The sequence below is a fragment of the Armigeres subalbatus genome, chromosome 3 (genome assembly GCF_024139115.2).
Source record: "Armigeres subalbatus isolate Guangzhou_Male chromosome 3, GZ_Asu_2, whole genome shotgun sequence".
Classification (NCBI taxonomy): Eukaryota; Metazoa; Arthropoda; class Insecta; order Diptera; family Culicidae; genus Armigeres; species Armigeres subalbatus.
The window spans coordinates 280,898,385-281,042,563 of NC_085141.1; the positions used below are offsets into that span (position 1 = coordinate 280,898,385).

Consider the following 144,179-nt stretch of genomic DNA (forward strand, 5'->3'; position numbering starts at 1 on the left):
CAAATGATCAAAGCAGATGTAGCGATGGTCAGATATCGATTCCTCATCTGACACATGCCAATTCGTCTACTCGTGACTGATTCTATTGGAGCAAAGGGTTATGTCACTTATACACTTCTGCTCTATTAGATACCATAAAGGTTGGGCGATTGCCTATGTTAAGTAAACTAAGTTCGGTACTACTTAAGTATTCCATCAAGCTGGAGCCTCTCATATTGATATCCGAGCTACCCCAGATGATGTGATGAGCATTAGCATCACTGCCGACAATTAGCGGAAGGCCTTTGGAAGTGCAATATATGACAACTCGTTTGAAAGCATCCGCAGGGGATGGTTCATCATGTGGTAAATAAACCGAACAATGGACGTATTTCCTGACGGGGGTTCCGCCAGTTGCATCAATTGTGACAGCACATACATCTCTGGTTGTTAGTTCAGAGATAAGTGTAGCAACGATAGTATTGTTAACAAGCACACATGCACGCGGCATTGATCGAGAGTTTGCCATTTCTTTACTGAAAGCAGCAAAAACCGGGTTCACTAGGTTACCCAGGTAGAAGCTACCCTTGCGAAAATAGGGTTCCTGCACCAAAGCCACTTGGGATTTGCCATTTTGCATAAGTCTACAAAGATTAATCGTTGCTGTTCTTTTATGCTGAAGATTGATTTGAGCTATCTTAACTGAAGCCATTGCAAATTAAGATAATGCACTCCAAAAGTTCAGCATTAATATGAACAGCAAAGATGAAACCAAATTGGTATCTTATCAAGAAAGTCGAAGACGAAACACAGATTACAATGTGTATAACGCATAAAGCGACTCCATATAGGTGACAATTTGTTGAAAAACTAAATAAAAACATGCTCATAATCCCACCCTTATTTAACCTCAAGTTGAGATTGAATAAGAGTAGCCGATTATTTCGGAGAAGCAAAAAGTCAACTACGCCATAGCTCCGGTTAGCGCAGTAAGGGCTAGATACTGTGAAGGGTGCCCTGGTGCTTCACAGGCTCCGTTAACGGTTAGGTTCTTTTAGAGCCCCTAACCATTTATTCTGAGGCACGATGAACATAAAGCCACATCACGCCAAGAATTTGGGGTCACCTGTATGGTGGACTTCTACCACCGGAACAGGCAATCCGTAGCGTTATTCTTAGCCAGATAACTGGCTGCCGACACCACACAGCTATCTTGGCTGTTCGTGGAGAGAAGTTGACATTGACTTTACGTCAACTCTCAATGTGGCCGAACAGCCTTCCAAAATTAAAAAAAAAACTCTCTTGGCAAGCGACCCCAATGTGTATTATTTATATTTGGCAGGGCTTTATCATTATTGATACAGTATGAATTGATCGTGTTGATGGTAATAATATAAACGCTACTATTCGGCAAAATCCATTCAAATTCATCTACCGATGATTAAAAAACATTTTTTTTTTTTCAAATGGAGGAGTATTCCAGACATACTATATTCATGAATGATCTGTGTAAATAGAATAATAGTTATTTCTATGAACGGTATATCTGAAGGAGTCCTTGCTTGTATGAAACAAATTAACTTGAAATAAAAATTCCTGTAACATTTAACTCGCAATTAAACAGAGCCGTAGAGATTTAAGAAATAAAAAAAATTGCGAATAACATTCAACTTGAATCGGCTGAGATGTATCTTTAATTTCAGTCATATGTATATGTATAACTACATTGTTTTCACTATAACTAACGTACGAGCTACTGCTCCCGAAATAATGCTTATTTTGAAATAAACAACTGGACCTCATTTCTTTTTTATTCTACGTATTTTAATTATTTTCCTTAATGTATATTAAAGAAACTGCAAAAAAAAGTTCAAATAATTTGCAAATAAGACACGAACGTGTTGGATGGCTAACGTTCTAATGTTGTTAAGCGAAAATAAACTATCAGAAACATTCACCGTCTACTGGTGGGAATTAAACATAATTCCTATTTTCTCGAAAACGCACAAAGTGCACTACCCGTGCTCTTCAAAGGGTAGTGCAGCCTTTGACTCGCACGCAGTTGTGAGAGCGCGCGCACCTTCGGCTCCGTAGCTCGCAAGATTTGAGAGTCGCGCTCCCGAAGCTAGGAGCAGCACCAACATTTTTCGCACCGCTCTGAGTATTTAGACAATCCCTGCTCCAAACAGTCGCAGGGCCAAAATCATTAAATTTAGTGTTACATAATTTTAGAAAGAACCCTTAAATCTATTTACAATAATTTTCGATCATTTTTACAACAACAAAAATAACACAAGCCAACAGTGTTTTACTCCCTTCAAACATTTTCAGTGTACTTAGAAAATTTTTCTTCGCTGAATTCAGTAATGTATTCAGATTTTTTGTAACACGTCCAGTTTTTGAGAAAAACGGGTTTTAATTTACAAAACTACGATTTGTCATATCAATTTGGTTTCACTGTTCTGTAAAGCTGGTTATTCGCTTCCAACTTTGAGAAAAAGGTTTGAATTATATAGAAAAAATCAAACAATCAAATCAAATCCAAATAAGTTGTTGAATTTTATTTGACACGTTCACATCAAATGAAAAACGGAATTTATTTTCATGGAAATTTGATTTCTATGCCTTGCAAAGCTGAATTTCGGCTTCTCACTTTGAGAATAAAGATTGAATTTCGTAGAATAAACCTTGCAGAATGCATATGGTTTGTTGGATTTTATTTGGCATATTCGTTTGTTCTGAAAAATGGAGTTAAATTCACAAAAGAACGTATTTTCATAGAAATTTGGTTCCTCTGCTCTGTAAAGCTGAGTTTCGGCTCCTCACTTCGAGAATGAAATTTGAATTTTGTTAAAAGGACCTTCCAGAATGCACGTGGATTGATGGATTTTATTTGGCACGGAAAAACGGAATTAAATTCACAAAAGTACGTATTTTCATGGAAATTTGGTTTCTTTGTTCGTCAAAGCTGAATTTCGGCTTTTCACTTTGGGATTAAAGTTTGCATTTCATAGAATGGGTCTTGCAGAATGCATATGGGTTATTGAATTTTATTTTGCGCAACTCTTGTGCATTCTTCAAGGCCCATCCTATGATATTCAAACTGTATGCACTTAAGTGAATTTAATTCCGTTTTTACAAGCAATTTACGTTCCAAATAAAATCTAACAACCCATATACCTTCTACGAGGACCATTCTATGAAATTCAAACTTTATTCTCAAAGTGAGGAGCCGAAAATCAGCATTGCAGAGGAAAGAAACCAAACTTGTATCAAAATACATACTTTTGTGAATTAAAATCAATTTATCTAAAAAACTGGACGTGTTACAGCAAATCTGGATATTTGTCTGAATTCAGTGCAAAAAATCTATTGAGTACATTAATTGTTGAAGGGAGCGAAAAAAGTACAATTTTGTTGGATTATAAATTTTGATTTTGTTGGATTATAATCGAATTTACTTTTGCAAATGTTCTTCCGCGGCCTCATCGAACGCCTAGGCAGTCCATCGAGCGCCACTCCGGAAAACCCAGTAATGGCTCCTCGCTCGGCTCTTCTTCGTAGATCGTTTTTTGAAATGGTGGTGGTGATCGACATACACCACCATCATTCGCCGCACCCGGCCGCTCGCATCGTCGATAATCTTAACTTGACTTCGATGCGCCGTGGTCGTAAGTCCGTTTCCAATTGTAATCTGTAGAATATTATATTTTTAAACACTCGTTTTGGAAAATATGCCTTTAACCATTTAGCCTGATGGTAAAAGTTGCTGTTCTTTCACCATAATGCGTTATCAGACTATCCGAAGGATCTTTAGTAGGTTCTTTTCTAATATCATTATTAGATCCAGTGGTTGTTTCATTATTACGCTTATAATTAGTTAACCGTTCAGCGCGCCCGCGGTCCTGGAACGCTCATGCAGATTCGCTCGTGATGTGTACCGTAGGCGATGTTTTTTAGATAGTGTTAAAAAATATAAACAGCGCGCGTGCTCGAGTTTTAATGGTACTTTTTGTTAGTATGTCGCTTAGGATTAATCAAACCGATTAACAATTTGGGGGTATACCTTAAAACTTTTTCGGAAGGAAAATAACCATCCATCGTCAGATTATTTCTAAAATTAATTAAAAACAGGCTAATCATATCCTCCAATTCTACGCTTAAATATTCTGGGTCAAGTAGTAACTTTTTAAATACATCTTATTTCTTACGAACTAACCTCTCCGCCTGGCTATTACTAGCAGGATCGTATGGATGATTCTTCAGGACCCGTAGTCCTAGCATCTCAAGAAAGTTTTTGAAATCATGAGAATTAAATGGAAAAACCCTGAATAATCAACCCAGCGGTGATGAAGCCTTTCTCGTTTCGCTTTATTTTTCTTGGACAAGCCGAAACAAACAGCCTTTCTCAAGGCTTCACACGCAAAAAAAGCGTTCCCAAATTCGTAAAAAATACACCGTGATTTAAATCATGGATTTGGGAGCACCAGTCACGTTTTCCAGAACGTTCCAGAAAACGTGATTATATTCCCGAATCCGTGACTGTTGTTCTCGAAAAAACGAGCAATGGGTAATGTTTTTAACATAACCGCGAGTAGACGTAGGACTTGTATAAACGTAACGTATTTACATTTAATTTCTAACTTTTGGAACTATGGAGTTTGACCATAGGTATTGATATTGCAAACGACAACAACGACAACTTGATATTGTAAAAGACAATTTAAGTACATAATTAGAATCTAATGAAAAATAATTAGAATTCCTTTGTTTCTAACTATTAAGCCCTTATTTACTCAAGCAAAAGTAGGGCATTTATATATTTCTTATTGATGTTAGTATATGAAGTTTAAAAATTCTATTAATAAAATTTTCAGACTTGTACAAATTGTGCAATTTTAGAGGAACTGTCCAGTTTTCCAAACAAAGAAATGCAGCATCAATTTCGTAGCTTCTTTTTGCTAACATCCGTGCTTACTGCTGAAAAAAAAAATCACAACAATAATAAACAACCCAATAAGTTGTGGAATTCAATGGGATTGTATTAACTCGTCTTATGACAAGTGAAGACATTCCACTAAAAAGCTCAAAATAATTTTCTTATCAGTAAGAAACAAGTCAAGGAGCAGTAACCCTACTAAAATAGAGGAGGTACTGCTAATACGTCAACGAAAAATTATTTAATGTTTTGATTCCAAACTACGAGTCTACGTCAAGTTTAGTAATGGAATTTCTCAGAAAATGAAAACAAAAAATAAAATATTGTTTATTTAAATATTCTTCTGGAAATTATATTTTGTGGATTTTTTCAAAACATTCACATGTAGTACAGCGGAATTTTCTAATCTAAAATTTATATTGGCACTATTGCTGATCTTTAATTTCTTATGCCTTCTGCGAATAAATGAAGGTAATTATTTCAATCAAATTTTCATTTTCATCAGTGTTGTTGATTTTTTTACTGGGGAATCAGAACTGTTGAAGTATAACCATTTTTTAATATACGTTTCGTTCAGTACCAAGCACAACTTAACATATGGTATGTCATATGCCATGACTCGTACCCATCCCGGGATCATGTGGATTATGAAACCAATCACTTTTCGTGGATGAGCAGACCAAATCTCTCCAATTTTATTCTTCTTCGTCCACCACCGCTGCCCTCGCTGCCTCAGCCATCATCGGCCTCTAGCCGTGAACTCCAAGCGATGCGATGGGCGATTGCATCCATAGCAACCGACACAACTGCATCCGACGTCAAGCACCGAACGACAAAAAATGCGCCCACTTCATTCATGCATCTTCACAAGCCCACCGGCAGTTCTACCGCTGGTGACTGCATGCTGTCGCTGTGTAGGTAAACAGCGAACGAACGAACGAAACGAAAAATGCGCGAGCAAATAGCACGTCAGTACGCGCTGCTGTTCCAAACTGTAATGACTCGCACACGGCAGGCACTGCTTCTTTTATACACAAAACAAATCTTCCGCTTGACCCGAAGCCCCGTTACATACCGCATTCTGATGTCCGTGTTAGGAATGCACGGGATTGGTTACATATGAATGTTTTACTGGCTTTGACAAGAATTGAAAATTTCAATAGCTTATCGTCAATAATCTTAAGTTTCAATGAAATAGGCAAAATGGTGGAGAGTGTCCGATTTGATAGATATATAAATCTTAAAAATCCATCGAAAAATAAAGGCGCTAGTAACGTTCAAAATCTTCCCTTCCAGCGTAACGCTCTCGATTTCCAAAAACCTAAATGACACCCAGTATAGTAAAGAAAGAAAGACGTAAGTCCTACGTCAAAATACACCGTGAACTCGTTAGTTCACGAATTCATGAACGCTTTTTTTGCGTGCGAGAGTTAAAGAATAATTTCTCCTGTAGTCGCTATCGTACGGATTTGGAGGCTCTTCAGCCAAAGGCCGTTGATACAGTCCTCATCCCCTACCGAGCCAACTGGGTGGCTCATTCCAGGCATCCTTCAGAGGAAGGTGCCACTGTCGAGGTTAAGATACTGACAGTTCCCCGCTACCCGTCCGTGATCGGACACTGGATATCAAAATCATATATCGACAACTCAAATAACGTTGAAGTCTTGTCACAAGCATCATCTTGTCTTGTCAAGTATCGCATTTTTACTTTCTTTTGCAAATATTCCAAATAGTGGTTTATGATCGGTAAATACCTTAAACTTTTGTCCATACAAATACTTATGAAATTTTTTGATTGTGCATACTAGTGACAGCGCTTCTAAATGAAGGATCGGATATTTCTTCTGAGCAGAGTTTAACAAAAACGATGTGAAACAAATTGTTTTCTCTACCACAGAAAATTATAGAAAAGTAGTATCAAGAAGTAAGTTCTTTGAGTTTTAGCATTTTTAATTGTATCTATCTCACTAGCACACGGCGACAAACCGTTTTTGCTAATAATATGTCCCAAATACTGTAACATGTTCACAAAAAAATTGCATTTGTCCCAATTGACCTTGATATTTTGCTTTATGGACAATCTATCCAAAACAATAGAAAGCTTCCGTTTGCAGTCTTCCATATCAACTCCAGCGATGAGAACATCATCCAAATAGACGTAAACTTTCTCAATTCCTTGCAAAACTTGTTCCATTATCTGTTGGAAAATAGCTGCACTAGAGGAAGCCCCCCTGTGGCAGCCTATTATAAGTGAAAAGACGTTTTATAGTGTTAATTACCATGAATTTCCTTTAACGTTTTGTTAATGACAACTGAGTGTACACTCTGAGAAAAATCTATGCTAACTGCGTTTCTTCCGATTGACCCCACGTTCGTTTACGTGCAGTTTATACTCGATTAGTATAACCTCGGTATCCTCGCCGTGTAACAATTTAATCTTGCATATGATGACAATGATGACAATGATACTTTTTGCCCAGGGAAGTCGAGACAATTTCCAATCCGAAAATTGCCTATACCGGCACCGGGAATCGAACACAGCCACCCCAGCATGGTCTAGCTTTGTAGCCGCGCGTCTTACCGCCCGACTAAGGAGCCTCTAAATTAAGAGCACAGAAAAACAACTGTACACCCTGCCAAACCAGCAAAAAGATGTTTAGCAACATGTAATTGGTATGTATTAGAAATGGGCAAAACGAATCACTTCGATGAACGGATCCGATCTGGATCATTCACACTAATGATCCGGATCTTTCAACCGGATCGGATCCTTAGAACGAAACGCAAGAAGAATGCAAAATTGGGAAACGTTAGTCATTCAGGATCACACTTTTGAACAGTACAGACAATAATTTCACCCTTTTTATTCACAAGCAGGTAACAATGAACTTTTCATTTTATTATTTCCTTCAGAGCATAAAATAATCACCTTCACGAAGCAACTTCGGGCCGAATATTGACAAACGTCGCATGACTATTCAAAACATAGAATAACTTACTCAGTTTTGTTCTTCACATATTCATTCATTTGAATGGTACTGAGAATTGTCACTGCGTTTAAAGAAAACATAATTGGTCTTGATTATGTTGACTTTTCGCACTTAAATTGTCCCTCAGTTCAAAATCGGGGTCAGATCTATGTGCGTAATTGTTGAAATCATAATTTAACTGTTTAGTTTTACAGTAATTTATTAGTTTACGAAATCTAAATAAATACTCAATCGCTCAACCTTTAAGGAACGTCATAAGCTTTCCTAAAGATAGGTGTGTCAGTTTTTAAAACCAATTCGGCTTCATAAACTTGAATGGGAGTTGAAAAATCCTTAATGAACACATCAGAAAATTTATTTCTAACATAATTCATTACGTCGTTGCTTTTGTTGTCAGTTAATTTGTTCATCGTAACTTTTTTTAATCAAAATAGTGTCGCCTTTCGGAAAAGAAAATACCCAACCAGGTTCTCCCAAATAAAGGAATAAAATCATGATCACAGTCTAAAACCAAAAGTTGTTATTCCGAAAATCAACAGAAACAATAACTTCACCAGCAATTTATAATCTGGAACCGTTTACCACAGTAAAATTTTTCAAACTTTTCTTAAGTTGCCATCCGGCAAACCTATCAGGATTGCGATCCTGCTTGTCGTCCTTAAAATTGCAATACTCCGCTTGGAGTTTTAGTGAGAACAAGAAGTCACTGGCTGTTTCACCAGGTTGCTGTACCCGAGACCCAAATTTAAAACGCTGGATCAAAGCGGAATCTGTTTTGTCCAGCTTTTGCTTCAACTTTTCGATCAACTCGTAAAAAACTGAACATTAATGTAAAAGCTCTGAGAAGAAAAAAATCCAAGAGGAAAAAAAATTATCCTTCCTGTCCGCTGCCGCTACTTTGTTAACTACTAATTTCGTCACTTATTTTTGTCAACATGTGCGCACTGCTGAAAAAAAAATCTCAAAAATGAGAATTAAATTAAAATCAATTTCATCTCATGGCTCCGATATTCATCCCATCAAAAACAAAGCAATGAAAAGGTATTTAATACCTTTTCATTGCTTTGGTTTTTATTGGAATGAATATCGAAGCTATGAGTTAAAATCCCTATTTAGCGACGAGGTAATCGCAAAAAATTAGCGCATTATTTTGACAGATCAAAGTGAAATTTAGAAAACTCAAATATTCATCTATTAATTGCAATCACTGAATTTCATTTGATTGTTAAAAATTGTGAAAAGAAAGAGCACAATTTTTGCCAACTGTGTAGGAAATCTCTGTGTGGCAGTTTTTTAAAAGTGCAACGCATAGTGAGCATTCATCGATTGGGAGTGAGCATCGTTCGCATGCGGTAGCCAATTTTCTCCATCCAGCAACCCTTAGTAGAGCTGAAGTCATTTATCATATCACTTATGTTAATATACCATCAATATTACGTTCTATCAATGCTCAGCACTGCACTGCATTGTTTTACGTAGTTTACTTCGTGCAATTGTGTCTTGTACACAACCCTAAGATTTTTTGTGCTATTGAGCATATACCATAAAAGCTTATGTGTTTCAGTCAAAATATACATCAATAACTGATGGCTGATGGTTCTTTCCAATTAAAGTAACACAACTATAAAAACTTTAAAATTGTTTGACTCTACACTTGGGGCAGTTTATTTAATATACAATCTAATGAATAATTGCTAAGAATGTTATACATTCTAATTATTCTAATTATACATTCTAACCCTCTCTTATTTGTACCCGGACGACTAAGAGCTGATTTCTTCACCTCCGTAAAAGGAGTTTCAATAAAGTTAAACCCTGTTTAAGCGTAAGGGTATGTACAAAAGAGGTTATAAACTACAGATAAAGATTGTCGCTGTCCGAAGCGTCTTTTCCTAGTTGGAAGCTAAATGTCAGGGCAAAATCCATACGATTTGACAGCTCTGTACCCAATATGTTTCGGACAACAGCACAAAAGGACCGAAGCGACAATCTTTCACTGGAGCTTATAACCTCCTTTGTATGTACCATCTAAGAAATAGATGGAGATGAAGAAACTCTCCGTAAATGGCTTATCATAATACATATAATTTAGTGTCTGCCGTATCGTGAGAAAGTCTATGACTTTGTTGTTCTAATACTAAGAATACGAACTATCTAAAAACATTTTTTATGTCGATAATTTGAATACCGTGTTTTTCCGTTCGAAGTTTAGACATCCGATAATTTTCCGAAATTCTAAAAAGATTACTGTTATAGTTGTGCCTTTAAGTTGAATCAACTTATGCTGTGGGAATCAATAATTTAACTCCAGTAGGGTAATGCATTGAACGTATTAACGTATTATAATTGAAATGTAACTTTCGACCGATTATATTTACTTTGAGCATTACTGCCGTGAATCGCATATATGTCCCATATGAGTAGGAAACCCAGCAAAGATGGGACAGATATGCGATTCACGGCAGATTAGAAAAGCATTAATAAATACAAATCCGTTCCGATTGTTAACCTATGTAGATGTCAATCCAAGAAGACAGCATTAACTTCGTTTTAAACAACATGGAAATAGCTCAGCACATAACATGAGGATATTGAGTTATGCTATTTTTAGAAAGCGATCAATATCTGTGATGGAGTGCCATTAGTTTTATTTCTTATCACTAGAACATTTTTAGCTTGATAGTTAAATGATATTTCGCTGCAATTTTGTATATTGTTGCCTGTTCTTTTATCTCTTATATCAAAAATCCACATGTATCATGTTTTGTTATTCCGTTGATGGCCTTTGTCTGGGTTACCAGCTAAGAATAATCCGAAATATGGTAAAAATTGCAACATTTCATTTATTATTGAGGAGACTCATCATCCGTATTTTCAATCTACATAGGCATCATCGTAAATGTACCACTGAGTTAATCAATGTTTTTCAACCCTGTTCAATCATTAGATAGCTTATTTCGATCACTAACAAGTCACCGCCATATCTAACGGTATATCTTAACTACTACAATGCCTAAAATAAAAATGCCATTTCTGAACAAATTCACAACCACACATCTTCCTTCGTTAGATCATCGGATCCTCCTCGGTGAGCTTCACCAAAGCTCGAGAAGCCTCCCACAGCTTTCCCTGAATCTCCTTGTTCTGCACCCGCTGATTAATTTCCGTCACCTTACATCCTCGGAAGTATTTTCCGCTGATTTGTGCAACTTCCGGTGTCACCGTCACGTACACCGTACATCTGGCTCCTTCTTCGGGCGTACGGAAGCACCACTGGATGGGCTTGAACACCAAGTTCAGTGGGAAGGGAATGTTGCGCCAAATGCCGGTATCGATCACTCCCGGGTGAAGACAGTTGGCTGTGATGCGAGTCCCCTGCAATCGGCGGGCCAGTTCCTGGGTGAACATGATTTCCATGAATTTGGACAAGTTGTACATCTTGCTCGGCACAATGGAGTACAGCGAATGCGTCGGGTTGATGTTACTGAGATCTCGTTTGACATAGGCGTAGCGGTACAGCTTGGAGGACACGACAACGATTCGGCCTTGGTCGGATTTTTTCAGCATATTGATCAACAGATGCGTGAGCAGGAACGGTCCGTAGTAATTGGTGGCCAGCGAGAATATCAGCCCATCCGGGGTCACTTTTGCTTTGAGACCTTCCGCAACGCCAGCGTTGTGGATCAGGACATCGACGACTGACTCGGAGGAGAGTATTTCATAGGCGAAAGCACGTACCGATGCCAGTGAGCTCATGTCCACGTGTTTGATAAAGACGTTGGTGTTTTTTGACTCGGCGATGATTTCATCTGCGAATTAGAAGAAAAAAAAAACATGATAAAGTTTATAATTAAGCAAGAAGCAAATTTTTGGGACAAATTTTTAATAAGGAAACATTTAATAAAAAAACGGCATACAAATTGTGCCTTTCTTGAGCACTAACGTTGTATGTAATAGGGCACTGCACGGACTGCTTTGTCTCTTTCTCGCTGCAAGGAAATTAGAAAACAACAAGGCCAGTAAACGTCAAAATTTATAAAGAACGAAAGAGAAAGAGATTTGTCCGTGAAGTGCCCTATTAATTGTACTACACCACTCATAAAAAATCTACTCCTCCGCTAATTTTTAATCGCAACAGAAAATGAGCGCAAGATAATCACCTAAGAAAAACATACCGCCAGAAAAAAAGCTAGTTTGATATTTTTGAAAATTCGGCCGACACGTGGTGGATTTTGGCGAAGAATGATTTGATAGCATGTGCTATTTGCACCGCGGATATTTTTTTCAAATCTATCAGAGCCTTGGAAAATGATCAAGAAAGTTGTTATTTTGGTTAATTGAATTAATGGAGGCGGAAAACGAATATTACGTAGCCTAGGATATATTTGAAGCCTCGGCATATTTTTTAAAAGACACTGTTGTGATTCTCCACCAGAAATTGCAATTCAATTCTCGAAACGATTCAAACAAGCTGACTATGCAGGTAAACTGTCGTACAAGAGCGTTGTCGAATCGATATGCGCAAGGAAGCTTCAGTTATCTCAACATTTCGTTCTGACGTAGATAGCACTTCCTTGCGATGCACGCTATAAAAAAACTTCGATAACCCCCAATATACCGATATACCGTCAAGGCTTGACGAAAATTCCGTCAATTCGTCATTAACATTAACAAAGGTGTAAAAAGAGCACTAACCTATCAGAAGAAAAAAAAATAATGCTGACGCTTGCAAATGTACAAATCATCTGCACAACAGCTGTAGGCGCCAATGTCGTAAATGAATAGCTTGATCTCAAATAATCATTCTTCCTATGCAAAACAGGAAAACCAGGGAAAGTAATTGGGCAGTTAGGGGTGTTATGTACTTTTGAACCTAACTTCAAAGACTCATGCGATCAAATGCCTAGATCATGGTAGAGTGAGTGATCACCGTTGAGTGAGCGTACATGTACAATGTACATGTTGTATATGTCGAATACGTTTTCGCTTGAATGTTGTGCTGTGCTGAATAACTTTAATTTCTTTTTCTGTTATTGGGAACATAGTGGTCAGCTATGAACGAACCAAATGATTACTCTAGAACTGCGTTTTCTGCACGGGTACATGAAATAGACATGATATGCGTAAATTAGAAATATGTCCGGCATAATATTATCTTCATTATATCAGGTGCTGTTATATGGAGCATTTCGTCGATTATCTCTAACTTATTTATGCCCAACGTACTTTTGCATAGCGGAGTATACCCTCTCTGCACCATCAAAAAGAGTTCAGTTGGCAAGCATATGTATTATCGTAGTCTGCTCTTAATTTACTAATCCTTTTTAATTAAGACATTCAGCACTGGTGCATCTCAGCCTGTTCTTCCACAGCAAATCAATGGAAACATAGGCCAAAAATTATTAGAGTCATAAGCCAAAAACAGTTAGTTACGCGTATGAGGCTGCCAAATAAACCTACCAAAGTGGATTGAATAAATTATTCAGTTACGATAAAAACATATTTAGGATAAAGAAAACTTCAGATCAGTTTTCCATAATATTTGCCAGATCTATAGATTCAAACAAAAGGAACTCGAATGTGCAATACACCTAATTTTCGTCTCCAATGCTGTTGTTGCACGTCTATGGTACTAAATGCGAGCAGATTATATTGTTGTGTTTCTAATACAGGTGGATTCCAAAGCAGAAGGAAATAACAAATTTATATCTTGTTGTGTTACTTAATGTAACAGTTTTCCTAACATAGGCTATTATAAACTTGGTGCTTGGTGCTGTGCAAATAACTAAAAACTTTGAAATATAACCAATTCTGTTATAATTTTGTTCAGAAAAAATGTTCAAAAAATGATCATCGACGGTTGATTTCAGGAAGCTCCGCAAATCCGTACTTTATTGATAAGCAATCGTCTGATCTTGTACCACACACAGATGTTATGGCGATTGCATATCAAGCGTTGATCATGACGGGAAAAATCAACGAAGTGATCCACGTTGGCGTTGACGTCCATTGAATAATTTTCGTTTACGTCAAGGTATCAAGGCTTTCATTACGATAACTTTGTTTATGTTGAAGTTGATTCGATGAACATTCTACTTTTATTCATTAGAATGCTAACGTCATTGAAACATTGTTCACGTTAATTATAACATTGAAGCATTTTTTACTTTCTAACGTCAACGACGTACATTGTCGAATGTCGCTAGCATTTCTCTAAAAGTGATACCGTAATTATCATATTTGGTTTTGTTCGATTAACCCTTTGGTTACCGACAAAAAAAAACACCCTTACGTTACCGACAGGGTACCCAGGTACCCACGGACTTAAAATGATCATAACATTGTCAGTTTTTCACCGATTTTGACGATTTTGGTTGCTACGGAAGCAGGAACTTACCCACTATTCGATACATGTTACAGAGAACCGATTCAGATTACCTGGTAACCGGAATTCCGGATTAACTGGGCCAAGTCCCAAAGTATGTGTAAATTGAAGATATATATTCAACCAAATGAAGATTTCTTGCGTAAACTTCGTTGGAAATTCAAAGAATATAACTTAACTACGTTACAGGACCATCTTATGAATTAATCCCGGAACGGTTATTCCGCAAACAGGTTCCCGTCGGGCCTAAATTGGCCACAAACTTATTCTGAAGAAACCCTGGCAATATGGGAATCAAAATTCATGAAATTGTTTTGGAAGCATGATCTGATAAGTAATTGGACCATTGGATGGTTTGACAACGGACCGGTCATCCTGGAACAGGTTCCCGTGGGGCCTAAAGTGACCACAAACTCGTTTTGAAGAAACCCTAGCAATATGGGTATCAAAATTCATGAAATTGTATCGGAAGCATGATCCGATAAGTAATTGGACCATAGGATGGTTTGACAACGGACCGGTCATCCTGGAATAGGTTACCGTGGGGCCTAAAGGGGCCACAAACTTATTCTGAAGAAACCCTGGCAATATGGGAATCAAAATTCATGAAATTGTTTTGGAAGCATGATCTGATAAGTAATTGGACCATTTGACAACGGACCGGTCATCCTGGAACAGGTTCCCGTGGGGCCTAAAGTGGCCACAAACTCATTTTGGCGAAACTCTGGCAATGTGGGTATCAAAATTCATGAAATTGTATCGGAAGCATGATCCGATAAGTAATTGGACAGGTTTCCGAGGGGACCCTCATTTAGAAGTAACACTTGCTATCTTCTTTTTCCGTTATTTCTTTTCAAAACAAACTTAAAAATTCTTGACAGGTACTCAGAAATGATTTATAATGAACCACAGGCGCTGTAAGTACCATTGGTGTTTGCTGAATAATTTACAAAAAATAAAAAGAATGACTGAAATTTTCAAAAAATTTTGTGGATGCAAAATGGGTCAAAAAGGTGACAAAAGCGGAACGTGATGAAATCGGGTCGAAAATGTGATAAAGTCGGAGGTAGATAAAATCGGGGAGTGACAAAATCGGGTCAACACTGTCACTTCTCTCTTCTCATTTATCTCATTTCACTTTTCACTTTTTACTTTCAACTTCTCACTGCTCACTTCTTACTATTCACTCCTCACTTCTCATTCGACCCAATAACCATTCCGCCTAACAGCCATTCAGCTTGATGACCCAACATCAGTCCCATCTTCTTGGAAAAACAAGTTTCCGAAAATATTTCAAGAATGTTGATGCCAAGGTGTCTTCTAAATGAGTTTGTGCCACTAAAGCCTTTCGGGAACTTGTTCTAGCATGACTGTTCTGGTTGATATCCATTCTATGGAATAACATGTTTCAAGAACAATTCCAAGAATGTTGATACCCATATTGCCAGGGTTTATTCTAAATGAGTTTATGGCCCCTACTGGCCTTCCGGACACTTGTTCCAGAATGACCGTTCCGGTTGATATCCATCCTATAGTCTCAACTGCATAAAAAACATGTTTCCGGAAAAATTTCAAGAATTTTGATACTAATATTGCCAGGGTTTATTCTAAATGAGTGTTTGGTCCCTATGGACGCTCGTGGAACCTATTCCAGATTGACCGTTCCGGTTGATATCCATCCTATGGTCTTAACTACATGGAAAAGAAGTTTCCAGAACAATTCCAAGAATTTTGATACCCATATTGTTAGGGTTTGTTCTAAATGAGTTTTTGGCCCCTACGGGCCCTCCGGGAACCTGTTACAGAATAACCGTTCCGGAAAATATGTTTCCAGAACAATTCCAAGAATTTTGATACCCATATTGTTAGGGTTTATTCTAAATGAGTTTTTGGCCCCTACGGGCCCTCCGGGAACCTATTACAGAATGACCGTTCCGGTTCATATCCATCCTATGGTCTGAACTACATGAATAACATGTCTCCGGAAAAATTCCACGAATTTTGATACCCATATTGCCAGGGTTTATTCTAAATGAGTTTTTGGCTACTACGGGCTCTCCGGGAACCTGTTCCAGAACAACCGTTCCGGTTCATATCCATCCTATGGTCTCAACTTCATGGAAAACATGTTTCCGGAACAATTCCAAGAATTTTGATACCGATATTGCCAGGGTTTATTCAAAATGAGTTTTTGGCCACTACGGGCCCTCCGGGATCCTGTTCCAGAATAACCGTTCCGGTTCATATCCATCCTATGGTTTCAACTATATGATGTTCCCGAAACAATTTCAAGAATTTTGATACCCATATTGCCAGGAATGAATTTGCGGCCACTATAGGGCCCACGGGAACCTATTCCGGGATGTCCGTTCCGAGTCCATATGATCACGTGGTTGGGAAGTCATAATCCTCGAATCTTCTGCGAAACTGGTAACTCAAGGTACAAGAAATCATCATTTGGATTCTATAAGATCAACTTCTCCATTTTTGAGACATGGTCTAGCAAATCCGGAACTCCGGTAACCAGGTAATCCGGATCGGTCCTATGTGACATGGATCGGATAGAGGATGAATTTCTTAATCCATAGCAACCGGAATCGTCCAAATCGGTTGAAAACTGACGAAGTTATGGTCATACCAAAACGTGGGTACCCGGGTACCCTGTCGGTACGTTACGGGGTAAAAATATTCAGAAGCCCCTCCCCAAGCCCCCCCTTACTAGATTTTCATTTTCGTACCACCCAAACCTTAATTTTGCCGAGTTTGAAGATGTCTTCTTCTTCTTATTGGCATTACATCCCCACACTGGGGACAGAGCCGCCTCGCAGCTTAGTGTTCATTAAGCACTTCCACAGTTATTAACTGCGAGGTTTCTAAGCCAGGAAACCATTTTTGCATTCGTATAGGTATCATGAGGCTAGCACGATGATACTTTTCCAGGGAAGTCGAGATAATTTCCAATCCGAAAATTGCCTAGACCGACACCGGGAATCGATCCCAGCCAGCCTCAGCATGGTCTTGCTTTGTAGCCGCGCGTCTTACCGCACGGCTAAGGAGGGCCCCGTTTGAAGATGTCACGGAGTTTCAATTTCCTGCGATGTTTAGAACCCTAAAAAAATTTCACTTGAAAACGAAAAAGGTACCCGGGTACCCTGTCGGTAACAAAAGGGTTAAACAGTCACATGAGAGTGCAGCATTGTCCGGTTGTTGAAGGAAAGAATTTGTATCACGAGTAGTCCTGTCAATGACCGTATGTGGATACGTAAAAATAAATTTAATTACAAAACGTTTTATTTGTGCAGGGTCAATAATAAAAATGTTTCAAGAAAGTATTGCAAACCATCGTACATCAAAAAACAAATCTAGCATAATATGAATACAAACAGGTGTTGGAGTATGCTAATTACATGATTCAGCCATCATGGATTTTTATATGGGATAGCCAACGAGTTTGTTTATGTTTTGCACTGAAAATATTTTTTTTGCAATTCCTGATCGTAATACATGGTTTACAGTTCGTATTTGAATGATGAAACGGCCTACTTTTCCATACCATGACCATCATGCAACTTCAATGGGTTGCATAATAGTAGTTTGTGCAACAAGTTGCAAAAAGATGATTTTTTTCAGCACGAGTTGTACGTATACTACGAGTGCAGAAAAAATCGAGTTTTGCAATGAGTTGCACACGCTATTTTTTGCAATGACGAAAAATGAACTTTAATTTGATGAATCTGTACCAAAATTGTAAAGTCTGATTTACTCCACATGATTATTCTTGCCAATAAAATATGTTGCTGCGCAGAAAAATCAGATTCCATGTTGCCGTGCCACATTGCATAGTTCGATAAGCCGTGAAGCGATAGATGTACTTGGCTTTGGAAATTTTTGATGTCATGTCCACCAAACTATTTAATTTCTTACAGGGTGCATAGAATACACTATTTGAGCACTTACCCAAGCTAATTCAGCATAATGTAGTCATGTAACTACTGTTCTGATGTTGGTTTTTCATTATAGCACCCAAATGAGTGTTATAATGAATATTATGCAACCCATTTGAGTTGCATAATATTCATTAAAGCACCCATTTCGTTGGTATGGAAAAGTAGGCTGTACATTCAAAGTTAATTGCCTATATGCCGGGTATTAAGCCACCCGGAGTGGAAATTAATTACTATGTCTGAAACTTGATTATGCATATGTACAACATGTGATAGATTTAGTTCGGAAAAGGTATTGGAGGGTAACCGCCCCTTCGGTGGGGTTTGATCCCACGACCCCAGTTCGCATGACAGGTGCTTTCCCTACTAAGCTACGAAGGACCTCCGTCGTCCACCGCAGCTTAGCGGGTACTGATGAAACCAAATTCCCAGCACCAGGTACCAGCCGATCTCTCGCAATTCATTTTCAGAACTAACTCTCTCAAATGTATTTTTGTACACAATGTCAACCAAGTAGGATGAGTATTTAGTATTGTCCGGCTCCTACACACTTGCCTCATCAGCAACGGCGCTCAATGAAGTAGGGTTGTGTAAGGTTGTGCCAGTTTGGTCGTCAGATCCCAACACGACCACACAAGCGAAGAGAGATCGTCACTCGAGATCAGTACATTCAAAGTTAATTGCCTATATGCCGGGTATTAAGCCACCCGGAGTGGAAATTAATTACTGTCTGAAACTTGATTATGCATATGTACAACATGTGATAGATTTAGTTCGGAAAAGGTATTGGAGGGTAACCGCCCCTTCGGTGGGGTTTGATCCCACGACCCCAGTAGGGAAAGCACCTGTCATGCGAACGTGTGGAAGTGATTACGGGGACCTGGTTCCCTCAGGGAAGCAGACAAGTTTCGATAAGCCATCTTGCGACATGTCAAACTTCATGATTTTGGAAGACAATCTCGATAGAAACATTTTTGAGAGGTTTTGGACACATTGGCCACGTTCGAAAGTGTTACAGGGAAGCTGGTTCCCTCAGGGAACCGTACAAATGTTGAACCAGGCTCCCGGGGTCACTTCCGAACGAGGCCAATGTGTCCAAATTCTCTAAACAAACTTCACATATTGAGCTTGTCCTTCAAAATCATGGAGTTTGATATGTCGTAAGATGAGTTTCGACGCTAATCGACATTTTTCCACTTTCCTTAGGGAACCAGGCTCCCGGGAACACTTTCAGACGTGCCAATGTGTCTCAAAAACTCATCTATTGTGCCTATCTTTCAAAATCATGAAAATTGGCATGTCGCAAAATGGGTTTCGGAGCTAATTATAACTTGTTTACTTCCCTGAGGGAACCAGGCCTCCGTGACCACTACCGCACGTGGCCAATGTGTCCAACATCTGTCAAAATTTCATCTGTTGAGATTATCTTTCAAAATCATGAAGTTTGACGTGTCGCAAGATGGGTTTCGGAGCTAATCGAAACTTGTCTACTTCCCTGAAGGAACCATGTTCCCGAGAACACTTCCGGACGTGGCCAATGTGTCCAAAACCTCTCAAAAACTCATCTTATGAGATTGTATTTCAAAATCATGGAGTTTGATATGTCGCAAGACTGGGGTTTACACCAATTGAAAAAGTGTCCACTACCCCAGTGAACCAGGTTCCCGGAACATCCGGAACCATGATCCAATTGTATCAAAACTAACTTCTGATGCTGATCTATGATGATTGACCACGTTTGCATTAACATTCTGGGTACCTTCGTTCCTTTATCAATGGTTTAAAAAAAGACCCGTTTTGACTGCACCTGACCCAGGGCCAGGACCCCCCTTAAAAAATCCGACCGCATTGGTACCATGGTCAAATCAAGTAATGTACCAAAAAATTTACATGATGACGCTTCTTTCCTAAAAATGGCGATCGGACGAAAAATGAGCCCACACGGGTTTTTTCAATTTTGATCTCTAGGACAGACCGAAATGGGTTTAAACAAGCAATCGATTCAGCAATGCAATTTACCTTTCAATTATTATCAACCAGCAAAATATATTTGCACGAATGTGACAGCTAATGTGCCGAAGTTCAGTAATCCTCTTGGCTGATTAAGTCTATTTTACACCTCGGGGAAATTTTCCGCCTGATTTTGGTCCTCGTGTCTTTCAAATGGGGCCGGAATGTTGGAATTAAAAAACAGACAGGAACACCAGAGGTCGTATAGACTGAACAGTGAACACTTTACATCTAGCATGAGACAATGGACAGGACACATAACACCCAGTGGACCAGTGGGGAATTTTTCAATCACGAAAAGTTTCCTCCGTACCGGGGTGGGAATCGAACCCACACTCCATAGCACATGCGTCTAGACGATTGACGTCGTTAACCGCACGGTCACGAAAAAAACATCGCTTTTGTGGGCTTCGTGGAAAAGATAAAACTAAATATTTTGATTTTAAATCTAATTTGAAAGTGCATACCACTCAAGCTCATTCGTTTAATTTTGAGATCCATAACTAAGCTGAAATTTAGCAATTAATTGGAAAATATACACCCAAAAAAACAAATCTGACAATTATTGTATAAAATCTGGGCATATACAATTCTGTAAGCTTTTTATACAAATATTGTATTAAAATAATACAAATCTGTATTATTTAAATACAATATTTGTATAAAAAGCTTACAGAATTGTATATGCCCAATTATTATACAGTTTCTGTAAGGTTCTTATGCAGAACTATATTAAAATCTGCCATCCTCTGGTTGGGTGTATCCCGTTAAACATGATCAAGAAAAACAATATCATTCCTGCTATTTTCTCATGAACGTATGACAAATCATCCACAATGTTTAGAAAATGATCCATAAAAACTATATTTTGAATCATAAAACTTAAAATTTGTGTTTATCGATAACAGATCCATCAATTTATTTGTTTCGCGGATGACATGGACATTGTCGGCCGATCATTGGCAAAGGTGGCAGAACTGTACACCCGCCTGACACGAGGTTTCTCGAACAGTTCGTTTAAAAATATATGCTGAATTTGTTTCTAAAAGTTATTTGTTGCTAAATTTGCTAACTAAATTGAAAATTATCGACAAGTAAGTTGTATTAGGATGTAGAATTGATTATAAAAGGATTATAACAGGAGTTTATTGCAGTCAGATCACCGTTTGAAAGCTCGTAGGAATTATCAGGCCATTGAATAGAGGGCCGAAGGAAGTAGTTTAACTAACTAGTTTGTCCAATATTTAAGTACAATCTAATCTACATAGTTTCAAAGCAAATCAATAAAGCTAATAAATATCAGTGTCGAACCTTCATTCCATTTACGTCGAACGCAACACCTATTCTCTTCTGAACGTATCAAGGTTTGTGGGAATCGCAGGAAATTTCTTACAATGTCAGGACTGATCGTCGATAAATCTAGACCAACATTTGAAAATGTCGTAACATCCAAAGTTTATTTCTTCTGATTCTTCGTCTACATATATAGCCAGTCTTCAAGGTGCATTACTGCAACATGTGTGAGATGTTCACCTAAGTTTGCGCACCCAATCAAACATTGCTTGCTATGTTCGAACTTGCACATATCAATCTGAACACGAGCCTGAGCTCTGATACACCCAGGCGCAATGTACAATAATGCTGTCCAATGAGCAGCTCGAAGTAGCTCGAAGTTGTTCCCGTCCTGCTCGTTCTTTTTGTCAACAAACGAGCATGAGCGTGACAGGAACAACTTCGAGCTACTTCGAGCTGCTCATTGGACAGCACTAATGTTCAAACATCGAGTATAAACTTTGGTTCAAACATGTGCGCTTGCACACGAGAATGCTACCACAAAATGCTACGCTTGGGTAAATGAACGGGTTGCTAGGGAAACTATTGTTGATTCTTCACGTTTCTCAGTCTTGTTATTCATATCTCGAATAATAGAATTTAGCCAAACTTCAATGAAGGTATGATTGAAAAATTGAAACATGTTGTGTACATTTTGCGCACTTGCATAACGAAGCTTTTATAGAGGTGAGGTCTTGATTCAGGCCTTTCATTCAGGACGTCTTAGGTTCGAATCTGCTATGAGCGGGGCTTTTGTTCCATTTTCGAGGTTCTGAAAGCAATTCTTCTTAGGATTTCGGGATTCTGCAACCGCTAAAAAACTGATTAGTTCATATTTCCAAAATTTTGGGTTAAGATTTTTCTGGCATGTTTATATGGGGATAATTCATTCTACTCACTTTGCAGTGGTACTTGATAAATATACCGAGAATCTGAAGCGAAGTTCTGGGTTGCATAGAGATTACTAGATTCCAAGGAGAGAGGGTTTTCGAACTTTTTGAAGAACCTTATGATCAACGGGGCTTTAATTCTAGTTTCGTAATTTTTTAGATTGTCATAATTGGAGATTTTATCTTTCATGAGAGCCATGTAGTTTATAAGACTTTTATGTGGAAGGATTTGTGGGCTCATTTCTGACCTGGAGCTCCATCGTTTGTGAATTTACTTTGTATTGCATAATGTCATCGGCGTATTATTTATACATAGCATTATAGCAATATAGAATACATTAGGAACAGACCCCCTACTATCTTTATAAATTTCTATCAATTTGAATTTTTGGTTAACAACCTCCCTCCCCCACTAAAGTGTGTCTTAGAACTTTTTGGAATCAACATCTATATTTTATTCACGATATGCAAATCCCATCTATCTAACAAAACAAAATGCATGCTTGCATATGTAATGGTTATGAAATAATTAGGGGCTACATTTCAGACAGACGAACAGAGACTTATGTATTTTACCTCTTTTAGAACATAAACGCAAGGACACTTTAAATAATCATTACATTCGAGCCTGCCGCTTGTCTTACTGGAAAATGCACATAATATTCGGTTGTTATGAACATTAAGAATAATATCTGAAGATTGTATGCAAAATGTTGAGTAAACATATTGTTGTGATATTGAGATATCGGACCAAGCGTAAACCACCTGACAAGGGTTAAAAAGTGGCATTTATAAAACTAAAACTATTCATGTGCTATTCCTAAAAAAATCCAAAGACAAGGGTTCAAACCCTAGTGCCCTGAGTGAACGCCAAACGAGTTACCATTAGGCCATCACCGCTACTCAAGAAGAGAGACCACTTGACCAATATGAACAGATGAACAGCATGCTGTGTGTAAACTGATATTTAAACTTCCATGTTCAAACATGTTTGAACTTGGGCGCACACTCGTGTTCAAGCCGGGTGCGATTTTGGTTCAGTTTATGATGAACTCGGTTTGGATCTAGTATGCATGTTTGAGTGCGAACTTGCACACGGGAAAACTGCACTTGATCAAACGCGGTTCATGTTTTCGTGAAGACTGTATATAGCTATATGATATAGCTATATATGTAGACGGAGAATCAAAAGGAATGAATTTTGGCTGTTACGCCATTCTAAAATGTTGGTCTAGAAATATAATTTGAAATATTTAAGTCGTCCAACTTGCAAACAGTGTACTTCAGTTAGGTCGAGCGAAAATGATAAATTTCCTGTGTTATGGCTGCAAAAATAGTAATGTTGAAACAAGTTAGTCCCCCTAGAATTTTTCATTAGTTACGCCAATGTGATCCCATTATGATTTCCTTTGAAAAAAAAACCCTGGCACTGGTTCTGATAATGAATTTCAACTTGTTCTACAAAAGTGGGTGGCACGACGCCATGTTTTTTCAGCCAACATCTTCAAGTATAATGTATGGTAGTATTTGTTTTGCTCACAAACATCTAATTTGATTCCCATTGGGACCCAGCAATGTCAGAGGGGATTATTCGCGTAAAGTTGGCTGCAAAACAAGTCCAATGTTCAAGATAGGGATGACACCGTTTTGGTTTTTTACACAGAAGTGCGAGAAAAATGTGGTCCTCAATTTTTTGGAAATCTTTTGAGTGATTTTTGAATATTTATAACTAGGAACTCGATTATGTTTCGGAGTCTCAGAAGTAAATCTATATGTTGTTTCGTTACGTTTCGCCAAGAAAAAGTGTGGTATCGCATACCCTTAATTCTAATACGCAAAAGAATGTTGCTGTTAAAATTACTATATCGAGAGTCAACTTAAGAAGATGCGCCGATGATTTTCAGCAGATAACAAATCTGTTTGATTTTACCATGCACGCAGTAAAAATCAATTGTGGCTCTTATTGAATGTTGTTAAAATTACTAAAACCGTGATGAATCTCTTCGAAACCATGATTAATTTTACTGAAATTTCACAGTAATTTAAAAAAAAAGGGTACGATAATATAATCTTCACGCATATGGGAAGATCCATTAATTACGTAACGCAAAAATTGACCATTTTAAACTCCCCTCCCCTCCCCCTGTCACACTTTGTCTATGAATCATTTATTTTTTTGTATTGCACGGTGTCTCTATGGGGAGATATTATTTTTTTAAAAATCAGTATCTCTGAAACACCCACCATGCGGAAGTATAGGCTCTCCTCTTTCATATAGTGGGTAAACTAAAATGTTCTGTACAATTTTTATTTGTTTCACTCTTTTTGGTGCAAAATCCATAGAGATCTCAAATGATAGCCGATTTAGCCGCCCCCCCCCCCCCCCCCAACCAAAAATGTGTGGAAAAATTACCCCCGATAGAATATTTTAAAAATGCACCTACGTGAACGAAGAAAACCTACACGGAAGAAAAAAAGTACCCAAAATTGAGTATTTTTAAACTTGCTTTTGAGTTATTTTTTCTCTTCTCTTTCATCCACTCTTTCTTTTGTTGTCAAAAACAAAAGAGCCAATGACGCCAGTTCAATACGGGAAGCCAATTTTGAGTTTTATTACCTGAGGTCGAAATTAAGTGAATTAAACTTACATTTGGGTAAATAAATTTTCCGTTGGGTACTTTTTTAACATGGGAGTAAAGGCAAACTACTTCGACCCTACTTACTCAATTTTGGCTTCCCGTACGGATGTTCGAGGTTGGGTGAATTAAACTCACTATTGGGTAGTTTATTTCTTCCGTGTATACTTTCGTGTAGTGGATGTTTTAGAGATACTGATTTTTTGAAAATAAGCCTCTTTGGACAAACACACCGTGATTGTCAATAGAGTTAATAAATTATACAGGACGATTGTCGCTGCGGTTCCCTTTATTATCGTCCCAAACATGTTGGGTACCTATCTGTCACAACGTACTGATTCTTCCTTCGTTGACATTTAGTGCACTATCCTCGCCAGCAAAAATGTTTTGCCAGTGACAACAGCGCCAATCTTCCTCTATAGTTTATTACCTCTATTGGATTGTCACACTTCGGGCAACCCTCTCCCCATCTAAGCGTTACGTAAGTTATGGATGCTCCCTGTGGAATAGAGAGAGATCGGGTTTCACAATTTTCAAACCTGCACCCGACCCGAACCCTGTTTAGGAATTTAATTTAAACCCAAACCCGACCCGAACCCGCTATGAAAAATCTTATCAAACCCAAACCCGCGTACACGAGATTTTTAATTTTCGTAAACGTGTATTCGACGCGAACCCGAATTATTCTTATTATTCAAACCCGAGCACTGCCCGGTAATTTTCAAACTAGATATTTTCTGCTTCTCGTTACATTGGATAGGATGTAAGCTCAAACAAGTGTCAAAATTTAAAAAAAAAACGAATAAAAAATGTTCAATATTTTGTTTCTTAGACCCGAACCCGACCCCACATTTTTTTATCTCACAAACCCGTGCTCGACCCGAACCCGATAAGACACTAATTTTTCAAACCCGACTCGAACCCGTCGTTTTCTGATTTAGGTCAAGTTTCGGGTTTGAAAACCAGAAACCCGACCATCTCTAATATATAAGCTTGTTATGAAGCAGTTCAAAAGCAAGACCATGCTGAGGGTGGCTGGGTTAGATTCCCGGTGCCGGTCTAATTTTCGGATTAGAAATTGTCTCGACTTCCCTGGGCATAAAAGTATCATCGTGTTAGCCTCATGATATTCGAATGCAAAAAAGGTAAACTTGGTTTAGAAACCTCGCAGTTAATAACTGTGGAAGTGCTTAATGAACACTAAGCTTCGAGGCGGCTCTGTCCCAGTGTTGGGATGTAATGCCAATAAGAAGAAGAAGATGAAGCAGTTCCTCGTAACGACAGGTGTTCTATAATAGGTAATATGTCCGTGTACCTACTCAATGCGAAAGTGTGGGTTCAATTCCCGCCGGCAGCGAAATCTTCGCAACATTCTATGGCTTTCCATGGCTCACTCTGTGTATCGGAATTGAAATTCTTTCCTGAGAACGTACAAAAATCTGACCACCCACATAAGCCATACATTGAAAAGGAAACAAGTACCGCTAACGGGGATGACAATGGGTATGGGGGGGTGAGAATGGGTCATCGCTCTCACCGTCCCATACAAATGCCGGACAAAACCTAAAATGTTCTCGAATCTTCCACCAAAGAGTAATTATGGGACGCTAAATTCATTTTGAGGTTAGAATTGTTATACAACATATACTATGCTACTCGAGTACTTCTGGAGGCGCAAGCCTTAAGGTCTGAAGCATCAACAGCGTCCTCATTCTACATTGAAGCAGTCAATTTCCAGCTTTGGAACAACTAGGAGCAAATCACCACGCTAACCACCGGAAAGTAGACCAAAAATAGGTTACAATACATGATACCAGATCGTTCCAAATCGTTCCCGAAAAAACTTTAGCCAAATTTTCTCTTTCCATACCGATATGTTCGGGAGATGCTTTACAGCATTAACTTCAACAAACCATCAAAAATTAAATTTAAAAGCTATAATCATCAAATTTTGGAATCAGTTCATTGAATATATGTGTGAAATTAAAAAAATACGTGTTTCACGAAACGAACATTTTTTTTGAGGTTTTGTCCGGGTTTCCACCATTGCACAATAGGAAAAAAGGAGGTATTTTGGCCAAAATTATGAATCCTGCGATAAACAGTGGTATTCATCATAAAAACATAGACAGAATAGAAAAATATTTTTCTGAGCCTTCAATGGGGTATGAGGCCAATTTTCGGCATAGTATCGATTTTTGTCATATTCTACAACAATAACGGAATTCGGTCACTTTTTGGCTAGCAATAAGCCTGTTTGATGCTGGATAAAATATTAATGGTCATATAAACTGTATATTCGTGTCACATACAAATGGAATCAACACAGATTTCCTAAAATGATCAAAAAGCACTATCAGCTTCTGGTGTTGAAAAATCACTGAGTAGAACTTATTGAAACAACAAAGGGGGGTAGAACAGATTCAATTTGCGTCATATTGTGACATCAACGAAATGGAATTTCATTTATTTAATATTTCATTGAGTTATTATAAATTAATTATAAAAAGGTATTGTGGCAAGGAGTTATTCAACACACTACTCATCCAACACATTATGACACGTTATAGCAAAATCTATAATTCGCTGCTATAATGTAGTAATGTCAAAATTATAAATTTGAACAATTTCCTTTCTCACTGCGTAACGCTTTTATATGAAAGATGATTTTCTCTTGAATTATGCGCAACGTTCAGGCATAACCCTTCCCCTTAAATGTCATGCAAATTGTGTTCGTCATAAAATTCAATCAAAGTGGTATTATTGAGTAACCAAGATTAAAATTGAAAAATAAGAAGATTACCAAAACACCTGATTGTTCCCCCTAGCGGTAATATTGTCTTTCTCGTCCATTATAAGAAAATGTATTTTGGCCATAACTTTTGAGCCCATAGTCCGATCCAGCCTATTTTAAATAAGGAAGAATGGACCAACGTTCTCTGTAGAAATGAAACTTGTTGCGAGTAAATCGGTTTAGAGTAAGTGCTTAAAAAGAGTTAAGACCATTTTTGCTCACACACATACAGACATTCACACACGTGCACACAGACATCACCTCAATTCTTCGAACCGAGTCGATCGGTATACAACCCTATGAGTATTTGGGCTTTTTTTTAATGCTTTTAGAACGACCATATAGCTTCTACGTATACTAAGTAGGGTATCTGTTCCTATATATCAATAACAGGCAATGCGCATATGAAATGCATTGATTTCTCACCTAATAATCAAGAAACATGAGAATAATTATGCTCGGCTTACGTAATTTTTAATTGATAACAATTTGGTAACTTCAAAAATGAAAATATTATCACATTATAGAAGTATTTAGCTGAAAAACATCTTCACCGCCATGCACCTATTTCAATAACATTCAAAAATAGTTAATCCTATGCTTGTACCTATATCAATAATACTGTTTCCAACATTAAATACACACACTATTACTTGTGTGTATACGTAACGATATGATTGCAGTGATGCCGAATTCTTCAATGGTTTGTACTTGAGTTAAAATAAAATTACAAAATTGCAGTTTTTGTTGTAATTTTTCAACTTATCGGTTTAATTTTATGTTTGTCATAGATTATCTTTTCGATTTACCTTATTTAACAAACACAAGGCACGGCAAATGCTGGGTAAAGCGTACCATTGGTACTTCGCGTACCTGAAGGAATAAAATAGACCCCATCTCGCGGTCCTTAGCCTCTTACCCAGCAACTCCTATCCCTACCTCCCCGCGGTGCTGGCCGGGATACGAGCAACCTTAGGGAAGATCGGGTAACCAACCCCGGTGGGAACTATGGTCGTATGCTGACAGGGAAGGGGTTTGCTCCTTCCGGAGGTGCAAATCTTATTGAGCGTCTGTTCTCCATGTCAGGATCGGCTCACAACAGCGTCTGTTCTCCATGTTAGGGGCGGCTGATCATCGTCCGAGTGCCAGCGAGGGACTCTAAGTGAAACTGTGCACCATGGTCCACCGGAAATAAGGAGGAATGGTCCTCCGGAAATTTAGGGGTTTGGTGTCAGGCCCTGCAAGCCAGCCTTTAAAAATCATAAGCAACGAACAATCAACAAGAGAGTACGGACCGGAACCATCGGCGAAGACCACTGCGACGAAAAGGGACTAGCGATTGGAAACTCGGTTCGTGGAACTGCAAATCTCTCAACTTCATCGGGAGCACACGCATACTCGCCGATGTGCTCAAGGACCGTGGATTCGGCATCGTAGCGCTGCAGGAGGTTTGTTGGAAGGGATCAATGGTGCGAACGTTTAGAGGTAATCATACCATCTACCAGAGCTGCGGCAACACACACGAGCTGGGAACAGCTTTCATAGTGATGGGCGATATGCAAAGGCGCGTGATCGGGTGGTGGCCGATCAATGAAAGAATGTGCAGGTTGAGGATCAAAGGCCGGTTCTTCAACTTCAGCATAATCAACGTCCATAGCCCACACTCCGGAAGCACTGATGATGATAAGGACGCATTCTACGCGCAGCTGGAACGTGAGTACGACAGCTGCCCAAGACACGACGTCAAAATCATCATAGGAGATTTGAACGCTCAGGTTGGCCAAGAGGAGGAGTTTAGACCGACCATTGGAAAGTTCAGCGCTCACCGGCTGACGAACGAAAACGGCCTACGACTAATTGATTTCGCCGCCTCCAAGAATATGGCCATTCGTAGCACCTACTTCCAACACAGCCTCCCGTATCGGTACACCTGGAGATCACCACTGCAGACAGAATCACAAATCGACCACGTTCTGATTGATGGAAGGCACTTCTCCGACATTATCGACGTCAGGACATATCGTGGCGCTAACATCGACTCTGACCACTATCTGGTGATGGTTAAACTGCGCCCAAAACTATCCGTCATCAACAATGTTCGGTACCGACGACCGCCGCGGTACGACCTAGAGCGACTGAAGCAACCTGATGTCGCCACTGCATACGCGCAGCATCTCGAGGCAGCGTTGCCGGAAGAGGGTGAGCTCGATGGGGCCCTCTTGAGGACTGCTGGAGTACAGTTAAAGCAGCCATTAACGACGCAGCGGAGAACAACGTCGGGTATATGGGTCGAAGTCGACGGAACGATTGGTTCGACGAAGAGTGCAGACAGATTCTGGAGGAGAAGGACGCAGCGCGGGCGGTTGCGCTGCAGCAAGGTACCCGGCAGAACGTGGAACGTTATAGACGGAAGCGGAGACAGCAGACCCGCCTTTTTCAGGAGAAGAAACGCCGCCTGGAAGAAGCGGAGTGCGAGGAGATGGAACAGCTGTGCCGTTCTCAAGATACACGCAAGTTCTATCAGAAGCTCAACGCATCCCGCAAAGGCTTCGTGCCGCGAGCCGAAATGTGCCGGGATAAGGATGGGAGCATCTTGACGGACGAACGTGTGGTGATCGAAAGGTGGAAGCAGCACTACGAGGAACATCTGAATGGCGCTGAGAGTACAGGCAGTGAAAGTCAAGGCAGCGGAGGAGATGACTACGTCAGTTCAGCGGACGATGGAAGCCAACCAGCCCCCACCTTGAGGGAAGTTAAGGATGCCATTCAACAGCTAAAGACCAATAAAGCAGCTGGTAAGGATGGTATCGGAGCTGAGCTCATCAAGATGGGCCCGGAAAAGCTGGCCACTTGCCTGCACAAACTGATAGTCAGAATCTGGGAAACCGAACAGCTACCGGAGGAGTGGAAGGAAGGGGTTATATGCCCCATCTACAAGAAAGGCGACAAACTGGAGTGTGAGAACTTTCGAGCGATCACCATCCTTAATGCCGCCTACAAAGTGATATCCCAGATCATCTTCCGTCGTCTGTCACGATTAGTGAACGAGTTCGTGGGAAGTTATCAAGCCGGCTTCGTAGACGGCCGCTCAACAACGGACCAGATCTTTACTGTACGGCAAATCCTTCAAAAATGCCGTGAATACCAGGTCCCCACGCACAGGTCCCCAATATACTGTTCCTTGATTTCAAGGCGGCATACCACAGACCGCGTAGAGCTATGAGAAATTATGGACGAGAAAAGCTTACCAGACTGATCAGAGCAACGGTGGATGGTGTACAAAATTGTGTGAAGATTTCTGGCGAACACTCCAGTTCGTTCGAATCGCGCCGGGGACTAAGACAAGGTGATGGACTTTCGTGCCTGTTGTTCAACATTGCGCTAGAAGGTGTCATGCGGAGAGCCGGGTGTAACAGCCGGGGTACGATTTTCAACAGATCCAGTCAATTTATTTGCTTCGCGGATGACATGGACATTGTCGGCCGAACATTTGCAAAGGTGGCAGAACTGTACACCCGCCTGAAACGTGAAGCAACAAAAGTTGGACTGGTGGTGAATGCGTCAAAGACAAAGTACATGCTTGTGGGCGGAACCGAGCGCGACAGGGCCCGCCTGGGGAAGCAGTGTTACGATAGACGGGGATACCTTCGAGGTGGTCGAGGAATTCGTCTACCTCGGATCCTTGCTAACGGCTGACAACAACGTTAGTCGTGAAATACGAAGGCGCATCATCTGTGGAAGTCGGGCCTACTACGGGCTCCAGAAGAAACTGCGGTCGAAAAAGATTCGCCACCGCACCAAATGTGTCATGTACAAGACGTTAATAAGACCGGTAGTCCTCTACGGACATGAAACATGGACAATGCTCGAGGAGGACTTGCAAGCACTCGGAGTATTCGAGCTTAGGACCATCTTTGGCGGTGTGCAAGAAGACGGTGTGTGGCGGCGAAGAATGAACCATGAGCTCGCCCAACTCTACGGCGAACCCAGTATCCAGAAGGTAGCTAAAGCCGGAAGGGTACGATGGGCAGGACATGTTGCAAGAATGCCGGACAGCAACCCTGCAAAGATGGTGTTCGCTTCCGAGACGGCGTGGAGCGCAGCGAGCGAGATGGGCAGACCAGGTGCAGAACGACTTGGCGAGCGTGGGGCGTATCCGAGGATGGAGAGATGCGGCCTCGAACCGTGCATTGTGGCGTCAAATTGTTGATTCAGTGTTATCTGTTTAGATGTTAACTAAATAAATGAATGAACAAACACAAGAGTTGAATTTCACAGTGATATTTTATTCAAGCATATTTGAAATAAAAATCTAGGCAACCCTTGACAGTACTCTCAGCCATGTAAACAGTTTGGAATACGGGCAAGGATAATTTAAACGATGTTCGAAATAAACATCCCGGGCAGCAGGGACTATGTCCAAGGGCTTGACGATCCCTCCCCAGGCCATCTGCGAGTTGTGGGGCTTGCCTAGGATGTGGTGGAGTTTGACAGTGGGCCCTGTTAAACCTCTATAAAAAGCTGCATGTATCCGCAAGTAGGCTCCACCAAAGCGACCGTGTGTCGCTCAAAGCGCACAAGCCCAAGTCCTGGTGTTAGGTGGGACGCTAAACAGCCCTGACATGACGGCCCTCCGACGAGACAGGAGGTTTGCGCAGGCCCAATAAGCCGCCTAGAAAACCAATCATTACGAACAATATAAGAGATAATGCGACTCGATATAATCGGCAAAGACCTAGGCGACGAATACAGGATCACGATTGGAAGCTTGGAACATGGAATTGCAAGTCGCTAGGTTTCGCAGGTTGCGACAGGATGATCTACGATGAATTACATCCCGCAACTTCGACGTCGTGGCGCTGCAGGAGATTTGCTGGACAGGACAGAAAGTGTGGAAAAGCGGGCATCGAGCGGCTACCTTCTACCAAAGCTGTGGCACCACCAACGAGCTGGGAACCGGCTTCATAGTGCTGGGTAAGATGCGCCAACGCGTGATTGGGTGGCAGCCAATCAACGCAAGGATGTGCAAGCTGAGGATTAAAGGCCGTTTCTTCAACTATAGCATCATCAACGTGCACTGCCCACACGAAGGGAGACCCGACGACGAGAAAGAAGCGTTCTACGCACATCTGGAGCAGACATACCATGGATGCCCACTGCGGGACGTCAAAATCGTCATCGGTGACATGAACGCGCAGGTAGGAAGGGAGGAAATGTATAAACTGGTCATCGGATCGGATAGTCTGCACACCGTATCGAATGACAACGGCCAACGATGCATAAACTTCGCAGCCTCCCGCGGAATGGTAGTCCGAAGCACCTTCTTTCCCCGCAAAAATATCCACAAGGCCACATGGAGATCACCTAACCAAGAAACGGAAAACCAAATCGACCACGTTCTAATCGACGGTAAATTCTTCTCCGACATCACAAACGTACGCACTTACCGCAGTGCGAATATTGAATCCGACCACTACCTCGTTGCAGTATGCCTGCGCACAAAACTCTCGACGGTGTACAACACGCGTCGAAGTCGGACGCCGCGGCTTAACATGGGCGGCTACAAGACGGTAGACTAGCCCAAGAATACGCGCAGCAGCTGGAAGTGGCACTTCCAACGGAAGAGCAGCTAGGCGCAGCATCTCTTGAAGATGGCTGGAGAGATATTCGATCCGCCATTGGTAGCACCGCAACCGCTGCACTTGGCACGGTGCCCCCGGATCAGAGAAACGACTGGTATGACGGCGAATGTGAGCAGTTAGTGGAAGAGAAGAATGCAGCATGGACGAGATTGCTGCAACACCGCACGAGGGCGAACGAGGCACGATATAAACAGGCGCGGAACAGACAAAACTCGATTTTCCGGAGGAAACAGCACCATCAGGAAGATCGAGACCGTGATGAGACTGAGCAACTGTACCGCGCTAATAACGCACGAAAGTTCTACGAGAAGTTAAACCGTTCACGTAAGGGCCACGTGCCACAGCCGATATGTGTGAGAACTTAAAATAGAACCTTCTTACGAACGAGCGTGAGGTGATCCAAAGGTGGCGGCAGCACTACGAAGAATACCTGAATGGCGATGTAGCAGTCGAAGATGGCGGTATGGTGATGAACCTGGGAGAACGCACGCAGGACATAATTTTACCAGCTCCGGATCTCCAGGAAATCCAGGAGGAGATTGGCCGGCTGAAGAACAACAAGGTCCCTGGGGTTGACCAACTACCAGGAGAGCTATTTAAACACGGTGGTGAGGCACTGGCTAGAGCGCTGCACTGGGTCATTACCAAGATTTGGGAAGAGGAAGTTTTGCCGCAGGAGTGGATGGAAGGTGTCGTGTGTCCCATCTACAAAAAGGGCGATAAGCTGGATTGTAGCAACTACCGCGCCATCACATTGCTGAACGCCGCCTACAAGGTACTATCCCAAATTTTATGCCGTCGACTAGCACCAACTGCAAGGGAGTTCGTGGGGCAGTACCAGGCGGGTTTTATGGGCGAACGCTCCACCACGGACCAGGTGTTCGCCATTCGCCAAGTACTGCAGAAATGCCGCGAATACAACGTGCCCACACATCATCTATTCATCGACTTCAAAGCCGCATATGATACAATCGATCGGGACCAGCTATGGCAGCTAATGCACGAACACGGTTTTCCGGATAAACTGACACGGTTGATCAAAGCGACGATGGATCGGGTGATGTGCGTAGTTCGAGTTTCAGGGGCATTCTCGAGTCCCTTCGAAACCCGCAGAGGGTTACGGCAAGGTGATGGTCTTTCGTGTTTGCTATTCAACATCGCTTTGGAAGGTGCAATACGAAGAGCAGGGATTAACACGAGTGGTACTATTTTCAATAAGTCCGTCCAGCTATTTGGTTTCGCCGACGACATAGATATTATGGCACGTAACTTTGAGAAGATGGAGGAAGCCTACATCAGACTGAAGAGGGAAGCTAAGCGGATCGGACTAGTCATCAACACGTCGAAGACGAAGTACATGATAGGAAGAGGTTCAAGAGAAGACAATGTGAGCCACCCACCGCGAGTTTGCATCGGTGGTGACGAAATTGAGGTGGTAGAAGAATTTGTGTACTTGGGCTCACTGGTGACTGCCGAAAATGACACCAGCAGAGAAATTCGGAGACGCATAGTGGCTGGAAATCGTACGTACTTTGGACTCCGCAAGACGCTCCGATCGAATAGAGTTCGCCGCCGTACCAAACTGACAATCTACAAAACGCTAATTAGACCGGTAGTCCTCTACGGACACGAGACCTGGACGATGCTCGTGGAGGACCAACGCGCACTTGGAGTTTTCGAAAGGAAAGTGCTGCGTACCATCTATGGTGGGGTGCAGATGGCGGACGGTACGTGGAGGAGGCGAATGAACCACGAATTGCATCAGCTGTTGGGAGAACCATCCATCGTTCACACCGCGAAAATCGGACGACTGCGATGGGCCGGGCACGTAGCCAGAATGTCGGACAGTAACCCGGTGAAAATGGTTCTCGACAACGATCCGACGGGCACAAGAAGGCGAGGTGCGCAGCGGGCAAGGTGGATCGATCAGGTGGAAGATGACTTGCGGACCCTCCGTAGACTGCGTGGTTGGCGACGTGTAGCCATGGACCGAGCCGAATGGAGAAGACTCTTATATACCGCACAGGCCACTTCGGCCTTAGTCTGAATAAATAATAAAATCGAAATAAACATATATCAAACTATAGGAAACCGCGTTGGTTTTTCAAATATAATTACATTTATAGTGAAAATGTGATGTGCTTTATGTGTTGTGAAGTGAATTTTGAAAGGATACATTTGTGTTAGCTTGAAATTGAGTGGAAAACAACGACGTGAAAACAGATGAATCTGCTAGTAGCAATCGAGCAGTGGTAGGAAAACGAAAATAAAAGTGCTGTATAATTTTATCTTTTAATAATTTGATTTTTGTGAATTGAAACATTACTTAAACAAAATCTTGAATAATATTCCAAACATTCAAGAATGTGGTCCATCCATTATTGTGTACCTACGGTGTGAGAAATTGTTATAAAATTGATTTTTCATCTGATTTATCGACGGTTGGGATTAATATACGGGCTGTTATTAATATGGGAACAGATACCCTACACGAGAAAGGCAAAAATGGGCAATTTTTAAAATTCATGTGTCTTACAAAATGGTGAATTTGGGCAGAATTTTATTCATGGTCCTCATAGCTTATGATTTCAATAGTGTATTGCATGATGTTTTACTGCGGGGTATTGCGGGGTTTCAAACTGTTATGTTCGTTAAATATTGCGTAAAATATGCTTTTACAAAACTACTAAAAACTAAATTCTTAGATCTGTTTAAGAGCTTTGTAACGATATATAAATATGTTACTTTTGATACAAAAACATGGCAAAGCTGTCCTTTTTCCCAAAAAACGTAAATATATCATTTCTAGGAGGGGCTAGTTTGAACGCCCCCCACCCCTTCCTAAAAATTCTAAAAAATAAAAACCGTCCTGATGATAGAATAATAGGTTATAATTCGTATATTCATCACATTTTACTCGCCCAAATCGAAAATTGGCCTATTAGTAGTTTTGGCCACACCTTTATATGGGGCTGTCCTATTGTGCATTGTGCGGCAGCCTGGAGGTTGGATAACAAAATCGTTCAAAAAGGTCTGTTATATTATAGTTTTCCTACCTGCAGATACATTCAATGTATTCTACAAGCATTCTAAGTAGTTGAAACAGTGACCCATTCTCACCCCCATTTGTTCCATTGTCACCCCCGACGACGGTATACAGTTGCTTCCACTGTACGTGTATTGGAAGAATATTTACCTACGTACTACTAAATTCAATTCATCTTGAGAGGCTTGAAGATCTACTAATTGAGGAGCTAACTCGACCAGTATGGGCAATTTGAAGCGATGTCTGTAGGTGTAGGTGTGTATTATTATCAGATAATAACATATTCGACTTCATGAAGCTATTTCGGTTCGATTTTTGACAAACATCGCATGATTATTCAAAACATAGAATGACTAAGAACAGTTCATTATGCCTAACGTATATAATGCCTACAGCAGCGCTCCCTTTTCAATTGCAGGTTTTATAGGATAATTGTTACGCCTCCGTTTTAAATTAATTGTCGATGCTGGCATAAAAAAACATGGCCTAGCAGGGACCTGGTTTGTTGTTTTCTTACAGCAAACGAACAAAAGTGACAGTTCTGACAGAAAACAAAGGAGAATTTTGTAAACACTGCATTGATACTAACGTGATGTAAGCCACTGTGTATGCGGCTACCGAATGATAGCCTATAATGTATATCACAGTGGCTCAAATAAGTATATCTATTTATGTCAATACAAATTTAAAAGAAAATGTTATGACCTCCCCCCCTCCCCTTCTCTCATTTTTTTTTATTTATTTGAAGGGGCAACAAAAAAAATCGAAAAATTCTTCTAAGAAATCCGAAAAGTTTTTGATTCATTTTTATTTTCAACATTATTTTTCATTTTTACCTTACCCCCTCGACCTTTAGGAGACCAACAGAACATAAATGTTATTAAATATTTGTAGCTGCCTTATTACATGTTTTTTTGGAAAGACGATTTATAATTTCTATAATGAATCTAGATATCGGTCATTAGAACCAATATAATGCAGTTTTTATACGATATATCTATAATGAAAATCATACCCAAACACAAAAAGGTAAGTTACACATCGTTGCTGCATGTTTGCAGGAGAGATAGTAGAAAATAAGCTCGTTATATTTTTGACCAAGTTATTTTAGCGAGGAATAAAGTGGGGCAGGGATCCTGGAATTAATTATTATTCTACGTGGTTTAGGAACTTTCTACAAAACAAATCTAAATATGGTAACGTAACTTACATTCTCTAATGCATTTGAAATAATACGGCGCCCATTAGCCTTATTTCAAAATAAGCAATTTGTATCTTTTCTTCACAAAAATACAAACTGCTCTCCGTAGCATCAGAGATCTGTGAGCATAAATTTTGGGTGTACCTTAAACCGGCGTAGAATGGACACAGAATGCAGACAGTCTTAAAAGGGGGTTTTGCATTCTGGATCGGTGATTGTGATAGGAATGAAATGAACAAAGCATTGCGGTAGATAGCTACCATATTCAACCCCAGAACTCGAAACCAAACATTTTATTTGTATTGCTTAAAGTCTAAGCTTGGTTACTCGCGCGTTGCACCTGATCGCTCATATCTTCGGATCCTTATCGGTAAGCTTCACCATTTTAGCAGATTCCTCCCACAGTTTCTTCGCCCTCTCCATGTCACTGATTCCGGCGGTTAGACCTGCTTCTTTGCAATCTCGGAAGTACTTTCCACTGATTCCTTCCACTTCCGATGAACAGGCCAGATGGAGTTGTGTCTGTGCGCCTTCCTCGTTGGTCTTGAAGAATGCCTTTATGACTGCCATTGGGAGGGTCAATGGGAAGCGTACGTTGCGCCAAATTCCCGAATCGATCATGCCCGGGTGCAGGCAGTTGGCAGTTACGTTGGTTCCTTCCAAACGGCGGGCCAGTTCGCGGGTGAACATAATGTTGGCGCTTTTGGACACGTAGTACAGATATGCGGGCAGAGTGTTGACCGGGTTGAGGTTATTCAGATTGACCGAAGCCAGGCGATACATTTCGGAAGCTACGATTACTATACGACTGGGTGCCGATCGTTTCAGCAAATCAATGAGCAGGTGCGTTAGGAGAAACGGTCCGTAGTGATTGGTGGCCATCGTGAATTCGATGCCATCCACGCTCTTCGTCTTCCGGAACGTTTCTGCAAACCCAGCATTGTGAACCAGCACGTCCAGTTTGGATTCTGTTTTCAGAATATCGGCAGCAAATTCACGGATCGAGCCCTGGGAACTCAAATCCAGCTTTTTGAGGACAACGTTTTTGTTTCCTGTTTCTTTAACGATTTCATCTGCAGAAACACAAAGATTAGGGCCGTGGTACGAATGATTGGATTGATTATCGTTAAAACATTGTCTAAGCAAAAAAAAAACATTGTCTGTACATATGGGCATGTTAATAAAATGCTTTTGAATATTATCTTCATTTTCATTCAATGTCATGCACAAAGCAGGCTAAAAATGTTCGAGGAAATTTCATTTGCATATTATTTATATTCATTAAATCAAATGAATTCATGATATGGAATAAATTTGGAATTAATCTAAACTTGAATTGAAGTTATGAAAAGAGCTGTATTACAGACATTCAATCAAATGGCATCACAAAAAAATTCCAGTGATAACACAATTAAACGAGATCAGAACTGTTAGTATGAAATAGAAAGTTGGAATACTAATGAAACCCCTAACCATTCAGTTAATCCATATAACTAATTACCCACTGACCGAAGAAACGGAACGAACCTTCAAGGAAACAAAAAATATATAAATTCAAATTCACTTACCACGAGCCTGGGCTGCGGTCTCCATATTCCGGCAAGCCATGATGACACGAGCGCCCCGTTTGGCCAGATCCCGTGCCGTTTCCTTGCCGATGCCGGAGTTGGCTCCGGTAACGATGACGGTTTTGCCTTCCATGTTCCTCTGTCGGTGATGGATGAAGAGGATATTCATGAGTGGAAACAAGCGACACAAAGGTTCACGCCCATACACACGTGCTTGGCCATGCATGGGTGTGAATAAATTAATCTCATAGATTAATTAACGTTGACCGGCAATCGTCCTTTGAACCAGCTTCCTATTAGCGGTTCACCAGCGACGATCGAGAGAGGATTTAATCCCGCCGGTAGCCGAACCTGTGTACTATGGGATTATCCGGTGATCAGAATTTATATTAGTAATCTCCTTGATAAATTAAATTAATTTATATTCAATTAAAATAATCACGCTGAAAATTAACTACTACATTTTATTGAAATAGTATCTTTTACTCAAATTTTAAGTTACCCGTTTTAATGAAAATGAGTTAGATTCGACTCAGCTTTGAGTATTTGAAATTCGTGTCAATCCTTACACTTTATATAACCCCTCTAAAGTGATATTCAACAGCAGGATAGAACATTACTTTGCTGAACCTCTGCGCATTTCAAAAAAGTGTTCCAGGAACTCGAACCGAGCACTTCATCATCACGGTATACATATAAAAAGGAAAATTACACTTTAGGAATGACGAATATTTCATCGCCACATGGCTGAGTACAAAAGTGAGCATGCCGTATAGAGCATCGTTTTGGTTTAACTTTCGCGAAGATAGTAATGACGTCACGTTTTCACATTCAAACTGAATGTTTACATATCTGCTGAGATTGCCTTGTTTCTTGTATCCCGTGACCAGAATCGTCGTATCCTTAACTAAAGTGTCTGCAGTATACAAGTGGCGCAATACTCCTACCTTTCAGAGCGTTGTGCTCGATTGGAATAACCGATTTAACAGCATACGTGCTGTTCCAATTTCGACACTGCGTCTCTTTATTAATCCAGTCTTAAACAATCGTGTCAGGTTTTTTAGAAATTCGTTTATGTGCATTATTTCCCATCAAATTCGATCAAATTTTGATAAAATTTGTTAATAACTTCTGATTTATTTCTTACGCTTTTTTTATGGAGCGATGAAGGCAAATCTGTAAACAGACACCTGAAATTATCACTTAGGGAGTGGGATTGACAGAAGGCCGACCCACTAAACCCACCCAAGCAGCGGAAGGTTACTTGAGTTACCCTCTCTGCTAACCACCCGATCCCCCCGGGACTACCTTACAGTATTACTTCTAGATGAAAGGCAGTACTAAACGTACGTCTCCCAAAACGACACATGACGTACCCAAATGCACGTATGCGCCTCAATTCTCCATATACTTCCCGGGCACCACCTGTGCACAATAAAAAAACACTGGCACCACATGTGCCCCACCACTCACCCACCTGAGCTGAGGTCCTCAATCAGTGTGGTAATCATCCGTCCTGCATCGGAGTAATACCACTTGTCTACCAAGCCGGAGGGGACCCTGAGTTGGTGACTCCTATGCAGGCTTGTAAAATGTCATCTGCATGTCATTTGACTAATTTGTTCATAACTTTCTTTAGAAACCAATCTTATTCCATAATTTTAGACGTACTCATAACGCTTAAGTAGGGCTATATTTTTGTCCAAAGGTACATTGCTCTTAATATAACATCTGAGGCTGGAGAGTGAAAACTCTCCAAAATGTCAAGTGTCATTTGACATAATGTCATTTGAATGACATTTTGCCTCCCACGCCTCAGATTACATATTTACACCAATGTCCTGTTAGACAAAGTGGTAGCCACATCAAATATACTATATTAACAATATGATTCACTCTCACGAAATTTTGGCGACACCACATGTGGCGCCAACTCGCGTCCGAAAGGATCGATACACACGTAAATCGAACTACCCAAAATATGACGATCGTTTTACACACACTTCAAAATGTCATCATGAAAAAAAATAGGGATGCTTGATGTTTTTTTGCAAACTTAATCGATTATGTTTAATCGAATGCAAACGGAAAATCAAATGTTGTAGCAGAAGTGTGGTAGGCATATTTTTGTGGAAATGTATAATAAATTTGATATAGCTCGTTGAACTGTATCCGGCGGGACCATGCCGGTGCACCATATCGAAATTGACGCACGCTGAAGCAGTTGGAGAGCTATACGAGGTTGCTGTGGAAAGTGGAAGTTTACATTCTTCTCGCATTGTACCTACTCGCTCTCTGTTTCGCACACCATGTTGCTGTTTGCTCATTTGAGCTCGCATTTGACTGCAACACAGAGGCGTCATGATTCTTAGGGATATTTGACATTAAAGAAGTCAATGAATTGTCTGAGACAAACAGCAAGTTGTCTGCATGGCTCATTATACGTATCTAAGATTAGTTGAGATATCCTTTGTCACTATTTAATCCGCATTTTATTGTTTTTTTTTTGGTTGAAAGTAAATTTAACAAGATACGTTGAAGAATAGCTTAAATATAACATTTGGGATGCATTTAAATTAACATAGAATGAGGAATTATTCCAGCTAAGATTTGACAGTTGGGTCGAAAACCTTATTGCGAATTTTGCGTAGAACGGGTGTGTAGAACTAACGAGGATGGATTAAAAATACAAGATGGAAATTGGAAGGTCACATTTTCTGTTTACCCGCTTTTTCCAATAGGCTCAAAAAGAACCCAACGTAGATCAAAAATACTTAAAGTACTTCTGGGAGAATTTGTCAATAAGGATAATAGATTCTAATATACACCATTGTGAGATACCACACTTTCATTAGTAGCCAAATAACGTAAAACACTGGTTTGGACTATGCTTTTGCTAATTTTTATACCATTTGATTATGTGTATTTATTCTGGTTCGCCTGAAAATTCCAAAACAGTATGTTCTTTAACTAATATTGTAATAACTGATAATAGTTTTAAAAACTAAAACTCAACTTAACTGTTATTCGTTTTATTTATTTACTATTTAGAATCTCCTTTTCATTATGCCATATGACTTGAAATGCTTTCTACAGAACCATGTCAATCAGAGTAATTCCTTTACACTTTCAAGACTCTGTCTTCAAATATGTATTCTATCATCTATGCACAGAGAGAGCATGACCGCTTGCTACACAAAAATAACATAGAGGGAATATAATCCCCGGGAGAACGAGATAGCAAAGTGCTTGACAGTCGAGTCTTACTGGATTTCTCTCTGCATTGCACATGCGTTTCTAGCACGGTTTCCTATCAGAAAAACTTATCTTACAATAATTAGTATACTGAAATTTTCATTATATTGTTTGAAAAGATTTCTTTTGACAGCCCAAAATGAATTGAATATTATGTTGCAAACGGCCTCTTCAATACGAAATACCAATTATCATATAATAAATGACGTAATCTAAAAATTTTAATGGTAATTATGGCAAATATTGATTTGAGTTCGCTTTAATTGAAATGTGTAAATATTGTAAATAATTTTAGACTGCAAAACATAAAATATGTAATTATTTTTCGGTCACGCATCTAAAAACAGCTAAAAACCAAATGTATTTGTTTGACGCATAAAGTTTACTGCACATTTTTGCCTTTCTTCCATGTGCTTATTTTACGCTTGACTACAAATGACATGCTCTGTCATGCCTTCATCACTTGTCTAATGCAAATGTCAATATCAATATCGCTTAACGGTTTATCGAACTATGCAATGTGGCACGGCAAGAATGATCATGTTGAGTAAATTCTAGAAGGAATTGGATATGTGCAAGTATAATGTTGGTACAGATTTGTCATATTTAAAGTCCATTTTTCGTCATTGCAAAAAAAAGCGTGTGCAACTCGTTGCAAATCTCGATTTTCTCAGCACTCGTAGTATTTATCCAACTCGGCAAGCTTCGTTCGATAAACGTATGACTCCCGCCGAAAAAATCATCTTTTTGCAACTTGTTGCACAAACTACTATTTTGATAACTTTTTGTACTTTTATAACGAGTTGTACGAGTTGATATCGAGTTATACGTTTATCCAAACAGGCTTGTCTAGTTGGATGAATCCAGCTTTCCACGCTTGGTAATGGCGGCTTTTCGCTGTGTAAAAATCAATCGGTCACTGTACTGTTTGACACTAGCTGGAGGAAAGCTCAATGGCGTTCCTGGGCGAGGGGAAGGGAAAAAAGGCCTATTCGACAGTGAGTTTTCCTCCAGCTAGTGTCAAAAAGTACAGTGACCGATTGATTTTTACATACCGACAAGCCGCCATTACCGAGCGTGGAAAGCTGGATACTACGAGTGCTGAAAAAAATTAGTTTTGCAACGAGTTACACACGCTATTTTTTGCAATGACGGAAAATGGGCTCTAATATGATAAATCTGTAACAAAACGGTACGAAATGATTTACTTCAAATGATCATACACGTTGTTTTTCACGTAGATATGATGGTAAGATTATTTTGGGTGTAGCTAATACCGTTCTGTAAAACCACATTTTTTAAACCACAAGCTCCGACAGTTTGATAACCCGCTTGTTATGCTTTCGCCACACAAATTGCTAGCTTCCCGCGCATATACATATACACCCAGATGTTGGCAGCTGTGCTATGGGTAGAAAACTAGCGCAGCAAGCATTTCCACGTCGGAGCAGCTTCTACTATTACTATACGAAGCATAATTTGTTTCTCGCTATATTACCGTAAAACTTTATTAAAACGAGGAAAATCGATCATTTGATGATCGATTTATTGAAAAAAGTATGGGCATCCCTATACCTTCGAATGTCATCTTTTCAGCTGCATGACTGTCGCTATCGTCGCCATGGGATTTGCTAGAATAAACAAGAAGAAAACATGTTTAGATTCCTCTTTGCTCGCTAGATGATGTTGTTATCACCGGCAAATGGTTCGCCATTTCGTTATATGGAAAAGCTCGAAGTGAACCATATTGTTAATATAATATATTTGGCCACATTTAAGCGCTATAAGTTCGTCATGCATCATTAATTGATAGCTAACTTCTGAAAAAAGTTCGGGGAAGCTTATACAAACAAATGCAAATGACATTTTACACCACTGCTCCTATGCCACTTCTACTTCAGCTACGAGGCAGAACCTTTCACGTCTCCTATTTCTGAGGTGCCACAGAAGCATCAATCCCCCGACACTCCTGCCAGGCCTAGCGAGACATCACTCATTCCGTCACAGACAGCCTGATCACACTACTGCCTAAGCAGTCACACTAACCACACGTACCATGCGAGGCTTACTTATGTGCTCGTCCATACATTCGGTCCCTCATTCTGTGTAATACCCCCATCTCCCTTATGTCTCCACTTTGTGCACCTCCTGTGCATCCGTTTGGGCTTGGAACACCCGATACATCACTAGTGTTTCATCGCTAACCTACCCGGGCTTGGATACTGCCAACAGGTTATCACACAGGTACGTTACAGAAGGTACCCACCCACATTTCGAAGCCAAGACAATCCACAATCAGTGTGGTGGTCATCCCGTCCTACAACAGAGTAGCACCATTTGCCTTACATGTCTCCTATTTCTGAAGTGCCGCAGAAGCATCGACCTCCCGACACTCCTGCCAGGCCTAGCGAGACTTCACTCATTCTAATACTAACGACTTCCTTCTTCCTTCCTCCTTTTTCCTTCTTTCTTTTTCTTTCTTCCTTTTTCTTTCTTCCTTCTTCTTTCTTCCTTTTTTTCTTTTCCTTTCTTCCTTTTTCCTTCTTCCTTTTTCTTTCTTCCTTCTTCCTTTTTCCTGTCTCCTTCTTCTATTTTCCTTTTCCTTCTTCCTTCTACCATCTTACTTCTTTCTCCTTCCTTTTCCTTCTTTCTTCTTCCTTCTTCCGCATTCCTTCTTTCTTGTTGCTTCTTCCCATTCGGCCAAATGGCGTTCGGCCAAATTACCCTCCCGGTCTGAAGGCATTCGGCCAAATGACCCTAAATCATTTGTACATATGAACACACACACCGACATTACCTTAGTCCGTCGGGGTAAGTCGATCGGCATATAACACTACACACTAACTTTCACCTACTCAGTGACTGAGTAAAATTGTATTGCCCTCTCTTTCCTTCCCACGAAAATATTACTCAATTTCCGTCAAAAGCAGGACAACTCATAGTTTTGAGTAGTAAAATTTTCGTGGGAAGAAAAGAGAGGGCAATACAATTTTACTCAGTCACTGAGTAGGTGAAAATTAGCGTGTATGGGTCTCCGGGTCCCAAGAGTTTGTTTGGAGTGATTTTATCGCATTTTAGTTCAACTTTGTTGTACAAGAAAGGCAAACATGTTAGTTTTTTTTATACAAATACTGTACAGAAAATACAGAATTAAAAGATTAGATAACAATGATTATTTAAAAGTATTCCAGATTTGTATATGTCAAGTACAATACTGCACATTCATTCAGCCGCATCTAATCGAAAAAAAATTGAATAGTTTTTAACAAATCAATTGAACATGGTTTTGAAGTGGAGTGATTTGTGGACGTATCATTACTACAACTAATATACTTTTATGTAACAGGCGTTCACTCACACACATACATTTGCGATATTGCAGGAAATAAACAATCAAACGTCATTTACTCCCTAGAATAAAGTCACCAGATTTTCCTCGGACCAATCCGGGACACCTTATGCAGTACATATTTATTTTAAAATCGAATCGAATCGTTTAAAAAGAGATTTCCGCCTAACAATCTACAACAAACTTGAAACGAATACCTAAAAATCAATCTACAGATTGAAATAAGCAACGATATGATGGAGGGTGGTTCGATTTCCGCTCCACTCATTGCAACTCTTCAATGAGCAAAACATTATTTACTGTCTTACGTAACTGACTGAACAAGTCAGAAAAACCATTTGTTAAAGACGGTGAAATTTCTTCTTTTTTCAGTCTTCGGATGTTCAGACGGTTTCATCATTTTGAAGATTTTTATATATTTGCAGATTTATAGTAGCTACTGATTTTACACAGTTTATAATATGTATTGAATTTTTTTCAAATTATGGGGCTGATTCAGACCCTTCGAATTCATATAAGTGTCTTGACCTAAACTTTCCAGAATATCTTTAGTTATTTTTAATTCTGTAAATCCTAAAATTCCTTGATTTTCTCACGCCCAACCAGTGGATGAAAGATTTTAATACAGTTTTCAATTAAAACCTTGCAAAGTCTGTATACAATTTTGGCTTATTTTTATTTGGATGATTTTATTACATTGATTGAAATAAAAACGGTGGTGGTATGGCGGTATGGTGATGGACCTGGGAGAACGCGTGCAGGACATAATTCTACCGGCTCCGTATCTCCAGGAAATCCAGGAGGAGATAGGCCGGCTGAAAAACAACAAAGCCCCTGGGGTTGACCAACTACCAGGAGAGCTATTTAAACACGGTGGTGAGGCACTGGCTAGAGCGCTGCACTGGGTCATTACCAAGATTTGAGAGGAGGAAGTTTTGCCGCAGGAGTGGATGGAAGGTGTCGTGTGTCCCATCTACAAAAAGGGCGATAAGCTGGATTGTAGCAACTACCGCGCAATCACAAGGTACTCTCCCAAATTTTATGCCGTCGATTAGCACCAATTGCAAGGGAGCTCGTGGGGCAGTACCAGGTGGGTTTTATGGTCGAACGCTCCACCACGGACCAGGTGTTCGCCATTCGCCAAGTACTGCAGAAATGTCGCGAGTACAACGTGCCCACACATCATCTATTCATCGACTTCAAAGCCGCATATGATACAATCGATCGAGACCAGCTATGGTAGCTAATGCACGAACACGGATTTCCGGATAAACCACGGGGATGACAAGCTACGCCATCTTTGTCACATCTTTTCTAAGTCACCAATACGAGTGCACTGCGAATGCAACATAAACAATTACGAGGGTGAACATGATATAAAACGAACAAAAGCATAGACAGTACCTTGTGAAAGTACCATTCTGAAGAAATGAGCAAATAAGTTGAACATTCTTAAGTTTAAAGCAAGGAATCGAGTGTAAAATAGTTTTAATTTATAGTTTGTTCCTTTTTTCTCTATTAAATCATGATTGTATCATGTTGCATTATTAAGTGGCATGGGCGTTTTGCATCATATTCTCCTGTAAAAACGAAAACATTCAAAATTCGCGCACATACTATTGCAAAATAAATCAGTATTGGGGTAATTTACCACTGGGGATAAATTTATCCCCAAAAAGAACGAACAGGCAAACCTGTCAAAATCCATAGTAAAAAATTGGATGTCGCTCCTCTGGGATAAACTGACACGGTTGATCAAAGCGACGATGGATCGGGTGATGTGCGTAGTTCGAGTTTCAGGGGCATTCTCGAGTCCCTTCGAAACGCGCAGAGGGTTACGGCAAGGTGATGGTCTTTCGTATCTGCTATTCAACATCGCTTTGGAAGGGGTAATACGAAAAGCAGGGATTAACACGAGTGGTACAATTTTCAATAAGTCCGTCCAGCTATTTGGCTTCGCCGACGACATAGATATTATGGCACGTAACTTTGAGAAGATGGAGGAAGCCTACATCAGACTGAAGAGGGAAGCCAAGTGGATCGGACTAGTCATTAACACGTCGAAGACAAAGTACATGATAGGAAGAGGTTCAAGAGAAGACAATGTGAGCCACCCACCGCGAGTTTGCATCGGTGGTGACGAAATCGAGGTGGTAGAAGAATTTGTGTACTTGGGCTCACTGGTGACTGCCGAAAACCAGCAGAGAAATTCGGATACGCATAGTGGCTGGAACTTGTACGTACTTTGGACTCCGCAAGACGCTCCGATCGAATAGAGTTCGCCGCCGTACCAAATTGACAATCTACAAAACGCTCAACGCTGGACGATGCTCGAGGAGGACCAACGCGCACTGGGAGTTATCGAAAGGAAAGTGCTGCGTACCATCTCTGGTGGGGTGCAGATGGCGGATGGTACGTGGAGGAGGTGAATGAACGACGAGTTGCATCAGCTGCTGGGAGAACCATCCATCGTTCGCACCGCGAAAATCGGACGACTGCGATGGGCCGGGCACGTAGCCAGAATGTCGGACAGTAACCCGGTGAAAATGGTTCTCGACAACGATCCGACGGGTACAAGAAGGCGAGGTGCGCAGCGGGCAAGTTGGATCGATCAGGTGGAAGATCGTTGCGGACCCTCCGTAGACTGCGTGGTTGGCGACGTGTAGCCATGGACCGAGCCGAATGGAGAACACTTTTATATACCGCACAGGCCACTTCGGCCTTAGTCTGAATAAATAAATAATAATGAAATAAAAACGGATAATGGCTTATTAGTTTAGGACAGTATCTTTATTAAAAATTTACTTTTTTGTATTAGAATCATGCAGAGTAGGGTGTCCCAAAGAACACTATGTTCGAAAAGTCAAGATTAAATGAAAGATTCTAACATCTGGAGCATTTCTGTAGAACAACCCAAAATTCTAAAAAATAGTTTAGAGGTTCCGACAGAGCGGTTTTCTAATCTAATCTAATCTAATTTAATCTCATACTTGCGTAGCCAATACTTGAAAGCATCCTGACGGTTTCTGAATTCCGTAATTTTTCTTTTCATATGGCCAGGCCAACTACGCAGAATGTACCGCAGAGATGATTCCTAGATATTGAGCGACTTCATGAATACCTAAAGTCACTTAATAGCTTGGAATCGAGGGGAAAGGAAGAAAGCGTGGACCTCCCGTACCAAACGCTTCCAATAATATAGATCCCTAATATATAATAAAAATCGTGTGCGTATTTATGTATGATGTATATAAGTTTGTTTATGTGTGTATATATGTATGTGTGTATATGAGTGTGTATGTGGGTTTAAGTGAATGTGTGTATGTGCTTTTGTGTGGGTGCGTGCGTATTTAAATAAATTTACAGTTTATCAAAACCTTACATCTGCTCAAAAATTCTGACGCTGAACCAAGAGCCAACACGCACTAACTGATTAACTTTACTACCGGCAGCGTAATCCTAGAGGTTCCGAGAGAGCGGTTTTGAAAAAAAAAATTTTTTGCACTTATTGGCATATATTGGCATATATTTTAAATAAGCCAAAGATTTGAATGAGACAATGTAACAAGATAATTTTTGACGGGAAAGGTCAATTCTAAGATTTGTTTTTGCGTGCACAATTTTTATACCCTTCAGGTTATAAGACTTCCGCGTTATCTTAAGTCTGACAAATAAACATTTGTTGATCCTCCAGAATGCATAGATTGTAGAATAACTACTTATGGAAATTGTTTAGATTCTCAGAATTATTTAAACCTCCATCCCTCCATTCTCCAAGTTCAGTAGACACACTTGACTACCATAGTACCCCCGTTCGGATTTTTCGGATCTGTTACAGATTGTTCAGACATCCCATGTCGTACGGATCCCTGAGATTCTACAAGCTTGGCAGATTCATCATGAAATGAACAGGTGCCAGCGATAGAGGTACATATTACATTGAGTATATTTTACAGGTGACGCATTTTTCTAAAAACTTCGAAAATAAAATTCAATTTTGCAACTATCTGCATTTCAACTGCTCCAGCGTGTTATGACTGATGTGCCTAAAGGTAGTATTGAGAAAAATGCGAAGTTTCTTGACAAATTTAAAGTTAGTTGGAACAAAATGCACATGTAGTATAGATGCGGTCAATAAGCTAAACTCTTAATTTAATGGTGATTTCCTCCAAAAACATGTATTTTCGAAGTGTTTATCAATAATCTAACATATCATTCATTATGTGGTCCAAAAATTTCCATGTAAAGCCAGCAATATTGCAACAAAACGATTTTATTCCAAAATTGAGAATTTTAATCCAAAATGAACGATGCTGGGCAATATGCGCCACCCAGGAATGATAATCAAAATATTCCAGTATTTTTCACCAAATTTTTCAAACTATTCTGCACAAGGTTAGTGTCAACTCTATCCTTTCAGTTAGTCAACGTCTCAGACTGATGGGAATGAGGTGGAAATATTTTTTGTATCTAAAGAAAAGCATTGAGGACAGAACCGCCGAAATTGCGTTGGAATGAGCCAAAATAATGTTTTATTTTTTTAATTTTTAATACCGAATTTTTGACAGAGTTATTTCGTTTGACGGCATACAAATTTGTTTTGGTTTCAGCTGCCTACGTTTTTGAGACAAAATTTGGGATATACTTAAACCAAGAACAGGGGGTGGTGCATTTTTCCCAACCGGCGTATTTTTTACATATCTCCCCTACCACTATTAATGGGAACAAAATGCAACAGAAACCGAGATTCACTGCCAGTAAAAGTACATTAGGGTGGCTCAAATTAGTATGGAAAAAACTTTGTTCAATTTTTTGATGGGCCGGCCTCTTATTCGGTTCTATTTGATGCCCTGATGCTCTGGACAAAATTTTAGCCAAATCGGTCAACGTTTGGGCAGTGCTCAAATTATTAGTTCTCGCGATTTTCAGCATAACATTCTGTATTTTATTTTTCAAGAACTGAATGAGTATCATGGTTCTTGATCATAAATTGTGCCGTCCAACGGCAAATCACTGTTTTTGGATGTTTCTGCATACATTTTTCCATATAAACTTCCAACGAGTTTAGCACTGCCCAAACCGATTTGGTTGAAATTTTGTCCAGAGCATCAGGGCATCAAATAGAACCGAATAAAAGGGCGGCCCATCAAAAAATTTGAAAAAGTGTTTTTTGAGCCACCCTAATGTACATTTATAAAGTTTTTTTTAAAAGGTAGTAAACCATCTTGAAATTCAAAATAGGGTTAAAATCAGTTGCAGAAACATCCATGCTGTCAAATTTTCTTTTCAATGAGCTGACTTTAGTGTGTAGAATTGTACATGTATCACTTTTTCTGGAAACGAAATTGCGATTGTGATATGTACCAGAAATAAAAAAAGTGCATATCTCCAGCTTTAGTTGTCATAAATCACATTTTTGTTGTTCTTTTACTAGATCTTTGCGAACAGAAGCCGTTGGTGTTAAAGACATAAAATTGACAAAAACGGTTTTTACCACTTACGCTGGCACCGGTTATTACTATGGGGCGGCTCCATACAAAGTGGTGGCCAATATATTTTTTTGGTTTTTTGGCATTTCATGATAGTATTCTAGTAAGTTTAGCATAAAATTAGTAATATCTATGTATTATCATCGCATCGGGAAGGTGTAACTAGTATTTAACCCAGTCATGAGCTACGTATTCCTGAATAATAAACGTTTGTTTTTAATTATAGGAACAGTTTAAATGCAAATCAAAACTAGAATATGGTTGATGTGTCTAAGATTAAATAGGAGAGCTGGAAGAATCTCTCCTCCTAGCCAAAATCTGACGCCCCCCCCCCATTTTTTAAAAATATGTTGTATAATAAAATTGTTTTATCAATCAGGTATTTTGGTGAAGAATTATTTGTCTACCAAACCTCACCCTCCCCCACACACACTTATCTACAACCCCTCCCTTCTAGAAATATTTTTTTACGTGTATTATAAATCATTCAAACTAGTTGAAAGGATTATTCTTTAATATTTTTCCATTATTTTTACTGGACACATTACAATACCGTCGTCGGGGGTGACAATGCGTCAAATGGGGGTGAGAATGGGTAACTGTTTCAACTACTTAGAATGCTTGTAGAATGGATTGAATGTATCTGAAGGAAAGAAGACTAAAATATAAGAGACCTTTTTGGACGATTTTGCTCTACGATCTCCAGGCTGCCGGTAAGAGCGATGACCCATTGTCACCCCGATGGCGGTAACTTAAACTAAGTTGATTATTTTTCTCTGTTGTTTATAGGTACTGCAAGGATGAATATACTACAAAATTGGTGAGCGTGGGGCGCAACCGTGGGTGGAGAGATGTGGCCTCGATCTGTGTATTGTGGTGTTGATGAAATTGTTGATTTAGTGTTATTTTTGTTTAGATGAATACTACACAAATGAATGAAAACATAATTTCCATTGATAAATTGTCATAACAATTGTATTTATTAAGTAAATCAAATTCACAAGCAATTCTATTCATTTTCTAAAGTTTCATCAAAAGCAAAAATCATCATTCAGTTGTTCAACATCGTCCATCAGTTCGTCTAGTGCATTGCCTTCAGCGTTTAAATTTTCAGAGCTGTCAAGATCTTCGAATAATAAAAGTGATTTAACAAAATCTGAATATTCTGCCCGGGCTAATCAACTCGTACTTTGAATGGTTCGTACATTATTTCAGTAACGAGTTTTTTTTTAATCAAGATATTTGGACTCTAAATCCTTCGTAATATTTCACTGTAGGAAATATGTAATAAATACTCAAATGCACTCTTGACTATTTGAGATTCTTTTGGAACAAAAAGTAAAACGATGCTCCATATTATCATAAACATTTCTTTTCAGATTTCTTTTTGATTAAATTACTATTGCACAATATATTGTCGCGCATATCTTTTTCTAGAATACCGCGGCGGTCTTACGCTCGCAGGCTCGACTGCGAAGGTAAACGTCAAGATGGCCACCGGGTTAAAGGATAGGGAGAATTTTCCCGCTGAATATATAAACTTTGGGAATATATAAACAAAGTTATCGTGAAAACATTAAAAACTTTTTTGGCCAGTTGGATAGATACAGTTTTTATATGGAAAGATTATTTTTTATCTGTTTTTACCCATTTTTAACAAAAATAAAAATTAAGTGTGTAACATTTTTAAGACTTAATTTCACATTCAACAGTTCCACCTTTCAAGCTGTGTTTAATTTGTATGATTTTTTTTGGGTTGTGCTCGAAGAATCGATAATCGTAATTAACACAAAAAAAAATTGTTCGACCTTGTGCCAAAATGACTATCCGCAGCTGTATTCCCGTCCCGCAGATAATATAGAATTTTTTTCAGTAATTACCCATTTTTTACTAATTTTTATTAACCGTGCAACCTCAACAACGTACCCTCTTCAAATTGTAGACAATTATCTTTCCAACGGTGTATTAATTTGCAAAATTGGACAGTTATTCGCTGAGAAAATTGCATTTGTTTGCATTTTTTCTGCGATTTTCACTATTTTCCTAAGTCTGATGACTGTGGCGCAATGAGCTTTCATCAGGTCAAGCTCAGACCCGACCGCATTGCGTAGGCAAGAGCACGCAACTCACAACAACACGTTCCTCTAATGTGAACGTGTACTATACACATGTGGAAGTGTTGGCTTGAGAAATGGATTGCAAGTGATTTGACTATGCGTCCAATTTGGGAATCTCGAGCTCGTTCAGTAGCCGCTAGGTTGCGAAGGCCGACGGAGGTTCTTCGTAGCTTAGTTGAATAAAGCACCAGTCTAGCGTACTGAGGGTCATGGGTTCGAGTCCCATCGAAAGGAAAGTGGTTACCTCCAATACATTTTCCAAATCAATATCTTCCACATAACGTACAAATTCACATATGAGTTTTCACAACATTGTAAATTAATGTCCAAGTCGGGTGATTTAATCCCCGGAAATAGGCAATTAACTTTGATTGAACTGTTTTGACATGCATTAAACGAAACAAAATATTTGAGAAAAATTATATTATCCTAATCTCCACTTCAATGATAAAAAAGCGAACGATAATTCCCATAGTACATTGCGGCTGTTGGTTCGGTTCGTGGTACACAGTAATTAACACTTACACTGGATGTGATTTTTCCGCATGTGATGTAGAGATAATACTTGAATAAAGACAGAAACACTGCAGTGGCCGTTACCACGTACCCTACTATACTGATAGGACTATCCCAATCGAGCACTGACATTTCTTAAAACGTTGGCGGAAAAACCTGCAAAAGAAGAAAAAGAAAAATGAAACATTTAGTTGATCCAAGTACATATTTTAGAAGAAGGAAGTCTTTTGTAAAAGAATGTGTGCGGAAAATGAGTCAGCATGTACTCCATCGAAATTATTTTCAGTACTTGACAAACTCAAAATGTTTGGATTGTTTGTTTTATAAACAACTGTTAACTCTATAATCTATAAGTTATGGAACAATGGTAGACACAATGCCTTTCAAGCTCATGGATTTAAAGTAATAAAATACTTTTCTGTTCACATTATTTTTGCACATTTGAAGCAGCAGCATTATAATCGAGAATGGTGTACGAACAATTGTATTTACAACTGATTGATTTCATCAAATAGGCATTCGTTACCAACCACCCTCATTAGCGTACACTGATTTCAATACAAGTAACACCGTGCTGTAAATCTCGTAAATCTGACTACACTCGATTGTTGTCTGGCAGGGCTTTACTTAAGTCCAACCGCACCTTGAAATTCACTTCGTATTTATTGCAATTTACAATCGCATGGAATACGAAGTTTCAAATAAAAAGGACCCCCAACTAGAGGGTGCATTTGTGCTCCATGCTATCCGAGTGGGAAGTACTTTAATGTAAATATTGACCCGAAATGCATGCACATACAGGGAGCCACATATTGTGCTCTGCTGGCTGTCTGACTGACATCCATTGTGAGCTGAGAATTGCGAGGATCAATGTTTGCACAATTCGACAAACATTGAAATGATTTAATGGCGCAAAGTGGATGCATAATGCCAGGGCAGGGGGATTAGTAAAGCAAGTCGAAGAGGGCTAACCATTGATTTGAAATTAATAAAACCTTCGGTCAGAGCTCTTCGTGGTGACAAAAGTATTGTACGCTTGACAACTCATTTGAAGTTATTTTATTTTCAAACGATATAAAAACCACTTCCATGGATGTGATTTTCGAGTGTGGCTGTGAACTAACACGTGAGCTCTGCTAATATTGATAAATATACTTACGGGCAATTTGCCATGAGCCGAATAGCACGTTATTCAAATTATTTACATGTGAAATAAAGTCTTCTGATTTCTGAACAAGGCTACGAGCTGACTTAACGCTGGCGAAGCCATGTTTCTTTTGAACTCTATAAGAAATTAGGGGGCAGATAACACCTTTTCCATCGCGTTCATCGTTTTGATAACTAGACCATTGTTTACCATTGAAATAAAAAAAGAAGGCATTTCTAATGGTAAGATACGCAGCTACATAGCACGACGAACGTTCAGGTTGGAAATTCTCTTGACTTCACTGGGCGCAAAAGTATCAACATGTTAGCTTCATGATATAGGTACGATGCGAGAAAGGAAACATTGCTGTGGGTGTTTTATTGTTTCTGTTTCTATCAACAAGTCGTTCTGTTATTTTTTGGTTTGTGCGATTGCATCACTGGAATCTCGGTTTAGCGTAGCATTGGTTAAAGTGTCTAATAAACACTTTGATTGGAGGCGGTAATGTCCTAGTTTTCATGTGTTCACCAAATAAAAGAATGAAGAAGAATCAGGTAATCTAATAAAAATTCAAAGTCTCCACCAAGGTACAGTTGCATCATAACAAATATTACGTTGTAATGTGAAACACCAGACAATGGCTGGAATACGATTCATCCATTCACTAACATACGGAACAAAAGCAGCCGTTCTCACGCCCGCCTAATTACGTCAAAACAAAATTGAACAAAACAAGTTTACACACGTACATATCATGCAGTTAAACATCTTCCTCGCCCTATACGTTGATTATGGTTATTATGGAATTGGATATAACTGACTGAGTGAGAGTCAACCGAACGTAAGTGAGTACATGTACCTAAAGGTACGCACCATTGGTCATTGTCAATGCTATGGAAATAACTGGACCTTTAAAGTTGATCCAAAAACGCAAATGGTTGTTGAGAGTTGAGAGTTCATGTTAACCTTGACCACGGACATATTTCCTAGCCCATTAAACTTTTTATGAAAACTCAGTCTCAAAAGATGCGCAATGCCGTCATTACCTGTACTGTAGACTAGCAAGATAGACATGAGATTATTCAATTCGCCAGCATGTTCAAAGGTCGCCCAAAAACGATATCCAATGGGAGTTTAATGGCCTCTATGCCGTGCCCCTATAAATATCGCAAATCACTTCGAAATTGTTGATTTATTACATTTCTATGTCTGGTTGAATTTGGGCAATAAAAAACAGGCTGGAATGTTGCGAACATCATGCTGTGGATATGTTCAATCGGTCAAAATTCATGCAAACTCATTGAATATAAACTATTTGAAAAATATTAAGATGTTTCTTGCTCACCGTTCGATGTAATTAGCGATGGTAAGACAAATTTGTTGAGATAGGTAATATGTTGGTAAAATTCAAATAAGCATAACTTCCTTATAAGTTGTCTCAATTTGATTTCCCAAGAAGCTCTCGTCGAGAAATGTGGTCTACTTTTCGGAAACTACTTGATTGGATATGTTGAATATGGATATGGCTTCTACCGTAGAGATAGCGGAATTCCAGAGATTATGTTTGAAATTCAATGCTTTTCTCGGTTTTGTTTTTCTGTTCTTGTTTGTATATTGATTGATTTTTATATTCTATTTAGGTAGAATGAATAAATTTTAGAAAGAATGTTGGCTGCCGTGCTCCAATTAAATCTTTAAACATACGGCATTTTCTCTTGAATTACTCTAAGGGAGAACAGTCTAAAATTCACCCTTCGACGTTTTTCGATATTTTCACCAATATAAACAAGAGTATAGAACCATTTCATGCAAAAATTACAAAACTAACTACATTTCGCAATGATCTCTTCTTCAAAACAACAATGTTTTACTGACTTTCTAACGCATTTAAAATAAGTTTAAAAAATGGTTCAGGGACAAAACGCCCCACAGTGGGGCCAATTCCAAAAAAGACGATCAAAAATGTCAGAAGTGAATAAAATGGTCTAGCATGCCACATATTATGATATTTCATTGAACAGATGTTTCATCTTCTCGGTATCACCGACCCATAAGCTAGAATTCCACTACCGGAGCCAGAGACGGGGTACCAGTCGTCGCAAGCACGCTATAGTTCTCAAAGACAACGCGCTTGCACCAAGTGGTGCCTCATCACCTGGCTGGCGCCGCCAGTGTAGAGTTCTATTTCTATGAGTACTTTCACAGGTATTAACTGCTATCTTCAATTATCAATTTCAGCCGCCTCACTGCAGGGCTAACGAGAAATGTATTCCATTATTAGAAATTGTACAGTATGGTCCATAAAAAATGGGAAAATGGTAAATGCATCATGAAACAATCATGATTATCCTTAAACAATTGAAAAATGCTCCTTAAAAAATCTGATCATTTTTCCTCAAATTATTGAACAAATTACCTTGGAATATATAAAATGCTCCGTAAACATTTGAAAAGTGTACCGTAGAAACGAAAAAAATGTACCGTAAACAATTGAAAATGCTCCTTAGAAGCAAAAAGAAAAACAAAGATTTGCTATTTAACTAATGATAATTGCGCAGTATATTGATATAAGAATTATTGTGAAAGAGGTTGAAAAAGTACCTTGAAATTGGCTGTCATAAAGTAGAATCTTATGCACCATTGTATAGCCCCTGGAGTATGAAGCTGATTGTTTTGCTTGGTAACCCTATTCAACAGAAAAATGCTCCGAAAACTAAGGAAAATGCTCCCTAAAAAGAAGAAATACTCCTTAAACCAATAAAAAATGCTCCTTAACCTGAGAAAATGCTCCTTAAACTAAAAACAGTGCTCCGTAAAAAAAAATGAAATGCTCCATAAACTTATACAAAATGTAATCTTAGCCTACAAGCAATTCAAAGCATTGTTGAAGAAATTGTGCACCAGACTGCTCATAGACAAACAGACGTCCCATACAACTGCACATCGTTTATGCTTGACGATACGAATTTCATTAAAATCACATTGCATATAATGCTAATAGGTTTATTCATCAATTTCCCTGCATAACCACAAAAGATATCTTAGTTACAAGATAAATATTGTCGCTTCGGTTCCCTTTGTTCTGCTGTCCGAAACATGTTGGGTACCGAACAAATTGTATGTATTTTCCTTCATTGACATTTAGCACCCTATCCTCGCCAGCAAAAGATGTTCCGGACAGCCACGACAGCGACAATTTTTATCTTGTAACTTGAATATCTCCACCCACGGCTTGAGGAACTTCACTTCTGTTTTAATGGACAATTTTTGGGCTGCCATAAAAAATGCGAAAACATCAAAATTATTGTTACGTAGCTACATAGTTGAGAGACTATGTTACATAGTAACATTTTTTTTCATTAATACATTCACTAGATACAAATGTTTTTTTTCATGATACGTTTGCTTACACACATATATATGAATAGTAGAAATAACCCTTTAGTGTACAAAAACATAAGGTAAAAAATATTTTCGCATTTTTTTATGGGCCATACTGTAAACATATAAAATGGGTTTTGTTTCGTCCCTGAACAAAGTAAGGCTATAAAGCAAATCGTTTCTTGATGTTACGGTTCATGATTCTCTCATGATCACTCATGATCCTTTTACAGAGTAAGTTTTGGAACATTAGAAGTAAGGGATGAAATAAAATACTCTCGCACCATTGCGACTAGACATGACATGACCTGATGGTTTGTCCTACTTTCTTTATCCATATTTTCAAAATCTCAGAGCGCAAGAGCCTGTAAAAACTCATGATCATGTGGGATATGAGTATGCGTGAAACAAGAACAAAGCACTTATTAGGGTAATTTACGTAATTTAGTAATTTACGAACGTATAAGCATGGCTTTTAGTAGCTATTAGTTTTAGTTTTGTACATTTTTTCCATTGTAGCTCAATAATAAATGACTAATATTGACTTTTAATGTAATATTCGTTCACAAATGTCCTACAAAAGATTATAAGAGGGATTTTTAAAAGCTCCCTTCAGTCGAAGCAAAAGTACATGATTGGAAGAGGCATTTGAAATAAGACAACACTAGCCATTTAATCGAAAAGCACAATTATTTAGTTTGATTTGGTTGCTGCAACTTAATACAACTGAATTTGATTGTGAATAAGTTTCAGAAACCCATGTACGACATGTGTGCCGTACTGGTACAACAATTTGTATCGATGGTGACGATATCGAGGTGGTTAATGAGTTTGTTTTCTTAGGCTAACTGGTGACTGCCGAAATAGATAGAGCTGAAAAATTCGGAGTCGCCTGAGGGGAGAATTTGTTCTTCAGTTGACTGTGATAGGCCGGTCACATAACCAGCATAGCCGAGTGCGCAGTAAACAATGTGGATTGACTAGGAGCGAGATGATTTGCGTTTCGCAAGATTGATTGCGCATGGTTGACGACGTGCAGCTACAGACCGAGTATAAGGGGCCCCACACACGCTCCGACGTGTTGTACAACTTTGACTCCGCCCCCAGGAAATTTGGTTCGGTCGGAGCCAAGTCGGACCGTCTGTGGGTAAGTTGTACGACTGTCGGACAGACGGTTTCAAAGTTGGTAAGTTGGTCGGATGAAATCAAAACAGTTTGATTTTGCTCAGACTTGTGGTGGGCGGAGTCAAATGTTGTACAACAAAGTTGTATTGTGTATGGTGTTGTTGTACAACACGGCTTTGGGACAGTTCGTCGAATGACATTTCGTCGAATGACGTTTAGTCGAATGACAATTAGTCGAAAGGACATTTGGTCGAAGGGACAATTAGTCGAATGGACATTTAGTCGAATGAAAATTTAGTCAAATGGACATTTAGTCGAATGGGCATTTGGTCGAATAGACATTTAGTCGAAAGGACATTTAGTCGAAGGGACATTTGGTCGAATGGACATTTAGTCGAATGGAAATTTAGTCAAATGGACATTTAGTCGAATGGACATTTGGTCGAATAGACATTTAGTCGAAAGGACATTTAGTCGAAAGATTTTTGATTAAATTTTAATAAATAATCCACAAGATACATGAATAAACTGATTAGAGGAATTCAGTGGACGTGAGGAAGTTCAATCAGTAGCGGAAGAAACGAGTACGGAAGCTAATGAGGATTTTTCACCTGAGCTAATAGAAACTTCTAGAGACCCTGGTGACCCTATTTTTCGGCCCATGGTCAAAAACCAATGATATCAATGTTATTTTGCCAATACTTCATCACAGTCGGCTTTGGAACATTTCATTGATTGACATTTGGTCGAATGAAAATGATTTACTTATTCTTTTCATTGATACTCTTTCTTCCACTCAATATTTATACAATAACTAGTTGACCCTGCAGACATTATCCTGCATAGTAGGCAAAATGCGCGATGTGAACTGCCCATGTGAAATTTCCATACGATTCTAAATTTTAGTTTTTCAGGATTTGTTCAACCTTATTCGTAATTTCGCGTGAGGGAATACCATATAAACACGTCGGAAACGATAACGAACATGTTTGCTTAAGGAATGAAGAAAATCCATCCAGCCGTTTTCGAGTTAAGTGGATACGAACACAGACCCTTTCATTTTTATATATAGAGATTAGTTCAGTATAAAATTGTCTTCCAACCATAATTCGTTAATTATTGGCCGTCATAGGCATATTTGTCCCATGTTTGCTGGGATTTCCAATGTACATGGGACAGTTATGCGTATAACGGCAGTAATGTCTATTCGACTATACGAAGCATCATTCGACTACATTTCATTGGCCAAGTGGTATAGATTCAATGTAGTCGGTTAGAGGGGTTCGCCGAAGTCAATATCCAGTCTGGAATAATCTCGGAATATTCACCGTTTCGTATTATTTTTGTTTTTATGAACCCATCATTATTTGGACAATATTGGAGCAATAGTTATATGACTTTTAGAAACACCGGAATACATAATTTATTTTTTAATCGTTATTGGCTAAAGTTTTTTTCCTTTAAATATCAATTCGACGGAACGTACTAAAGACTAAATGTACCAAGATCATAAATTCGAAAATCCGTTTTCTACCAAATGTCCTTCGACCAAAATTCATATGACCAAATGTACGAAGATTCTTCTTTCTAAAATCTGATTTCGACTAAATGTCCATTCGACCAGATGTCCGTTCGACGTAGTGTCCTTTCGACCAAACGTAATTCGACCAAATGTCCTACGCCTCTAGTGGATTAAAATTCATTTTCGACTAAATATACCTTCGACCAAATGTCCATTCGACGTAATGTCCTTTCGACCAAATGTCATTCGACTAAATTTCATTCGACGAAATGTCTTTCGGCGAAATAATACAGATTCGTACAACACTGTTGCTTTCAATTCCTCTGGTGGAATATTCAGGAGCAGAAAGTGATTTTTTCGATATTACAGAAAATAAGATAATATGCGATAATAACAATTATAATAATTATTACTGAATGATGATAAGATAATATTAGACCTGTGCACCGCCGCCGTATGAAAATTGGCCACGTCGCTTGGCCCCTTGCTATACAGCATATGCTCGGTCAAACATATTATTTTCTAAGACCGCCTGACACAGTAATTATTCAAAAAATGTCCCACATTTTCTTCAGGAATTTATGGAAATGCTCCTATAACGCTAACAGATATTCCCTTAAGAATTTCAGAGTCAGAGATTTTATGAAAAATTCCATTTGAACTTCCTTTGAAAATGCCTCCAACTATTAGATTTCACTTGGAATTTAGAAACTTTTTTAGGAATTCCTTCGAGAATGCCTCCATCGGAAAATCCTCCAGTTGTCCAACAATTCACACGAAATCCCTTAAATATAACTCTTTTAGTGATTTATTTGAGTATTTTTCTACAGACATTGTATTGGAAATATCAATTCCTTCAAAAACTTTTCTGAAAGTTTCTTTCAGGGACTCATGCAAGGAGTTTCTTCGTGAACATCTTCAAGAAATTCTCCATGAATTGAGTTTTTAACATTCCTTCAGATATTCCACAAAAAATCTGAAATTTCGAATAAAGCTTCGATAGAGAAAAAAAATGTAATTTCTGAAAGTATTTATCGGAAAAAAACCTGAAGAATTTTTCTAGTGAACTCTTGCAGAAATTTTGGAGGAACTGGTTAGAGATTTTGTTTTTTTTTTTGGATTTTCGGCCGGAAATTCTGGAATTGAGTTTGTGTAATGTTTGTTGAGTTTTAGAAGTAATTTAAAAATAGTTTTAGGGGATTTTCTGGAGGAACTCCAGAGAGAACTTTTATAGAACTTCTCAGAGAAATTGATTGTGGAATTACTGATAGAATTTTTGAGGAAGCGAAAGCGTGGAAGTTTCGGAAGAATTCGCGCTTGAGCTTTTGAAGCAAATTTTAGCAAAATTCATTTACAGGATTCCCAGAAAAAATTCTAAGGAATATCCACAGATTGAAAGTGAATAACCTTTCGAAGGAATTTCTGGAGGAATACATTAAGGACTTTCAAAAGGAACTCTAGGAGGACCTTCCGGAAGAAATCCAAAAGGAATACATGGAGGAAATCCTAGCTGAACTTTCGGAGTAATCTCTGGAGGAACCTCCGGAGGAATTCCTTGAGGAAACTCCGGAGGAGTTCTTGAAGGAACATCCGGAAGAATTCCTATAGGAAATTTTTGTGGAATTCGTGGAGGTACTTCCGGAGGAACTCTTGGAGAAACTTCCAAAGAAATTCTTTTAGGAACTTCCGGAGAAAATCCTTGGATAACTTCCGGAGGAATTCCTGGAAAAACTTTCTGTGCATTTTTTGGAGAAATTTACGTGGGAATTCCGGGAGGAACTTCGAGAGGAATTCCTAGAGGAACTTCCGGAGGATTCTGGAGCAATTCTGGGAGAAACTTCCGGTGGAATTCCGGGAAGAACTTCCTGAAGAATCCTGGCAAGAACTTCCGGAGGAATTCCGGGAAGAACTTTTGGAGGAATTCTGGGAGGACCTTGAATTTGGAACTTTGGAGGAATTCCGGGAGGAATTTTCTGAGGAATTCCGGAAGGTACTTCCCGAGGAATTCGTAGAGGAATTTCCGGAGAAATTCCGGGAGGAACTTCAGCAGGAATTCCAGGAGGAACTTCCGGTTGAATTCGGGTGGAGCTTCCGCAGCATTTTTTGGAGGAACTCCCGGGAAGAAATTCCTGAAGAATGCTGGCAAGAATTTGTGGAGTACTTCCAGGAGAAATTACAGGAAGAACTCTTGGAGGAATTCTGGGAGGACCTTGAAATTAGAACTTTGGAGGAATTCCAGCATGAACTTCAGGTTGAATACGGGTGGAGCTTCCGGAACAATTCTTAGAGGAACTTCCGGTGGAATTCCGGGAAGATCTTTCTGAGGAATTCTGGCATAAACTTCCGGAAAAAAATCCTGTGTACGAGCCTGTAACAAGCGCGGTGTCATCATCATCAATAGACATTGACCGCTGTCATCATTGAAAAGTAGTATGAAAAAAAAATTGTGCCCGGGACATCCTGGCTACGATTTGGCGATGGGGTAAACAATAGCATGACAGTAGCCTGGTTATGAATACAACTTTCATATACATCAGAGGATCCTGAGACCTTGTCTTGAGTAATTCTCGCTGATATCGGGCCACTATTTGCACGAGGTTCTCAAAAATGCCTAAATTTATATTCACTTGAAAGATTTCGGCGAGTATATGAAGGATCCAAGATAAATTACTCAGAAAGATGGACCCCTTCAGTTATACACAAAATCATTTTTATGGACTCCTCGATTTTTGTTAATTCTTGTATCACCAAAGCTGTCATAACTCCAACATTTTTCAATTGGTCAGCATCTCGTTCGAAAGCATATCGTTGGAAAGAGGAAAAGTGTGGCAGCCATATTGAATTTAACCGCCATTTTTAATTTATTGTTAAAAACTATTTTTTGACTAGGTCCGCAACAACCAAAATTGAATAATAATACTTTGTTGGAAAACTTGGCCTATATTGTGTTTTGTGTCCATTAATCTCAGGTGTGTGTTTTTTCTATAAATGTTATTATTTTGATGGCCCATCTGACCAACGAACATTATTTTTAAGGTTCATATGATATTACGACGTCATTTCCTAGATTTCACACACTGTTCTACGCCAAGTATGTTTTGAAAATGAAGAGTATATCTACCACAGCATTTTGCTTGGAAGGCTCAACATTTTTGAGCATGTTGTTGTTGCTCTTCACTCGAGTAGGATTTTGTTCCCTTTCGATGCGCAAAATTTGATTGATCTGTTGCTTTTTTTGAGCTGTTCTATTATTGTGTTGTTTTGTGAACGTCTGCAGCGTATTGCAGAATATAGAAAGCAGATCGCCAAGCGAACGTAACTGGGATTATTACTTATTTCTATCATCTGCATCGAATAGTTTGTTACTCGGAGAATTATCACAAACACCCCCATCTCAGATGATTGTGAAGTTTTATTTTGATTTCATCAACATATATTGCTTATCCCAACTGTTCCTGAATCTAAGAACTAAGAAATTGGACGGTATGATCACTGTTTGTATGTCTGTATGTCTGATTGTCTGGTACGATGAAGGATGCGCCCGTCTATTGCACTTTGCATTGAAATATGGATTATCGATGCAATTTAACAATCACGCGTTATTGCGTGTCTACAGTTGCCGAGTTCTTTTTCTTGAATTCCACTAAATAATATTTTCTGAAGGAAATAATTGTGTATACTGCACAATTGGCCACCATGGTCACCATTTAGAAGGAGACAGTGCAAGAAGTTGCAAAATGCGACAATGTCAGAAGAACATGTTCAAAACAAAAGCACGTGGTTCTTACACCGTTTGTTTTCGTCTGACATTCATTGTTGTCAAAATCCATTGGAATCATTGGAATCGACACCGTCACACTTTTGATCACAGTTTGGAACCGTCACACTTTCATACTGTGTTGTTCGATTTAGTGTGAGCAGCGCAATAAATTATTCAAATAAAGCGAATAGGCAGAATGAAATCATTTTCAGTGTACTCAGATTCTTAGACGCTGAGAGGGTTGAGCAAAGTGTGACGATCCATACAAAATGTTTAGATGTTTCATACAAAAAGTGTGACATAGGGGGAGGGGAGGTTGAAAATGTCTAATTTTTGCGTTACGTAATTAATGAATATTCCTTTATATTTGGATTCATTTGCTTTTTTTTTCTCATTTCGTATAATAGTATTGTATAACTATTTCATAAGAAAACAGCTTGTAGGAACTAGTCGAAGACCAGGATAATAAATAAATAACGGAGCAGTATTCAAGTTATTGGATTTGATAATTCAAGAATCTTGTTATTGGGGATTATAAAAGTCAACTAAACTAATTTTCGATTATTCTGAACATATTTTCCCTTACATGTTCATAATAATCGAAAATAGCTCTCGTTAACCGTTATAATCACCTATACAAAGATAACCTGAATGCGGCTCCATTATGCTAAAAAAAATGAGTCTTCCAGACAGATATGATCTTCATTTTAAAAACTTATTTGGCGTAGAATAGTGTATGAAATCAAGGAACTGATGTCATAGTATAATATTAACAGTGTTTTAGAGATACCAATTTTTTCAAAGTAATATTCTTCGGACAAAGACACCGTGTGCATGCTTATAATTGAAAAACACTGATGCTGACACCACAAATACGACGGTGGGTAGGATATTTGAGATTTGGAAATGTGAAATTGTTGATTTGGTTTTATTCGTCTCTATTTAGTTCTTCCTAAATTTTATTCCGAATTTCAGCTTCAGAAATCATATCTGAAGTATGTGTTGAATGAAATATGTATTCAGAATTAGAATTATTATTCCTTCGCTGTAGTTTATGCATTCATAGAGGAACCGGTTTGATGTGCGTTCCTACGATTATTCTCTTTGCTCGGACGTATCGAACCTAGAGGTAATTGACACCTTCCATAGATAACTATTATTGCCATTATATATGTCACACGGTGGTGTGGTACAATGAATTCTCACGACAATCGTTGCAAAACCTATGGTGGATGGGTGATGCAATTAGCCGTATTTTAATGCCCTCGCAATCATGAGATTGAACTTCCTTAGTCTAGGTAATGCTTTTGAAAGAAAAAATAATACAAATCTGAAAGATTTCAATACAACAATTGTATTAAAATCTTCCGAGATTGTATATGCCAAATTATTATACAGTTTCTGTAAGGTTTTTATGCAGAACTGTATTAAAATCTGCCATCCGCTGGTTGGGTGTAAGCATTCATTAGAATAAGGTATTTTTTCTCCGATAGCATTAATGTTCTCATAGAAAAGTGTTAAAGTATTGAAATTCCCGTTATTCAGTGGCCACCCGTTAGGGGTTGTCCAAATACAACGTGGACAGTTTAGGGGGCAGGGGGAGTGATATGGTGTGAATGTTCACGGTTCATACAAATTTGGGAAAATTTATATTTTACAACTGTCCACGCTGTGGGAGGGGGGTATCAAAAATTGACCAAAATTTTTCCACGTGGTATATGGACAGCCTCTTAGCCTTAGACAACCTTTTTTTTTGATACTCATAAACGTTTAAAAATTCAATTGAGGTACAGTCCTAATGACGCTGTATTCCATCGCTATATAACTCCATCCGAATAACATTAGGATTTCAAGAAATTCTTGTATTGTAAATAATGTTTGTTAATGTTTAGAAAGAAATGGAACTAGCAAATATTGATAACGAGAGATACCAGAGTTTAATTTCTATTCTAACTTTTTATTAACTATGTATGGTAAACTGCTCACAACCGAGTCAATTCCCATAACTTTATATCTTGCACAGTTCTTCCCAATAAACACGTTTTTTGCCATTCTCATATTTTGCTTAGCTACAAAGCTTATTTCGAAACAACTCTTTTCTTCGAAACACATAAAAAAACTCATAAAAGCCTTTTGCGTCAGCGTTTGAAAAAATGTCTTTGCTGAAGTGGAATATGGTCAAACCTGTTTACAAAATCAACTGATTTGAAGGTCATAAATATGATCCCATCAGCGTTCGCTTTCAAGTTAAAGATGATAACTGGTCTGGATGGTGTTATCCTCTGCTAAGGTAGATATGTCTGCATTTTATTTGCATTTGATTCAATTTAATAAACCATATTTAATGCAAACCACATGGCATTGAATGTGACAAATATAATTAGGGGAACTGCACCCAATTCCATCTCACATCACCAATATCATCACTTCTTTTGGCTAACATGCATGCTCACTGCTGGAAAAATCACAAAAATATGGAACAAGCCAAATACCTTCTATGGCTACGGACAAATCGTCGAATGACTTTTCGGGACTGATTTGCGATTTGGGCGTAACTTATCTTGTAAACAAATATTTGAAGGCGAATTCCTGCTGATGCAAGCATTCCATGAGTAAACCATGGTATGCAGCCAACGGGTTAAGATTTCCTCTTCAGATAAGGGAATTAGTTTTGGAAAAAAAACGCTTGCATTCTCCAGAATCCATTGTTTACAAATTAAGTTACGCCCGAATCGCTAATTGGTGCCGTTTAGACGAATGACATTTAGTCGAATGTTTAAAATGAATTTCAGCTCATAAGTCGGTAATAGGTATTATAGTGGATGAGTAATTAAATTTTGATTAAATTTTTCTCATCAAAACGAAAGGTGTTTCTTTAAAATAAAAGGAAACTTTGTTGGTTTGTCTCCTAGTTAAAAAGACATTATCACCAGCTTTGACCAGAGGTCGCATAGATTGGATTAAAATGAAATTTAGAAGACTTGTGTTTGAGAAAACTGCATATTAACAAAAGTATACACCAAATTTGAAAATAGCTCCGTGATTAGATCTAACGAGTCAAAATTGTCGATAAAAGTACCTGAATTTTACAATGATATGAATTTTATTTCATTTCGGTATCACGATCAGATCCATTTAAATATTTATATCTATTATACATCACACAAAATGAGAAGTATTTTTTCTGATTGTCTCTCGCTTGTAGTACTTGGAAAATGTTTCTCGTTTATACTTTGCATAGTTAAATGGTCCTTTGGTCCGCAAACATCAGCCAGCCATCGAGATTCTGATTTATATTAATCCACAAGATACATAGATAACCTGATTAGAGGATGTTAGTAAACGTGAGGAAATTGAATCAGTAGCGAAATAAAGGAATAGGAAAGCTAAAAACAATTTTTCTTTTTAGCACAAGGAAACATCTGGAGACCCTGGATGACTATACCAAAATTGAAAACTTGCAGAAATGGCCAAATATTGGGTGTCTTGCTCTCAATTTTACTCTTTTTTCAATTTTATTCACTTTTTGTTAAAAGTGGGACAACTCAAGATTGGAGATGTAGAACTTTCAGCAAAATGTGAGGAACTCTTTTTCCTGGCAAAAAATCATTGCTTTGAAATTATTCAGATTTTCTTCCTGAATTTATTCAAAAACTACATCCTAAATCTACCGCTAAACCAAGTCCCGAAGGGCTCTCGCTATAATTCCTGTTACCGGGAAGTAGTATTATGGATTTTGTATAGATTTAGGATAATATTAATTGTATTATTTCTTATGTTTGGGTCACCAGTTCTTACACATTGAAGATGATGTTAGTCCCAAACTTCATCTGTTGGTTCTCTGTGTAATTACAGCTGACCTGGCAATAACGGAGTAGCATCCGTGAGCGGTCAATCATGCTCATGCTCAGAATTGTTAGAACAATCGCTTGTTGAGTGCAGTTCAACACACATTTCGTTGTTCCAGCTTATGGTGAATTGGGACAAAACTGTTCTTGCTCCAAGTGATCTCACACTCAATAGTACTTTTCCTTAGAGGGTTACATATTTGAACACAATTCCTATCACGGGATCTGGCTGATTGGAGAGAAGTACGTCGAATTGTTTTTTGTTACAATTTTTTGTTACACTGACAGTTCCCTCTTCGAAGGTAAAAGCAGATGCAGACGTCTATTCGCGTGATCTGAGATTGGAACAGTCCTGCTCGCTACGCTGTCTTTCAAGCGGAAACATTTGCCATCTTGTGAGGCGTGCAATCCGCACTAATGCAGCACTTTATTGGTCCATTAGCATGATTTATATTGTATGTACGCTGCTAAGTATTCCTTCAGAAATACCATAAGAAGATTCATCTAAGGTTTCTTCAATAAAAAAAAAACTCAGAAGTTTCTTTACGATCTTCTCCAGTGATTTCTCCAGAATTCGTCATGAAATTAGGGATGTAACGCCAACAAAAGTTTCAGATGAGAGAATTCCAGCATGATATACGTGAAAATTCTACAGATATTTTCAGGATCTGATAAACTGAATGAGTATTCCGGAGAATTTCTGTAGAATAAATTCTTGCAGGAGGAATTTCCCAGAGTTTCTGAAGGAGAAATTCTCCACAAATCCCAAAGTAAGAATATTCCACAAATCTTGTATAACGTGTTCCCAGAATTCCTGAAGAATTTCTCCAAAATATCTGGGTGAAAGATTTTCAGAGAATTGGGGTTGATGGGGGAGGGTAGGCTGCAGCTCTTTTTTTGTGGAATAATTAACCCATAATTCCTGAAGGGGTGATTGTCCTTAGAACTCCTGAGGAAGGAATTCCCCAGAATTTCTGGAGGAAGAAGAATCCATGATGATTGGGATATACATTTCCCAGAAGTCATGGAGCAGTAATTTTCTAGAATTTCTAAGGAAGTAGCGTTCAGAATTAAAAAAAAAAATGCCGGTCGGCACGGGTCGAAAGTTCCCAAAAATCTTTGGAATTTCTTAAAGGGTGAAACTTCAGTCTTCCTGGAAGGAATTCTTCAGAATTCACAGGGAAGGATAAACCCTGTATTTTTTGTAAAATGAGTTTCCCACAATTTCTGGAGAATTTTTTTTGCCGAATTGCTGGGAGAGGATTTCCCTCTGAATTGCAGAAAAAGGAAATCTTCAAAATTCCTAAAGAAGCAATTCTTCGAAATTCTTTAAGTAGGAATTCTCCAGAATTTTCGGATGAGTGATTCCCCACAATTTCTGCAGAATGAATCGCTGGTGATGGAATTCCCAGAATCCCAGAAATAAAGATTTCCGCAAGAAGAAATTTTTCTGAAAAGGTTTCCTAAAAATGGTTGTACCAGGAGGATTTCTTGGTTTGGTATCAGTTATGTAAAGACGTGTTCGCTATTATTTCTAGCTCTTTTATGTGAAATGGTTCAATAGTGGCTTTGTCAGAAATGCTATGCTGATCACCGTATCGCACCATCTTATGGCACATTACATAAAAATGTCGTCAGTAATAATTACAGGTTTCTTTAAAAAATACAAAATCCGGTAAATCAGTGGCGTAGCTAAAAAGTTTAGGTTGTGGGAGAGGGGGAACTCTTATAAAGAGTTCCATCAGAGCATAAAATGTTCACATTCACGAGATAGGTTCTGCTCGTATTTTGACAAACGTCGCATGACTACTAAAAACATAGATTGACTTATTCAGTTTTCTTCTTCATAGATTTATTCATTTGATTGATATTATTGAGAATGGTTGCTGCGTTCGAAGAAAACATAATTGGCCTTGATTATATTGACTCTTGATGCTAAAAATGACCCTCAGTTCAACATCGGGGTCAGATCTATGTGACTAATTGTCTAAATCATCATATAAGTGTTCAGTTTTACAGTAATTTAAAAGTTAACGAAATCTAAATAAATAGTCACTGACTGATATTCGATCGGAAATTGTCAGTGTTCAGCCGAATATGAATATGTTACGAAGTGAGGGTGACAAAGAAGGCCAATAGGCTTCACCAAAAACATTCGATTATTTAGAACTCTGAGTTCGATTAAGCAACTAAGAGTTATGTTTATGTCCGAATTTTTCGTTCAAATACAACGATACAGATTTTTTACGTTTCCTAAGCTTCTTTCGAGCAAGTAAAATAATAAACACATCGGATCGTTTTCCAATTTTCACGAATAATCTCGCGAATAATTCTAGACCAACATTTGAAAAGGGCATAATAGCCAAAATGTATTACTCCTGATTCTTCGTCCACATATATAGCTATATATGTAGACGAAGAATCAGAAGGAATACATTTAGGCTGTTACGCCCTTTTCAAATGTTGGTCTAGAATTAGAAAAGGCTAGCTCCTACCGACATAGACAAAAATGGATATGCTTTCAACTTTTTTGCATCCCAGTTCATACATGAATTCCCTGTTGTATATGCCTTGAGATACTTGAGAGCTGCTAGCTTTTTTAATGGTTTATGCTGATTGTAGTCCATCCAAGAATTCTCTGGAGTTTAGGCCTTTAGGTCTGCACGGGTGTCCAAACAGCTGTTATTTTTCTTCTTTTTTAAAGGAATAATGCGCTTTGTGATCCTTAGAATAAAATTGGATATGCCCTCATAAATTATATTACTCCTGGTCTTCTGAGAATTTCCTTGAGTATACGTCCTATTAGCTATTAGATCTTTCCAAAGATGGTTCTGGTTTATGCTCTATGCGATCCAATTGGATTCATTATACAAGTAGACCTTAGGATATTAGTTTACGCGTCTGAAAGCCCAAACTCCAGGGAATCATTGAAATACTTGAAACATTTGGTGATAACATATGCAATTTGGGTCTTTGGATTGCTATAGAGTGGGGCGCAGATGTATGGAAAAACGCAAACTTCGTCCGATCAAGGGAGATCAAGGTTTTTCTGAATCGTTTTGGGACCCCAATCAACTGTGCAAAATATGAGCTCGATTGGTTGCAACCTCGCATGCCGCATCGCGTTTTAAATTTACATGGAGATTAGTATGGGAAAACGTACTTTTTTACATTTTTGCACTTAGCGGCTTCAATTTATCATCAATCACGTGACTCAATATGTTAGCATATAGTTTGGAAGATGCCGAAACACTTCGCCGAAGAAGGTACGCAGCTGGAAGGTCTACAAAAAATGTTATTACGTTTTGAAAATTGATTGCTCAAACTATATGCAAGAAATCAATGTTTCTGCCAGCACTACCGGACAACCTATGGTTATCGAAAGGCAAAACCCATCTTCCTTCTTATCGGATTTTTTTCTTTGTGAAATAATTCCGGATAGCTCCCATTAGCTCTGAAGCCCAACTATTTTATTTATTTTGAAATAACACTCAGTTAAATTATTGGTCTACGTAGTACGGAAGTGCTGGCAGAATAAACGATTTTTTGCATATGGTTTGAACACTCAATATTCGGAACGTTATAACTTTTTTCGTGGACGTTCCAGCAACGTGCCTTCTTCAGCAAAGTTTTTCGGCATCCTTTGGGTTATACTTTAACGCAATGTGCTACTTGGTTTACGATAAACTGAAACCTCTAGGAATAGAAATGCAAAAATATACGTTCTCCCATACTAATTTCCATACAAACTTCAAACGCGATGCGGAAAGCGAGGGAGCAACCAATCGGTCCCAAATTCTGCACAGTTGTTCAGGACCCAGAATGGCTTCGAAAAACCATTGATTTGAAAAAATGACCATGACGCCCCACTCTATTAGTTATGCATCATATTCAAGTAATCTAAACAAAAATTAATGTTTCGTCATACTCGTTTTACGTCCGTATAGAGACGTAAAAAAAGTTTGAGTGTAGATGTTTTTTTTTTCGGGAGAGATTTGTAACGATCTGGAATCACGTATCAAAACCAATTTTTTGTCTACTTTCGGTGGTTTGGTGAATTGCTCCTAGCTGCGGCAAAGTTGGAAATTGACTTCTTCAATGTTAGCATGAGAATGCTGTTACTGTTCAAGATCCTAAGTCTTGGGCTTCCGAAAGTACTTGAGTAGCATAGCATATGTCAGATGACAATTCTAACCTAAAAATGAACTCAGCGATTCAAAATTACTCTTTGATGAATGGCTCGAGCAACGTGGTGTGGTCAAAAAATTGCAGTGGCACGCCGGTCGATAATGGTGGCGGCGGTGGCGTTTAAAAATCGTCAGCGCACAGCTTTAGTTCTGATACCAGAAACAAAGGGAGTTTAACGCCAGGTCAACAACTAAAGACTTGATAGTCAATCATTATAGACCGAAATGGATAGTCAGCCAGAGTAGTACAAAGATAATATTGTATGAAACTCATTGTTTGCATGTTTGTATGTATCTTCCAGCATAACTTCTAAGCCCATTGACCGATTTCTACCAAATTTGGAACACAAATTCTCAAGGAGTCGACGATAGAGCTAAAAACTGCGGAAGACCAAGAGATAGCTATCCTTCGGGAACGAACAGCGCTACTCGATCACTCCATCATTTACCACGTCTTTGCATTCGACCACACACAAATATTAGACTCTAGTTTTAAGAAACAAAATTTACACATTCTCGAAACATGTCACATTGTAAACACACAACACACAGTCAATAAACGTACAGACACAGACAATTTGAGCAGTACGTACGCCGGCATACTACATACATTGAAAAACAATAGATGTAGTAGAGCCGATCAACAGATAGGACAGCCATCACAACACAATCCGACACAACCAGAGTAAAAGTGGCGCCAAACAGAAAAGTGCATCAAAAAGTTTCCGCGAGCCGGGTCAACTCAAATTTCCGCCCTACCTCACATAAAACAGGGCAAACGAATTGTGGTGACAAATAGGTCCTATGCTGAGAGCTAATGTGACAATAAAACGGATCATAGTTAGTGAGTACACTAAGCATAAAAACATAAACACAACATAAACACATTCATTGTCCACAGATTCCTTGAAAAAGGCACAATACATTTGTCCGAAACGTCGGATAAAAACATAAAACCCCGTTTTTGATCCCAAAAGACTGAAAGCCAAAACCTCAAACGTCGCCATCTTAGTCGAATCAATTAAGAAAGTTTTTAATAACCATGTGATAGGGTCAATTTAAGCGAAACACGTATTCTCTACCCAGAAGAAACAATTATAGAGAGATTGGGAGGGACATTTGGAATGCGGGAGGTTATTAGGGTTGAGTATTGATTAGAAAACGAACAATTCAGTATAACTTCTGAACCCTTTAGACATAATTTAAATTTCCTATTAGTTAGTTCATCCAAGTTTTTTTTGCCTTTCTCGTATACTAAGTATACGGTAAAGGCTATATGATCGCTCCAAAAACAAACTTCTTATAGAAGGCCCGGAGACCCATAGTGTTATATACCAATCGACTCAGTTCGACGAATTGAGGTGATGTCTGTGTGTGTGTGTGTGTGTGTGTGTGTATGTGTGTGTGTATGTGTGTGTGTGTGTGCGCAAAACTACTCAAAAAATGTCACTCATTTTTCGGGCACTTATCCTCAACCGATTTGCTCGCAACAAGTTGCATTCGACGCAAAATCCTGTCCCATTGTTTCCTATTTGAAATTGGCCGGATCGAACTATGGGATCGAGAGTTATGGCCAAAATACAAATTCATACGAAAAAATCGTGTAAAAAATGTCACTCATTTTTCGGGCACTTATCCTCATCCGACTTGCTCGCAACAAGTTGCATTCAACGCAGAACCCTGTCCCATTGTTTCCTATTTGAAATTGGCCAGATTGAGCTATGGGATCGAGAGTTATGGCCAAAATACAAATTCATACGAAAAAATCGCGTAAAAAATGTCACTCACTTTTCGGGCACTTATCCTCATCCGATTTGCTCGCAACAAGTTGCATTCGACGCAGAATCCTGATTCATTGTTTCCTATTTGAAATTGGCCAGATCGAACTATGGGATCGAGAGTTATGGCCAAAATACAAATTCATACGAAAAAATCGCGTAAAAAATGTCACTCATTTTTCGGGCACTTATCCTCATCCGATTTGCTCGCAACAAGTTGCATTCGACGCAGAATCCTGTCCCATTGTTTCCTATTTGAAATTGGCCAGATCGAACTATGGGATCGAGAGTTATGGCCAAAATACAAATTCATACGAAAAAATCGCGTAAAAAATGTCACTCACTTTTCGGGCACTTATCCTCATCCGATTTGCTCGCAACAAGTTGCATTCGACGTAGAATCCTGTCCCATTCCTATTAAAAATTGGCCATATCGGACTATGGGATCGAAAATTATACCATTTTTGCCTTTCTCGTATACTAAGTATATATATATATAGAATGCCCGGCGACCCATAGTGTTATATACCAATCGACTCAGTTCGGCGAATTGAGGTGATGTCTGTGTGTGTGTGTGTGTGTGTGCGTGTTTTTTTTGCCTTTCTCGTATACAAAGTATACGTAAAGGCTATATGTTCGCTCCAAAAACAAACTTTTTATAGGAGGCTCGGAGATCCATAATGTTATACACCGATCGACTCAGCTCGACGAATCGAGGTGATGTCTGTGTGTGTATGTGTGTGCGTGTGTAGGTGAGTGTGTGTGTGTATGTGTGTGTATGTGCGCAAAAAGTCTAGCCCACTTTTCAGGTACTTAGCCTGAACCGATTTGCTCGCAACAAGTTGCATTCAACGCAGAATCCTGTCCCATTGTTTCCTATTGAAAATTGGCCGGATCGGACTATGGGCTCATAAGTTATGGTCAAAATACTTTTTTTTAGACAAAAACGTGTGGAAAAGTCTAGCCCATTTTTTAGGCACTTAACCTTAACCGATTTGCTCGCAACAAATTGCATTCAACGAAAAATCTTGTCCCATTGTTTCCTATTGAAAATTGGCCTGATCGGACTATGGGCTCAGAAGTTATGGTCAAAATACTTTGTTTTAGACAACAACGAGTGGAAAAGTCTAGCCCATTTTTTAGGCACTTAACCTTAACCGATTTACTCGCAACAAAATGTATTCGACGCAGAATCTTGTTTAATTGTTTCCTATTGAAAATTGGTCGGATCGGACTATGGGCTCAGAAGTTATGGTCAAAAGACTTTTTTAGACAACAACGAGTGGAAAAGTCTAGCCCATTTTTCAGGCACTTAACCTTAACTGATTTACTCGCAACAAGTTGCATTCGACGGTGAATCCTGTTCCATTGTTTCCTATTGAAAATTGGCTGGATCGGTCTATGGGCTCAGAAGTTAAGGTGTATTCTCTGTGTCACGCAATAAATAAAAAAAAATGGTGGGCATGACATCAAATTCTCCAAAGGCAGGTTTATTTATCGCTTTATGGTCTGTCGAGCACCTAATGTGGTACGATAACATGGAATATATTTGAATCATTTGTTTGAGAAACTGCATAAGTTCATTTTACACTATTTCGAGAAAACAACAAAAAACTGTTTTTTAGCAAATTTGCACCGAATCTTTCGATTTCTTCGATACAGACCAATAGTTTTTGGCAAAACTCAACACCCTGGGGCACTTTCAGTGCAGTACTCCACAATTGCTCTTCAAAGTACGTGGACATATGTAGTTTCTCAAACAAACGAAATTTTTTTCATACATTCCTGAACAAAATTTTTTTTTCGTATTTTTTGCCAGAATATGTATTTTTGGACGAGGATTCAGAATATATAAAAATCTCATTTTGGCCAAAAATGTTACATATGCAGTTTCTCAAACAAACGGTTCATTTGTTTTCTGCAGCAACATGATTTTTTGGCAAGATTGATCATGTGAAGTAAATAAAATGAATCTATGACAAAAGGTCGAAAGACAAAAGGTCGAAAGGACAAAAGGTCGAAAGACAAAAGGTCGAACAGACAAAAGGTCGAAAGGACAAAAAGTCGAAAAGACAAAACGTCGAAAGGGACAGAAGGTCGAAAGGACAAAAGGTCGAAAGGTACAGAAGGTCGACCGGGACAAAAGGTCGAAAAGGACAAAAGGTCGAAAGAGACAAAAGGTCGATCAAGAACAAATTGATAGCAAGTTGGGTGTATTCCAAAAGAATTTATGAAATGCATTTAACTTCAAGCAGAAATAACACACTAACATATCAATCAAAGTTGAAGAATGAGCAATTTTCAAAGAAGGAGTAATTACTATGAAACAATATTATGAATATCTATAGATAGTTCTGTTAAAGATAAAAAAGATTGTTCATTTAGGAAATGAATAAAACTTGTATTGCACGAGACAGAGTTGTCCTATACAGTTAGCAAAAAGTTGCTCTTTTATTTTAAACTACTTTTGGCAACTAAATAAAATTCATTTAATGAGTGCGAATAAGAATGTCACTTCGATCTGTCAAAATAGTGTAATCCGCAGCCACGCAGGCGCACGCATTGAAAATACACCGGCGTGTTATATACGCCGGTGTATTTGATGTGCGGCGTGCACCATTTTGACAGATCGAAGTTACATTTAGAAAACTCAACATCCATCTATTAGTTGTACTCATTGAATGAATTTTATTCAATTGTTAAAAATAGTGAAAAATAAAAGAGTTTTTGCTAACTGTGTAGTGCAACTTTGATGCTAGATTGACTTTCTTCGTTTCAGTTCTTTGTCCATTTCAACCTTTTGTCCCTTTCGACCTTTTGTCCCGTTCGACGTTCTGTCCTTTTCGACTTTTTGTCCCGTTCGACGTTTTGTCCTTTCGACCTTTTGTCCCTTTCGACCTTTTGTCCTTTTCGACCATTTGTCCCTTCGACCTTTTGTCTTTCGACGTTTTGTCTTTCGACGTTTTGTCTTTCGACCTTTTGTCTTTCGACTTTTTGTCCCTAACCCAAATAAAGTTGTACCATTTTGGTACAGATTTATCATACTCGTGCTGAAAAAATCATCTTTTTGCAACTAGTTGCACAAACTATCATTTTCAATACTTTGCAATGAAACTGCCATAGCATCATTCCATGAACGAATATGTACAAGATACAGTATGACTCGATTTTTAGCATGAGAAAACTTTTTTGCCCTTGATTTCGTCTACACTCGATTTTATGACGGTTTTGATATGGTTTCTCCACGATCCAATTTTGCCACATTTTTAAAAGTCTATATAACGGTCAAAACCATTAATTGCTTTATATTTGTTCTATTTGACCTCTCTAAAGAATTTTTCTCGACACATTTTATAATGAGCGAGAAAGGCATCATCACCGCTAGGTGGATTAATCTGGGTTTTAGGTTGTACAATTCCCTAAAAACCAATTGCCCAACTCCTCAAAAAAGTAAAACCTCGCCATATGGTTTTTGTGTTAACTGAAAAAATTGTTTGACTCCGAAATGCGATCGTTAACACAATTAAAAACACATAATCCTTTCGTAGGAAGCATGCATTTGCTGGGTATGACGCAGTGATATCAGGCGTAGTTGACCTTGTAAACCAATTGATCTGAATTCCACAACAGTTTGGAGAACATAGAACATCTGCATCAAACCAATTTGGACTGCACATAATGCGCAGGGCCCTCCTTAGCCGTGCGGTAAGACGCGCGGCTACAAAGCAAGACCATGCTGAGGGTGGCTGGGTTCGATTCCCGGTGCCGGTCTAGGCAATTTTCGGATTGGAAATTGTCTCGACTTCCTTGGGCATAAAAGTATCATCGTGTTAGCCTCATGATATACGAATGCAAAATGGTAACTTGGCTTAGAAACCTCGCAGTTAATAACTGTGGAAGTGCTTAATGAACACTAAGCTGCGAGGCGGCTCTGTCCCAGTGTGGGGATGTAATGCCAATAAGAAGAAGAAGAAGAAGAAGATAATGCGCAGGGGCTCTAGGAGTCGCAGCAAGCATTTGTGCGTGGACGGACGCATTTTGTTTCTGCTGTCAAGTTTTTTTTTTTAAGTTTTTCGGCCGATTATCAACGATTCTGGAAACCGCACAAGTCGAATTGATTGCACTCGTGATAAGCAACGCCGTCAGTTCAATCGCCGGAAGGACTCCAAGCTAGAATTCCAACGTGCTACCTGGACGCAAAATCCAGACGTTAGGCCTCTGGAGAAGCAGTGCCCATGATAATGATCTGCAGTCAGCTGCCATCGTTGGGTATCGAGACTTTCTCATCATGTTCGAAGACATATTTGGATTCAGCGCATGGTTTCAAAGACGGGATGTCGGCTCGGGGGATGTGTCTCGATTCAGATGGCTGAATGACACCATTTGGCAGTTCTTCCGAAGCTGCTAGCAATGGAAGGATAAATTACATTGGTGGGCCAGTTCTAATTATTCTATTTTAGGGTAATAAGGTATAAAAGACCCCCCTAGTCACCCGCGGGGAATGAGTTACACCATCTTACCCTATTATGTTTTTGATGCTTCGTAAATCATATCATTGAGGCTAGAACATCTGCATCAAACTAATTTGAGCTGTATGTGATAGGCAAAGTCATAAGGGACTTAGATGTATATTAGGGTGTCCTAAAATTGGACAAAGTCTGGAATGTGGGGGGCTCAACTTTCAAATGAAAGCTTAGGTTATAACAAAAGAAAAATGAGCGTTAATATGATAAATCGACATCAAAATAATTTAATTGGATTTACTCCGTATTCTTGTCGAAAAATAAATTTGGTACAGAAAACAATTAATTTCCATGTTATCAAGAAACATTTCACAGTCCGACAAACCATGACACGATAACTGAGCATACTTAAGGAAAGGTTTGAAGTCATATCCAACAAACTATTTGAACACTCACCTATAGACTAACTAAGCAATTTGTAGTTCGTCATGTTACTGCTGTTCAATTGTTGGATTTTCATTATAGCACTCAAATGAGTGTAATGCTTATAAAAGCACTCATTTTGTTGGTATGAAAAAGTAGGCGGTTCTTCACTTAAACATGAATTGTAAAACGTCTTTCTCAATCTGCAGTAAATCGTTAATAACTTTTAAACGGATAGAGATAGAAGGTTGCTATTTTCAACAAAATGTTTTTGTGTATTTAGTTTCAAATGCCATATTATGGATACCCATTATGAATGCATTAATAGAAAAAAATATCATTTCAGGGCATTTAAAGCATCAATGAAAAATATATAGACCTAAAGCAAGCCGTATCAATATTTTAGCATAAAGTTAAACTCCTAAGTTGAATGTAAAAAAATATAAAATGGATGGGTTCCATCGTTTTTTTTTATATACAATTTTTTTCAATGTTCCCTACGAAAAATGCCCTTTTTTCATAAAATCCGTCGGGGCTACCCCTAAACGTTATTTCCCAGAGTTGTTGTAGAACAATTTTTCTTTTGTTATACCCTAAGCTTTTATTTGAAGGTTGAGCCCTCAACATTTCAGACTTTGTCCAATTTTAGGACACCCTATTGGACATGTTGGGTTGATTTTGGTTTAATATCAGGCCAACTAACTTGTAGACCAATTGATCTAAATTCCAGAACAGTTTGAAGAACCTACAACATCTGCAAAATACAAAATACGATTTTAGAGGCTGAGAACTACAAATGCAGCACATGAGCATCGCGAATACAAATTTACTGTCGACCAGATAATTATTACCCTTCCATCGGAATCATGGTTCGCCCTGTGAAAAGCAAAGACGAATGTGTTTCCTTCTGACAGTGATGAACTTAATTCAAATTTCAAAAATCACTCAACAAAGACTCAAAAAAAAATTCTTCCTTATGGTGAATGTGATTGCTTCTTTAAAAGTAGGTGTACGCCCAGGATAAGATAATGGAGGGTGTGATCCCTTCTTTAAAAAATAGACGTTTTCCCGGAATAAGGCATTGGTGAATAGTTTTGCGTCTATAGAAATAGATGCATAAGGTGATTCAAAATCAGTCATTGTTCCCAAACAGTGAAATCAAAAGTGAAAGAACTGCGAATCAAACTGGCAATTCCAAGCAAGACGGGTACAAACAGCTAGTATATAATATTCATAAGTTAAAAGTCAGTATAGGGCACTGCACGGACTGCTTTGTCTCTTTTCCGCTGCAAAGAAATTAGAAAACAACAAGGCCAGTAAACGTCAAATTTCATGAAGAACGAAAGAGGAAGATATTCATCCGTGCAGTGCCTTATAGTCAGTTTCAGTGTCCGTTGTGTCGCATCGCAATAATTCCATTAATGTCGTAATTAGAGCATAAAATAATCATCTTCTTGAAGCAACTTCGGACCGAGTTTTGACCATCAGAGCATGATTATTCAAAACATAGAATGATTTACTCAGTTTTCCACTTCATGGTATCACACATTTTATTACCTTCATGATAGGGATGTATGACCTTCTGAGTTAATATCCCTCAAAACAAACCAGCAGTCTTAATTACATTAATTTTTGTCGTTAAAAATGTGTCTCAGTTGAACGTCGGTATCAGATCTATGTGGGTATTTATTTAAATCATCGAAAATTTGTTTAGTTTCACCTTCGCTCTTCCTTAGCCGTGCGATAAAATGCACGATGCAAGACCATGCTGAGGGTGGCTGGGTTCGATTCCAGGTGCCGGTCTAGGCAATTTTCGGATTAGAAATTGTCTCGACTTCCCAGGGCATAAAAGTATCAACGTGCTAGCTTCATGATATACGAATGCAGAAATGTTTAATTAGCTTTGAAACCTCGTAGTTAATAATAGTGGAAGTGCTTAATGAACATAAAGCTGCGAGGCGGAAATCTCCCAGTGGGGGATGTAATGCCAATGAAGACGAAGAAGAGTGTTTAGTTTCACGGATATTTATTAGTTAGTGAAATCTAAACAAATACTCACTGACCAATTTTAATTAAGAAATTGATAGTGCAGTGCTGAATATGAACATGTTTAGAAGGAAAATGCCAAAAAGACCGATGAGCGTTGCGAAAACAATCATTTTTGGAAACTTAGTTGAAAATCCAAATACCTACATTGTACACGAAATACATTGTCCAAGTGCCAAATAATGTAACCGTTTTTCAGTCAAACTGTTAGAACCCGTCGCAATCTATTCTGGGTAAAAATGTATAATTCACACACGCCAAGCCTAGAAACCGACGCATTCGAACAGACTAGTACCGCGATTGTTACTCACTTATCAGCTGTAGAAATCCAGTGATGTTTAGACACCGATAAACCAACAGAGATGCTGTTATAGGCGTAATTACTAATTAGGCCCTCAATCAAAAACTCATTTCTGGAGCGAACATATATGCAGCCGTTTCATTGCACCTTTATGTACGAGGAAAATACTAAAAAAGCACTTTCCAGCAAATAAGGATGATAGTGTTGACCAAACAATAATAAGCTAATAAATCAGTAACAAAATATGTGTGCTGCAGACTGTTACACCACGTGAGGTGGTTTTCAGACTTCAATGCTAAATAAGTTTGGAAAAAGAGAATTCATTACAGCTCATGTGACAATGGTCAATAAATGAATATCCACAGCTTCCCTTATTTCAAATGTTATCCTCTGAATATAAAGTTGAATTTCGGGTTTACATCAACTTACACAAATACCAGTCGATAGTTAACATCCACTAAACAAGCAAAGAATCAACATAAGAATTCCAGCTTTATATTGAACTGGTTTGCTCAAGCTATCTTGTTCAACGTTTGCTGAGATGGCAATGTGACAAGGGTTTTTAATGTTGTTGATGGAAATTTTTGAACGAATAATTCTTCTTCCACTAGAGTTTGTCGTTTTCTTACGTTCCTACATAAGATTTTCCAATTAATATGTTGCTTCTTTTAATTCTGACTGTTATTTTCCTTTTACAAGAAAGTTTCGATAGTATTGTTTATATTACTTCTTGTTCCAGCTAAAAGTACTTTTTTGATCAATTCAGGTGGGCTGGTGTGGTGTAACAACATCGAGAATGCAAAAAAAGAACGCAAGCTTCTAAATCATAATAACGCCAACAGTTGGAAATATAAGCCTCGTTCTGAAGAGCCCAAAACCTGAATCGAATTTTAGAAATCGAATGCAGTAACACCGACCACTCTAAACCATGAAATTAATTAAAACCATCGCGGATAGCATCAAGCACTGAACTGGAAATAACATAGCGTTAACTTGGTGCAGTCCATTGTCTCCGTCCACTCTTATAACTTATGCAACACTGTCTCGTTAGCTTGATTCATCACTATGTAACGTCTTTGGGCTAGTCAGGGCTGACGACAATAAACCGAAAACCTTCAAACGTTTCTTTCCAGTTGAAACTGCCACTAGATAGATACCTGACCAATTCGACTTATCTCCGCGATCAATGCCACACAACTGAGCAGTATTTCAGGTTACCACGTCTGCTATTTACAGTTTAGTGATACCGTCTTGCTTAAATTTGAGATTAATTATTACTACACTCTCTCGTTCACATGAAGAGTTTTTTGGATCACTATCGAACACTAACAACGTACAAGCTACGGTCAAGTTCAATTCGACTGGTCTCTCTTTTCAAATATTCATTTTCACTCAACACAATTTCGGTTGCACACTTTTTACTTAAAGCGGAAGGAAGAAAGTAGGCACAATCTGTTCAGTCACCTATGACTTTTTTTCCCCAAAACCATAAATCAACAACCCCGTCTGGAAACTAACCTGTGACTTAAAATAAAACCAAACTTCACTCAATATCACACTAAAATCTTCGAACCGATGGCGCGCACCTCAACCTCAACACATCCGATCACAAGCGAACCGTTTTCCCCAAATTAGTTCCGATTCAATTTACCAACCGCTCGAAAAACGCGTCGTAATCCGGCGAAGCCCACTGGCGAACTGAGGAGATCATCCGAACCGAAAAACGCCAAGACAGCTCTATCAAACGCGAAATAACACCTCAAAGGTCTGTGGGACATTAAACGTGCTGACGATCATCGGGGTTTGCGGTGCCCACTGCAGGCTGCTGCCCACAGACCTTTGTGCTGTTGTTATCGTCATCATCGCCAGCGACGACGGCGGCGATCATGGGGGCAGGCTCAGTCCAGTCCGACCAATCCAGAGAATGGAATGCTTTACCGGAGTGAACAAACATCGCCGGTATTCATCCCTCTCATCGTTCAGGGAATGGAAAATTTATCGTTCTTGGTGAAAAACATGCGGAATATCTTCATAGTCGCAGCATTAGGCAGAATTATTAAACAGAGAAAAAAAATTCTTTTTTTATTTTGAAGCTTCAAATTTTATATTTACTACCGCCATTAGTGAATTGAAATTCATTAACAAATAATATTATACGTATATAAATTAATTATTATAGGATTTGTACATATTTTCTACACATCACCTCTCCTAATTGTGTTTCCCTGTTGTAATAGTTTTTTATGTGTTTTAGAGATAGATACATTAGCACATGTGGAATGCATATACTGAGAAATGCAACTATGCAAAGACAAATCAAACGTGACACAAAAGTAAACAAAACAAGAATCGCGTGCAAGAGCAGGCGAAATAGTCTAATGTGACTCTGCAGATAACCGGCACTTGAGTGTGATTGTTTTAACACCTTTTTTATGCTAGAAATGATACCCCACTAATGACCATCGTCTTTGCTGGGCGGAAGCTTCGATGCTAATGAGTGCTTTCATTAAACCAACTTGCACAGCCAGCGTTGTTGATGACGAAGCTTCCCTCGGTCCCAGTTGGTAACCTATGCGATTTTTTTACTCCCTGTCCAACGTGAACAGTAATGATCGGGAGGAGGCGGTCGGGACTCGCGAGTTTACATCGCCTCAGTGGAAATTGCTGCTTGAACGAGATCGGCACTCGTATTAGCAGTGATACTTAAGTAGCTGAGAATGAATTGAATAAACACTGGGTGTGCGTTTAACGAACAAGAATCGGCATCCCGTTGGCATTTTTAATTGTGCTGCGCGAGAATGACGCACTACGTGGTTTAATTTCTAGTAATAAAAAGAAGTTTGAAGAGCTAACTACTAAAATGACGCTATAGAAGGTAATTCAAAAGATATCATTATCCATCTAAATCTAACTAATCATATTTCGGAGAATGTTGTTATATAAGCAGTAGAAGCAAAAGTACACGCATTTTTTTATTATGAGTCAACTACGGATGTGTTTTCCCTAAAATTCAGTCTACGTCGATAAGCATCCATTCTGTATTTGAAACTTCTGGTAAACTAGGTATTCCGTGTTTGATCAACACTAACGATTTCTGTCTAGAATAGCAAATTACTTTATTAATAATCATATCATCTTCCAGAGCTGCGGTTAAACACACGAGCTGGGAACAGCTTTCATAGTGATGGACGATATGCAAAGGCGCGTGATCGGGTGGTGGCCGATCAATTAGAGAATGTGCAGGTTGAAGACCTGTAACCGTTTGATTAAACATTGTAGATTTTTGTTTTGTAATTATGTTGTTTTGTCGGAGCCTGCACGTTTCTTTTGTAATACCAGCACAACTACCACAGCAGCGCTAGGGTTAAGTAAACCAGCCACTGCCAATAATTCATTGCCATGTTGGATGAAACGACATGCAAAATAGCGGGATAACTGTGGAGGGTATTTCCTCTAAAAGAGAAGCCATTTCCCTATTCCGGCTTTTTTGTAAATCAGACGTCCGTGTGGTAAGACGTGTTTAGTGAGTCAAGTTGTGATAAGTGAACCAGACCACTCCTCCCCAACCCCACTGGAGATCTGGGGAAGACGTGTTCAGGACCTCTACATTCTATTATTTTGTTCTATCTAGCACACGATTCGGTCCGCGAAGCCAACAAGCTTTCGGGCCTAAACAGTTAAGGATTGCGTCGTCCATAGTTGGACGAATCCTCAGGAGTTTCCTTAATTGTCAAGGAGGATTTTCCCTATCGGCTGTCCAAGGTGGCGAAGCAACGGCCGGCCGATTGTGTCAAAGAGGGAAGACGCCTGCAACGTACCGACCAGCAACGCCCGCTGGCGCCGTCGGTCGAAAATCGTCCACATCGACGGACGAAATTCTATTCCGGCGAGATTCCTGGCCGCACAGCTGGACTGGAGTCGCTGTGCCGGATATTCCGGCCTCTACCATCGAAGCAGCAGCGTTATGTACCGGTTCCAACAAGATGATAAGATCACGCTTGACACAAATTTATTACACAGAGACAGAACAACACCCACAATTATGAACAAATAAAATGAATAAGTAATGCGAAAGTTCCTGTGTTGTTATTTTTTACCGCGAAAAACCCTTGATTACCCAGTCCAGAAGTTAGCCGACCCTGGGATTGCATAATGATCGGAAAGTGACGATATTTGGCCAAAACTAACTTCAACATTTTTTTTGTTTGATTTTCTTATCTGAACCCTGTTGTATACTTAGAATTATTTATAGCTAGTGTTGCCTCAATTAATTACCTTTATAATAGTTTTATAGCGAGCAGGTAGCTCATCACATGCTGACTTCTGTTCGGTCTCTTTTCCTGACCGACCGTCGACCGGTGCAGACGCACAAGAACATTATCAACGTCAAGTGGTGGTACTAACACCGACTCTGACCACTATCTGATAAGGGGGAAACTGTGCTTAACCGATTCAATACGGATGGGTCATATATGACCCAAGACGAAAATCAGCTGTCAAAAATCAGTTTTAAGAGATAGAGCCTTGCTTTCTTCAGCAAAAATGTTCATAATTAACTGTTCCATTCAGGAAAAATATTGCGCAGGTCAGGTTACGGGCACTAGCATGATCTAGAGCATCCAAACTATCCTTGAGTTGTAATTTTGATGTTCTAAGGAATCAACACCATACTTAAACATATTCTGGTTGAATAATTAAATGTGAAATGCTTTATGATAAAATTCTGCGCCTGTCCAGTGGTATAACAGATCTTTTTCAATATTTACGATACTCCAAACTGTCCTTGAGCTCAAATCTTAATATTCAAATCAATCAACATGAAGATCTTCGATGTCCCCACTAGATTTATGAGTTGGAATAGCTCCACGGTACGTCATTACAACATTACAAATACAATACAGAATTCGTTGAACATCTACGACACTGCAAATTGTCCTTGAGCTCAGATCTAAATATTTAAATCAATCAACATGAAGATATTCGATGTCTCAACTTTATACGTGATGAGCTGGAATAGCTCCACGGGATTTCGTTGCACCATTATAGACATATGATAGAATTCGTTGAACATCTACGACACTTCAAACTGTCCATGAGTTCAATTCTTTCTATTCAAATCTATCAACAAAAAGATCTACGATGGTATAGCATGAATTTACGGCCAAAAAACGTGTATGGCGAAGTATATCTAGGGAAGATCCATAAAGTACGTCAAGCAAAACAATTACCATTCTATTATACGCTCTTCGTAAATTAGGTTGGACGTCATTTCCTCTTCCATCTTATGAAGCACGTTGCATGCTTATAAATATACAAACTTTGAAAGAGCGTCGAGAATGTGCAACGGTTTCATTTGTTAACGATATAGTTTCTCAACGTGTTGATTCAACTGAAATTTTATCGAAATTTAACTTTTACATACCTTCTCGGCTACTTCGACATAGAACATTATTTTTAACCAACCACTGCCGAACAAATTACGCCAAATTTGGGCCTCTCAACCGAATGATGGCCGTTTACAATCAACACTGCGAAACTATTGACTTAACAATGTCTCGGCATAACATTAGACAGTATTTCCAAAGAACAAACATTACAAATCCAGCAATATAAATTCAAAATCAAAATTATACATCACTTTACTAAAAAAAAACCTATTATTTAATTATACTATAGCATTACAAAAACAAACATGTATATGTATATGTACTAGTCTACGTTGGTTGACGAAATAAAAAATAAAAAAAAAATAAAAATTTTCAACACCCCTCTCCCCTTCGTCTCACTTCTTGTAATGAACTTCTAGTTTGTTTTTATTCGTCACACTGCTCAGACTCCCCCGTCCCAGTAAGGACGCTCTTTGTGAATGGTTACCAGTCTACTAAGTATTTTTTTGTGATGAAGAAGATTATTATTGAGAAACGTAATCATTGATACACTGCTTCCAAAAAGTTTACCCCTAGTGTGCTGCATGTTTTCAGCAGTGTACTAAAACTTAACGTGTCCATTCGAATCTGATTGTTTTTGATGATTTCAGAACTAAAATGAAAGTTTTACTGAAGCGCCTTCTTTTGACAATCTCCCAGAATCACATCAAATGGTTACAGAGGAGCTGAGAAATAGATTTTTTAACAACATGTTTTAGATATTAAATTTAATTCATTTTGGGATAAGTAAGGTGAAAAGCGTTTGAAGTGAAATTATTCACACGTAAATTACTTTACTCTGCAGCCTGCAGTTAGTCTTAGTAACAACCACTTTCGTGCGATACTGGAACCAATTATATTATCGATTGAATGTGTTGCGAGCTGAACTCAATTCTAGGTACGCAATGCTCATTTATTGGTTAGACCAGCGGTTCTCAACCTTTTCTCTGAGAGGTACCCCTTCGAACTTTTGCATTCTTTGAGGTACCCCCTCATAATAAGTTTAACTTATAAGATATATGAAAAACGGACCTGAAACTTTCCAATTCAAATTAAGTTTATACATCAAGCTTCCTCCAATACGTTGAGAAATTTTGGAGGCTTCCGAGCCTCTTGAAAGGAGGCTTCCTAGTCTCCTGAAAGAAGGCTTCCAACCATCTTGAAAGAAGGATTCCAAGCCTATTGTAATGAGGCTTCCAAGCCTCTTGAAAGGAGGCTTCTAAGCCTCTTGAAAGGAGGCTTCCGAGCCTCTTGAAAGAAGACTTCCGAGCCTCTTGAAAGGAGGCTTCCGAGCCTCTTGAAAGGAGGCTTCCGAGCCTCTTGAAAGCAGGCTTCCAAGCCTTTTGAAAGGAGGCTTCCTGAGCCTCTTGAAAGGAGGCTTGAGCCTCTTGAAAGGAGGCTTCTGAGCCTCTTGAAAGGAGGCTTCCGAGCCTCTTGAAAGGAGGCTGAGCCTCTTGAAAGGAGGCTTGAGCCTCTTGAAAGGAGGCTTCTGAGGCCTCTTGAAAGGAGGCTTGAGCCTCTTGAAAGGAGGCTTGAGCCTCTTGAAAGGAGGCCTGAGCCTCTTGAAAGGAGGCTTCCTGAGCCTCTTGAAAGGAGGCTCTGAGCCTCTTGAAAGGAGGCTTCTGAGCCTCTTGAAAGGAGGCTTCTGAGGCCTCTTGAAGGAGGCTTCTGAGCCTCTTGAAAGGAGGCTTCCAGAGCCTCTTGAAAGGAGGCTTCTGAGCCTCTTGAAAGGAGGCTTCTGAGCCTCTTGAAAGGAGGCTTCTGAGCCTCTTGAAAGGAGGCCTGAGCCTCTTGAAAGGAGGCTTCTGAGCCTCTTGAAAGGAGGCTTCTGAGCCTCTTGAAAGGAGGCTTCTGAGCCTCTTGAAAGGAGGCTTCCTGAGCCTCTTGAAAGGAGGCTTCTGAGCCTCTTGAAAGGAGGCTTCTGAGCCTCTTGAAAGGAGGCTTCCGAGCCTCTTGAAAGGAGGCCTGAGGCCTCTTGAAAGGAGGCTTCCAGGCCTCTTGAAAGGAGGCTCTGAGCCTCTTGAAAGGAGGCTTCTGAGCCTCTTGAAAGGAGGCTTCCAGGCCTCTTGAAAGGAGGCTCTGAGCCTCTTGAAAGGAGGCTTCCGAGCCTCTTGAAAGGAGGCTTCCGAGCCTCTTGAAAGGAGGCTTCCGAGCCTCTTGAAAGGAGGCCTTCCGAGCCTCTTGAAAGGAGGCTTCCGAGCCTCTTGAAAGGAGGCTTCCGAGCCTCTTGAAAGGAGGCTTCCGAGCCTCTTGAAAGGAGGCTTCCGAGCCTCTTGAAAGGAGGCTTCCGAAGATCTTGCTACGAAGCTACTTTCGTTACTTTCATGTGTCCCAAATATAGGCTTCCGAACCTTAAAATTCAAAATTTCAGAACAGAAGCATATTCTTACTGTATTATTCATGATTTTGTCCCGTTCAGGTAGATTACGATCGAAATTTTTAATTCATTCGACGTTTTGTCATTTTGATCTTTTGTCCCATACAATGTGCCATCCCTTAAGGGATGGGATCTTCTTCTTCTTATTGGCATTACATCCCCACACTGGGAAAAAGCCGCCTCACAGCTTAGTGTTCATTAAGCACTTCCACAGTTATTAACTGCGAGGTTTCTAAGCCAAGTTACCATTTTTGCATTCGTATATCATAAGGCTAACACGATGATACTTTTATGCCCAGGGAAGTCGAGACAATTTCCAATCCGATAATTGTCTAGACCGGCACCGGGAATCGAATCCAGCCACCCTCAGCATGGTCTTGCTTTGAAGGGATTGGATAAGGAATTGAATTCATACACTATGCTGGTCGGAGTGGGGAGGATTCAGAAGTCTTTGATTTACTACATCGTTCGTAGAATAAAAATTATAAAAACTTCATCAATAAGTTTTGATTATAAACTGTAATACATCCGCCATTACGCTTCTGTGTCCGAGGTACCCCCTGGGACCAACGAAGGTACCCCCAGGGGTACATGTACCCCAGGTTGAGAATCGCTGGGTTAGACTATCATCTCATGATACCCCTTGGTGGTATCAATGCTTATAGAAATGTTAAACATATCGTACAACGTACGTGATCATATAGAACCTCAAGCTCAAGACTCAATTGCAGTTCTGACTGAGGATACTGTAATATGTATAAAATATATAATATGTATGATAAGTTTGAAGCAAGTAAGTAAGGGTGCAACTTACTCTAATTCTGATCGATTATGGAGTAGCAACAATTCACATGTACATCCGGTCATCACGAGACGTAGACCAAGCGAAACGAAAGAACAAAAAAATTTGGATGCAATGTTTGTGATCATAACATGCTTTTTTTTCGTACGTACGTTAGTACTGTGTAATGATGTCCGTTGGAGCAATTCCAACTAACAAGCAAGCTTCAGAACCTATGATTAACTCTATTGGTCTTTTAGACCTCTAATATCTGAACTCATGTATGGTACCGTAGATATTCTGGGAATGTTATAGAATGCTTTGAAGTACCGTAGATATTTTGGGAATGTTGTAATTTTCATATACTGGTGTAATGATGTCTTCTGGCGTTTTTGCAACTAACACATAAGCTCAGTAGCCGTTGAATCAATCTGTTGGTCTTATAGACCCCCAAGATCTGAATTCAAGAATGGTTTGGAGTACCGTTAATATTCTGGAAAAATGTATTGTGTATATACTGGTGTAATGATGTCCCGTGGGGCTTCACCAACTAACACACAAGCTCGGAAACCTATGAATCACTCTGTTGGTCTTGTAGACCTCCAATATCTGAGCTAAACAATGCTTTGGAGTATCGGGGATATTCTGGGTATGTTGTATTATATATATACTGGTGTAAAGATGTCAAATGGATTTCATCAACTAACACACAAGCTCGGAAACCTATTAATCACTCTGTTGGTACTGTAGACCTCCAATATCTGAACTCAAGAATGATTTGGAGTACCGCAGGAACTCTGAGATTTGTGCATACTGGTGTAATGATGTCCCGTGAGGTTGCTCCAACTATTCCACAAGCTCAGGACCCTATGAATCACACTGTTTGTGTTGTAGACCTCCAATATCTGAACTCAAGAATGGTTTGGAGTACCGTAGCTATTCTGGGAATGTTGAATTTCTTAAATACTGATGTAATGATGGCCTGTTGGGCTTCTCCAACTAACACACAAGCTCGAGAATACTTTGAATTACTTTGTTGATCTTGTACACCTCCAAGATCTGAACTCAAGAATTGTTTGGAGTACCGTAGATATTCTGGGAATGTTGTATTTTGTATATACTGGTGTAACAATGTCCCATGGGGCTTCTCCAACTAAAACACAAGCTCGGAAACCTATGTATTACTCTGTTGATCTTGACCTTCAAGATCTGAACTCAAGAATAGTTTGGAGTACCGTTGATGTTCTGGTAACACTGAGATTTGATAAAAATAGTTAAATTATGTCTCAAGTACCATTTACAACTTCAAAATAGGATTGAGGCCCCGTAAAACGCTTTGTTGTTTATGTAGATCATCAAGATCTGAACTCAAGGAAGGTTTGGAAGCCCTGAAAGATCTCAAAAAAAATATTTTACCCCATATTTCAAATTTTTCATAGATAGCATCCGTTTTTGAAGCAGTTTGTCCAAAATTTATGTTGAAACAAGACGAAAAAAAAATCCGTATTGAATCGGTTAAAACTATCCGTAATCAACAATGTTTGGTACCGACGACAGCCGCGCTACGACTTAGAGCGACTGAAGTAACCTGATGTCGCCACAGCCTTTGCGCAGCATCTCGAGGCGACGTTTCCGGAAGTGGGTGAGCTCGATGGGGCCCCTCTTGAGGACAGCTGGAATACAGTTGAAGCAGCCATTAACGACGCAGTGGAGAACAACGTCGGGTATGTGGGGCGAAGTCGTCGGAACGGTTGGTTCGACGAAGAGTGCAGACAGATTCTGGAGGATAAGAACGCAGCGTCGACGGTCGCTGTACATGAAACATGGACAATGCTCAAGGAGGACTTGCAAGCACTCGGAGTATTCGAGAGACGGGTGCTTAGGACCATCCTTGGCGGTGTCCAAGAAGCCGGTGTGTGGCGGCGAAGAATGAACCACGAGCTCGTCCAACTCTACGGCGAACCCAGTATCCAGAAGGTAGCTAAAGCCGGAAGGGTACGATGGGCAGGACATGTTGCAAGAATGCCGGACAGCAACCCTGCAAAGATGGTGTTCGCTTCCGATCCGGCAGGTACGAGACGGCGTGGAGCGCAGCGAGCGAGATGGGCAGACCAGGTGCAAAACGACTTGGCGAGCGTGGGACGTATTCGAGGATGGAGAGATGCGGCCTTAAACCATGTATTGTGGCGTCAAATTGTTGATTCAGTGTTATCTGTTTAGATGTAGACTAAATAAATGAATGAATCAACCTTATTCTCGTGGTACTTTATTATAATCATTTCGTTTGTAATCTTGGTCCTCCGAACGAAAAACCGATGAAAATGGATCTAAAACGTTAGTGTTCGGAATATGAGTCATGTTCGGGATTTGAGTCAAAACGGTATTCAAATCAACAACAAGCGATGACATTTGGTCGAGGTGCTGCCAATTCGCACCAAGTGCCAACAAAATTTTGTCCATTTTTTGCCCAAGCTTTCGTTCAGCAGATTTAATCGAAAGCAAATCATATCGGATATCACTCACCGTCATAATTGAAGTTATCCCATAACAAATGTACGTTTGAGTTGATGTGAAATGATTTCCGTTTTGCTTGTACGAACAAAATACCACAAGTCAGTTGAAAAGCCGATGCGTTTTCATTGTCCACTTATTCAATCACCAGTTATATTTATACTGGTTTCAAACTGTGGCGTTTAGTACCCTCACTTTTACCTGTTGAACGACACAACGGAGCAATTAAAGTGTTTTGTAAGTCATACAAAAACTCTATTTTTAACATGCACTCACGTGCAAAAAAAATCTCAAATATAGATTCTTTGAACAGGGAGATTGTGAATGTGACGCCACGGGGTTCAAAGCAGTATTGTAGAGTATTGTATGGTCTTCTGGACAGTTATAAAACCAAATCACTGTTTTGCTTTCGAAAATCGATCTGAACACGGTTTGGGCATTAAAAAATTTTATTTCGCGATTTTGTCAATTTCACACTTTGATTTTTTAGAATTTAGTTTTTCAAGTTTTTCATCCTATTAAATAATTTCTTTAATCTATTAATCTTTTTTTTGATTTTTCAACATATTAAGAGTTTGAAAATTCTTATTTAATGCTGACTTATTGCGATTTAAGAAAAATCAGATTTAATTTTTTATTTTCCGTGTAACTAGTTGGATAAATAATTTAGAGTTTAACATTCACAAATATAACTTTCTATTTAATAAGGTTAGTTGTAGAAAAATATTAAACTAGACATATTTCACTCTTTAGAGGTATATGAGCGAAAAGACAGAGGAACAAAATATTCCTCAATTTTCAATATTTTTTGTGTAATGTTTAGAACTTTGAAAACTAACTTTAAATCACATTTAAACATGCATTGCAGTTTATATTATTGATCAACATAAAAAAAATCGATATCTGATCAATTGAAAATTATAATAAATAATTAAAATACCCCGTCTGAAGGCGGTCTTGAGCATTAGAGGGTTAAACTCTTTTAATGTGAACAAGTTTCAATCTGATTTCATTTTCAAGAAATTACGTTTGCCAAACACTCAATCTGTTCGTATGAAGCAAAGGAACTACACGTCTTATCTCTCAACAACGATAATCAACTTAAATGCATGATTAATTTCTGCAGAAAACGTCCTGAAAAACCTACGGCGCAGCAACATAATTATTTCATTTAATTGAAAATTTTGAAAACTTGAATAGAACACTGCTGGGGAAACCAGCGAGTTTGTTCTATTTTGCTCCAGATTCAAACTAGAATAGTGGTCGCAAATTTGGAATGAAACTGAATCACTACTGATTTCACTCTTAGGTCGAAAAAACAACCTGAGGAAGATCAGGCAAGATCGTCTAGTTTAAAATAAAAATGTAAGTTTGGTGCTCCAGTTTTTCATCTCATAGCTTTCAGATTCATCTTATCTTTAACAAAGAAATGGAAAGTTTCTTTTTGTGATTTTTTAAACATGGCGTTATTAGCATTAGCGAAAAGAATCTATATAATTGTCACTTTATTTTTCTGTTTCGAGTTGAGATGAATTACCATGGGATAGATAATGGAACAGTGTAATAATAATAACAAATAATGTAGTGAATCGAAGAAGAAATCTAATGGGTATACATTTTTTCACAATCAGCTTTATGCAAACTATTAACTTCATTTTAATTCGTGTGACGAAAGTTTGCAGAATGCTGGATCTTTTCAATGGTAAATCTGACCAGACCGCAAATACGAATTTATGTAAGGACACGGCAGGTATCTCTGACCAACGTCTTAGGCGCTAAAACCTACGAAAGCAACGTCATTTTCTTGAACTCCACAATAGCAGAACGTTACTCCTATGGTACGGATGAGTTTGACAAAAAGTGTCACTTTCATTGATTTTCGAGACTATGACGTGAATACGAAAATGCCTTCCTTAGCCCTATCGTTTTATTCAAACAAAAAACATAATATCCATGGCCATCGATGTTAATTATGCGAATTATCAAGAACTAATCATAAGGATTTATCGAAAACGAACATAAATGTGTGTCCCGAATGTATGTTTCCTAATATATGGAAAGTATGATTTATACCTATAAAAAGTGCTGAGATTATTTTTAACACATATTAGTGCTGTTACTGTCATTCAAAATGATGTTCAGTATCTAATACCCACGAACTCAAAAAATAGTAAGCGTATTTAAGTATCAAAGTTGGCTAGAAATTCGTAAAACATCATGTCAAGCCGACAAAACTAAGCTTGGGTTATTCACCAAATGTTGAACGGCAATTTTTTTTCACCTATTGTTGATCGCACGTTTATTTCTTATGGGAATTCAACAATAGGCGAAAAATTTATTCGTTCAACATTTGGTGAATTCCCCTATCTGTGGTTCCTAACGCAAGAAACAAAAAAAGTCAAGCACCCACATGCACGGATGATCGTTCGATACCGTCGAACGGTGTAACACAAACCGGATTGTATTCACTGGATGAAATATCATCAAATGTTGACGTCACTAAGCACACTACAACACCACTTGAACATAGTCCACAAGTGGAAAAGTTTTTTTTTTGGCTCGATGTTCAGCTAATTCACTCACCAGAACGTTCTAGACGACGTTCATTACACGAGTCGCGGAATCCGAGAATGGCGTCGAATCCTTATGGAGATCTTCACTGCTTCCCCTTCAACTCTTACTCGAATCTAGACAGTCAGCCACTTGTTGACGACAGCAAACCCACTTGACTTTCCTTTCTGTTTGCCTGCCTTTTGCGGGCGGAATAATGCTAAAAACACAACAATTCCAAACGTATGTACTTACGATCAGGCCGACTGCTTCCCGTAGACTGATACGATGCGCGAGACAAAAAATAAGGCTTCTACCGGTTCGCACCAGCAGCGTGGCCCACCTTCACCAGTGCCAAACATGTGGCGGTTCAAGCTTGAACAACAGGTCGCCGCGCCGGTACGCGGCACAGTAGAGGGCTGTCCAACAACAATCTGGGAAAATTATTTTACAAAAATGTTCCTAGAATTTCAAATCATCCCAAAAAACTTAGTAAAAACTTATAAAAAACTTATAAAGTAATAGATTAAAAGTTTCAGACTCTTACACATTCACTGTGAGGAAATGTTATTCGTCACTGGACATTTTTGTATAGGGGATAGACGGCTTTGGCAGGTTTTGTTCTATTATTGTCAAGGGGTTTTTTTGTCGATCAAATTTTATGAAATTTGGCCACAATATTCTTTGATATGCAAAGAATGTTTAGGCCAAATTTGAGCATAATCAGTCATAAAAACCCCCTGCCAATAATAGAACAAAACCTGCCAAAGCCGTCATTCCCCCTATATTGGTAATCCAGAGAGCAATAGCGCGTTATGTTTCAGTCCTCAATCTGTCATGCTCTTTCGAAATTTAACTATTCCATTCCATCTAACCGAAAATATGTGGATCAAATGGTTTTTCACAAGTAGGCGAGTTTATTTAAAAACAAGGTTCCATACCAGCACTCGGCCACTATGCATCGCCACGCCGCGCCGGTCATCCGGTTCGAACACTTCGCATACCTTACCTACATAAGAGGGCATTGTTAGTGCGCAGTTATGTACGGTGTGGTGGATGCACTTTATGGATTAATGTTTGTTTCAAGATCAAGCGAACGTTTTGTCAGACAACGGACGGAGTTAATCGATTATCAGATAGAACTTTGTTCAAAAACAACTATTTAGAGAGCTTATTAAAAATGTAAATCGACCGAAACACTAACCTATACTTCGCCATTGTTGATTTTATTTAGAAAGCTAAGTGGGTATATAACGAACCTCACCATGAACACAAATTACGTAAGAATTATTCAACATACAATCCGGATTGGAGGAAAAGCTGCAGCAGAAGATGCAAAACAAAAGAAAATAAAAACAGGTTTCCAGATTTCCTCACAACATGGAGTGAGTGTAAGAATGTATGGGCGATTCCGATTCGGTGGGGTCAAACGTGAAAGACTTCAACGTTAGTAACAACAAGGAAACATTCCAAAAACACAAGGCGGGGAAACTGATTTGCAACAGCGACGACGATGATAAATCCGCTTGGACTTCATTCAGCCACTTAGCATTATTGGCTGAATGGTGATCGGACTGTGGAGCGCAAAGAGCTGATAGTGTCGTGGTAAACCTTTCTTCTGTGTTAATATTTTTTGGGTGAAAGTCGACACATCTTAGTAGTAAATTAGCTTGTAGTAATCTTGGACACAGTAGATTCAAGTGATTAAACATGTATATTTAATATGATATCTTGTAAACATTTATTGGAGTTTCGCTCCACGCTTGTATGGAACTAACTATCACAGACAAACGGACATAACAAACTAAAAATTTACCGATATAATTCATCGTCGCACAAATCCTACCGTCATTGTTGTTTCCATTGTTTACATTGCGGTGGTGAGCAAAATTCGAACTTGAAGAAAAACGATTCGTGCGCTGTGTGGTGTCACTTGGCCAAATAAATATTATTTGATCTAACCGGTAAATCAATAACCGATGATGTTTGACTGTCTGTGTAAAAAGTAGCTCCAGTAGAAACACCATCTCTGATTGGTAGTTTTTGCACACGCAATTCAGTTAGGAGTGGAAGTATTTTTCATATATGAATATTTATGACTTAAGAATGAATAAAACAATAAATTTAGCTCAGAAAATTTCAGTCGAGCAGTTAAATTGTCTATGATTATGTATTTTCGATTCTCTAGCAACAGTATCAAGTTTTTCGATACATGTGAAAAAGAATCTGTTTCTTTGACGCTGATAGGATGAGTAGCTCCGAATAAAAGCTTACAGTTCTGGACTTCTATTTCATAAATTACTATATACTCATCCATAGTCAGACAAATTCGTATTGATTTTTCATAGTTTTTGCTAAACACTATTTCTTACATTCGAAGTAAGCCTCCAGCATTTTTTTTGTCAACATCTAAACAGATAACACTGAATCAACAATTTGACGTCACAATACACGGTTCGAGGTCGCATCTCTCCATCCTCGAATGCGCCCCACGCTCGCCAAGTCTTTTTGCACCTGGACCTGCACCGCGAAATAAATAAATTGACTGGATCTGTTGAAAATAGTACCCCGGCTGTCACACCCGGCTCTCCGCATGACACCTTCTAGCGGAATGTTGAACAACAGGCACGAAAGTCACAAGCACTGGAGTGTTGAAATTTAGATTTGAGCTCGTCAATGAATTGGAGGTAATCTAATCTCCTTTTGAAACATATCAGATACATTTTATAATTGACATCATTAAAAGGTGTTGAGGAAATGGATATTTTGTTACTGTGTTCTATAACACCAGCGAATAGGATTGAAAATTGTTGTAGTGGGCTTGGGCTTCATCAGCATATTTAAAAGCTGAGGCAGCGTTGATCCGGGCTTGGCAGGTTCATGTTCCAGTCATTTAGATGTTTGGTAAAGTTAAGTCACTCACCCACTCAGGATCGTTTTATGTATCAAGATTGTAAAAATAGTGCCGGCTACATCAGTAAAGCCACTTATGTTTTTAGAGGAGTGTCCAAGCTCCTTCATAGAAGTCTTAACAGCTCCCCCAGGTCTTATCCGGTAGTCGTTAGACTCATTGGGATCAAAGCTGCCTATTTCTTTGTGATTTAAAGATGATCATCAACTCCCCTTATGAAGCCAACTATCTTAAACATGTTTTTAACACTAGCAGCAGCTGAATTCCGAAGGTCCAAGAAAAAATTGAAAAATTTCTTTAAAAATTCTCGTTCTCTTTCCAAAAATTTCTTGTCTTCATACCGTATTCCGAAAGACTGAAGAAAAAAAAAACAAAAACTTCTTGCGAAGAAAAATATTATTTCACATATTTTCCACTAGATGTCTTTTGACAACTATTTACCGATTGTTCAAAACATCCTCATATTGAAAATAAAGCTTGCTTCCGCTTATTGGTATCGAAATAATGAAGGGAAAAATAGATAAACATCCAATACAAATATTTTCTTCACTAGGAAAATATGCAGTAAACAGCAACATTGTTGTGATTGCTAACTGTCTGAAAAAACGAATGCTCTAATTTTATTACCTCGAAAACACCAAACCATTAGCATTTGGCTTAGCTTTAGCTTAGCTTTAGCTTAGCTTTAGCTTAGCTTTAGCTTAGCTTTAGCTTAGCTTTAGCTTAGCTTTAGCTTAGCTTTAGCTTAGCTTAGCTTTAGCTTAGCTTTAGCTTAGAGCTTGCTTAGCTAGCTTAGCTAGCTTAGTTAGCTGTTTTTAGCTTAGCTTTAGCTTAGTTGAAGTTAGCTTTTAGCTAGTTTAGCTGTTTTAGTTTAAGCTTAGCCCTTAGCTAGCAGTTTAGTTTTAGTGTTTTAGCTGAAGTTCTTTAGTTAGCTGTTAGCTCCAGTTTAGTTCTGTTCCAGCTTTTAGCTAGCTGTTCCAGCTCTGTTCTGTTCCTGTTCCCAGTGCTCCCTGTTAGTCTGTCTGTGTCTCCCCTGTTCACCACCCCAGTTCACCCCACCTGTTCTGTTCCCACCTCACCCCACCCCAGCTCCCACCAGCCCTGTTCCCAGCCCCAGTTCCACCCCACCTGTTCACTCCACCCCAGCCTCCACCCCACTGTTCCTGCCTGTCCCACCAGCTCCCACCCCCTGTTCCACCCCACCCACCCAGCCTGTTCCCAGCCCCAGCCCCCACCAGCTCCCCAGCTCCCAGCCCCACCCCAGCCTGTTCCACCCTGTTCCCAGCCCCAGCCTCAGCCCACTCCCTGCAGCTCCAGCCTCAGCCCCCAGCTCCCTGTTCCAGCCCCACCCCACCCCAGCTCCCTGAATGTTCCCAGCTCCCAGCCTCACTCCCACTCCTGTTCCCAGCTCCAGCCCCAGCTCAGCCTGTAGCTTAGCTTTCAGCTCCCAGCCCAGCTCCAGCTCACCTGTTCCCATTGTGCCTCCCAGCCCCCAGCTCAGCCTCACTCAGCCAGCCCCACTCCACCCCAGCCTTTAGCCCAGCCTTTCAGCTTCCTGTTTAGCCCCAGCTCCTTAGCTTACCCAGCTTTAGCTTTAGCTTAGCTTTAGCTTAGCTTTAGCTTAGCTTTAGCTTAGCTTTAGCTTAGCTTTAGCTTAGCTTTAGCTTAGCTTTAGCTTAGCTTTAGCAAAAAACGCCCCGATTAGCGAACGATCACTGTACTTTTTATTATAATAGTTCAGCGGTTCTCAACCTGGGGTACATGTACCCCTGGGGGTACCTTCGCTGGCTCTAGGGGGTACCTCGGACAAAAATGCGTAATGGCGGACGTGTTACAATTCCAATCAAAACTTATTGATATAGTTTTGAAAATTGTGTATTTTTATTTCAAAAATTTAAATTGTACATAATATGCAATGCGATCAATAAATCCCAATTGAATTCTGCCTTCCACAACCAGCACAATGTATAAAGGGCTGCGGAACAAAAGATCGAACGAGCAAAACGTCGAATGAGCAAAATTATTTTTTTTTTTTTTCACTAATGCTCGGCTGCTTCGTTGCAAGAGGATTAGAAGCATCCTTCTACGCATCACGGAAGCCTTCTTCCTAGCAGCTTGAGGGCCTTCTTACAGGAGGCTCGGAAGCCTCCTTTCAAGTGATTAGGTTGCCTCCTTTCATGAGGCTCGTAAGCCTGCTTTCAAGATGCTCGGAAGCCTCCTTTTAAGAGGCATGGAAATCTCCTTTCAAGAGATGCTGTAGCCTCCTTTCAAGAGGCTCGGAAGCCTTTTTCAAGAGGTTCAGAAGCCTCCTTTCAAGTGGCTGAAAAGCCTCTTTCCAAGAAGCTCGGAAGCCTATTTTCAAGAGGATCGGAAGCCTCCTTTCAAGAGGCTCAAAAATACCTTTTAAGAGGCCCAAAAGCCTCCTTTCAAGAGGCTCGGAAGCCTCCCTTTCAAGAAGCTTAAAAGACTCCTTTTCTAGAGGCTCGGAAGCCTCCTTTCAATATCTTTTCAAGAGGCTGTGAAGCCTCTTTTAAAGAGGCTCAGAAGCTTACTTTCAAGAAGCTAAGAAGTCTTCTTTCACGAGGCTCAAAAACCTCCTTCCAGGCTCAGAAGTCTCCTTCCAAGAGGCTCGGAAGGCTCCTTTCAAGAGGCTCGGAAGCTTTATTTCAAGAGGCTAAAAAGCATCCTTTCAAGAGACTCAAAAGCATCCTTCTAAGAGGCTCGGAAGCGTCCTTTCAAGAGGCTCGGAAGCCTTCTTTCAAGAGGCTCGGAAGCCTAACAAAAGGCTCGGAAGCCTATTTCCAAGAGGCTCGGAAGCCTCCTTTCAAGAGGCTCGAAATCCCTTTCAAGAGGCTCAAAAGCATCCTTTCAAGAGGCTCTAAAGCGTCCTTTCAAGAGGCTCGGAAGCCTTCTTTCAAGAGGCTTGGAAGTCTTACAAGATGCTTGGAAGCCTCCTTTCAAGAGACTCAAAATCCTCCTTTTCTAGAGGCTCAAAATCCTCCTTTCAAGAGGCTCGGAAGACTCCTTTCAACATCCTTTTAAGAGGCTGGGAAGCCTTCTTCCAAAAGGCTCGGAAGCCTTCTTCCAAAAGGCTCAGGCTAGGAAGCCTTCTTCCAAAAGGCTGAAGCCTTCTTCAAAAAGTCTCGGAAGCCTTCTTTCAAAAGGCTCGGAAGCCTTCTTTCAAAAGGCTCGGAAGCCTTCTTTCAAAAGGCTCGGAAGCCTTCTTCCAAAAGGCTCGGAAGCCTCTTTTCGAAAGGCTCGGAGGCTCGGAAGCCTCTTTTCAAGAGGTTTGGAAGTCTCCTTTCAAGATCCTTTCAAGAGCACCCTACAAGAGGCTCAGAAGCCTCTAATGAAGAGGCGCTGTAGTCTACTTCAAAGGGATTCAAAAGCTTAAAGGAGCTACCCTTCAAAGGGCTCGGTATTATTCTTTCAAAAGGATTGGAAGTCTAATTTCGAGAGGGGGTACCACAATTAGTGCAAAAGTTCCAAGGGGTACTTTTAAAGAAAAAGGTTTTATAGTAGCGTTTATTTAGCATTTCCACAGTTATTTATTGAAAGCTTTTCTATGCTTGCCATTGCATTACTATGTATGTATCTTGAGTGGCAATTAAGTACAATGGATGCATGCCCAGGGAACCGAAAACATTTTGCACATTATTTTACACTCATTATGGGAAGTGAAGACTCAATTATACAATTATACTCCGCTTCAAATTTCATCCTAGAAAAATCTCTTATCGAATTTCTCCCACAAAAATTTGGAAGAAATTTGAATTCTCGTTTTCTTTTTCATCTGTCAAAAAATTTCTTCCACACTTTCGTCGGAATTCCAAAATAAGAAAATTTTGGAAATCACTTCGAGAATTTCTTTTCTTACAAGAGATTTTTTGGCCGGAATTCGGCTGCAGTATTGTTATTGATTGAGAGAGATAAACGGCTTTTTCGTGTGACGTAGTTTTCAAATCTTCTGAAAGTACCTTTACTCTTCAAAATAGTGAGGCGAAACAATGCTACTGAAGCAGACTTTTTCCTTAGGGCACACGATGCCGGCAGATATCCATTTCTCAACAAGTTCTCCGCCCTAGAATGGTTTCATTCGTTTTGCCAAAATCTCACTAGGTAACAGCAAAACTGGCCCGTATTGCATTTTCCGGCTTCGTGTTAGTCAGAGTGAAGAGAGTTTGTGCTTCGATAATCCAGTGTTCCACTAATAATTTAAATCAAGAATGCAAATTTAAAATCAATGAGCGAGCACCTTACCTCTCAAGCTCTTTAAAAATTTGTTTTTTTTCCTGATTCAGTTTAAATATCGTATTTCGAAGAATGATTGGCTTCGTAATGTCCTTTCAGATCATCCTTCAGCACAGCAAAACTTTCCGAAAAAAATAAACAAACCGGATTTTCTTTGTTCAACGTGAATACGCAACATTCCACATCAATCTTTCGTTTCATGAGGACATTCGGGTCACTCAATGCAACCATTTTAAAACATGTAAAACACTATTTCTCGGGTACTTATTCAAAAGGACGTATGTGATTTTGTAAACAAAGATTCAAATGTCGATTGGTCCAATCTGATGGCTCTCCCACGAAAACCAACACCACCAACAGGTAGCCAAAGGCTTCTCCTACCTGCCTGTGATGATGGTTTGCGTGGGAGTGCTATCAGATTGGTCAAATCGACGTTTGAATCTTTGTTTACCAAATCACATACGTCCTTTTGAATAAGTACCCGAGATTTCTTCTTTCAAATTAAAATGAAAGGAATTATTGGAACACAACAAATGTAAAGGACTCGATTAACAGACTAACTGATTAACAGATTAGCATACAGACTTTTTTTTACCCAGTGATATCCTACAGTATTTAATAATAAATTATAAAAAAGCTTCTCCAGCTACATAGAGAAGGTTGTGGGCCGGTTGTGAAGTATTTTCTGCCACAGCGCGCGGGCCACAAAAATTGGAAAAAAAGGGATGCATCCGGACCGCGGGCCGTAGATATAGAGAGTGCACCGAGTCGCTCCTTTCCTCTGGGATTGAAGCCGCAGTTTACACCGGTAGTTGAGCATGAGTATGAGCATTATAACCGCACAATTCGTAGTTGCTACTCCGTGATTGACTGAACTTACGAAATTGTACAGAGAACACAATGAATGAGGCTTGTGATTAGCTACTCATTCTCAATGTACATGTTTCGGGAGCTCAAATATTTCGGTCATATAGGAATGGAAGGGTTATTAGTCCGACTCTCGTTGCTACTAGAGACCGAGTATACCTCTGCATCTCCACGATTGTCTTGGGATAGGGTATCGTTTTAGTTACACAGGATAATTTATCTGGATTCACTTTGGTAAGCGATGCGATCTATGGGATGAGAAATAACACTACTACGAGTTAAAAGTTAAACATGCATGCCCGGTGGCATATGAAAACTGAGGAGATTCGCGTTTTGGACGACCGCACGGAAGCGCAGCACTCTGTACTCACTTGCTCGATGGCTACAGCAAACTATTGAAGAACGCACGACATGCGCATGAGCCACCGAACACAAGATAGATATTTTATTTCTTTCCCGACGACTAAAACACGCACTGCACTTACTTGTTCGATGGCTACTCTTATCGCCGGCCGCGCAATGCAGAACACAGTATTTCGACAGATCGCGCGATCGTTCTGCTGTCCAGAACTAGAGAAAACAAGCACTCAGCCGCAGTCTACATCGGCAGTTCTGAATAAACTGTTTCCAGAAAACTGGATGAAGCAGAATTATTATGTTTTATCATCTGATGCAATACTGGTTTTCTTGAACATATCTTTTTTTCAACCCTACACGGTTAGAAAAAAGTACCTAATTTTAAGTACTTTTTTTTCTTTTGCATCTCCCTCCCTCTTCCCTTTGTTGTCATAAAATGAAGAGCAAAACCATTCAATAAGGGCATTAAAGTGTGGGAACCCAACGTTGAGTAATCTCATGTTTACAAAAGTTGAGTGAAATTTACCTAACTTTTGGTTAGTTTCTATTTAAAATTAAGTTTATTTTACTTAATATTAGGTGAATTTTACTTAATTTCAAGATAAAATTACTTAATTTTGGGTTCCCACACTAAACCCCTGATTTGAGTGAAAAGTACCTAATATTAGGTACTTTTTCTAACCGTGTAAAATAAATTGAAATGGAAAGTTTACACTCAGATTTTATGTAAATGTTTGTTTTGGAATGAATCTTGTTTTTAATGTAGCATGAAAATTTTGATTTGCCAAACATGTACCAAATCTCCTTATCAACTATAAGAAAGTACACTGGATTCTGTTTTTACACGATTTACAATTTCTCAATTTTGCACTTATTCTCAATGTTTTGCACTTATTCTCAATGTTAACGCATATTAATTACCATGTGATTTTTCTTTGAATTCAAATTTTTTTTAAAACATGTTGCAAAGACTTTGGTGGCAAATTGAAATCACACGCTCAAAATTACGAGCGAAAAAAAAATCGTGTAAAAACAGAATCCTGCGTGCATTAGTTGCTCCAATTCTTTCACAAATGTCTTTAAACATGATTATGTACTTGTTTTAGATTCTAGTACTTCATGAGCCCAAAAAATGGCAATTTGGTGCGTTATGAACGTCGGGGGTGACAATGGCTCAAATGGGGTTTGAGAATGGGTCACTGATTCAACTACTTAAATTGCTTTAGGAATAGATTGAACGTATCTGAGACCACAAAAACTATATTATAAGGTCTCGATTTAGTTATCCGACCTCCAGACTGTCGGTGAGAGCGATGTCCTATTACCACCCCCAATAACGGTATCGTAACTATTTACTTTTTTAAGAATAACTCTTTCAGAATATACAAAAAAATATATTCACAATATATCATTAATTTATTTTAAAAATACATAAACACGCTATGAACAAAATATGCGCTTCTATTGGTTCTTTGCCTTGAAATCTCAAAATATTGATCAAGACCAGTTATGTGCGATTGAATGTTGTTTCATTCTATTTGACTTAAAAATGCATTAGTTTTTCAGTCTCGTTCATTCAGCTGCCACAACTTTCCACTCAGTACCACTGGAAGGGTAACTCCTGCTTAAGAACTCCGTTGGGAAACTCGGCATTACGGTAGTAAATCTGACTCTCGGCCACCAGCGCCGGTGGCAGTTCATCGCCTCGATACAACTCCAGCACACTGCAAGTGGGCATCGCTTTGCGTAGATTGGCCACACCCTGTGGGCTGATTCGGTAGCAATCGTAAAGTACCAACAGCCGCAAATTGGGCAACTTGTGGGCAATGGCATCCAAGGTGGAATCTTCGATCTGAAAATGGACAGACGTTATTCCCATTGATGTGAAAATAGATTTGTATCAATACTCACATTATCGTTGAAATAGAAAATTATTGTCTTGAGCTTCGGACACAGCATCCGCTCATCGATGCTCTTAGATACATTTATTCCCCAAAGCCGAAGCTCCTTCAGATTTGGCATATCAGCCAAATGTTTGAAGGCTTTGTCACTCAATTTGTTACAAAATGCTAACTCTAACCGTTCAACCGACGGAATATTCAACGTGAATTTGATAAGCTGCTCGTTTTTCAGTTTAGTGTCATGTATTTCCAGTGACTTCAAAGCGGTAAGTTCTTTTAGGAAGTTGGTAAAATCCGTAGCTACATTATCTACGTGGAGGCGTCTAAGTTTGCTGAAAACGACGTGCCGCCAACTGAATTTGTAAATCCCTCGTAATTGAAGATCTTCCAAGTTTTCTAATCGATTGAGCATGTTGAACTTCTTACACTCCACTAGTCCAGAGCATAGCAAACTCAATTTCCGCAATTTCGTCGACGTTCCACAAATGGCAGCAATCACTTCATCGTTGATACCGGCATCAAGCTGTAGCTCTGTTAACAACTTCATCTGTTTGAATAGCTGAGGCCATACTGAGCCGGACAATTTCAGGTCCAATTTAGTTAAATTTGTAAAATTCATATCGGAAAATTCCGACTGATTGAAGCATCTGTTGGTGGAAAACCGCAACGTGTTTAATTGATGACTGAAGTTTCGAGTCAAAACAACATCTCGCAAATCTACACAGCCATGAATTGTTCGTACATTGAAACTGGTAAGCTCCGGTGTGATTGTTGAAAAATCCTGATATAAACGACAGTCGTCTCCAATGTCCAAAGTTAAGCTTTCCAGTTGATTCAACTCTGTTATGTCCGCTTCGTTATCAAACTCGTCATAGTAAATCCCTCCGGAAACAGCCAGTTCCTTAAGCCCGGGCAGCAATTCTAAAACTTGCCACAGTTCGCTTCGCCTCAATCCATGGCAATTCGTAAAATACAACCGTACAATCGAATCACAACACAATTGAACCAAGAAGAACAAGAGCTCGCGCGCCATCGGTCTTTCGAAATTCATATGAAAAAACTCCACATTGATGTAGTTACGCTTACTGTGCACCATAACATCACTCATCTGATTGAACACCTCTTCGGCTTCCGTTCGATCCAGGCTCGCTACCTTGGGGCAAACCCGTAACCGTATGCAACGAAGCGATACCGGCGAGTTGAACAGCATCCAATTCCAGCTTTTGCACACCAGGGAGGCATTCTTGCGGTCCCGAAGATCGGTCAAGTTGTCCAAGATGTGCCACACCAGCTCCGGTGGGAGACCTTCCAGATCCATAACTAACAGAGTGGTCAATGCTGAACTGTATTGCCTAGATAGGCTATTTGACAATGGTTTTACTCGAAAATCAGTAAATTTAGATAACATAGGTATTTATTGAAAATAAACATACCTAACGATAATAATGTTTATAATAAGATCCAAAATGTCATAAATGATTTTGTTCTGGTTACCTATCAGTTTATTGTCTTTCGATATTATATGAATAAGATTGGTTGTATCTTCAAGTAACGTTCCAATAAGAATAGGGTATCGACTGTGGGTCGCGTGCGTTGTAATTATTCAAATGTACAGTTTAAGAAACAATATGGACAGTATTAAAGTTTATTGAAACAAATGCAATCTTTAGAATACTAAATATTTTGATGAGTATCTACATTCTACTTACAAAACTATGTGATGTCACATTAAAAAAAATATATTTCGTGAATCATAATCCTAACTCATCTTCTGTGGTGAGTTTCAGCGCCATATCATATTTTCTCCAATTGGAAGAGGATCAGTCGTTGTATCATACTATTATAATTATTTTTATTCGATTAGATGGTTTTCCAGTAGAAAATTGATATTCGTCCGGTAATGTATGATATCGATACAAATAATCAGGCAATTAGAGGCATTTACGAAGATAGCTCTTACTTCGAACACTTACATCGTTAAATGATCCGTAAACGTTTCTCGATAGTGAGGCCGGTAATCAATACATCATTAATAAAGCCCCCTCAAAAGATATAACAGTACGATCCGTCCACGCCTTCCGAAAGGATTAGCGGATGGTTTAAGCGCCACTCCTAATGGAGACCATCCACCTATTTTAGGGTTGCTCGGCCTAAGACCTTTCAGGGGAAAGGGTTATTATTTTCCAATAATAGAAGGAAAGCGCGAAGATCGACAGGCTATAGGGATTCCAAAGAAAATTACTCCCCCTTCAAAACACGCTCGATCATTAAAACGAGCAAAGACAATCTATTTGAAGGCAGAATATCCGCTTACAGTCGTTATCATCATCGGTTGGCTATCATCTGCTCACCCCGACCAAAATCTGAAAAAATGGAGAGTGTCCGTTGGTTGGATTCAGGGCCAACCTCCCCAGTAAAATAATCAAAAAGAAAATGCTACAAAATAACGAAACCGGGTGACATGGAAACCTCCTCTACATTACCTCTTCTCGTTTCTGTGAACTAAACAAGTCGGATTGTCTGTGGTACCCTATAACATTTTATTCAACCTCTTCAAACAATGTATTCGTAGTTCAATTCAATTATTTATTTCGTAGGCCTACAATCTACCCATTCAAAAAACTTTCTCTCTTCTCCTCTAATTCTGTTCGCTTCTCTTTATCTTCCACTATCGTTCATTTTTTTTATAATTTTATTGGTCATAGTTTAGTAATTAATTGTATTTACAAAGTCTTCTTAGTAAATAAAATTAAATTTAAAACTCAAGTCTCCTACATCAATTCTATTGTTACTTTCATTAACATGAGAGATGTATTCGCAAAATATATTTAAAACTAGAATGCGTTTTCTTCTATTTATACCGTTTAGGACAGGTCTTATAAGCTCATCGAATGAAAGATGTCTCCATCCATTCAGGATACTACCTATCTTACGCTGTAGGATTGACCAAGCGAGCTCCACTCGAGGAAATGAATGGAACTTGTGTTTGATTGTTTCTATTTGTTGGTAGTTGCAATGTACGCAATTCTCATCATCTACTCTTCGCATCACGAACCACAACCTCCTGTGTTCTATCTTTTCATTAATCGCTAAATACGCTAAATACAGTTGACTCCGTCTCGACGATGTGATGTGCTTGTCTGCAATGTTTTGCCACATGCGGGGCCAGTTGGTGTTAGGGTGATTTCTCTCGATTTTTGGCTGCTTCGTACGTTGTAGGGAGCATCGATGAATTTGATAGGCCGAAGGATTCTCCCGAACAAGGTCTGGTAATTGTGATATGCTTGCTACAATTTGTCTGATATCGGGACGATCCAGTGGAATTGGCTGTCGAGGGTTTGTTTGGACGATCAGAGAGCTGTAGAAAGGTATCGATTCTAGTTCCTTCAGTTGTCTGTTGGTTGCTAGGGACGGACTTTTCAAGGCAACCACATGCAAATTAAGCCCTCCGTCATCTTTGCTACGTGCTAACTGTATGATGGGTATTCGAGCGGCGATCCCATTCCACAAAAAAGTACCCATTTTTACTGTGTGCACCGCCAGCAGCGGCAGAATCGAAGAGAGAAACCATATCCTCGACGTACCAAATGTATTCAACATCGCTACATTTTGGTGTACCGTCAACGATCGAGCTGAATGAAGCCACATTTGTTGGGAAAATGTTCCCACTTGCGCATTCCAATTCATTGTCGTCATAAGTCGAATCGAATTAGCAAAAGCTATTCCCAAAATCTTGATTGAGTTTTCTGTCTGAAGCCATGGAATATTAATTCTCTCTATTGATATTGTTTTGCGCATATTAAGCTTCGCGCCTGCTGCTATCTCAAAATGCGCAAATTATTCTTTCATGTCTTCGATGCATCTAGCTGATTTTTTAACCACACTGATATCGTCAGCGTAAGCTACAATCAGATCAGCATCTCCACATACACGCTCGAGTCTGTACACCAGGGGATGAAGGTACAATACAAATAGGTGCATGGATAGAGGATCTCCTTGCCTCACCGAACGTTGGATGTCGATCGGTTGAGACAGATGCCCGTTTATCATCAATCGAGATGTGGAGCGGTCCGCAATTTGGGAGAGAAGAGTAATCAGATGTTGGTTGAACCCAAGTACACGCATGGTCTCGAAGAGAAACGAGTGCCGTACTAGGTCAAACGTGTGATCAAGATCAAAACTCACCAGTTTTCCAGTAGAACGACGATGGCGAAGACTTGCTATTCGGTCCTTCAATGCAAGTGTCGCCTGGAAGATGTTCCATTCCGAATTCAAGCATTTCTGCCCGTCACTCAGTATGTGATGTGCCTTCATCACTCTCTCCAACCTGGTTTTGAGTATGCGGGAAAGGAGCTTGTAGTCCGAGTTTAGTAGCGAGATTGGTCGGTATGATCGTGCTGTGTTGTCTCCACCACGCTTTTTTACCAGTACGATAATACCGTCAAGGAAAGATGCAGGAATGTTGCCGTTGAGGGCTTCATTTAACAATAGATTGAGCTCCCTGTGAATGATGTCGAAAGTTCGGCTATAAAATTCCAGTGGTATCCCATCGCAACCAGATGATTTTCTGGGTGAGCTCGCTTTGATGGCAGACAGTATCTCCGCAGTGTGGTGATTTCACTTTTACAAGCTTCTTTTGCTTCGTCGTTCGGAAGAATGTTGTTTTCGCAGTTAAGGTCACTCCTGACAGAATCCAAGTTTTAAAGAGCTCGCGTATTCGGGGGCACACCACTCGATGCGGAAGCAACGCACAACTGTCATTTTTATTTTTTCACGCATGCTGCGACGCAGCAAAGCTGAATCAACAAAAATGACAGTTGTCCGCCGCCTCCGTATCGAGTGGTGTGCCCCCGAAAACGCGAGCACTTTGAAACTTGGATTCTGTCAGGAGTGACCTTAAAGTTGTGTATTCCATCATCCCGCACGGGTTCCGTTGGCTCGGCATACAGATGGGAGAAGTAGTTCACAAGATGGGCTTCTATTTCGCTCGGCGCAACTATGATGTCATCTTTTTCGGTTTTCAGTTGCGTGATAACAGTTTTCTTTTTCCGTCTCTCCCCTAGTTGGAAAAATGAGATAGGCTCGCCCGCTACGTAGGTCTCGTTGCTCCTCATAAATAGGGACACGGCAAGTATTTTCGTCTGTTCGTCATAGTCTCGAAAACCAATAAAAGAGACGCTTTTTTGTAAAACTCATACGTACCAAATCGCAAGCTCAGGAGAAACGTTCTGTTATAGTGGAGCTCTAGCAAATGTACGTTGCTTTCGTTGGTTTTAGCCCCTACGACGATGGACGGAAATACCTGCCGTGTCCCTATGTGGGTGAAATTACGCTGGTGGGACAGCATTCAGCTTTCAGTCGGTTTATTGTGGTAACCATTGCTGGGTAGTAGCTATCGTACGCAAGTCTCAATTCAGCATATAATCGCTGGTGTTCATTGTGGAAGTCATTAAATGCAGCTTGTGACTTCCATTTGAAAAACGATTTTATTTTCGGCTTCGCGTACGTTAGCCACCATTCCATCCAAGAAGGATAGTTCCTCCGTTGCCGTGTCCAATATTGCCATCGATGTTGAAAGTCTTACATGTTCTCATCAGTTAGTAGGTGGGGGCGCAGGGACCAGAAGCCGCGACCATGCTCCCGTCCAAGGTGGGGTAGACACAGTCGGAGTGTCAACGCTTTATGGTCGGTGAATGAACAGACATGTGTATCGGCCACCCGTAATTGATCACGGCGACCACTGCTCACGTAAATTCGATCGAGACGGGATTGAGCGTTTCGGTTCACGAAGGTGTAGCCAGGTTCTCGTGGGTGCAGTTTTTCCCATACATCGTACGGCCCTATTTGTTGTACGGCCATTTTGAGAGTCGGACTTGTGTTCGGGCTTGATGAGTCGCGAGGCCGAAGCACGCAGTTGAAGTCGCCTGCTAGGATGGTGTGCTGCGTACGATGACGGAGGTAGTAGGGAAGAATGCAACTGAAGAATCGTTCTCGCGCGGCCCGATGCGCCGTGCTGGAGGGAGCGTAGATGCTGCAGACAGTGGTATCTTGAACTCGTAGCGCAGTTAAACAGCCATCCAGGCTTTTTTCGACGTGTGAGTATGGAATATGTTCTTTTAAGGCAATCGCTGTCCCTCGTCTCGAATGATCCACGTTGGCGATAACGTTGTAGCCGGGTAGCGAAAGTTGCTCATTCTCTACCTCTTGTAAGCATACGATATCAAGCCATTGATTGGCTGTTTACGAAGTTTCGAAGAGCGAAGAGATTTTTGTTGGAGCGACGTAGTAGGACGAGAGATATACTCAATCCAGTTGAAACCCGAAATTGGGTGCTAGCGAAGTTGGATTTTTCTCACAATCCGAACGTTAAACCAAACTTCGGAAGTGGTGCGCTGAATAGCTTTTCGCGATATGAAAACAGCGCACCACTTCCGAAGTTAGGTTTAACGTACGGATTGTGAGAAAAATCCAACTTCGCTATCCCCCAATTCCGGTTTTCAACTGGATTGAGAATACATTTTACTGTGTATACTCTTCATGCTCCACGCCATCGATGCGAATTTTCTTTGACCGACGGGTTCGCCTGTTGCTCGCTGATGTTGAAGATTCGTCGGTTTCAGTACCATTATTCTTACTTGGTATTGCTAAATGAGCACCGGGTTTTCTGAAGTAATCAGTCGTCGGGGTGTTGGTATTCGGCATGACGAAAGCTCTCGTCGCTGTGTTGTTCAGCGACGATGACGTTGACGCTTGATGCGTGTCTGTATCGGGAGTAGCAGCGGGAATTTGCGTGATGGTGTTTGTTGTCAATCTAGAGGTGTCGTCTAGATTCGGAGATGGTTACATTGCTGGAGTTTGTGGACGAACGGCTGGTTTAGTGCCAGAGAGTTTTGTACCAGACGGTTTTTTTGTGTCTGTTTCGGTGGCACTTGTTTGGTTACGTTTGCATAACTTTTCTGTAACAGCAACATTTTATTTTGGACGCATGAGATCCCTACAAATGCTTGTTCGTGACAGTGTTTGCACGACTGAATTTAGCCCTTGTAGACAATATAGGCCTGTTCTTCCCCTATTGTTACCCACGAATCAATGTTTTGCCTCAACACCATCCGGGCCGACCAGATACCGAGCGGCACACCTCCACACTCATACCCCTCGCCCCACGTCAGCTCACGAATTGAGAGAACAGTTCCATAGCCACTCAAGTCTTCGACGATAGTCGTCTCCGAGACATCCTCGGGCAAATCGTGTATTTTTACTTCCACACTTCCATCTTCTAATCTCCTACTTCTCCATCTTCTACGATTAACGTAATCGAAAAAAAAACGTCTGATCATCTCATAAGCTGAGCGAGAACTGTTCTATTCTCCTATCACGTGCTCAATTGTGCGGTGTGGGTATTCACTTCATAGGGATCGGCTAATAGAAAAGTAGCCTCTCGCCGCCACACAGCACCAACCATAATTGGGAGCAGGCAAAATCAAAAGATTCTTCACCAAGCTTGGGAAATTTACTTTCGCATGCGTTTACTTACGGACCATCTGTATTTTTGTCGGCGTTGTGCTCCACGACGGGGACGCTGGCCTCGATGCGGTCGATCTGGACGATGACTACTCTGATCACCGGACGATGAGAAGGTGCGGTGCCGCAGGCGGCCTGATGAGCGGACGACGCCTACCCACGTGCTCCACGGACGGAAATGGCGACGCTTGCCATGTACTTACCCTACAACAACACCCTAAACATTGATTTACTCACCAAAGATTTGATCCGTCTGCGAAATGTCACTTGCAGGCAGTACCAACGTACTGGGCTGCCGTGCTTAAGGCCCGGTGCAATCGCATGCATGACCAAAATTATCAAGGCCAGAATGGTGGACCTCAGAAGTAGTTATTTTTCCAATAAGATCCGCGCTCTTCAAGACTGTGCTAAGCCGTTCTGTAAACTAACAAAAATTCTAAAATCTAAGCCTCGACCCATTCCACCTTTGATCCCATTAGACAGCAATGCACAATGGTCCCAGAGTCGAATCTAGCAAGACAAAAATATTTGCGCCAAAACTATTAGTTTTAGATATATAGTGTCTTTGGGAAAAAAATTTCATATTTTTTGACGATTTTTTCCCATGTAGTGAGATTAGGGTGGTACCTATATTTCAGAAGTTCATAATATCAACTTTTTAAGTTTTCGGTGAAGACTTGTGCAATGTTCCACAAAGTTGTAGAGCAATTAATTTTGAGCAACTTTGCCGAAGAAACCATTTTTCTATCACTTATGGTTCACAAGTTATGAGCTTTTTAATAAATACGTTAGGGCGGTCCCTAAAAATCAGTATTCTTCACATAACTTTTTATACATTCATTTCTCGCATAAACTTTTTTTCATGTTTTTCATACAAAAACTCGAATAACTTTTTTGTTATAAGAGATTGATCCATGGTTCTTTATCAAAAATGTGCGTCTTTAAAAGTCCTAAAAGTGCTCGGAACAAAGTTTATGCGAGAAATGAGTGTATGAAAAGTTATGTGAAGAATACCGATTTTTAGGGACCGCCCTAACGTATTTATTAAAAAGTTCATAACTTGCGAACCATAAGTGATAGAAAAATGGTTTCTTCGACAAAGTTGCTAAAAATTAATTGCTTTACAACTTTGTGGAACATTGCACAAGTCTTAACCGAAAAATTAAAAAGTTGATATTATGAACTTCTGAAATATAGGTACCACCTAATTTCACTACATGGAGGAAAATTGTCAAAAAATATGAAATTTTTTTCCCAAAGACACTATATATCTAAAACTAATAGTTTTGGCGCAAACATTTTTGTCTTGCTAGATTCGACTCTGGGACCATTGTGCAATGGCTCTAAGGATCGCTTGATAACTCCTGCAGAGAAGGTTTCTGAAATAGGTCGTCACTTCGTCAGCTCACACAATCTTCCACACACACACACACACACAGCATCCTGAATCTCGAACTCAAACGTATGAGTGTTCCACTGCGTGTGCTGCTCGGGTCATGCTCAATGGCACGACCGTGGAATGGGAAAATTAGGCCGACTACCTTGGCGTGACCCTCGACAGCAAGTGTAACGTTTTGTTGAAACTACTGTACCCTTTGATCAACCGTCGGTCGTTATTGTCCCTGAAAAATAAGCTTACTGTCTACAAGCAAATCATCCTCCCCGTGATCGAATATGGCATGCCGGTCTGGGAGAGCTGCGCAAAAACTCATCATCTGAAACTCCAACAAGTTCAAAACAAGTTCCTGAGAATGATCATGAACACCCCTCCCAGGACACGAACTTCTGAGGTCCACCGTCTGGCCGGTATTAAAACTCTACACGAGCGCTTTGGTGAGTGTAAGGAAAGGTTTAGGGTCCGTTGCTTACAATCGGACCAGGCGACCATAAGGGCGCTAGTTCCAATTTAGGTTATCAAATTATTATTGTGAATATTAGTGTACATAGTAGTTAGTACGCGCACGTGGCATTTCATTTGGAATGTCGCGGAGAGCAGATAGCGGTCCCAGCATCGGCGTATTTGTTGAAGCAGATTTTATTGCAGCCCAAGGCGTGGACGTGGGTCGTGTGGTCGTTGTAGTACCATATTTTACAAAAAAAAATGAGTAAGATTTCCGTGATGCGTATTGTGTTACAAGAATATCCTTACGTTGTCCAACGTCTACCTTGCGGTCGTATCTTGTACACAACCCTTCTGACTGACCATGCTAACAAATCTTATCAAACCTGAACCCAACCAATACCCGAGATTTTTTTCATTCGTAGACCCGTACCGGACCTGAACCCGAAATAGTTTAATGATTTACCCCCGAGCTAAGCCCGAACTAATTTTTTTCCCGGAAACTTCAAACTAGATATTTGCTGCTTCTCTTTACATCGAAAAAGATGCACGCCTCGAAAAAATGAAACCGAATAAAAATATTCAAGATTTTATTTCTCAAACCCGAACGCGACATTTTTGCATCTCATTTACCCTTACCCAACCCGAAACCCGACCATCTCAAGGACAGACCCGCACTCGCTGGATGTGTGCAACCAAAAAAAAAATAAATAAATAAAAACTACGCCTCAAGGCCGATCATGCTTTTATTGAATTTTAGGGTTTTTGTACAATTCTAGACCAACATTTGAAAAGGGCGTAACAGCCAAAATTTATTCCTTCTGATTCTTCGTCCACATATAAAACTTTATATGTAGACGAAAGATCAGAAGGAATAAATTTTAGCAGTTACGCCCTACTAGCTTCAGACAGATTGATAGGGTGAACATGCTAATAGCTATAGCTTGTATCTTCATAGCAAAAAGTTTACATTACATCTTTCACTAGGATATTGCCGCATCACAGCACATAATTTCACTGGAAAGTACTTCAGATATAAATCCAGAAATTCGTTTGGAAATTCCTCAAGATATTCCTCAGAAAATTCGAAAAAGGAATTCGGAAAACTAATTTAGAATTTCCCTATGAATTCTTTCAGAACTTTCTCCAAGAATTCCCTTGAAAATTTATTTGGGTATTGCTTCGGAAATTCTTTCCAAAAGTTCCTTCATGAATTTCCTTGGAATTTACTTTAGGGTTTGCTTCGGAAATTCCTTTACGGAGTCTTTTAAGAATTTCTTCGGAAATTCATTCGAAAACTTTTTTGGCAATTCCTTTGGAAATTCCTTTAAGAATTCTTTAGAAAAAACCCATGGGAAATCCTTAACGAATTTCCATCGGAACACCTACGGACACTGTTTTAGGAATACATCCGGAAATCTCTGTAGGAGAAATCCTTCGGAATTTGATTTAGTTTTTTTAATTCCTTCAAGAATTTCTTTTAGGAATTTCTAATAGAAACTCTTCCAGTAATTCCCTAAAGAATTTCTTCGAAAACTCTAAGAAGATATTTTTGGTATTCTTTCGAAACTTCCCTCTGGAATTTATTTACAACTTTCTCCAGGAATTCTTTCTGAATTTCCTATGGAATTTCCTTCGGACATTCCTCCGTAAATTCCTTTAGCAACTCTTCCAGAAATTCATGTAGAACTTTGAAAATTTCTTTCAAAATTCCTTTAAGAATTATTTCGGGAATAGGGGAACTGTACCGGTTTTGGCCATGTTCCTAATTTGGCCAATAGGACACACATATATACAACAAAAAGTAGCCTCTAAATCCCTGAAGAAGGTGAAATATACACCGAAACGTCGGAATATAGACGCAACAACGTTTCAGCTGCTTTATAAGACTGAAAGAGCCGATAATAGTCAAACAAAATTGAGCTCAACAGTCGAAAGTATCACATCAACTCAATAATAAAGAATAAAACAAATTTAATGAATTTCTGAAGGAATATCCGAGAGAATTTTGAAAGTAATTTACGAAGGAATGTTTAATGGATTTTCCGAACAAATAGCTATTGGTATTTACACAGAAATTCCTATATTTCTCCAGCAATTTCTCCGAAAGTCCGGACAGTAGTAAAACAAACTTAGTTTTGGTTCTAGAATCAAGACTACATGCCAAGAAAAACTCCTCAAGAAATCTTTGGGAATTTACTGCACGAGTGCCTTCGAAAATTTCTACAGATTTTTTTTTCATAAATACCTTAAATAATTCCCTAGGAAAAATATTCAGGAATTATTTCGGTAAGTCATCGTGAAACTCATTCTAAGATACCTTAAAAAGTCCGTCAGGAATTCGGTCGAGAATTTCTTCAGGAAGTCCTTTAAAAAAATCTCCACAAATGAAACCAGGCTTTTCTTTGAAATTCCCCTCAGGAATTGCTTCGGAACGTCTGAGGACCTTGAGAATTTTTTAAAGGAATTCTTCTGGAAATTCCTTCAAAAATTCTTAAGTATAAGATTCATTTTGACCATTCCATCAGGAATTGCCAGAAATTCTTTTTTGTAATACTTTTAATAATTTCTACTCATGTAGATGGGTACACTTCCCCACAGTTGTAATGGATTCGACGTACTCCTCAAAGAAGCCATCCCTCGGAAAGCTCAAAAAGGATTGCGAATCTATGTATTAGCCTGTTTGATTACTTCCGTTTTTGGCCCTTCACACAGAAGTGCATTGAAAGCAGAATGGTAATTAAATTCGATTATATTATTGGGTTGAGCAACAACATACAAAAATGTCTACAAAATTGCTTCAGAAATTATTTTAACAATTCCACTGGAAATTTTCCAGGTATTTCATAAGACATTCCATTCTCTCGGAAATTAATCTAGTAATTCCTTCGGAATTTCCAACGATATCTCCTTCCAAAACTCTAAGACGAATTTTCAGATATCTCCGTACGAATTCCTAGAGCAATTTCCAAAGGACCTCTTAAAGGAATTACCGACATTTTTAATTTTCTTGAAAAATTTCTTTGGACGAATTCCTTCAGAATTTTCTCCAGAGATTCCTTCAGAAAATCCTCCAGAAATTACAACGGAGATAAATCCAGAAATTCCTCAAGGCGCTAAGAAAACCAAAAAAAATACTTTGGGAATTGTTTATCGAAATAAATCAAAACATTTTTTTAGAACAATTCTAGCAATTACAAGAAAAAGTGAAGGAAATGTTTAATTTGGTGGGTACGTGTCTCATCGTGCTCCAGCTCCAGAAGCCAAAAGATCAGTTTTGCATTCGCATCTCATGGGGCTAACACAATGATACTCCATGCCCAGGGAAGCTAAATAAATCCTACGAGACTGGGAATCCAAATCCAACATTCATTATGGTGATGATTTGTAGCCGCGTTTGTAAGCACTGTGCCAATTAGGATACGTAACATTCAAATCTTTAAAAACATGATGAACCACCCAATGCGACCAGAATGAGGTTATTCCACATGACGTTACATATGGGATTAGCAGTTCATCGTCACGCTCATTGATTGTAGACCTGTAGCCAAGAAGTTTCTGGATGACCTAACATTTAACACGCCAAAGTGAATTAAAGTGACAGGGATAAATCTTCTAAAGGTATAATAGCTATTTAATTAATGCTTGATAGGTTGTCTTGGCTCGGCAGATGCGAACACACTGCATAATGTGAATTTTGTGTTGGCCAAACATCGGCGTGAAATACGAAATTCGGCGGCGTGTAGCCAAGCGGCGTATGGCGCGCCGCCGACACCTTGACCGGCGTCGGCGTACGTCAATAAGTGCCGGCGGCGGAGGCGTGGCGCGGCGGCGCACAGGTCTATATGCAGGGAGATTGGCGACAGGCGGCCCAAGAACGAGCGTCCTGAAATATGAGATTAAATTTGGTTTTACTTCGGACAACACATAATGAACGACCATCATAAGTAAGTAAGTATTAGAGCATGTAGATTAGGTATACACGTAATTCATTTCAAAATATGTATTCATTGTACAAACCAAAACTAATTCAAAGCTTCTTCAACTTGTAAAATTCTATTTCTTTGAGTTTAGTATTGAACTGTTCCTTTCTAACATGTCGTTAAATTTCAAACATGTTGTGTTATGCATGTGATATCGTTTGAAAGTAAGAACTCGCATGCTTGCAATTCCAGTTCGATTCGCATCAACATTTATATTCTTCTTGGTTTTGTAGGCAATTTCTTAAATCGCACAGCTCGATCACTCCAAGCTTCAAATACTTCCCGAGCTATTTGCAATGAATCGCCCACCGGCTCTGTCGGATATCGTTTATTACTGGTGCAAAATGGCAGTTCCACCGTTTTGAATATTTTATCCCGTATCTTTCCTTCGTTGATTGTTTTATTTTGCCCCATTGCATTCGTCATTTCACTCAGAAACAATTTCCACCTAGGCAGGAAAAAGTCCTGAACAACTCCCGCCCACTGTTTGTTCGCATAATCAACTATTTGGCCTTGCGGTCCCCACAGTGTTATTTGGATTCGAGCGTTGTATTCGTACTTTTGCCTTTCCAAGCTAGTTCGGGATAGTGCTTTGGCTGCATTTAACCACCGTCCAAGAAGAAAATGATGGTCGGAACGAAGCAAACGATCAATGTCCTCCAAAAGCGTTAGAAATAGATTGGATAAATGCTTTACAGATTTTACGTCATTGGAAGCATAAGCTTCCATTAGGCTTAAATACAATCGATCAGCCGTGTTCTGCAAAAACTGACGAGTAAGGTCAACAACGTCATTCCTATATAAAGCTCCATCTAAACGTGGTTCCATTAGTAATTGAACTCCTTCGTTGAAAAATGTTTCGTTGTACCAAACCTAAAACAGAAAAATAAAGATTAATTTCCTATCTTTGTGTTAACCATATTCGTTCATTCTCACCCAAGGATGAAGCTTGAGACTTGGTCTACGATTGTAACTATATTTGCCTCGCATCATTTCCAATTCTTTGAAGGAATAAACAGTGTACTGAAAAATATACCATGCGAACTCTAGTCGATTATCCTTGATTCCATATCGAACTGAAGCGTACGTATTGAACCATTGTCTGATGTCATAGATATCTGTATACCAACCCATCTCCAGCGCAAACTCGTACAATCCGTAGTTCTGATTGATTCCCTCCGGCGTAATCCCGGTTCCGATCATAGTCATGCTGTCATTCATTCTCGTATCACGGATTCTGTTAAACACCAAATCTACGGATCCCAACATCCCCAGAGTTCCACCAAAGTTACTCAGCATGCACCAAATAAAAGGTTGCCCATAGTAAGACTCTGTTCGATCATACTGCGGAAACTGTTCCGATTGTAGGTCCAGCACAAGCATCCTACCTATAGGCACCGCAGTCAAAAAAGCTCGAATGGCCATGTCGCTCCAGAATGGGTTCTTGACAAACATCCAGCCTTGAAGCAGCCAAACTGCCAAAGGATCCACGCTGGACATCGCGCTGTAAATGCCAGTCGAAGCATTGGACAAGTACTTCGCACTGAAGCTTTGCGGTTGGATCTCGTTGAAGGGATCACTGAAGTAGATGTGATCGGTGCCATAACGCTCGATTACCTTGGTGAGGAACCGTTGTCCTATTTCAAGAAACAATGGATCGGTTGGATCCAAGAACAGTGTACTCGCATACTGGGGAGGGAAATTATTCCAGACCTCGACCGGAGCAAGTTTAGCTTGCGGATATAGTTCAGCGAACTGCACCGGTAGATGACCTGCGAATGCTGGTAAGGCTAGCACCATTCCCAGTTTTCGCATCTCCTGTACCACCTGGTTTTGTAGTTTTCGAGAGAACTTTATAAAATTCTCCGTCAACGGTCCTCCCCAACCTCGGATGTTTCCCATGCGCTGCCAAGCAAAAAATCCTGGTCCAGAAAGATGGTCCTCTATTTCGTGTTGGGTTATGTTGTACTCGAGGTAGACTTCAGCCCAGAGATCCTCCTGGAACGGAGCCAAGCTTAGTGTGATGCCCTGCATTGCCATCCAATCGATGTGACGACGCCATTCCTGCCAAGTCCACCAGCTAAATGAATACGACCAGGTGCAAACGTTCTGATAATATACAACACTGCAAAGCAGAAATACGAATTATGTAATCATATTACAGGATTGTCATATACAAATAATACCTGCTAGGTGCTTGTACTTCCACATTCACCTCTGGCAATACATCCGGAAGGTTTAGTTGGTCACCATCCCACGAAACATGACAGCCACAGAAATATTTCAAATAGTGATAAAATCCCTTAGCCGCTGAAACACCACTGGATCCTGTTATAACAACTGTTTTAGATCCGTTCGTCTTGAAAACCTACAAGGAATTCGCATTTAATTAACTAATTGATTACCGCACAGCATTCAGAAGTTCACACTGATAACTACCTTGAATGAATTTACTTTCAGCGTGTCATCAATCACTACCTCGAACTCACTGGCTCTCTCCGGCAGGACACGTCCAATCAAATCCAGCGTAGCCTTGCTTTGGACAGCTGATGAAGTTTTCGTCCTAACATGTTTCAAAATATGCTCACTATGAATAGGATTGGCTTCAATTTTCGAAGCATAAACGGCAAATACGAGCAACACTAACCACTGAGAGGCCGCCATGGCTAATGGCGCAGTCGGTACGATCGCACTCGATTATGCTGCTGGTGGGTGCAATCTATTCAATTATCAGTAATGGAGTGATTGTGTTTGGAATAAGCAATTTCGTTTCGGTTAAAGACAGTCAGTGGAATCTCGTGAAGCGAGAAAGAATCAATGTTTTGCTTCGGATAATGCTTATCTAAGTTTAAAGTTTCTTATTTAAACACGAAATTCTGCCACTCTGCTATTCTATTTTTATACATGTTTATATATGGAGAAATGTAGTCGATAGGCATTTGAGTTAACGATGTCTGGACTTTAAGGAGGTGATGATGGCCAAAAATCAAAATTATACTATTTCCAATTTGTTAATTTTGTCCTCCACATGGAAAAAGAGATCCCTATATATTTATTTACATTCAATCAAAAGATATCAAAAATCGTACCTAAAGCTATCAGCATATTATTTGCCATTATAGCAAATATTTGTCTGAGCTGTCCAAAATATACGTCTATGTCGAAGTAGTCAGCCATCCCCCACTGGAACATTGCCTCCTCGCAGCTTTGTGTTCATTAAGCATTTCCACAGTTATTAACTGCGAGGTTTCTTAGCCAGGTTACCATTTTTGCATTCGTCTATCATGAGACTAACATGATGATACTTTTATGCCCAGCGGAAGTCGAGACAATACAATTTCCAATCCGAAAATCTAGACACCGGCTCCGGGAATCGAACGCCCTCAGCATGATCTTGCTTCGTAGCCACGTATCTTACCGCATGGCTAAGGAGGACCTCAAGTTGCCTGGGCGAGCTATACGAGCTATGAGCTATGCAAATATTCGACGATAGAACAAACAGTGGAATATGGGCATAAAATATTTTTTCGATTTTTACACATATCAAAACATAAAAATCAGAAGGGTTGTGTACAAATCACGACCGCAAGCAGTGGCGCCGGGAGTGGGTGGGACACGTAGGACATGTCCTACGCATGAATTTTTCTGGGTGGGACAGTCAAAGCATTGTCCTACCCATGATTATAGTAAGAACATATGAAGTTATTCGATGGTAAGAAATTTTGTGTTAGCAGAAGGTTGTTTTAAAGTTTAACAGAGTCCAAACAATAATCATAGATGTTTTTGGGATCCTTAAGAAAAAGACTGATTGTTCTTTAGGACTTCAGGCACTTTATAATCCATAAAGCGCTCAAAGATGTCTAAACTTTACTTCTTAGAATATATAAATATTTATTTAGAAGTTATGATAAAGCACGATTATAAGAAGCCCACGGAAAAACTTTTCTTCAAACCTTAATAGATCTATTGAAATTTGAGAAGCCAGAAACATACCGAAGTCCGCTCTAAATCTGATCCGTAAGGGATAGATTCTTTGGCAATCATGCTATTTTTGGTGGTTTGATTTGTATCGCTAGATCCATCCAGATTTTCTATAATAGGAAATGCTAGCAGTAAGCAATAATTTATTAAAACCATTGAGTATTCTTCAAATATCTGTGACTTCTGACATCTTTTTGAAGCTTGTAAGGAGATATTCGATAATCGATAATGGAAAAACAATATTTGTCCTAAAAATCGAGGAAATTTTCTCAAATTATATAAATATTCTGGACGTAAGAATTTTTCAAGTCCTGATTATTTTTAAAATTGATTAAATGGCAAGCATAACTTTCCCATAGCGAAATGGATTTCATATCAACATGGAACAGTTATGCTTTCAGTGGTAGTATTAAGTGTAGTTAGAATGTGCATTGTGCATCGATTTCTCATTACCAGAATTATTGCCCAATTCGTAGACAAGCTCAGTGGTCTAGTGGATATCATTTCTGCCTACAAGCAGGAGGTCATGGGTTCGATCACAGCCTTTACCTTTTCCTATTCTGTATGTCTTAGTTCTTTTTGTGTTTCACGTTTTACCAAAACTATTCCTACCGTTATACCACACTAACTGTTCCATAACCTCCCGTGACACCGATAAGAGGACATAGCTCCTTTCTAAGTATAGATGTCCCAAATAAAATCATTATTTGTGTAAACGGATGGAAATGATGCTACTTCCATACAAAAGTCTACCCAAGTAACATTTTTAATTTAATAACGATCTCCAAAACCATAATTTGCTTTCCATGACCTTCACAAAAACAAGCATAAAATCAAAATTCTACTGGAGTAGGTTTGAAACTCCTGCGAATTTATACGCTATCGCTAATACCAGACTGTAGCCCAAATCGGTATTTTCCTTTTGTCCTACCCACGACTCGGAACGTGGATGCGCCTCTGACCGCAAGGTACACTTCGGACATCTTTAAGATGACATTACGCATTGTCACCCTCCGACGCACGCTTTTCGGCTCTGCAGCGAGGACAAAGGCAAACAAGGACCATCATCGTCGTGGAGTTTATCGAGTTCCACAAGTATGAGTATTAACGCGTTTGCCCAAAATTACACGCGGCGCTCCCTTTGGGAAACGACGCTCCGCACTTTTTGCTGCCGAAGATTTGCTTTTTGCTGAGAAGATAACATTGCGGCGTTTCTTAAGGTGCGGTTGTTCTTCTCGACTATGGAACGCCGCGTAAAATTTTGTGCAAATGTGCTTTTGGAAACATTACAACAGCAAGGCTTTGCTGCGAGGACTCCACGACCCGACGGGTTCGGGTTGGGTTTGGGTTCTGAAAATAAGAAGTATCGCGACCAGCTCTATCTGGTCCATCTGGCTCCACCGCTAGAGAGGGCCTGAAGCTGATCAACGCCGTAAGTTACACCATCGTGAGCGTCTACATCCCAGACTTTCTCATCGTGCGAACCAGTGGAGGAGGTGTGGCCATCGCTCTTCACTACAACATCAACTGTCGCCTACTGCTAAGCTTCCAGTTGAGCATCATTGAGGCCATCGGTGTCGAAGTTACCACCTCTGTCGGCACAATCACGCTCATCGCGGCGTACTGCCCAACTCAAGCCAAAGCCGGCGACGGTCGCCCTTCGGAGGGACATTGTCAAGCTAACGCGGAGGCAAGGTCTGTACCTCATGGCCGGCGACCTGAATGCGAAGCATCAAGCTTTGGTCAACAGTCGCTGCAATCAAAACGGAACTATATGGAGCAACGACATGGAGGAATATTACTACAGGCCGGATTCGATTATCCGGAGACTCGATTAACCGGAGGCTCGATTATCCGGAGCTCTATTATCCGGAGAAAATGGCTCGATTATCCGGAGTAATATTTTTACCCATCTTACAAAAATAGAAATATGTATTATCAGTGTGTATCCGTAACGTATCCAATATGTGCAAGATACCTAGTAATGATAGTTCCTTTCTCGCTTTAGTAAGGGACTGTTCACAAATTACGTACCGTTTTAGGGGGAGGGAGGAAGTCAGACCAAGTATTACGTTCCGCATAAAAAAATTAAACCTTCCATAAAAAAGGGTCGTGATAGGGAGAGTGGGGTATCAAAATTATCAAATTCAGCGTTACGAATTTTGTGGAAGAACCCTGGGGAACGGAAATCGAGAACATTCATAAAAATGGCTAATATATGAATTTTAATTCAAAGCACCGATATTTGTTTAAGCACTCGTATGTACATTCTGAGTACAGCATTGGCATTGTGACTCATGCTACCAAATGGTCCTCCGGAATATCCGGAATGGGTTCGTTCACAAATTACGTAACGCTAAATTTGACGATTTTGAAACTCCATCCTCCCCTTCGTAACGCTTTTTGTATGGAAGGTTTAATTGGTTTGTATAAAAATAGTAACGCACAGTCTGAAGTATGAAATGTAACGCTTAGAGGGGAAGGGGGGGTTCCTGAAGTGTGACAATCCATACAAATTTTTTAGATACCTCATACAAATCGTGTGACATAGGGGGGAGGACCACACGGTGGTTAGAGTTGTGCGCCGTCGCCGCCGACAGTTTATAGCAATCACGTTGAAACTTCAGAGGATTTCTCGTGAAATGGCTATTTTTCTCGAAAATTCCTTACATTTTTTCGTTCAAAAATCGAAAAAGCTTTTCGTAAAAACTAAGAACTTTTAATAAAAATTCTGAAGAATATCCCAAGCAACCAGAAGTTCGGATATGAAGGGCTGTTTTGGCTTAATCAGCTCTCATTTTAAGTAATTTTTTGTATGGTGGGAGCGTAAAAGTGAACTTTTAAGTTCCATTAAGGATGCTTGGAACTTCATGTGAACCATAGTGAACCAATTAGTTCGGTTAAGAGTAAATTTAAGTAAATTCTGAACTTCTGGTTGCTTGGGATCCTTGAAAATCTCGAAAACACTACCGTTGAATTTCTGAGTAAATTTCCTTAAAAAATAGGAATTCATCAAAAAGATCAATTTAAAAGAAAGACAGGATCACCATCGTTGACCAGAGCCCGCACAGACTGAATACTTTACACTTAGCATTAGACAATGGACAGGACATTCACACAGCACATTGTGAACAAGTGGAGCGTTTATGATTCACGAAATGATTTCTCCTTACTAGGGCGGGAATCAAACTCACACTCCATGGCTTGCAAATACGCTTAGACGACTGACGTCACAAATAATGTAAATTCCAGAAATTTTCTGGGAAATTTATAAAGAAATTCCTTTGGGAATCTCGAAGAATTATCTGCGTAAATTTCCAAGGATTTCCTGTTGAAATCCCCAGAATTTCACGTTGAAATCAAATGTTTTGACGGGGAATGGTCGTTTGTTGTTTGGCCGAATATGTCATTAATTCGAAACTCGACTGGCATAAAATTATTTGGCCGATAATGTCGATAATGTTCGTTGACTGAAAAGTCGTCTAATCGAAAAGGTCATTTAGCCAAAAAGGCTTAGATGGTCGTTTGGTAGAAAAGGACCATTTGGCCGAAATGAACATAAGGTGTTGTTTGCCCGAGCTGCCGAAAAAAAAAATCGTTTGACCGAAAATCCTGCTTGGCCGAACGAGATGACATAAGGCCGAAAAGAACGTTTGCTCCGACAGCTCATTTGTTCGAAAATGGCGTTTGGCTTGACGGGTCAACGTTTTTCGCCGTATGATCCGATCAGCCGAATAACATTTTCAGCCAAATTGTCCTTCCTGCACGCAGAAAAAACTACGTTAAAAACAAACATATTCTAGGTAAATCCAAACATTAATTCAGTTTGTTCTGGCATCAAAAATAAATATGTTTGTATCAAACATATTGTTGCATTTGAAGCTAACGAAAACTTTCTTTTGAATCAAATGTGTGTTTCAAGTTGTTTCAACCAGCTAAATGTTTAAAGCAAACATGGATAATATTGTTTTGGTTTGACCACTTATAATGTTTTCTTATCAATTCTATCAATTTTCATATTCTGGTAGCATTTGACTACCAGATTTCACAATCCCAAACGTTCATATTTCATTTACTTACCTTTATGTACCTGAAAAACATCCTTATCATAAATTTGGAAGCAAGAAAACATATGATTCCACGCTTGCTCCTGCTCGTCTGTTGCCTTTCGATCGGTTCCGATCCAAACTCGAGTTTTTGTTTACTTTTGCAAGAGCGAGCGAGGGGCTGCCCACTAGTGTACGTATAAAACAAACAGGGATTTAATTTGGTTTTAAAAATAAATATGTTTGATTCAAACCAAGGATGTTAACGATCATTCAGTAATTTGCGTTCGATCATTTAGTAATTTGTCAATAACACATTCCAGAAGCTGAATTTCAAATCATGTTGTATGGTGGACTTCTAGTGCGAAGGTTTTTCTACAACTTTGTCCAATGGTTCGATATTAGAATTCAAATAATAACAGAGTTAGAGCGCTAGTTGCAGTAGCTTAAACTAAATGATTGGAATTTTGTTATCATTTAGTCTAAGTTACTGAAACTATAGCTATAACTCCGTTACTAGTGGAATTCAAACAACGAACCATTGGGCAGAGTTGTAGAAAAACCTTCGCACTAGAAGTCCACCATACAACATATTTTGAAATTCAGCTTCTGGAATGTGTTATTGACATACTACTAAATGATCGAACGCAAATTACTGAATGATCGTTAACATCCTTGATTCAAACATATTACCATTTTGGAAGTAAACATGTATATTTTAGGAGCAAATGGATGAAATTTGTATCCGTGTGCTAAACTACCGTTTCGGTCAAATGGAATTTTCGATGACAAGGCCTATTCGACCAAACGACTTGTTAGGACATACGGCTTTTTCGACCAAATGACTAGTTTGGTACCACCAAACCATTTTCAACATAATAGCCGTATCGAACAAATGGAATTCGGCTAGATAGCTTTCGGCTTAACGTATTATTCGGCCATGTGGTATTCGGTCAAATGCCTTTCAACCAAACGACCCTTCGTCTTTTAAAAATTTCCTTGAAGAATTACCCGAAAAATTACTAATAGACAACATAAGGAACTTCACGCAGAAATCCAAAAAAAAATCCGTAAAAAATTCAGTTGAAATTTTGTTGGAAACAGTTTTTGTGTGTGGGCCCTCCTTAGCCGTGCGGTAAGACGCGCGGCTACAAAGCAAGACCATGCTGAGGGTGGCTGGGTTCGATTCCCGGTGCCGGTCTAGGCAATTTTCGGGTTGGAAATTGTCTCGACTTCCTTGGGCATAAAAGTATCATCGTGTTAGCCTCATGATATACGAATGCAAAAATGGTAACTTGGCTTAGAAACCTCGCAGTTAATAACTGTGGAAGTGCTTAATGAACACTAAGCTGCGAGGCGGCTCTGTCCCAGTGTGGGGATGTAATGCCAATAAGAAGAAGAAGAAGTTTTTGTGAAATTAAAAAAAAAATTACAAAGAAATTCTGTTAAACTCGAAGCATGCATGCCCGGTGGTATAGGCAAACTCCTAAATAATTTCCCCTGAAAATTTCAAAGAAATTTCCGTGAAAACTTTAGAGCAATTTCTGTTGAAAATTCGAAAAACTTGGAAGAATCTCCTGGGACAACTCATTAGATTTTTCCGGGGAAATTAAAAGGATTCTCCCGTTAATGTCTAAAAATATCCTGGAAAAAAACTTTACGTTACGAACGTAAATAAAAAATGGCCAAGCCATCGCCGATCAAAATTATGACAAACGTTGCCGCCGACGATTTTTGGATCGGCGCTGACCTCTAACGTTAGTCAGAATTCATGTGCGGACCAACGGGATGTTTTTTAGATGTTATATAACCAAAATAAAGATTACTTGCGGTAAGACGCGCGGCTACAAAGCAAGACCATGCTGAGGGTGGCTGGGTTCGATTCCCGGCGCCGGTCCAGGCAATTTACGGGTTGGAAATTGTCTCGACTTCTCTGGGCATAAAAGTATCATCGTGTTAGCCTCATGATATACGAATGCAAAAATGGTAACCTGGCTTAGAAACCTCGCAGTTAATAACTGTGGAAGTGCTTAATGAACACTAAGCTGCGAGGCGGCTCTGTCCCAGTGTGGGAATGTAATGCCAATAAGAAGAAGAAGAAGAAAGATTACTTGAGCAAAAGGTAAATATTCAGCAACAACAAAAAATGGCTCGGTTACCCGGAGCGAAATTTTTTTCGACACTCCGGATAATCGAGTCCGGCCTGTATATGAGTTGTTGAGTCGATCCCGTGTATTTTGCCAATCTAGCAGGAATACTACTTTAAGCCTAGTACGCTGCTCTTACGGAATGGGTTTACGGAAAATTTGGTACGGAATATTTTTTCGTAAGGAAAAGTGGCAGCTCCATTTACTTTACCCAGCAGGCGTTATTAGCGTTACGAAATTTTCTCAACTTGTCAGCTCCGCACTGCTCACGGAATTTCAGAGCGAAATCATTCCGTGAGCGTTCCGTATCCTATCTATTTGCACAGTACTACTTTACAGCATTCAGTCTTCCATGACGTGGCAATTTGGCGGAATGGATGGGACTAACTGGACGACTCAGACTGACGATCGTGATTTTCATACAGAATGAATTCTCAAATAACGAGTTTGATGAACTAATGGACTGGACAAAATGGACGAAATAGACGAACTGGAAGAACTTGGTGTGACGCATCCGAATTTCACTAACAACTTTGTTGAACTAACAACTTTGATGGACAGGCCAGACAGACTTGTTGGACTTTCATAGTGATTGAAGAACACTTTTTTTGTTTACCGTTCGTCCTCTACAAACTCTCTCTCAAAACTGATTTATTCAATTACTTTCCTGACCCGACTCCTAGATAATATTGTACTCGAAATTAAACTTTAAGTGATTGCTACATTTTTTTAATGCTAATCTTATTCTCTACATCTCCCTCTTTATCTACTTTCTATTCATATATTGTATACATGAACATGTCATTGTATTTCGACGGCTTACGAACAGATCGTTTAGGTCTCTCCATGTTACTTGAGCATCCTTCATCCACAGTTCTTGTTGGTTGCTCATTCATTTCAGCTGTATCATCCTTCTCTCGGTTTACGCCCCCACAAACTTCTTTGCTTTCAATCTCATCTATTGATCTATTTTCATAATTGATGTAATTTCAAATAAAGCTACAAGATACTAATGTTATTGAATGTTATACCCTTTCTATAAGAATTCCTTCTTTCAATTTGAAAATCATCCATTCTTGAATTATCTGAATCAAGTTCTGTTAGCTCGTACGGTACCAATTCACATCTTGAATTTTCCTTACGTACTGTACCCCGCGATCGCTTCTTATGACAATTTTTCCTCCTTCTCTTGATACAACTGTGTATCTATCTTGCGAATACGATGGATCTGTTTTACTTTTCTTCTGAACTGCATTCATTTATTTAGTTAACATCTAAACAGATAACAATGAATCAACAATTTGACGCCACAATGCACGGTTCGAGGCCACATCTCTCCATCCTCGGATACGCCCCACGCTCGCCAAGTCGTTTTGCACCTGGTCTGCCCATCTCGCTCGCTGCGCTCCACGCCATTTCGTACCTGCCGGTTCGGAAGTGAACACCATCTTTGCAGGGTTGCTGTCCGGCATTCTTGCAACATGTCCTGCCCATCGTACCCTTCCGGCTTTAGCTACCTTCTGGATACTGGGTGCGCCGTAGATGTAGATGTTCATGGTTCATTCTTCGCCGCCGCACACCGTCTTCCTGCACACCGCCAAAGATGGTCCTAAGCACCCGTCTCTCGAATACTCCGAGTGCTTGTAAGTCCTCCTCGAGCATTGCCCATGTTTCATGTCCGTAGAGGACAACCGGTCTTATTAGCGTCTTGTACATGACACATTTGGTGCGGTGGCGAATCTTTTTCGACCGCAGTTTCTTCTGGAGCCCGTAGTAGGCCCGACTTCCACATATGATGCGCCTTCGTATTTCACGACTAACGTTGTTGTCAGCCGTTAGCAAGGATCCGAAGTCGACGAATTCCTCGACCACCTCGAAGGTATACCTGTCTATCGTAATCCTGCTTCTCAAGCGGGCCCTTTCGCACTCAGTTCCGCCCACAAGCATGTACTTTGTCTTTGACGCACTCATCACCAGTCCAACTTTTGTTGCTTCACGTTTCAGGCGTGTGTACAGTTTTGCCACCGTTGCAAATGTTCGACCGACAATGCCCATGTCATCCGCGAAACAAATAAATTGACTGAATCTGTTGAATATCGTACCCCGGCTGTTACACCCGGCTCTCCACATGACACCTTCTAGCGCAATGTTGAACAACAGGTAACTGGCAACACGGTTGGGTAATGAGCATATCTTCTCGAAGCTCCGTTTGTTTTTGTGTTTTCATATGTTATCGAATCCCGGTAAAATCATTTGCGTCGGCTCTCTCACAATAAAATCAGTTTTGCAATTTCGTTTTCGTGTTTTTCGGTTAGTGCAGTGCGAATTGTGTGTGTGGTGAACATCAAAAAACTTTGTAAACAATTCCCACTGTATACACAACCCTAGGTTCGTTTTTTATTAATCGAAGCGCCATCTGACAGCAATTTGCTGAAGCTGCATACGCTTGCAAAGCTTTTTATGTTGGATGTAAGACAAGCTGCAGGCAATTAGGCGACTGGAAATATTTCGATTTACCGGTACATTGGGGCACTTTGGAATACTTCAACACTTTTAATAAATACTTCTGAGATGGATTCATGCAAAGTATGTTCGAATGTGCTGGAGGCTGGTAGAGTAAGATCTGCATCTTCCATCAACAATTATGCGAATCGCGTGATGTTGAAAGTGGCGAACAGTGACGTTGCCACTGACGATATGGAGTCCTTCTACGTTACTTTCTTCAAACCTGACCAAAATGAAGAAGACGTGAAGAAGTACGAATGGATATCTCCAACACCAGTTCATCCGTTGTAAAAGTGACAAAGCTCGTTCCTGGTGGAAAGCACATCAACGATTCGTCTTTCGTGTCCTTTAAAGTGACTGTACCTAAATCTGCAACTAGTGAAGCCAGCGACTCATGCACGGTGTGTCTGTGACCATTATTAACGAAAAAAAATGTCCATCCATTTTGAACTCGCCTTTCGAAAGATATAATATCCAGGCATCTGCTATGAAAATTTCAAAATCTTTCATCTAGGGAATCGAAAGTTATAGCAGTTACAAATTTAATTATTTTTGCGTTCGATATCTCACTAATATGCAACCATATATACCGTGAATTTCCTCCTGATTACATCCAAATAAATTATCATCAAATATGCAATTTGCAACCTCAATCAACTATAACCTAAAACCTATTCTTTGAATAATAGAAAAAATAGCAAAGGATGTTAGAGATAACATTGTACAAATATCGATGGCAAAATAGACAATACAACCAAAATACAGTATTCAAATTACAGAATTATTGCACTTCAATCTCCTAATCATACCAAAGTGTGAATATTGTCTATGGCAGACAAGTAACTACACTCTGTATTATGATTCTGCTTTTATTAAATATGATAATAGTTGGTAACATAGAATATCGCGCTGAAACAATGTTGTCTTTCATGGGTACTGGGTAGTTAATAAGACTAGTAACCAACATTTAAACAACAATGTGCATCATTTGTTGTCAGTTATACAACAATCATCCAGTTCGATTCAAGCAGTGGTACGAAAACGAGTTTCATTTGGGAAAAAATGGGAAAGGCTAGATCACACGAGGAAAACCGCCTTTTCCGAGAACGGTAGACGGAAAAAGCATAGGGTGGGTGTACCAATTGTCGCCATACATAAGAACAACTATTTTTAAAAAATAAGTAAAAGGCATGTGGGTGGACTTTATATATCAAGCGAAAGATTTTACTTTCTGCTCCTTAGTACAGCTGTGAAAACCACAATAAAATTTGTTATTATCCTCAAAATTGATTAATCCATAATAGAACGCATGCACCAGTTGTGGCACTATTCTTAATTTTGGTTCCTTATTTGGCAAATCCCATTGTTTTCTTATGGGACTGGCCAAATAGGGACCACTAGTGCCACAACTGGTGCAAAGGACGTCAAAAATTAAGCAAAATCAATTTTTACAATTATGCTTTGCTTGTTTGGAAGGAAATCAAAGGTGTTATCGTATCATATGAATATGCTTTATCGATTGGAACTTGGTTTGCGGTGATTTGATTGGCCATTTCGCATATAAAGCACTAGTGCGACAACTGGTGCTATAGCCAAAACTGGTACACCTAGCCTATATGCACCACTTTGAAACGTCTCAACAATTTAACTGATTTGCTGAAAAACGAAAACAAATGCATTTACTACATAAATTAATTTACAATGTTATGAAAACTTATATGTGAATATGTACATTTTGTGGAAGATAATGAATTGAAAATGTATTGGAGGTAACCACTTTCCCTTCGGTAGGACTCGAACCCATGACCCTACAGTACGCTAGACTAGTGCTTTAACCAACTAAGCTACGAAGGACCTCCATCGGTCTTCGCAACCTAGAGGCTACTGAATGAACTCGAGATTCCAAAATTGGACGCATAGTCAAATCACTCGCAATCCATTTGTCAAGCCATCACTTCCATATGTGTATAGTACACGTCCACATTAGAGGAGCGTGAGTATTTAGTCTGTTGACTTGTAAGGTCGTCTTCAGTGTCTCGACTTGAGTCGAGTCAAGTACGAGACACTGAAGACGACCATACAGTTGAGGTCGAAATACGATATGTAATATGATTTGGTGGAATTAAATGGAATTGTAGTAAAATCGTCTAATAACAGTGAAATATTTCTTAAATAGTTTCGGTCTTTTGAAATCTCTCACTTTCTTACCTGGCTTCATGGAAATGCGATGGTTTCCATCTTCTAGTCGGATACTAGTATTCCCTGTGACAGTTAATTTGTGTAGTAAATGCATTAATTTATGAAGTAAATGTATCGTAGTTAAGTCAGTTTCAGTAATTGTTGAGACGTTCCGAAGTGGTGCATATATGCTTTTTCCGTCTACCGTTTTTCTCGTGTGATCTAGCCTTTCCCATTTTTTTCCAAATGGAACTCGTTTTCGTACCACTGCTTGAATCGAACTGGAAGATGGTTGTATAACTGACAACAAATGATGCACATTGTTGTTTAAATGTTGGTTACTAATTTTACTAACTACCCAGTACCCATGACAGACAACATTGTTTCAGCGCGGTATTCTATGTTACCAACTATTATCATATTTAATAAAAGCAGAATCATAATACAGAGTGTAGTTGCTTGTCTGTCATAGACAATATTCACACTTTGGTATGATTAGGAGATTGAAGTGCAATAATTCTGTAATTTGAATACTGTATTTTGGTTGTATTGTCTATTTTGCCATCGATATTTGTACAATGTTATCTCTAACATCCTTTGAGTAATTCTCGCTGAAACAGGGCCACTATTTGCACGACGTTCTTAAAAATGCCTAAATTTATATTCTTTCGAAAGCTTTCGGCGAGTATATAAAGGATCCGAGTTAAATACTTCAGAAAGATGAACCCCTCGTTAGTTATACACGAAATCATTTTAATGGACCCCTCGATTTTTGTCAATTCTAGACTAAAACTGTCATAACTCCAACATTTCTCAACCGATCATAGAAATCAGCATATTGAAGGAAAGAGGAATAGTGTATCTTCAATTTGCAATAATGAAAATATAAGCAGCCATATTGAATTCGGCCGCCATGTTGGATTTCTTTTTGAAAACTATTTTTCCGTCAGGTTTGCAACCATCAATTTAGAATATTAATACATCGATGGAAAGCTTAGCTTATATTGTATATTGTGTCTGAAAATCTCAGGTGTATGTTTTTTCTATCAAAAGTTATGTACGATTTACCAATACCAAAATTTTTGAATTATTTAATACAATAACTTGAATACGGCTCCGTTATGCTTGAAACTTTTGAGCCCTTCAAATAAAATACTGTTGTAGATATGCTTTTCATTTTTGAAACATATTTGGCTTATAATAGTGTATGAAATCAAGGAACTCACGTCGTAGTACCATATTAAAAATAAAAATAATGTTCGTTGGTCAGATGGGCCTTCAAAATATAATTTGGTAAATCGTACATAACTTTTGATAGAAAAAACATACACTTGAGATTTTCGGACACAAGGCACAATATTCGGACACAAGGCACAATTAATATTCAAAATCGATGGTTGCGAGCCTGGCGGAAAAATAGTTTTTAAAAAGAAATCCAAGATGGCGGCCAAATTAAATATGGCTGCTTATATTTTTATTAATGCAAATTAAGGATACACTCTTCCTCTTTCCAACGATATGCTGATCTCTATGATCGGTTGAGAAATGTTGGAGTTATGACAGTTTTGGTGAGTCAAGAATTGACAAAAATCAAGGGGTCCATTAAAATGATTTCGTGTATAACTAACGAGGGGTTCATCTTTCTGAAGTATTTAACTCGGATCCTTTATATACTTGCCAAAAGTTTTCGAAAGAATATAAATTTAGGCATTTTTAAGAACCTCGTGCAAATAGTGGCCTGGTTTCAGCGAGAATTACTCTTTGCTATTTTTTTTCTATTATTCAAAGAATAGGTTTCAGGTTATAGTTGATTGAGGTTGCAAATTGCATATTTGATGATAATTTATTTGGATGTAATCAGGAGGAAATTCACGGTATATATGGTTGCATATTAGTGAGATATCGAACGCAAATTAAATTTGTAACTGCTATAACTTTCGATTCCCTAGATGAAAGATTTTGAAATTTTCATGGCAGACGCCTGGATATTATATCTTTCGAAAGGCGAGTTCAGAATGGATTGACATTTTTTTTCGTTAATAATGGTCACAGACACACCGTGCATGGTTTTGGCCGGAAAGAATTTCTGTCCAACCATTTGAACCCAATCCAAAAAACAGATCAGCAGTACGTCTTACGAACTCGGAATAAACTTCGATTCTATATCTAGTCAGCCTCACTTGAAACTTACAAGTCGACCATCGGGACGCAATCTTGCCGCAAGCTCTGAGGAAGCCTCTATCCCTCTCAACGCAGTCGATCCCCTCCTGCCAGCGACCAACAGCCGTCCCGGTCCTGCGTCTGAGTTGGGAGACGAGGTCTTCCGAACTCCGTCTACAGGCAAGTACACAGCACCACGGAACAATCCGCTCTCTGATCCGTTTCTCGCCCTCAGTCATTCGTTCAGCCAACCTCACTTGGAAATTTCAAGTCGGACATCGGGACGCAATCTTGCCGCTAGCTCTGAGGAAGCCTCTATCCCTCTCAGCGCAGTCGAGCCCTTCCTGCCAGCGTCCAACAGCCGTCCCGGTCCTGCGTCTGAGTTGGGAGATGAGGTCTTCCGAACTCCATCGTCTGGCAAGTACAACGAGCGTGAAATCGTTATCCTACCTGATAGTATTTCGATTTCCAGTGCTCCATCATCCAGGTACCCGAAATCCGATTTCAACATATACTACCAAAATGTTGGAGGGATGAATAGTCGTATTGAAGACTATCATTTAGCCGCTCTGGACCAATGCTACGACATCATCGTGCTTGTTGAGACATGGCCAGATTATAGAACGTTTTCTGGTTATGTTTTCGTGGACGGGTACGAGGTATTCCGATGTGATCGCAACTCAAAAAACAGCGCGAAAGCTATAGGAGGAGGAGTGCTTGTCGCTGTTAGGACGAGGCTAAAGGCGAAAGCCATCGTGGATGATGCTTTGAATTCGACGAGATCTTCATCTCATCGATGCACATTGCCGGTCAGTTAGTACTGTTAGTCGAGCAATGCGGCCCCTTGTGACGAAATTGTGGTATTGGGGGACTTCAACATTTCGGGCGTCGATTGGATTCCGATTCATAGTGGTTTCCTCTGTCCAGATCATGCACTCTCCACTTTTCATCCTGGAGCCATCACGTTTATTGACAGCTATAGTTCTGCAGATATGTTCCAGATCAACAACGTGACTAATGACAACAATCGCATTTTGGATCTTTGCTTTGTTAACGGCTTCGACACTGCCCCTTTCATTTCAACTGCACCCGTACCATTAGTAAAGCTCGTTCCACATAATCCCGCATTAGTTATCGCAGTCAAGAATTATGGTTCTCTTGAATTCTCCATCACTTCATCGGCAGTTTCGTACGATTTTCCGAAGGTAGACCATCGTAGTATAGAAGCTGTGTTGTCTAGTTTGGATTGGGAGCATATTCTGGATTCAGACATTTCGGCACGTAGCCTTTGCGGGATGCGTTGAGCTTCTGATATAATTTGCGTGTTTTTTTAGAACGGCGCAGCTGTTCCATCTCCCCGCACTTCGCTTCTTCCAGGTGGCGTTTCTTCTCCTGAAAAAGGCGGGTTTGTTGTCTCAGCTTCCGTCTATAACGTTCCACTATCTGACGGGTACCTTGCTGCACTGCGTCCTTCTCCTCTATAATCTGTCTGCACGCTTCGTCGAACCAATCGTTTCGTCGACTTCGACCCATATACCCGACGTTGTGCTCCGCTGCGTCGTTAATGGCTGCTTTGACTGTATTCCAGCAGTCCTCAAGGGGGCCCCATCGAGCTTCCTTCTTCCGGCAACGCTGCCTCGAGATGCTGCGCGTATGCAGTGGCGACATCAGGTTGCTTCAGTCGCTCTAGGTCAGGGCTGCCCAACGTACGGCCCGCGGGCCGGATGCGGCCCTTGGCTTCATTTTTTGTGGCCCGCGACGTGTTAGAAAAAATACTTTAGAACCGGCCCGAAAGTCTTTCTGTATTGCTCGAGAAGCTTATTTTTTTGATTTAATAATAAATACTGTACACACAAAAAAATATTAATGTCTGAAACTTGATTATGCATATGTACAACATGTGATAGATTTAGTTCGGAAAAGGTATTGGAGGGTAACCGCCCCTTCGGTGGGGTTTGATCCCACGACCCCAGTTCGCATGACAGGTGCTTTCCCTACTACTACTTGGTTGACATGATGTGTACAAAAATACATTTGAGAGAGTTAGTTCTGAAAATGTATTGCGAGAGATCGGCTGGTACCTGGTGCTGGGAATTTGGTTTCATCAGTACCCGCTAAGCTGCGGTGGACGACGGAGGTCCTTCGTAGCTTAGTAGGGAAAGCACCTGTCATGCGAACTGGGGTCGTGGGATCAAACCCCACCGAAGGGGCGGTTACCCTCCAATACCTTTTCCGAACTAAATCTATCACATGTTGTACATATGCATAATCAAGTTTCAGACATAGTAATTAATTTCCACTCCGGGTGGCTTAATACCCGGCATATAGGCAATTAACTTTGAATGTACCGAAAAATATTAATGTTAATAAGTTGAACAATTAAATCTGGGTAAGCACGGAGTCGAATAATGCAGCACGGGCCAGTTTTGCTGTTAATGAGATTTTGGCAAAACGGATGAAACCTTTCCAGGATGGAAAAGTTGTTAGGGCGATATCGTGTGCTCTAAAGAAAAACATCCTTCAGAAGATTTTAAAACTTCGTTACGTGAGAAAGCCACATGCTTCTGATTCTACCTGCTCGATATCGATGAAAATACTTAATTTCAAAAAACAAGGCAAATGTCTTCATAAAAAGAATTTATGATCATCTTCAAATCACAGAGGAATTGCAATGAAGGAAACGACTACCGGTATACTACCTTCTTTGAAATTTTAAGGCCTAACAACTAATCGAGCTCCGGCAATGACAAGAAAGAACACGGGCGTTGTGACACTAGAAAGACATTTTTTAATCAATTGTCAATCAGCCACAAAAGTTAATTTCTAATATTTTCCTGCACATTAAATTTTTTCACCAAAAGAGATCTATGTACAAAAACGATCAATATTCGTGATGTAGCGATGCTCTCGTTATTAAGAAAATCAATTTTACCTACGCGAACTCAATTACCACTAATTTCAAATTATGTTGACGGAAATGGGTGCATAATATGGAGATCGTTGGCTAACCCATGGTACCTTGCTTAGGACATTTTATTCTCTATGAAACAAAATCATACTATTTTCACAAGATACAGCAAAACCAATGCCTAAGCTGCATGCTGCCGAATGGGTGAGTGGCTTGGCCTTTATTGTACAAACATCTAATGACTTGAACTTGAACATAAAGTTGCAAGTCAGGGATCAACACATCGAACTTTTATTATCCGACATGCAAATTATTGAAAAAAATTGGTACAAGTGATTGTCGAAAACTAATACATTTTTCTAATCCTGTAAAAAACAGTTCATGCAAATCTGTTAAATATGCTGGTAAACTCGAAGCCCTTCGACAAAAAATGTCAAGCCTATTCGCTAAGTTTTGAGAACCCCGTTGTGAATGATGCACCTGGAATGTTTCAAATGGAGATAATTGACCTCCAACGAGCAAAATAAGAAAGACACAGCTCTTGTCAGATATTTTCTCTCTTCAGAAGTACATATCTGTGTGAACAATTCTTATCAAGAGTGAAAACAGTAAAATATAATTGTTGATCTTCGTTATCTACTTGCGAAATTTGATCACCGATTGTGAAATCAATAAGCGTCGAGTATTGGAAAGAAGCTAACAATTCAAGTCCTGTTACATAAAAAGAAAAAGAAAATAAGCACACACAAAAAGATTGTTCAAACGCAATAATATCGTGTTTAGTTTTTCTCCAAAAAGAATTAGCCATTCTGCAAAACAAAATGCCATTCTGAAAAATGTATTTTACTTTGGTTATGTTGAAAATGTATAAAAAATATGTACCGAATATTTCTTGGCCCGCCAGTAAGTGATCATTCTGAAAATTGGCCCGTGACTTGAAAAGGTTGGGCAGGCCTGCTCTAGGTCGTACCGCGGCGGTCGTCGGTACCGAACATTGTTGATGACGGATAATTTTGAGCGCAGTTTAACCATCACCAGATAGTGGTCAGAGTCGATGTTAGCGCCACGATATGTTCTGACGTCGATAATTTCGGAGAAGTGCCGCCCATCAATTAGAACGTGGTCGATTTGTGATTCTGTCTGCAGTGGTGATCTCCAGGTGTACCGATATGGGAGGCTGTGTTGGAAGTAGGTGCTGCGAATGACCATATTCTTGGAGGTGGCGAAATCAATTAGTCGTAGGCCGTTTTCGTTCGTCAGCCGGTGAGCGCTGACCTACTCAACAGTTGGTCTAAACTCCTCCTCTTGGCCAACCTGAGTGTTCAAATCTCCTATGATGATTTTGACGTCGTGGTTTGGGCAGCTGTCGTACTCACGTTCCAGCTGCGGGTAGAATGCTCCTTATCATCACCAGTGCTCCCGGAGTGTGGGCTATGGACCTTGATTACGCTGAAGTTGAAGAACCGACCTTTGATCCTCAACCTGCACATTCTCCCATTGACCGGCCACCACCCGATCACGCGCTTTTGCATATCGCCCATCACTATGAAAGCTGTTACCAGCTCATGTGTTGCCGCAGCTCTGGTAGATGGTATGATTACCTCTAAACGTTCGCACCAATGATCCCTTCCAACAAACCTCCTTCAGCTCTACGATGCGGAATCCACGGTCCTTGATTACATCGGCGAGTATGCGTGTGCTCCCGATGAAGTCGAGAGATTTGCAGTTGCACGAACCGAGTTTCCAATCGCTAGTCCCTTTTCGTCGCAGTGGTTTTCGCCGGTGAATCCAGTCCATGCTCTCTGGTTGATTGTTCGTTGCGTATGTTTTTTAAAGGCTGGCTTAGAGGGCCTGACATCAAACCCCCTAAATTTCCGGAGGACCATTCCTCCTTATTTCCGGTGGACCATGGTGCACCGTTTCACTTAGAGTCCCTCGCTGGCATTCGGACGATGATCAGCCGCCCCTAACATGGAGAACAGACGCTGTTATGAGCCGATCCTGACATGGAGAACAGACGCTCAGTAAGATTTGCACCTCCGGAGAGGAGCAAACCCACGCTTCCCTGTCAGCATACGACCACAGTTCTCACCGGGGTTGGTTACCCGATCTTCCCTAAGGTTACTCGTATCCCGGCCAGCACCACGAGGAGGTAGGGATAGGAGTTGGCTAAGGACCGCGAGATGGGGTCTTTTTTATTCCTTCAGGTACGCGAAGTACCAATGTTACGCTTTACCCAGCATTTACGTGATTACGAATTAAACTATTCAGGACATCTGCGTAGCAAAACTCGCAAAACTTGTCAAACCGTTCGACATCTAGTAAGGCAAGTATCGCCACAGAATGCTCCTCCACTTAGCCCATCAGAGTGCTCTTCAAAGTTGGCAAATGAATTGGTCACACAATGGTCTTGGACGGTAGCTATTCTCTATAGTTCCAATTGTCCACGCGGGGGAGGGGTATCTAAAACTGACCAAAACCTGTCCACGTGGTATATGAACAGCCCCACGGAATAAATCTTGCCTATAGCAACTTCTAGAGCCAACACAACGCCGTCGTAGATAGAATTCCAAGATCTGTATGGCAGACTTCAATGCGGAGATTGAATCAGACAACTTGAACCATGAGCAATTTATGGGACACCATGGTCTCGGAGAAATGAGCAAAAATGGGAAGCTGTTCACAGAATACTATGGTGATTGAAGAATCGCTCTTCCCCAATCGACCGGTTCAAAAGGTCACGTGAGTCTCCCGTGTGGGATTTACAGAAAATCAAATCGACCACATCTGCGCCAGCTGAAAATAGAAACGGAGCCTTTTCGATTGACGGAATGAACTAAGTGCTGCTTTTGCGTCTGATCAATATCTCCTCATCAAGAATGCCATCATCACCGCCAGCGAGAATAATCTGGACGAGAGAAAACAGAGAAAACAATGGATCACCGATGAGACCTTGAAGAAAATAGAGGAGCAAAGAGACGCCAGAAACGCGAAAGAGTGAGCAAAAACCAGAGAAGGTAGAGTCTTAGCCAATCAATAATACTCGGCTCTGGTGTGTCGACAGGACAAGCGTGCGTTGGCGGACTTTCTCACCGACAAAAGAGAGATAGCCACAGAAACCGGGGACATTCGCCTCCTCTGCGATATCTCACGACGCTAAACCAGGGCGAAGATGAATACAACAATTCCTGTGAAAGGTACGACTACTGGTCAGCTACTGCCCGACGCAACTGATCAGCTGAAATGCTGGTTCGACCATCTCGAACAACTTTTTCAAGTGCCAGCCAGGCCACCACCACCTCGGTATGATATAGAAGTTTCGTCACAGGTAGAGATTCAAACAGTCATCCAAAGCATGAAATTGAACTAAACCGCAGGGGGTTTAGCCCGTTTCGGAGTGCTTATTTGTGATCAATTGCGCGATAGTATTTATTAGTGATCATATTAATGTTTAAAAGCTGAAGGTCACATTACTCATCAGTGTGAATCCGAGCCCAACGATACATACCCATTAACAAATGTTCCTACCTGTGATTTTTGTGGAGACGCAGAAGTAAACATGGTCTCCTAATAGCAATAAATATTCTACTAATTTTCCTTCCTTTTTCCTAACTGACTTTAAGGACGTGGCCAGCGCCGTTATTGATCTTTGTATTTGTTGAGTTACTGAAACTTACATAGTGAGAATGATTGACTAATCCCAGTCAGCCAGTGTGATGTGTTCCATCGATCCAACAATTAGTTGATGCATATTCCACCTCTCTGGCTTCAGAGAGTGAGACACTCATGTAATTATATTCACGAATTACGGCAAATGCTGGAGATTCACCTTAAGCAAAGGCTAAAAGAAGTAAGAGACGAAATGGTGATAAAACAATGACAGATCATTTGATCAGCATAGACAAACAACTCGCCACAATATAAATTGTTTGTCAGACTCCGAAAAACTATGTGAATGTTATAAATTTGAAAATTATTTTATGTTGCATGTCGGCATGGAAAGCAATTCCAGTAAACAGTTAAAGTATTTTTGATCGAATACTATTCATAACATTTTTCGATCACATAAAAATTATACTCATCCAGTTCCAATGTTTATAACGATTCCAATAAAATTCCGTAATAGTTGGAGAAGGAATCCCTTAAGTATTTATCTGATTCTAGTTTCCATGTGAATCTGACATATAGTTAGGCAAGCACGATTTAAAAAAAATCAAGTTCCTGGAAAAAAATATTGATTATAGACACAGGAGTGACTCAATTTTTAAGTGTATTTAAGTATTAATATATTTGAATAAACTACAAATAATCAGTTGAATTAAGCACTAATAATAAATATATTGAACTACTTAAAAAAATTCCTATTGTGATTTGTGACCAATGATAACAGATCATTCGTTTTACTTAAAAACCCTATGAAACAATTTAAAATCTGAAGCTCAAAATGACAGAATTAAACTAAGGGACGCATAATTTGACTGCAAACTACATAGATCATGTATTCATTCAACCATTCCGGACTCCAACATCGTGCTCAAACATTTCGTCCCGGTCCCAGTCCGGTTTGCCGTGTATCCGTCCAAAGTACACCGAGTAGTAACCGGCAGTCTTCCCGTTTAGCTAGAAAAGCATGAAACTTTCGATTTCGGTGTCGGGCATCAGCTCCCGCAGCAGTTCCACACCTTCCAGCGTGATCCGATGACAGCTGGCAATTTCCATCCGAGCCAACTTGGGAAACTTTTCCGCCACCAGCGGTAGGATCGTGTCGTCAAGCTGCGATGATATATAGGAAAAGAATCCAGGGGTCAGTTTGACTCTCGTCTAGTTTACTTGTCGCAGGATGGAGCTCACTTTGTCGCAGCGGTACAGTGAAAAACGCCGGATCGAGTTGGCGGGAATCAGCTCGAACAGGTTT

The 144,179-nt window shown here is 39.7% G+C and overlaps 4 protein-coding genes across 9 annotated transcripts in view; all 4 read right to left on the bottom strand.

Annotated features, from left to right (window-relative positions):
- Positions 1–10,532: 10,532 nt before the first annotated feature.
- On the bottom strand, positions 10,533–96,934 carry LOC134224622 (retinol dehydrogenase 14). Of its 6 annotated transcripts, none has more exons than XM_062704050.1 (4): positions 96,913–96,934; positions 54,092–54,238; positions 39,357–39,495; positions 10,533–11,717 (listed from the first exon to the last, which is right to left on the bottom strand). In XM_062704050.1, exons 2-4 carry the CDS (start codon positions 54,212–54,214, stop codon positions 10,975–10,977), a joined length of 1,005 nt encoding a protein of 334 aa, XP_062560034.1. In that variant the 5' UTR covers positions 54,215–54,238; positions 96,913–96,934; the 3' UTR covers positions 10,533–10,974. The 6 variants fall into 6 exon arrangements, with proteins under 6 accessions (XP_062560034.1, XP_062560033.1, XP_062560031.1 ...); XM_062704049.1 differs by lacking the exon at positions 96,913–96,934 and adding an exon at positions 95,964–96,102; XM_062704047.1 differs by lacking the exon at positions 96,913–96,934 and adding an exon at positions 95,742–95,957.
- Positions 96,935–105,491: 8,557 nt separating this feature from the next.
- LOC134220030 (uncharacterized) lies at positions 105,492–107,458 on the bottom strand. The gene is made up of 2 exons (XM_062698972.1): positions 106,006–107,458; positions 105,492–105,946 (listed from the first exon to the last, which is right to left on the bottom strand). Exons 1-2 carry the CDS (start codon positions 107,401–107,403, stop codon positions 105,692–105,694), a joined length of 1,653 nt encoding a protein of 550 aa, XP_062554956.1. The 5' UTR covers positions 107,404–107,458; the 3' UTR covers positions 105,492–105,691.
- A 12,074-nt stretch (positions 107,459–119,532) lies between these two features.
- LOC134220032 (alpha-N-acetylglucosaminidase-like) lies at positions 119,533–122,066 on the bottom strand. Its single transcript, XM_062698975.1, has 4 exons — positions 121,779–122,066; positions 121,526–121,707; positions 120,276–121,464; positions 119,533–120,212 (listed from the first exon to the last, which is right to left on the bottom strand). Exons 1-4 carry the CDS (start codon positions 122,001–122,003, stop codon positions 119,550–119,552), a joined length of 2,259 nt encoding a protein of 752 aa, XP_062554959.1. The 5' UTR covers positions 122,004–122,066; the 3' UTR covers positions 119,533–119,549.
- A 21,459-nt stretch (positions 122,067–143,525) lies between these two features.
- The window catches only part of LOC134220034 (uncharacterized), a 2,842-nt gene continuing 2,188 nt past the window's right edge, over positions 143,526–144,179 (bottom strand). The window contains exons 5-6 of the mRNA XM_062698977.1: positions 144,116–144,179; positions 143,526–144,037 (exon numbers count right to left, since the gene is read on the bottom strand). The exon at positions 144,116–144,179 is cut by the window's right edge and continues 80 nt beyond it. Of these exons, the coding sequence (XP_062554961.1) occupies positions 143,885–144,037; positions 144,116–144,179 (217 nt within the window). The 3' untranslated portion in view covers positions 143,526–143,884. The remainder of the gene's footprint in view (positions 144,038–144,115) is intronic.

What these genes read in the sequence shown, in the direction of transcription:
- LOC134224622 (XM_062704050.1), bottom strand. Translation starts at nt 54,214, where the DNA reads ATGTCAGTGCTCGATTGGGATAGTCCTATCAGTATAGTAGGGTACGTG. An exon ending in GCGGAAAAATCACATCCAGT is followed by an intron (nt 39,496 to 54,091) that starts GTAAGTGTTAAT and finishes CATCACCGACAG; the next exon opens with AGGAACATGGAAGGCAAAAC. An exon ending in GACCGCAGCCCAGGCTCGTG is followed by an intron (nt 11,718 to 39,356) that starts GTAAGTGAATTT and finishes TCTAATTCGCAG; the next exon opens with ATGAAATCATCGCCGAGTCA.
- LOC134220030 (XM_062698972.1), bottom strand. Translation starts at nt 107,403, where the DNA reads ATGTTATCTAAATTTACTGATTTTCGAGTAAAACCATTGTCAAATAGC. An exon ending in TTTTCTATTTCAACGATAAT is followed by an intron (nt 105,947 to 106,005) that starts GTGAGTATTGAT and finishes GTCCATTTTCAG; the next exon opens with ATCGAAGATTCCACCTTGGA.
- LOC134220032 (XM_062698975.1), bottom strand. Translation starts at nt 122,003, where the DNA reads ATGGCGGCCTCTCAGTGGTTAGTGTTGCTCGTATTTGCCGTTTATGCT. An exon ending in TGAAAGTAAATTCATTCAAG is followed by an intron (nt 121,708 to 121,778) that starts GTAGTTATCAGT and finishes AATTCCTTGTAG; the next exon opens with GTTTTCAAGACGAACGGATC. An exon ending in GAAGTACAAGCACCTAGCAG is followed by an intron (nt 121,465 to 121,525) that starts GTATTATTTGTA and finishes TCTGCTTTGCAG; the next exon opens with TGTTGTATATTATCAGAACG.